The sequence below is a fragment of the Equus przewalskii genome, chromosome 29, assembly GCF_037783145.1.
Source record: "Equus przewalskii isolate Varuska chromosome 29, EquPr2, whole genome shotgun sequence".
In the NCBI taxonomy this organism is placed as follows: Eukaryota; Metazoa; Chordata; class Mammalia; order Perissodactyla; family Equidae; genus Equus; species Equus przewalskii.
The window spans coordinates 45849944-45990513 of record NC_091859.1 but is presented as its reverse complement, the minus strand read 5'-3'; the positions used below and the strand labels follow the sequence as shown (position 1 = coordinate 45990513).

General features: G+C 48.7%; 3 protein-coding genes and 1 long non-coding RNA gene across 16 annotated transcripts in view; 3 read left to right on the top strand and 1 right to left on the bottom strand.

Annotated features, from left to right (window-relative positions):
• ALG12 (ALG12 alpha-1,6-mannosyltransferase) overlaps window positions 1-6099 on the top strand; it is a 7437-nt gene extending 1338 nt beyond the window's left edge. The window contains exons 3-9 of one of the 2 annotated variants that reach the window (XM_008541696.2): window positions 190-363; window positions 1315-1509; window positions 2006-2109; window positions 2665-2888; window positions 4886-5055; window positions 5148-5223; window positions 5356-6099. In XM_008541696.2, coding sequence (XP_008539918.1) covers window positions 190-363; window positions 1315-1509; window positions 2006-2109; window positions 2665-2888; window positions 4886-5055; window positions 5148-5223; window positions 5356-5602 — 1190 coding nt within the window. In that variant the 3' untranslated portion in view covers window positions 5603-6099. The remainder of the gene's footprint in view (window positions 1-189; window positions 364-1314; window positions 1510-2005; window positions 2110-2664; window positions 2889-4885; window positions 5056-5147; window positions 5224-5355) is intronic. The other variant, XM_070599993.1, reaches the window with a different exon arrangement.
• Window positions 6100-26222: 20123 nt separating this feature from the next.
• ZBED4 (zinc finger BED-type containing 4) lies at window positions 26223-55647 on the bottom strand. Its single transcript, XM_070599992.1, has 3 exons — window positions 55465-55647; window positions 53437-53515; window positions 26223-31380 (listed from the first exon to the last, which is right to left on the bottom strand). The coding sequence occupies exon 3, from the start codon at window positions 31034-31036 to the stop codon at window positions 27512-27514; it is 3525 nt and encodes a 1174-aa protein (XP_070456093.1). The 5' UTR covers window positions 31037-31380; window positions 53437-53515; window positions 55465-55647; the 3' UTR covers window positions 26223-27511.
• Window positions 55648-55942: 295 nt separating this feature from the next.
• On the top strand, window positions 55943-74154 carry LOC139080289 (uncharacterized). Of its 3 annotated transcripts, none has more exons than XR_011534676.1 (3): window positions 55943-56170; window positions 59041-59621; window positions 73612-74154. It is a non-coding gene; the product is annotated as an uncharacterized lncRNA (long non-coding RNA). The 3 variants fall into 3 exon arrangements; XR_011534677.1 differs by having other exon boundaries at window positions 55987-56180; XR_011534675.1 differs by lacking the exon at window positions 55943-56170 and having other exon boundaries at window positions 58921-59621.
• A 3930-nt stretch (window positions 74155-78084) lies between these two features.
• Window positions 78085-134148, top strand: BRD1 (bromodomain containing 1). Of its 10 annotated transcripts, none has more exons than XM_070599984.1 (14): window positions 78085-78361; window positions 78810-79132; window positions 81265-82645; window positions 97648-97804; window positions 104956-105087; window positions 105625-105753; window positions 106221-106533; window positions 108569-108829; window positions 114869-115366; window positions 122627-122762; window positions 123214-123341; window positions 124549-124658; window positions 124981-125135; window positions 132937-134148. In XM_070599984.1, exons 2-14 carry the CDS (start codon window positions 79054-79056, stop codon window positions 133118-133120), a joined length of 3663 nt encoding a protein of 1220 aa, XP_070456085.1. In that variant the 5' UTR covers window positions 78085-78361; window positions 78810-79053; the 3' UTR covers window positions 133121-134148. The 10 variants fall into 10 exon arrangements, 8 of the variants coding, with proteins under 8 accessions (XP_070456085.1, XP_070456087.1, XP_070456086.1 ...); XM_070599986.1 differs by having other exon boundaries at window positions 78095-78361; window positions 115262-115366; XR_011534674.1 differs by lacking the exon at window positions 78810-79132 and having other exon boundaries at window positions 78223-78361; window positions 114869-115179; window positions 115262-115366.
• Window positions 134149-140570: the final 6422 nt, after the last annotated feature.

The following is a 140570-nucleotide window of genomic DNA, read 5'->3' as shown; positions in this document are numbered from 1 at the left end:
CCTGGGGTCCAGGCTGTCGGTTTGCCATGTCCAGTCCATTTTTAATGCCAAAGAGGACTCCCTGTCTCAGGGCTGTTTTTCTGTCACCTAGTCATTAACTGACCACTGCAAGCCACCATTTCAAAGACCCACTTTGCCCCAGCTTCTGTCCACACTGATGGTTGCATGTGTGTTGCCGTCTTTGTTTAGTCAGAGCCGTCCTCGGACTCGGTGTGATTTTTGCACTCTGGACTTTACAAAAAGAAGTGAGACGGCAGTTTGGGGCCACGGTAGCCGCCATGTTCTGCTGGGTGACGGCCACGCAGTTCCACCTGATGTTCTACTGCACGCGGACACTCCCCAACGTGCTGGCCCTGCCTGTGGGTACGTAGCCGCCGAGCCGTGTCTGTTGGACCCAGTGCTGGCCCCCCATGCCTCTCGCTGGGCTCAGGGCACACCGGCCTGGGGACAGGTGAGTGGGTATCCATCCAAGGTGTGCCTGCCTGGAGAAAGCTGCTTTCCACTGAGTGTCTCAAACACTCAGCGCCAGGGTAGCCTTGGCAGGAAGGGGGATCTCTTCTCAGTGCTGCGTTGAGGTGTCCTTTCCAGCAAATGCCAGGTGGGCACGAGTCTGTTTCACAGGTCCCCTGGGAGGGTTTCCCTCGTGCAGGACCTGCAGTGGCTGGGCCGAGTGGGAGTGGCCCTGGTCTGAGGACAGTGAGTGCTGGGAGGAAAAAGCCTCATGTGGGTCAGATGGGGGCAGCTCTGTCAGGTGTTGTCAGGCGCCCCAGGCAGAGAGCCGCCCTGCTCTGGGAGCCACAGGGAGGCCAAGTGTAGGTAGGAGGGGAGGCTGCAGATGGCGTGGGCCTGGGGGTCTGTGCCAACTGGGGCAGAGGTGTGGCCTGGCCCTCACCAAGCCCGGGGAAGCAACCTCTGTGGGACATGGCGGGGAACATGGCAAGCAGGGCGCCATTCCAGATGAACCCCAAGTGGAGCTCAGAGGCCGTGCCAAGTGCCTGGGAATGGCCAGGGAAGAGTGGAGGGTGGCCAGGGTTGGCACTGGGCGTGTGGAGCCTGAGGCTCCGGAGGAGATAGGAAGCAGGACTCAGGCGTCTGGGGTCTGGCACAGTTAGGCCCACTGGAAGTGGCCCCAAGCTGTGTGACAGTGTGGGCCGCAGGCCTGTGGCCGGCGGGGGTGGGCGGCGTCTACAATGGAGCCCAGGCCCCGTGTGGGGGATCTGGTTCTTGGTGGTGTTTGCTGTCTTCTGGAGGGTTCTGTGTTGCTTTTGTACTGAGAAGGTAATCAGCCTACTCTTGCCGCCCTGTGTCCTGCAGTCCTGCTGGCCCTCACGGCCTGGCTGCAGCAGAAGGGGGCCCGCTTCGTCCGGCTCTCGGCCTTTGCCATCCTCGTCTTCAGAGCTGAGCTGAGCCTGTTCCTGGGCCTCGTGCTGCTGCTGCTGCTGAGCACGGGGCGGCTCTCCGTGGGGAAGGCGCTGCGCTGCGCCGTGCCGGCCGGGGGTCTCTGCCTGGGTGAGTCGGAGTCGCCAGGGGCCATCCTGCCCGGAGGCTGTGCTTTGTCTCATTTTACAAAGATGAAGAGAAATTCGGGAGTTTTTTTGGTTTTTCTTTCTCATTAAATAAAATTACTTTAACTTTTAGCAGTATTGAAACCTCTTAACGTGGTTCTCCTTGCTGTTCTTCCTGAGCGCCCCCCGGCTGCCAGGGCCTCCGTGCGCCGGTCTCCTCCTGCAGCTCAGCCGGCCCCTGCGCCCGGCTCATGAGGGGACCGGTGCTCGTGAGGGGACCGGCGTGAAGGTGCTTATTTAGGGGGCGGGGACCCCGATGTCTCAGCTCCTTCATGTGAAGCTGCTGGTGGCTCCTGGCCTCTGTGCCGACAGGGCTGCTTTGTGGGGACGGTTACCTGGGACCTGGGACTTGGGGCTGCCCTTCACCCAGCAGCCTTGAAGTCTGAGCTTTTCAGGTGGCCGTGTTCCCTCCTGAGGAACTCTTTATTTTATCTTACTAGGACTGACGGTTGCTGTGGACTCCTATTTTTGGCGGTATCTTGTGTGGCCGGAAGGAAAAGTGCTTTGGTACAACACCGTCCTGAACAAAAGTTCCAACTGGGGCGTATCCTTCAGGTGTCTCTGTAAGGTGGTCGTGGGGCAGGACAGCCGGAGGCGCGAGGAGCTGCCTTCCTCCCAGGTGTCGCCCCTGACGGGAGGTGTGCGCTCGAGGGACAGGAGCACGGGGTGGAGCTGCTGCAGCGGCTGTGGCACCAGGACCAAGCCTGCCCGGGAGACGTGGCAGGCAGGTCCCCCCACCCAGCAGTCTGTCCCCTCTGGAAACACCACCTTGCTTTCGTAGCCCCAACTTCTCTTGCAGTCCTCATGGTAATAGGCTTTTTTAAACGTTTTATTGTAGAACATTTAAACATAGACACAAATAGGAAGAATAGCATCATGAGTCCCCAGTGCACCCCAGGGCGATGCTTTTTACAGTGAAAAAAGAAGGGACCGGGAGAGGAGCAGTGCAGCCTCGGTGCTGATGCGGAACCCTGGCCTCTGTCCGCGTGGGAAGGGCGTCACCGTGGGCCGAGGCCGCAGGCCGGGGCAGCTGTCAGGGCTTGTCTCGGTTGCCCGGGCTTGGCTGAGGGGTGGCCGTGTGGCTCCTTAACCCGCTCCGACCTCCCCACTGCTGTGGTACTTCTACTCGGCCCTGCCGCGTGGCCTGGGCTGCAGCCTGCTCTTCGTGCCCCTGGGCCTCCTGGACAGGAGGGCCGTGGCGCTGCTGCTGCCGGCGCTGGGCTTCGTGGCCCTGTACTCGCTCCTCCCGCACAAGGAGCTGCGCTTCGTCATCTATGTCTTCCCCGTGCTCAACATCGCGGCCGCCCGGGGCTGCGCCTGCCTGTGAGTGCTCCCTCCGCGATGCTCCTCGCTTTCAGGGGACACGGGTTTACTGATTCGTAAAGGGGGAGATTTTTAAGGCAGACGCACGTGTCTGTGGGCACTGTGTTGAAAGAGGGCAGCCTGGCCGTGGAGACGGTGAAGCCGCTGGGCCGAGGCCAGGATGGGACTGGCCACCTGCCAACCCATGGTTCTGCTTTTCTGTCTGGTCTTTGGTTTCTGGGACGTGTGTCTTGGGCCAGTCTGCACACAGCTGTGCTAATTGTCCAGGGCTCAGTCACTCAGGAGAAGGACACTTAGGAGGTAGCCGTGGTGCAGGGCAGGGAGGTTCTGAGGGTGACTAGCCGAGTGAGGAAGAGGAGCTGCAAGTGGAGGCCGAGGCTCGGGGACACAAAGGCAGTGGTGTGGGGCAGGGAAGCAGGGAGGCAGGGAGACTGCCCAGCAGTAGAATGAAGGGGGCGCGGGTAGCCCTGAGGAGGGTGCCCCTGGGCTGTGCGGGGTGGTGGGAGTGGGGCTGCAGCTCACCAGGGAGCAGGCCTGGGGCTGAGGCAGGATGGTCACTGCCTGTGGTGGGAACAGGAGGCCAAGGCCAGCCCCTTGGCTGGGCTGGGGGCGCAAGGGACGCAGGTGGGAGAGGCGCCCTGAGGCAGCCTGTGAGCCAGGAGGAGGGCAGGTCACCCCTTCATGGCCCTCACTTTCCCAAGGACACCTGTTAAGGGCGGGAGGCAGCTTGTCACTGTGCTGCCCTGGGACACGGGTGAAGGAACTCACAGCTTGTCCCCAGCTCCCTGCTGCTGTGTTTTTGCCTGGGGCTTCCTCCCGGCCCAGGGACGGCCGGGTGCTCTGAGCCATGTAGACAGACCCTGACCCAGAGCGGCAGGCAGACTGACCCTTTCCTCCAGGACCCGGGAAGAGCTGTCTCTGAAAGGCCAACGCTTGGGGGCTAACCCTGCTCTGTCCCTGAGGGAGCAAAGGGCCCTGCTCCCCTGCCTCCTGCCCTAAGAACCAGAGTTTGTCTGCGTCTCCCCGGGTGGGCAAGGAGCAGGCCCAGGGGGCCGTCAGGCCCTGCCCCTCCCCTCCCCCAGCAGCCTGGCCAGGAGTCCCCTGTCTTGTGCTTCAGGGAAGCCGAGCGCAGCTCACGCAGGACCCTCTTCTCTACTCAGTGGTTTGTTACCGAATAAAGCCTGTTCCCGCTGCTCTCACCAGGCTCCGCTCTGCTAGTCTCCCTGACTGAAAGGGATTTGGGTGGTAGATTTGCATCTTAAAGGGCAGAGAAAGGATTCTAATCATGAGCTTTCTAAAATCATTGCTCTGGAGGGGTCCAAGGCCACCTGCCCATCCCCAGGTTTTGGGGGGAACATGTGGTAAATTCTCCTGGCAGCCTGGAGCTTTCTCCGGCAGGCACTCAGGGGCTGGGGCCACCCTAGGGGTGCAGCTTTGAGTTTGCTCCAGTGTCTTAGTGTCGGGTGGGCGAGATCCTTTGTGCTGAGGGTCTGCAGTCCCCCGAGGCCGAGGCTGGGGCCTGGTGGAGAAGGGCTCAGTGGGGCCTGATGAGTTTGGTCAAGGGTCCATCCTGAGTTTTCAGGGGCCAGCAAACCTTCCTGTGAAGGGCCAGATAGTGAATATTCTTGTCTCTGCAGCTGCACGGTCTCTGTCGCAGCCTCCACCTCTGCCGTTGAGGCGCAAAGCCAACTGTGTCCCGTTGGTGTCACTTACAAAGAGGGCAGTGCATGGGGTTTGTCCCACAGGCCATTCTCTGATCCAAGGAGCAACTCGGGACGTTTGAAAGTCTCATATAAACTTTAAATTGGCATCTGGGTAGAATTTCACAGAGAAAAATTTCAAGGTAGCCCTTTACCCGCTGTCTCTGATGGTGATGTATTGGGTGATGTGCTCGTTACAGTGCGGGGAGGGGAGGAACAGGTATATGTGCCTGATGATGTATCCTCCACTTAATTGCCGCCATACCCTTTCTGTGAAATGGATTGTTTTTTTTCCAGACTGAATAATTATAAGAAGTCTTGGCTGTATAAAGTGGGGTCCCTCCTTGTGATTGGGCACCTTATGGTGAATGCCACGTACTCGGCCACGGCCCTGTACGTGTCCCACTTCAACTATCCCGGTGGCGTGGCGATGCAGAGGCTGCACGAGCTGGTGCCCCCCCAAACAGGTGGGTGCTCGGGGCTGTGCAGGGACCAGCTGCAGCTCTGGCCAGAGGCACCCGGCTCGCGGTTCTAACCAAGCAGACGTGGTTTTCCATAGGTGTCGTTCTGCACATCGACGTGGCTGCTGCACAGACAGGCGTGTCTCGGTTTTTGGAAGTCAACAGCGCCTGGAGGTATGCTCCGCTATGACGTGACTGCAGGTGGCGGTGCTTCTCCTAGAGGCCGAGCACAGGCTCCCTTTGGTACCCCGGAGCCAGGGGCTGGCGCAGGGGCCACAGGTGCATGACTGTGCTCTTGTCTTGCAGGTACGAGAAGAGGGAAGATGTGCAGCCTGGGTCGGGGCACATGCTGGCCTACACGCACCTCCTCATGGAGGCAGCCCCCGGGCACCTGGCCCTCTACAGGGACACGCACCGGGTCCTGGCCAGCGTCTCGGGCACCACCGGTGTGAGTCTGAATGTGACCAAACTGCCTCCCTTCGACGTCAAACTGCAGACAAAGCTGGTGCTTCTGGAGAGACTCCTCCCAGGGAGGGGACCAAAGCCCCTCTGAGAATGTTGGCGCTCCGCAGCGCCGTGACAGGTGACACGGTTCAGAGAGACAACCGAAGAGCCACGGACATGCCCTGGGGAGCAGGTGGGCCCCTCCGCAGACACCTGGGCGGCGGGCCCCACGTCCATGCTGCACTCCGCTGGTGAGAGCAAGGGGCCAGTGCCACTGCCAAGGGGGACGGTGGGCAACAAGATCCTTTTTGTGTGGACCATGCGCTGCTCGCGGCGGCAAGGACAGCAGGCCTTGTTCTGTGGAGCTGCTCTGGTGGCATGCCACCTTTGCTGCCCGTGGCCTCTGGGGGCACCTAAAGTGGCACCCGCTGGGGAAGTCCCATCTTTGTGAGCCTCAGCTGCTGCTGGGTGCATCCCCACACTCGTCCCAAGCTGCAGGATGTGCCCTCTTTCGTAGTCACAGGCACACCATTTCCATGGCAGATGACATTTTGGAAGATAAACGTGTTCAAAAAGGAATGAGAATAAAAATGTTTTAATGTTTTATTAGCGATCTTATGATCTGTGATATTTCCAGAGACTGCCTTCACCTAGGTTTTATTTTTAAGTGATAATTTTGGTACTTTTACGCTTCACTGAGCAAGCATTTATTAAGTACCAGCAGGCACTGAAGACAACGCAGAGAACTGGGTGAGGCTGCACACACACACATACCACATGTACCCACAACATGCACACGTGTACACATACTACACGCATGCACACATAACCTGCATGTGCATAAAGACAGGCTGTTTTCTGCTGAGCCATTCAAGAGTGAGTTGTTCACTGCGTGGCCTTGGCACTGAGCACCTCAGGGTGCCCCAGGAAGGAGGTGATGGCCTTTCCCACCTTGTAGTTTCCACTCTTTCACTGCAGCCGACAAGCAGTCTGCATAGACACCTTCAGACCAGGAGGACCTCCCCCAGCTCTCCGGCCTTGGCGCCCACCCATGACCCCTGCAAGGCCAGTCTCTGTGGCGCCGCCGCCCTGCCTGCCAGGCAGCACTAGTACTCCACGTGAGCAAGCTCCTGTCTCTCCCATTTGTCTATCATCCATATTTGTTATTTACCTATTGTTGGCGTTTATCACTCTGTTGTAATTTGTCAGTGCTCAGATATTTGTCACTGATCACCGTCACGCCTGCATGGATTGCTGCTAGACCTCAATGGTCTGTGAGTGGCCCTGTCTAATCACTGTGGTGTTCAGATTGTACAGGATTCCCTGGGGGGCTGTCAAGCTGCTCTGTCCTTGTGACACGCCCTGTTACTGTTAATTTGATTTTTTTTGCCACTTGAGCTAACATCTACTGCCAATCGTTTTTATTATTTTAATTTTTTTTCTTTTTCTTCTCCCCAGAGCCCCCCAGTGCATAGCTGTATATTCTAGTTGTAGGTCCTGGTTGTGCTGGGTGGGATGTTGCCTCAGCATGGCCTGATGAGTGGTGCCACGTCCTTGCCCAGGATCCAAATTGGCAAAGCCCTGGGCTGCCGAAGCAGAGCGCGCAAACTTAACCACTCGGCCATGGAGCCGGCCCTTCATTGTTAACCTTCCTGGCACAAGGTGTCCCGCCCAGGCTCCTCCTGGGCCTCTCTGTCCTGGCCCTGGAATCAGCCGTGTCTTTGAGGGGCCCTGGCCCCTTTTGGTGGAGAATGGTTTTGAAGCCCAAGATCTGAGTGCAAAGCATGCTCGTTGCTGTTGAGATGCCTGTGCTTTTAGGCCTATCTGTGGACAGCTAGTGAGGACAGAGGTGTGTGCACACACTTGCACATGTATGAGAAATCACGACACCATCGTGATACCCCAATCCCACCCCATCTCCCTGGGCTATGTGCCTCCCTCCTTCCATGTCTGAATGTCCCGTCTTCCACAGAGAGAAGAAGCCCGACCCCAGCAATATCAGTGTATTTGCTCAAGACGTTCAGTAGTTTCAGAATTGCTTTGCCATGACTGCAGGAAACAGACAGACCCACAAGACAGAGGCAGGGTTGGTTTGCCTTCTTCACCCTGCGTCTGCGGCTGGAGGCTCACCGTCGAGTGCTGTGTTGATCAGTCCCTTGGGTGAGCGCCCTCTTCAGGTGGTGGTTTTTTCATTTGGAATACAGTTGAGTTCACTTCTTTCCGTCTGCTTTCAGTCTTAGGACCCGACTTCCCATCCTTTTTAGTTGGTAGGACGTGACCATGCTGCTGGAAATCAGAAGTGTCCCTGAAGCTGTGCTCAGGGAGGTCGCTCCCTCCTGTACGTCTCCCCTGTTTTTAGTAACTCACGTCATTGTTTTCTGGTTTATCCTTCATGTCTTTCTTTTTGTAAAGGTAAGTAAATACTTGTTTACTTTACTTCCCTTTCTTTCTTAGACAAAAGGCAGCATTCTATATATTCTCTATTGTACTTCGTTTGTTTCACTTCTGGAACATCTCCTGGAAATCACTCCATCTGTTCACAGAGATGTCTCTCGTTTTTTTGAATCACATAGTACGTCATTATGTGGATGACCATAATTTGTTCAGTCAATCTCCTGTGTCTGGGCATTTAGGTCGTTGCCAATATTTTCCAACTTCAAATAATGCTACAAGAAATAACCTTATGCATTTATATTTTCGTATTGTTTGAGGTATCTTTAGGGTAGATTCCTACAAGTGGAAATGCTGGGTCAAGGGTAAATGCATATTAGTTTTGCTAAGTATTGCCAAATTCCCCTCCACAGGGGTCGTTCCATTTCACACTTCCATGGAACCAACAGCATGTTAACCTTTTTCAATTTATAATCTGATGGGTGAGCAGTGCTGTCTCAGTATTGTTTTAAGCTTCATTTCCCTATGAGTGAAGTTGGATGTTTTCATAGGTATAAAGGCCTTCTGTTTTTGTGAACTGTCTGTTTGTATCTTTTGTCCATTTTGATGTTTAGTCATTTTCCTCTCACTTTAAAAATTCTTCAATTATTAGGGATATTTGCCCTTTGTCTCCAATACATATTGCAAGTAACTTCTCCCTGTTTGTCACTGGCCTTTGATTCTTCTTATAAAGTGCTTTTTCCATGCAGAAGTTTTCTCCATTCCGTGTCTTCAGTTTATCAGTCTTTTCTTCACTGCATCATAGTTGGGAGGCTTTTCCCACACTCAGGAGGTCAGCCCTGTGTTTTCTCTCAGTACCTGTGTTTCACTTTACATGTAGATCCCTGATCCATTTGGAGTTTTACTTTTCTATAAAGGGTGGGCCTGATTTTGTCTTTTTCCAAATGGCTGTCTGCTCACTAAGGGTCCATCTTTGCCTCAGAGATTTGAAGTCACAAACTGAACTTCTGCATTTCAAGTTTTGGCAGTTATTAATACAGCTGCTATAAACATCTGTGGGCAGATTTTTGTGTGGACATAAGTTCCTAGCTCCTTTTGATAAATACCAAGGAGAGCAATTGCTAGATCATATGGTAAGAGTATGTTTAGGTTTGTAAGAAACTGCCAAGCTGTCTTCCAAAGTGGCTGTTTTTGCGTTCCCACCAGCAATGAGAGAGTTCTGTTGCTCCACATCCTCGCCAGCATTTGATGTGGTCAGTGTTCCAGATTTAGGCCATTATACTAGGTGTGTAGTGGTATCTTATTTTAATTTGCAATTCTGTGATGACATATGATATGGAGAATCTTGTCATGTTTGTCATCTGAATGTCTTCTTTGGTGAGGTATGTGTTCAGGTCTTTAAGCCCATTTTTCAATCAGGTGGTTTGTTTTTTTAGTGTTGAGTTTAAAGAGTTCTTTGTATATTTTAGATAACAGGCCTTTATCAGATATGTCTTTTGCAAATATTTTCTCTCAGTCTGTGGCTTGTCTTCTCATTCTCTTCACATTGTCTTTCACAGAGCAGAAGTTTTTAATTTTAACAAAGTCTAGCTTATCAATTTTCTCTTTCACGCATCATGCCTTGGGTGGTGTATCTAAAAAGTCATCACTATACCCAACTTATCCAGATTTTCTCTTATGTTATCTTCTAAGGGTTTTATAGTTTTGCATCTTACAGTTAGGTCTATGATCCGTTTTGAGTTCATTTTGGGGAAGGGTGTAAGGTCTATGTCTAGATTCATATTTTTGCATGTGGACATCCAGTTATTCCAGCTCCATTTGTTGAGGAGACTTTGTTCTATTGTATTGCCTTTGCTCCTCTGTCAAGGATCAGTTGACTTGTTCACGTGAGTCTGTTTCTGGCTCTCTCTCCTGTTCCATTGACCTGTTTGTCTGTTCTTTGCTAGAGCACACTGTCTTGATGACTATAGCTGTATAGTAAGTCTTGAAGTTGGGCAATGTCAGGCCTCTGAATTTCTTCTTCACCATTGTGTTGGCGTTCTGGGTCTCTCCCTCTCACAGAAGCTTTAGAACTGGTTTGCTGACATCCACAAATAACTTGCTGGGATTTGATTGAGATGCGTTGAGTTTATAGATCAAGTTGGTAAGAATGGACATCTTAACAGTATGTGGAATGTCTCCCCATTTGTTTAGTTCTTTGATTTCCCTCTTCAGAGTTTTGTTTGTTTCCTCTTATAAATCTTGTATATATTTTGTTAGATTTACACCTAAATATTTCACTTTTTTGGGTGCTACTGTAAATGTTATTATGTTTTTAATTTCAAATTCCACTTGTTCACTGCTGGTACATAGGCAAGCAATTTTTCCTGCATATTAACCTCATATCCTGCAGCCTTGCTCCAAGTGCTTATTAGTTCCAGGAGTTTATCAATTCTTTCAGAATTTCTACGTGGACGGTCATGTCATCTGCAAACAAGACAGTTTTATTTCTTCCTGCCCAATTTGTATACCTTTTTCCCCTTTTCTTGTCTTGTTGCATTAGCTAGAAAGAGAAGGGACATCCTTGCCTTATGCCTGATCTTAGTGGATCTTAGTGGAAAATTTCATGTTCTTCACCATTAAGTATAATGTTAGCTGTAGATTTTCTGTAGATATTCTTTATCAAGTTGAGGACATTCCCCTTTATTCCTAGTTTATTGAGTTTTTATCATGAATGCGTGTTGGATTTAGAAAAAGCATTAGATGCTTTTCTGCATCTTTTATTATGATCATGTGATTTTACTCTTTTAGCCTATTGATCTGACAGATTACGCTAAAGATTTTCTCATGTTGAACCAGCCTTACATACCTGGGGTAAATCTCAGTTGGTTATGGTGTATAATTCTTTTTATACATTGTTGGATTCAATTTACTAATATTTTGTTGAGGATATTTGCATCTATGTTCATGAAAGATATTGGTCTATAGTTTTCCTTTCTCGTATTGTCTTTGTCTGGATTTGGTATTAGGGTAGCGCTGGCCTCATAGAATGAGTTAGGAAGTATTCCCTCTGCTTCTATCCTCTGAAAGAGGTTGTAGGGAATTGGTATAATATCTCCTTGAATATTTGGTTTTTAATTCTTAATTCAATTTCCTTAATAGATTTAGGCCTATACAGATTGTCTGTTTCTTCTGGTGTTGACTTTTGGCAGATTGTGTATTTCAAGGAATTGGACCATTTCATTTATATTATCAAATTTATGTGCACAGAATTGTTCATAATATTCCTTTATGATCCTTTAATGCCCATGGGATCTGTAGTGATGTCTCCTCTTTCCTTTCTGTTGTTGGTAATTAATGTCTTTTCTCTCTCTCTCTTTTTTCCTTTGTTAGCCTGGTTAGAAGCTTATCAGTTTGATTAATCTTTTCAAAGAACCAGCTTTTGGTCTCATTGATTTTCTCTACTGATTTCCTGTTTTTGTTTTCATTGATTTCTGCTCTGATCCTTCTTTTCTTCTGTTTACTTTGGACCTAACGTGCTCTTCTTCTAGTTTCCTAAAGTGGAAACTTAGATTATTGACTTCAGACCTTTCCTCTTTTCTAATGTATGCATTCACTGCTGTAAAGTTCCCTTTAAGCATTGCTTTCACCTCATCCCACAAATATTGGTAGCTTGTGCTTTCATTTTCATTTTGTTCCAATTATTTTTAAATTTTTCTTGAGATTCTGCTTTGATCCATGTGTGATTTAGAAATGTGTTGTTTAATCACCATGTATTTGGGGACTTTCCAGTTTCTCTCTGTTATTGATTTCTAGTTTAACTTCATTGTGGTCTGAGAGCAGATGTTGTATGAATTATTCTTTTAAATGTGTTCAGGTGTGTTTTATGGCCTGGCTGTGGTCAGTCTTGGAGAGTGAGGGCTTCAAAAGGCTGTGTGTTCTGTTGCTGTGGCAGTCTAGAGATGTCAGTTATGTCCTGTTGATTGATGCTGCTGTTGAGTTCAGTGATGTCCTCACTGATTTGCTGCCTGCTGCATCTGTCCATTTCTGAGAGAGGGGTGTTGAGGTCTCCAGCTATAATGGTGGATTCATCTATTTCTCTTTATAATTCTATTAGGTTTTTTTTCTCATATAGTTTGGTGCCTTGTTTTTAGGTGCATACACATTAAGGATTGTTGTCTTCTTAGAGAATTGACCCCTTTATCATTATATGATAATACCCTTATTTATCTCTGATAACTTGCCTTACTGTGAAGTCCATCCTTTCTGGAATTCATATAGCTACTCCTGCTTCTTTTGATTAGTGTTAGCATGGTGTATTTTTCTCCATCCTTTTACTTTTAATCTATATGTGTCTTTACACTGAAAGTGAGTTTCTGTAGACGACATATAGTTGGGTCCTGTTTTTTGATCCATCTCTGGCTTTTTTTGTGTGTGTGTGAGGAAGATTAGTCCTGAGCTAGCATCTGCCACCAATACTCCACTTTTTGCTGCGGAAGATTGGTCCTGAGCTAACATCTACACCCATCTTCCTCTATTTTATATGTAGGATGCCTGCCACAGTATGGCTTAATAAGCAGTGTGTAGGTCCGCACCTGGGATCCAAACCTGCAAACCCCAGGCTGCTGAAGCAGAGTGCATGAACTTAACCACTGTGCCACCATGCCAGCCTCAGATCCATCTCTGGCTTTTAACTAAGAATTTTCTATGATTCCATTTTCTCTCTTTTTAGCATATCAGCTACACTTCTCTTTTGCTTTTTTCTGAAGTGGTTGTCCTAGAGTTTGCAATATTTATTTATAGCTAATCCAAGTCCATTTTCAAATAACACTATACCACTTCATGGGTAATGTGAGCACCTTATAATCCCAACAACAACAAAATAATCCTAATCCTGCCCTCCCATCCCTTGCATCATTGCTGGCATTCATTTCACGCACATATAAGCTTACAGAAGCATATATGTACATGTCATATATACATAAGCATACATAATTAGTGTACATTGTGTTATTTTGAACAAACTATTATCTGATCAACTAAGAATAAAAAAGTTAACTTCTTTCTTCTTCAGTGCTCTTCCTTGTTTTATGTAGATATGAGTTTCTGACCTATATTATTTTCCTTCTCTCTAAAGAACTTCCTTTAACAGTTTTTGCAAGGCAGTTTACTGGCCACAAATTCCCTCAATTTTTGTTTGTCTAAGAAAGTCTCTATTTCTCCTTCATTTTTAAGAATGATTCCACAAGGTGAAATTACAGAATTTATAGAATTCTAGGTTGGTGGGTTTTCTCTCTCAACACTTTAAATATCTCACTCTACTTTCTTCTTGCTTGCATGATTTCTGAGAAGTCGGATGTAATTCTTATCTTTGTTCTTTTACAGGTAAGGTGGGTTTTTTCCCTCTGGCTTCAGGATTTAAAATTTATCTTTGATTTTTCTGTAGTTTGAAAATGATATATAAAGGTGTTGGGGAGGGGGCTGGCCCTGTGGCTGAGTGGTTAAGTTCACGTGCTCCACTTTGGTGGCCCAGGGATTCGCTGGTTTGGATCCTGCGTGCGGACGTGGCACCACTCATCAAGCCATGCTGAGGTGGCGTCCCACATGCCACAACTAGAAGGGACCCACAACTAAATATATACAGTTATGTACTGGAGGCCTTTGGGGAGAAAAAGGAAAAATAAAATCTTTAAAAAAAAAAAGGTGTGCAGGGGCCGGCCCAGTGGCGCAGCAAAGTTCGCACGTTCCGCTTCTCGGCGGCCCAGGGTTCGCTGGTTCGGATCCCGGGTGCGGACATGGCACTGCTTGGCAGCCATGCTGTGGTAGGCGTCCCACGTATAAACTAGAGGAAGATGGGCACAGATGTTAGCTCAGAGCCAGGCTTCCTCAGCAAAAAGAGGAGTGGCAGCAGATCTTAGCTCAGGGCTAATCTTCCTCCAAAACAAACAAACAAACAAACAAAAAAGGTGTGCAGTATTTTTGGAATTTATCCTGCTTGATGTTCATGTTTCCTGGATCTGGGGATTGGTGCCTGGCATTAAGTTGGTGAAATTCTCAGTCATTATTTCAAATATTTCTTCTGTTTCTTCTTCTATTTCTTCTCCCTCAGGTATTCCATAATGTGTATGTTACACCTTTTGAAGTTGTCCCACAGTCCTTGGATATTCTGTTCTGTTTTTTTCCGTCTTTGTTCTCTTTGCTTTTCGACTTTCAGGGATTCTGTTGAGATATCCTCAAGCTCAGAGATTCTTTCCTTAGCCGTATCCAGTCTACTAATGAGCCCATCAAAGGCATTCCTCATTGCTGTTACGGTGTTTTCTATCTCTAGCGTTTCTTTTTGGTCCTTTCTTAGGATTTCCGTCTCTCTGCTTACATTGCCCATCTGTTCTTGCATGTTGCCTACTTTCTCCATTAGAGCCCTTGTTGTATTAACCATAGTTGTTTTAAATTCCTGGTGTGATTATTCCAACACCCCTGCCGTGTCTGGTTCTGATGCTTGCTCTGTCCCTTCAAACTGTGTTTTTGCCTTTTGATACACCTTGTAATTTTTTCTTGGACGTGATGTACCAGGTGAAAGGCACTGCTATAAATAGGTCTTGATAAAGCGTAGGGAGGGGAGATCTATAGTCCTGATTAGTCTCGGTTTTGCAGTGAGCCTGTATCGACTGTGAACGTCAACAGCGTTTCTCAGTTTTTTCCTTCCCCCTGAGCTGGGACAGAAGGCCCGACGGGACAGGAGTTGGGTCATTTCCCTTCCTCGAGGTCAGTTAGGCTCTGGTAACTGTTTCCCTGGAGGGCAGGCTTTGCTAGGAAGGACAGAGTGCTCCGGCTGTTTCCAAATGGTTCTTTTCCCCTCCCCCTGCTGGAAGCGTGAGGGAATTTTTCTGATATTTACTGTGGGCACCTGGTCGTGCTCCTGGAGGTAAGTCTCACAATATTGTGGGGGGCTCCTTTGGCTGGTTCACCCTGGAGTTTTTAACTCTCAGAGTTGTGCACTCTGAGCCTCCAGAAATTCGTCAACTACAGTTTAGGTTTTCCTGCCCCAGCACTGGTGCCTGTGGTGGTTCCTGCTCGTGAGTCTCTGCTCCAGTAATTCATGACTCTATTTGCCTGTCTGTCTCTCCAGCCCTGGGGACAAGTTTGCCCTGTGTCTTCCTCTCTCTTACAGATCCAAGAAGAGTTGCGGTTTTTCAGTTTTTTCTGCTTTTTACTTGTGGTTAGGATGGACTTGCAGCTTCCATGCTCCTTACATGCAGAACCCCAAACTGGAAGCCAATAATTGTTTTTTAAAAACATGTATGAGTCTCTCAAATCATGCAGAAAACAAAAAGTGGAGTTACAAACCCTGGTTACAATAATACTAGATTTGATAGCTGCCCTTGCATTTGCCTTTATTGGCACGTGTGTTTCCTCACATGGCTTCAGGTTACTGTCTTGTGTCCTTTGTCTCACCCTGCAGGACTGTGCCTTTCTTGCAGGGCTGGTCTAGTGGTCACATCTCTCTCAGATCTTGTCTATTTGGGAATGTCTTAATTTCTCCCTCACTTTCGAAGGACAGTTTTGCCAGATACAGGATTTTTGGTTGAAAGTTTTTTCTCTTAGCACTTTGAATATATCAGCCCTCTGCCTCCTGGCTCCTCAGGTTTATGAGAAATCTGCTGATAATCTTATTGATGATCCTTCGTATATGATGGGTCACTTCTCTCTTGATGCTTTCAAGATCCTCCCTTTGTCTTTTGACAGGTTGATTATATAATGTGTCTCCGTGTGAGTCTCTTTGAGTTCATCTTACTTGAAGTTCATTAAGCTTCTTAGATGTTTTTTTTTCCTGCTTTTTCTCCCCAAACTCCCCCAGTACATAGTTGTATATTTTAGTTGTGGGTCCTCCTAGTTGTGGCATGTGGGACACCACCTCAGTGTGACCTGATGAGCAGTGCCATGTCTGCGCCCAGGATCCAAACCGGTGATACCCTGGGCCACCGAAGTGGAGCACATGAACTTAACCACTTGGCCACGGGGCTGGCCCTAGCTTCTTAGACGTTTATATTCATGTCTTATATCAAATTTGGGAAGTTTATGGCCATTTTATCTTCACATATTCCCTCTGCCCCTTTCTCTCTTCTTCTGGGACACCACAATGCACATGTTGGTTGCTTGATGATGTCCCAGAGGTCCCTTAGGCTCTGGTTTGTTTTCCTTCAATCTTCTTTCTTTCTGATTTTCAGACTCAATAATTTCCATTGTCTTATCTTTAAGTTCTCTGATTCTTTCTTCTTTCTGTTCAGATCTGCCTTTGGATCCCACTAGTGAATTTTTCATTTCAGTGATTATACTTTTCAACTCCAAATTTCTTTCTAGGTTCTGTCTCCTTTTTGATATTTCCATTTTGATCATACATCATTTTCTTGACTTTGTCCATATCCTCCTTTAGTTCGTTGAGCATCTTTATGATGGTTGCTTTAAAGTCTTTGTCTAGATCTGCCATCAGGTCTTTTTCAGGGGCAGTTTATGTTGATGAATGAGCCATACTTTCCTGTTTCTTTGTGTGCCCTGTGAGTTTCTGTTGAAAACTGGATGTTGAATCTAGTAATGCAGTAACTCTGGAATCAGATTATCCTCCTTCTGCAGGGTTTGCTGTTTAATGTTTTTGGTTTTTTGACTCTTGTAGGCTGTCTCTGTGCCTGAGGTGTAGACTTAAGGTCTTCTCAGGTCTTTTCTGAGCCTTTCCCTGGGCATGCGTGTTACGTACTAAATTCCCCCTGTATATGCAGTTGCTTTTAAATGTCCTAGTCTTTAACGTCTGGCTCCTGAAAGGGGAAAAGCAAAAATTGAAGGGCAGGGGAGAAGGGCACTGGCCCTTTAAATCCCCGGGGGTGGGTGGGGGGAGGGTTACAACAGTGTGGGGGGTCCAACAATAGGGGCTGCCCCTCTGTCTGCACATCTAAGGTTGGAGGCAGTGACCGGCGGTCAGGACACAGTCCCTGGTATTTGGAGGACGGGGTCCTTTCTGTCTCCCCGGCACCCACACCCTGTGTGCAAGCTGCTCCAGGAACAGGTGCACAGCTGGCTGTCCCGGGCCTGGGGTGGGCGGAGGGGAGCTGCTGCTGTTACGTCGGAGATTCTGCCAGTGCGCTTGTTGTCTGAGCAGGGACCTGGGTTCCTAGTGCCTCCTACTCCACCGTCTTCCCAGATCCTCTCTCATTTCATATGAATTTTTTTTAGTTCATCCTTTTATTTATATATATCTATTTTTTTGAGGTAACATTGGTTTATAACATTATATAAATTTCAGGTGTACATCATATTTCAATTTCTGTGTAGATTACATCATATTCACCACCCAAAGACTACCATCCATCCCCACACACATGTGTCTAACTACCCCTTTCACCCTCCGCCCTCCCCTCTTCCCCTCTGGTAAACTCCAGTCTCTGTTTCTCTGTTTGTTATTTTTATCTTTCACTTTTGAGTGGGATCATACGGTATTTGACTTTCTCCCTCTGACTTACTTCACTTAGCCTAATACCCTCAAGGTCCATCCATGTTGTTGCAAATGGCCGGATTTCATAGCTTCTTTTGGCTGAGTAGCAGTCCACTGTGTATGTCCACATCTTTACCCATTCGTCCCTTAATAGGCACCTAGGTTGCTTCCAAGTCTTGGCTATTGTGAATAAAGCTGCAGTCAACATAGGGGTGCATATATTTTTATGCATTCATGTTTTCATGTTCTTTGGATAAATACCTAGCAGTGGAATAGCTGGATCATATGGTAGTTCTATTCTTAATTTTTTGAGGAATCTCCACACTGTTTTCCATAGCAGCTGCACCAGTTTGCATTCCCACTAGCAGAGTTATGAGGGTTCTCTTTTCTCCACACCCTCTCCAACACTTGTTATTTCTTGTCTTGTTAATTATAGCCATTCTGCTGGGTGTGGGATGATATCTCATTGTAGTTTTGATTTGTATTTCCCTAATGATTAGTGATGTTGAACATCTTTTCATGTGCCTGTTGGCCATCTGTATATCTTCTCTGGAAAATTGACATTAACTTTTAAAATGACTATCCCAAATGTCTTGCAGATTTTTCTATGCTACAGATTTGTCCTACTGTTATTTAACTCAGTCCTCTATTCCTGTATTTCTTGTAAACTGGAAATTAAGTCTAAAGGCTTAAATAAATTCAGGTTAAATTTTCCTGGCAAGACCTCATTTATGGACTGTACTTCCTGCTGCATCAAGCATGCATGAAAACACTTTCCTGTGGTGCCCAATGGTGAAGAATTTGATTCCATGATGAATGGTTATTGGCAAGTTCCCCCACGGGGAGAGTAGCTCGAAGATCTTCCCAAAAAATTCAGTTTAGAATGCATTAGGGAGGGCCCAGCAAGAGTCTGCCATGAAGGGGCAGGGAGGCCACTGTGGCCAGCAAGAGATGCCAGAGGCCACGTGGACCGAGCAGGGAGTTGCTCAGGAGGGCACCCTAGCACCCAGGTTTGGAGGTCATGCAGAGTAAGGAGGGTTTCCATGGGGTAAGGGGGGAGCAGGGTACAACGGCCTGGCATGGGAGGTCAGAGCCTGAGTGGGGTGAGAGGGCATCACGGGGGGCAGCATTGCATCCCCCCAGTAGACAAGGGGACCCATCAAATAAACGTATTAAAGAGAAGTAGAGATGGTCTGAGAAGGGAGCTGGAAACATGGAAAGGGAGAGAACTAGAATGAACCCTGTGGTGTTGGATCAGAGTTGGTGGTATGAAGTCGTGGTTTTGGTGGATCTAGATGTAGAAATATAAATGCACGTGTGCAGTGGGAGTCCACAGTCAGGAACACCCGAGCAGCAACAAGCACGCCCAGCGCCCAGACCTCGGTTTCCAGACACCACCTCCAAGAGAAGAACCAAAGTGCCTTGGAGAAATGCCTGATCCTGGGACAGGGCAGGGAAGACAGAAGATGAACCAGGAAGACACTTTCCCCCAGAAAGGAAAAAAGTCTCAGAATGATGGGGACTTGCCAAAGAGACACAAAGGCCAGACTGAGGGGCTCCCACTGGCCAAATCTGGGAAAATTTGAGCAAAATAATGATAGTAACAGACACTTCATAAATGAGACAAGAAACCCTGAGTTCACAGTGATATAAATGAATAAAGTGTTACAAGGAATGGGATGTTTACATTGTCTCAGAGCCTCCACACAAAGTACTTTTTAATTACAAAGGGGTAACAAGTAACTTGCAGTGAGAAGCCTGGTGGAGCCACCTTCCCCCAGCAATTGAAAAGAACGTCAGCAGTGGTAGCACAGGTTGACCCCATGTGCCACATGGCGGACACGGCGATGAGAATGAGCGTCACTTACGTGACGCATGACCTGAATCTCATCATGAGGAAGCACCACATAAGCCCCGCCTGACGGACACTCCACAGAATGAACAGCCTGTTTGCATGAGTGCCAAGGTCACGGAACACTGAGGAATGTTCCAGACTGAAGGGAACTGAAGGGGCATGTCAACTAAATGCGACATAAGCTGCAGGGCTGGATCCGTTGTTGCATTGCTGCCACATCTGGCACTCCTTGGACGAGTGCCTGGGCTGTCCTGTGTGAAGCAGAAGTGGCTGAGGGCCTCCAGCTGCAGCGGGCAGGGGCCTGGGGTCTACGTGGACTCTCTGACGGCACCCTCAGGTCTGCATTGTGGTCTGAGGCTCTCCCTGCCGTCTGCTTCCTCCCCACAAACCTTCCTGAGGGGCTGACCTGTCGAGATGAGTCCCCTGGTTGTGGTGGCTCTGCTGCGGTCACAGAAATGCTCTGGTGTACAGGCTTGCGGGGGTCATGGGGCCTTGAGCCGGCCACTCACAAGTGATTCAGGAAGAAGGTTCTTTGTATTATACTTGCAACAATCCTGCAAGATTGAGATTGTTTTATGACAAAATTATTTTTAAAAACTAGTTTGGATACTCCAGATATTATGAAAACCAGCTCATATACAGTTTTCATTAAACCTAGCTGTGCACAGGAACTTCCATTAGAACAGGCTGAACACGACGGCTTCTTCAAAACTCAGAGGATGGAGGGAAGGTGGCCCTGGCGGCAGCATTCCGTGCTGGTCAGGTGGCCCCGACTTCCTCGCTGTCTTGTCAGCCACTGACACTTCCGTGCCGTCTTCGCTGCAGGCTTGGTCCTAGTGATTCAGCTGTGGCACGAGGAGTAGGAGCCCAATGCCATTTTTGTAGAGGTCAGTATTAAACAAAACAATGCACTATTTAAGTACAAATGTACTTATAATAAAGCTATTTGCCAAATTGAGCTATAAATTCAATTCCATTTCAATCGAAATACTGTAAGAATTTTTCAGGGAACTTGGCAACTGATTTTGAAATTTTCAGGGGACAAAGTGCCAAGATAGATATTGAAAGGACAAGGGGAGGCATACCTGAACTGCAGTGCTTTCAAAGTCAGGGCACTGTGCGAGGCAGAGGGACAAACAGGACAGAGTGGACGGAGGGTCCAGAGGTGACCCAGACCTGCATCAGGGGCCGTGAGCCCAGCAGGACGGGGTCATGTGACCTCTCCTCAGGAATATGCTGGCGATGTCCTCTGGGACCCATTGCAGCCAGACAGGTGTGTGCTGGGCTGCTCTGGAAAAGCTTTTACTCCTGAGGAGGAGCTGTAGCCACAGATGTTCCTACTCATGGGTCTGTGGCAGCCATTTGGAAACTGAGAGGGAGAAGTCAAGAGGATCAGAGAAAATCAAGGCCCAGAGCCCTGTGGTCACGGAGCCACCATGCTCTCTGGTACACAAGACACACACATGCCTCTAATTCTTTTTTTTTTAACTTTACTATTATTATTATTATTTTCAAAGATTGGCACCTAGGCTAACAACTGTTGCCAATCTTCCTTTTTTTTTTTTTAAGGATTGGCACCTGGGCTAACAACTGTTGCCAATCTTTTTTTTCTTTTCCACTTTATTTCCCACATCCCGCCCGCCCCTCACCCCCCGGGTACATAGTTGTATATCTTAGTTGCAGGTCCTTCCAGTTGTGGGACGTGGGACACCGCCTCAATGTGGCCTGACGAGCGGTGCCATGTCTGCGCCCAGGATCCGAACCCTGGGCTGCCACAGCGGAATGCGCGAACCCAACCGCTCGGCCATGGAGCCAGCCTCTGCCTCTAATTCTTGAGTAGCGTCATCGGGTCTTGTCTGGTCTGTGCAGACAGCGTGTGAAAAGCAGAGCAACATTTGTGGAAGAGGCCCACACAGGAATCATGGCCAGCTCCCTGTGGAGGCGGTGGGCAGCCTCGGGAGGACTGAGCCCATCCCCAGGCACAGCGCTGAGCGCCAAGCAGGACAGGGCTGCTCCCAGGAGGCCTGGCACGGGTGCTCGCCTGAAAACTCATCTCACCAGGCTGCCAGTGGGACCAATGCTGAGTGAGTGCAATACCATTTACCTAAGGCCTCTTTTATAGTGATTAGTTTCATAATTAAAATTCATTAAATTTATAAATAGAAGAAATTCCTTTAAATGTTTAAAGAAAACAATTTTTGAATTAGTAACCTCAATAAACTGAATGTTAATTGTGTAGCCCCAAGTAACCACACATGCTTTTCCTCAAGGGCACAAGTGACAATGCCGTTTGAAATGTTAACAGAGCTACAGAAGGGCCCCCGGAGGCCAAGGAGCAGGTGGAAGCAGGCATGCACTTGGGAGATGGCGTTTGGGGCAGGAGTTAACTGGGGCTGGCCTGGTGGTCAGAACCAGGACACATTTGCCCACCAAGGCTCACTGGCCTTGCTGCTGAGGTGAGTGAGCAAATCTCTCACTACGGTTGTTTTTCTCCTTTCAGTTCTTTCGCATCAGCCTCATTTTGGTGCTGTGCTCTTCGGGGCGTCTAGGGAATTTAGGATTATTATATCTTCCCTTCAACTGATCACTTTATCACTGAGATGTCCCTCTCTCTAGGAATGGCTCCTGCCCAGACACTGCCTTGCCTGCTGTTAGCAGCCGTGCCAGCTCTGTCCCCTCACATCGCCTGTCCTCAGCGTGCAGGAGAGGATCTTGTAAAGGAACTGGGTTTTGTCATTTTATCCAACCTGACAATCTCTTCCAATTAGAGTATGCGTTCCACTTACATTTAATCGCTGATACACTTGGGTTTAAATCTACCGTTTTACTGTGTCTTCTTTTTGTCCCACCTATTTGGTTCCTTCTTACCTTCTCTTGGATTAATGAAAGTATTTGTTAGTCCATTTCCCTCCTTATTACTTTCTTAAACATTTTTATTGCTTTTACTGTTTATCTTAGAGATTACATGCATCTGACTTTTTAGAGTTTACTTTAAATTCAAATTTTTACCACTTATGGGACAGTGCAAGGGGCCTATAATCCTTTACTTCATGTACCGTCCCTCCCACCTTGTGTGCTAAAGTCTATGTATTTTAAGCCTACTTGTATGTTAAACCCTAAAAGATCTTGTTTAAACAGCCAGTATTCATTTTGATTTCCCCATTTTTTACCCTTCCTAGAAATGTTCCTCCTTCCTTCTTGCACCATCATACTTCCGTCTGGGACTGTTTTCCTTCTGTCTGGAGAACTCCCTCAGGGTGTATTTTTAGGGAAGGCGTGATGGTGACAAATTCCTTCAGTTTTGTTTTGTCTGAAAACGTCATTTCATGCTCATTTTTGAGGAATCTTTACTGAGCATACAAATTTGGATTGGCAATTATCTTCTTTTAGCACTTTATAGGCGCCATTCTACTGTTAGACCTTCCACTGCTTCTGTTACCGTCAGCTGCCAGCTGATTGTCCCTCTGAAGGTGAGAGTGTCTTTCTTCCTCTGCTTCTCAGGTCTCCTGTCTTCGGTTTTCAGCACTTCACTGTGATGTGCTGAGGTGGAGGTTTCAAGTTTGTTACTTCTAATTTATCCTGCTTGGGGTCCAGAGATTCTCACAGCGATGGGGGTTGTCCGCTGTCAGTGTAGGAAAGCCCTGCACGTCCTCTCTCTCCCCTCGCCTCTGCTCATTCTTGCTGTTCCTCCAGGACTCAGCGACCGGTGTCAGACCTCCCAATAGCTCACATCTCTCAGGTGCCCTTCCCCACGTTCCATCCATTCTTCTCTCTGTACTTGAGTCTAGATGTTTTCTGCTGATGTCTTCCTGTCTAGCAGTCATCTCGTCTAACGCGATAGTAGATCTATTAATTCTTAATTTGTCATTGTATTTTCCAGTTTTAGACGTTCTGTTTACAAATTCTTCCCATCATTTTTCTTGAATGTCCATCGTGGTTGAAGTCCATGTCTGAACACTGGCCTCTGCATCACCTCTGAGTGTTTCTGTTGTCTCCTCTCTTACCTTTCAGTCTTTGGTCCTATTTTTTTAGTGTGTCTGGTACTTCTTATTAAGAGTCAGTCTGTATGTCTGTGAAGTGACAGAGCTCTGGATCTTTCCACTGAAAGGGAACTTAATTCTGCTGTGGGCAGAAAGATGGAAAGGGCTGGCCCTCAATACCGTTGAGGGTTGAGATGACACAGCTGTTTCAGGCTCTGAGATGGCTGGTCCGTCTCACTTGCCCTTCAGAAGCACCCCTGGAAACCTGGGGTTATCTCATGGGCCGGCTGGCACTGAAGCTGTCTGTCCCCTGCACAGGGTGTCTGCTTAGCTATTCAGCCTCCCGCCCTGGGCACAAGCATCTCTCAGGATCTGGCAGCTGCCTCCAGCAAAAGCTGCATAAGATACGGGCCCCTCTTGAGGCCCCCTCTTCTCCAAGATCTTGGCTCCTGGAGTCCTAGCCGATGTCACTCTTGTCTCTCCCTAGCCCAATGCCACTGCTGCCAGCTCTGGCTGCCACCTTCTGCACACCAGCAAATGTTCCAACAGGAAAAAGTTGTGAAATAGAGGACCTGGCTTTATGCAAGTCTCTTCTCGCTGGGATTGTTTCTTCAAAGCCTTGGATGCTCTCTGATCTCTTCAGTAAGCTTGTTTTAAAAATGTATTTTCTCTGGCCTTGATGGTTCTTGGGGCAGGGTTGGTCTGATCCCAGCTGCTGCCTCATAGTCAGAAGTGGAAGGGAAGGGAATTTTAACTTTAAATGAAGTCCAATGTTTTATTAATATACAACATTTATTCACTGAAATGAGACAGTTCCTGAGGCTTATACAAATGGCATTTTATTATGAGAATGACCAGAGAAATTAAGCCGCCTGCCCAAAACATCACCCAGTGGCAGGGAACTAAACAGCTCATGATTCAGGTGTGACTGGAGAGTTACGTCGGAAATGGCTGAGAGAAGATGCGTGTTCTAGCTGCACCCACAGCCCCCTCAGTCAGGCAAATGTTTGCCTAAGTTCTGGCAATGAGAAGTATCACATACCGCTGTCAACGCTGCTCCTCGTTTCTTCCTGCAGGGCTGGCCGCAACCCCAGAATAGAGGTGGTTTGACTTTCTGCAGTGCCCAGTGGTGCCTGGTCTCCACAAACGCCTGCCAGCCACACGAGCAGGACGCATGAGGTGCCGACAGCCTCCTCGTGTTCGTGACTCTCGTGGGGCCATGTCTCCTGAGTCCCCTCTACACGATGACTGTTACAGAGCCCCTCAAATGGAAAACAACAGCCTGAGGCCAAAAGTTTTAGAAAATGGAACAGAAAGGGTGGCTAGCTCAGAGACCAGAAAACTTGTTCTTTAAAGGGCCAGAGAGTAAACATTTTCAGCTGTTTGGCCTATTGTCTCTGTCACAACTACTCAATTCCGCTACGGCAGCTTGGAAGCAACTGTGGACTATGTGTGAACAAATGGGCACCGCTGTGTTCAAGAAAACTTCACTTAGAAAACAAGCAGGAGGCTGGTTTGACCCTCAGGCTGTCGTCTGCCACCTTAGCCCAGACCATGGGCTCTGATGAGCAGGGACTGTGTCTGTTTCAATCACTGCTCTGGGCAGCAGCCAGCCCAGGCCCTGGGGAAAGGAGGGCCACCCAGTGAGTGAAGGACAGGATACATTCTGCCAGTTAGTTTGTGCTGACTTATTTTAGGGGGAAAATTCATGAAGCTCAGTAGCTCCCAGTCCTTAGGATGTTACCTTTCAAAATAGAATCCTAAGAAAAGGAGGACTGCAAGGTGGCCACGGGCCACATCAGGGCCAGTCCCAGCTTGTGCAGGGGACAGTAACAAGGAGTAGCAGGGCTGTGAGCAAGGTACCCCAGAGCTCTGGGAGGGAATGGGCTGGCCAAATTCCTGGGCCACACTGCTGTCCCCACAGATCACTGGCCTTAAACGTGATGAACCTCCCCTTACTATGGAAACCTGACTAAATCAAAGTCTTGAAGTGTGAACAGAGAGAGGTAGGAAAGTGTATCAAACTTGTCCCAGATTCCTAACGGTCCCTGGTGTGAACCAGGTGGCTACCACCACAACCCAGTGAGCATGCACAGAGCCTCATGTGGCCCTCAGAATCCCAAGGACTGCCCTGCTCGATCCTGACTCCAGTCCTCCCAGAGTCCTACTCTCTCGGGCCCTGGAACTCGCAGGCAGTCCCAGCTCGCCATCTGTAAACTAGAGGCAGGAGAACAGCTGTCGTTCTGAAATTAATGACTCTCAGTCTCAGCCCCGCCTCTAGGTGTACAGGCATACAAAACCTGCAAAGAAACATTCCACATGTCAGCCAAGCCGAGCGCTCAGAGGAGAGCACAGGGTCCCCAGGGCCTCGGTGCTGTGTGCTGGGCCCCACCAGGAAGCGGTCCAGGGCCTTGCCCCACCAGGTCTCGTGGAGGTAGAACTGTTGCTAGCCCCCAGATAAAACATTAGAAGGATTCTCCTTTCAGGAAAGCCATGTGCTTCAATACCTGAACTTTGTAACAGCTACTCTGCACTTTGGAGTCACTTCCTGGAGCTTGGTTAGATCCTGGATGGGGAAGACTGATGAAGGGCTGAATTCCAAATTGGTGAAGTTTCAAGTCTTTACACATAGTATCACTTTGAACACACATTTATAGAAATTCGCATGTTGAGAGTCATGGCGGAAACCATGTCAGCATAATTCACTAGTACATCCCTGATCAGTGCTCCTGGGGCATCCACAACAGAGGCTGGTCTCAGGAGAAGAGGCACACAGGCACCGAGGAGAGGCATAGGAAAGGGTGTGCACGTATGCAGAGGCCACACGGCCAACCACGTGGCTGCCTGCTGGGAAGTTCTCGTCACTGTCATTACCAGTATCAGAAATGCTGTTGTAAGAATTACATCTCCGCTTTTCCCATGTCCTGTCTGGGGCTAAGGTGAAAATTCAAAGGCTGCCTGAATGTGGTTTCTAAATATACTGGCCCCCAAAGAGTATGATGGCTTTATTATCCTAAGAATAAAAGCCAGTGTCCTCCAGCAGTAGAAAATTACAAATAAAAAGTTTAATTTCAGAAACTGAGTTCACCATTTATAAATACACTAAAACATAGTCAATGCAAATTCAGGTTAATAATAGGTACAGTATTTTAACAAAATGACAACTTTTCTAAAAGGTCATAGGCAAATGAGTGACTTGTTTCACCCAGAATATTTCATTGGTTTGAAATAAGAAAACAAACCCTTTCCTAGACACTGAAGCAAAAACTTTGAAGACATATTATTGTTAAAAAATCTGACAACTGATACTTCATTCTGATGTCCTTGGGAGTCTAAAATACCCCAGTGATGGCTGAATCTTCCCTATTATAAAAAAAAAATCTAAACACCTAAGGCTATTCTTATAGCTGTAATATAACAATCTTCTTCCCTGTTAATGAGCCATCTCTTCCAAAAAGAATTTTGTACATGATTTGATCAAATCGGGGGTCAGTGCACAAATTTCAAAAGAAACTTCATAGTGTAGACACACTAAGTCAGGGACTTGGAGATCTAATCGACAGGAGGGCTGTAAACGTGTCATGTTGTGCACCGGCCCGACAATAGGCAACGAGCTCATCATAAACACCTGGGGGCCCCCATGTAAAACCTGAATGCAAAACACGAAATGGAAAAGTTCTCTTTACGAAATCACTATATAACTGACATACATGATACAGCTAAGTGTAGTTTTGTCTTCAAATGCCACGTCTCTGTCGCAGTAAACAGTTATCTTCCAGAATATTCTCTGTACTCCTTGACATACTTTAGAGCCTGCAGTTAAAAACTGCTCAGTCAGGATGGCTTGAGCTCCACCTCCTATTTACAGATTTTATTTGACAGCCACAAAAGCTGTTTTGTTGCAAGTAAAGCAATTTTTAACTAAAATACAGTACCTGATTTGTGGTTTTTACATAATTGAATAAAAAGCCTACTGAATAAAACTGTTTACATCTTCTCTGCCATTCTAGCAAAACAAATTACTAACGCCTAACTTTTAAAAAAACTTTACAATTATGAATTAAAACCTAATCATCGTATTCATAATTGACGAGACAGGCTATTTCTAGTGGACTTCTTAAAAAACACACCGTGATACCTGGCCTGAAGGACTAGGAGTAAGGCACATGGAGACACTACGGCGAGAGCTGGAAATGAAACTCAACGTGGACCTGAGAGTGCCTGGTCTGCTGTCCTACAGGGCCCCGACCGGAGCAAGGCACCAGCCCCGGGACAAAGAGCTGGTGCCTGATAAGCAACAATATCTTTAGTCTCGTGGCTCCACTGTGAGTTTCAATACTGAAAGTATATTAAGGGAAGATTCACTTTCAAAAAGATAAGTTTTTCAAAATGTTCCATCATGAGCCTGGACTGGCCAAAGCTACCATTCTCGGTGGGTGTGTTGAACAGCTTTTCTGAAGGGACGATACTTGGGGGACAGCCCAAAAACCTGACAGCTAGAGTTGAGAGGGCCGGCCAGGACGACTTCTTTAGGTTCCAGTAGGTGAGTGGGTCACAGCTGTGTTCAAGCACCTCCTCCTCCAGATATGCAAGCACCATGTCCTCGGGTACCTTCGTCTTTTCTCTTGGGGCTTTCCTTTTCATCTTGGCCATGAGTGACCACAGGTTCTCCTCAACGGAGTCTTTTGACGGGGAGCCTGGATCACACCCATTAGAGACAGGCGTGTCCTCTGAGGTAGAAGTCAACATTTCTAGTTCCCTGATTAAATCTTGCTTGTACTGCTCCGCCTCCTCCTCGGAGAACAGGGAGGCTTTGTAACGAGGGTCCAACAGTGTAGCAAAGATGTACCTGGGGTCATGGAGCGTGGAGGACAGTCGGCTCACCATGGCTTCCTTCAAAGACTTCAGCATGGTGTCGATGCCCATCGTTTCCTCAAACAGCATTTCGATCTTCCTGTTGAGGATGTGGATCATGGGGATGACCTGGCTGAGTGTGGACATGTGGGTGCTCATCTCCCGACTCGCAGCATCAAAGGGTTTCAGCGCATGACACACAGACTGCATGACTTCCCACTGGTCACAACTAATCAGTTCTCTGAAGTTACACTCGATTGACATCTCATTAACTGCCCTTTTCTGTTCAATGAGTCGTTCAAGCATATGAAACGATGTGTTCCATTTGGATGGGACATCTTGGATAAGATGGTGTGGTGGCAGCTCGTACTCCTTCTGCAGCTCTGCTAGTTTCTCTTTTGCTTTGGGTGACCGATGCACCCGCTCACATATTTTCCGTGCGATGCTAAGTAAATTCTGGACCATTCTCTGGCTTTTAATGGCCTCACTGACAATGAGATTAACTGTGTGACTGAAGCACTGCACGCTCGAGTGCTCCCCTTCATTCAGTGTCTTTCCTATGCTTGCATTGTCGGTGACCGTGATGCCAATCTGAAGGCCAGTGGATGTCACCCAGGCCTCCCACCAACATTCCAGCTGCTTCTGAATGCTGTTGCCGCTGTAGTCGCAGTCAATCTGTGACACATCTAAAAGTGCTGAGCAGTGGTGGTCCTCACAGTGCGGCCGGACCGACGACTCAAAGGTGACCCAGTGAGCAGTGAGTGTCAGGTACTCACGGGTCTGGTTACTCATCCATATGCCAGATGTGAAGTGGATCACGCCACTCTCAGCTTCCTTAAGATGTGACAGAATTATCTGTTTCACATTATCATACATACCTGGGATAGCTGTCCTAGAGAAGTAAGAAGGTGAGGGTAAAGAGTACTGAGGTTTCAAGTATTCGAGCAGCCTGTTAAAGCCAACATTGTCTACAAAAGAATATGGCTGAAGGTCAAGTGCAATCATTTCGGCTATGAGACTTGTTATTTTTTTGGCAACTGGATGAGAATCATAAAACTTCTCACTGGTGTCATCAAAGGAGGAAGCTCCTGATAATTCTGTGCTCAGGGGCACCCGGATGCCTGGAGAGGCGGGCAGCGCCGTCTGGGGGACATCAGTCTTGAGCACGCCGCTGTGGAACCTCTGTAAATGCCTTAGGAGACAACTGGTGCCCAGGTTACTCGGCTTCTTGCCCCTGCTTATTGTCCGGCCACAGTGCAGGCACACGACTTTAGTGGGGTCTGTGGAGCAGATAGAAAAGTGATTCCACAACTTTGAGGTCTTTTTGCTATTAACAGGAAATATAACTTGATTGTTTTTTGTAACCATTGTTGGCAAGTCAGTTAATTTGGAGGAGGAACTTTCTGCAGAAGCCAAAGTGGCATAGGGAGAATTTGCCAAACTGGTCCCCAGAAAGCCCTTCTGGTTCCCAACAACTTCCGGGTGGCGTCTGTAGAGATGTCTCATCAAACAGCTGGTGCCCACGTCCCCCTGCTTCCCCCTACTGATGACACAACTGCAGTGTCTGCACACTGCCTTGAGACTATCCATGGGGGCTAATGAAAAGTGATGCCAAACTTCTGACTTCAGTCTCTTCATGACCTTTTTGTTCTGCTGGAATACAGCACCAGATTCAAATATGCTGGGGCTCAACCCCTCCCTCTGCTGCTTCTCAGGAGAGGACACCAACGAGGCCTCACCGACGTCATCAGAGGACGACAACACGGACGCATCTTCCATAAGCGCATCTCTGGGATTCAAGTGCGATTGCAGGTCCTCCGTCAGCCGATCGGGGGAGGAGGATGCTGAAGGGGACTCTTGGACCAGCTTCCCTGGAGACGATGACACGGAGTTCGGGTCTCCCTCAGGAGGAGGGAGGGCAGGCAGCAGGGTAGGGGGAGCAGAGTACAGGGGTGGTATGCCTGTGCCCCCGCCGTTCTCCTGCAGCACAATGGAGCGGTGTGCCCTCCACATGTGCCTGATCAGGCAGCTGGTGCCCAGATCCTTCCCGTTCTTCCCTCGGCTGAACTCGTTCATGCAGTGGATGCAGACAGCTTTGGAGCTGTCCAGGGGCGAAAGGTAGAAGTGCTTCCAGACAGCAGACCTTCTTCTGGACCCAGACGCACCCTTTGGGAGCGGGAGGCTTTTCTCTGCTCCATTCTCTGCAGTTTCCTCATAATGGAGAGTGGAGAGGTGGGGAGGTGGCCCCACCAGGGCTTCTTCCCTGCTATGCTTCTCAGAGATGGACAGGTCAGAGGAGACTTCTTCAGAAGAAACTACAGACACAGATTCCTCTGTTACTTGATCAGCAGACGGGATCTTAGATGCCATCTTTTGGACCAGTTTGATGGGTGAAAGCATGGTGCCCAGGTCTCCAACGTCTGCAGGCTGGGGCGGGGGCCGCGGTGAAGGGGAAGAGAGTGAGGACAGGGCTGACACACTTCCATTTTCTTGAATGAGCACAGTAGGGTGTGCTCTCCTCACGTGTCTCATGAGACAACTTGTGCTCAGGTCCTTTTCATTTTTTCCTCTACTGAACTCTTTCATACAGTACATACATATTGCTTTAGTGCTATCCCGAGGAGAGATAAAAAAATGTTTCCAAGCTGGAGACTTCTTCCTGGAGCTTATGTTCCGGCTGGAAAGGAGGCTCTGCGTCACAGCCTCCATTGCAACATCATACAGTGTACTACTGTACTGTGAGAACAGGGACCCATAGTCATCCTCACTGTCAGCTGAGAAGTACTTCCCAGGGGGCTTACAGCTATGGCTCGTTTCCCTGATTTCTGCCTGTTCATCACCACTGTCAGCTTGTTTCCCGTCCTCTTGCTCATTTTTAAAGTCCATTCTTTCCAAACTGTGATCAGGAATCTGCTCATCATCTTCCTCTTCTATTTTAAAATTTATTTTATCGGAAACAAAATCATCATCCCCTTTGGGACAAGCTTCCTGGTTATTCTCCATGACTGACCATAACTATTGTAGCTGCTTCATCACATTGATATCTTATGTCGGTAAGAAACTGATCCAAATGCTCATTTGTGCCCCTACATGAACCTTATCTTCAGTTTTTCCAAAACAATTCTATCTTTCAGGATGTTTATCAATATGGCTAATCATAAATCTTACTGAAAAGCAGAATATGGAACTCATGAGCACATCATCTAGGGCGTGGATCACTGCTTCCCAGGAGTTCTGCTATTAAATACTTCATGGTGTGGACAGAAATTTACACAGTGGAGACCTGCTTCTTGTCTTAGGAACAGGATTGCTGTCATCTTGATAGCATAATGATCCTTTTGCATTACCTATAAAAGATGAAATCAAGTTAAGCATTGAACTAAATCATACGTTTCAAATCTATACTGTCATGGATATACTGGCCTCAATATGCATAGAAAAAATTCCATAATGGTACAGTAAAATAGAAAAAGTTGTTCCTTGACGTTTTTACAATCCACTTACACAATGAAAATACCCTAAAACTGCAAAATAAAGACAGGAATTTAAATTCAAATGGCCTATTAATAAAGGATTGGGGGAACATAAAAAAAAACCCTACAATGGTATAAAAAGGTCAGTTTGGTCTAGAATTTACACCTCCAACCTTCAAGGGCTACTTGTAGCTGCTATAATCAGCAAAGAAGAATTCCCTGAAGTCCATTTTCATTCTACTTTGCTATAAGAACTGACACATAAAATAAGAAATTTAAAAAACCTACAGCTGACCTATGAATCAATTCACAGACTAAAAACTGAATATCATAAAGAAAATGATGATTCCCTGCATCTAAGGTGGAGGAAAGTCCTGCGAGAGGAGAGCAGCCTCCAGCCAGTTTCTCCGGGACACTCCCTGGGCGACTTGGTGCTGTGCAGGTGCTGGGGTGCAACAGCGAGGAAATGGCCGCAGGGACGTTAGGATTTTAACTGTGACAAATGCTGGCAGCCAGGATAAATGATGTTAGGAAGGCAGGTGAGAGCAGGACAGGACCCAGAACAGGAGCAGGAGGGGTCAGCATATAATGACTGAGCTGAAATGTGAAGGATGATGAAGATGGGTGGGGGAGTGGAGCAGTTAATTAAAAAGTATTTAAGAAAAACCAACAAAAAACCATTCTTGGCAATACGGAAGCATAAACACTAGGAAGAACATGCTTACTATAATAAAACCTTCAACAAACTTCCTTCTTTTTTTTTTCTTTTCCACCATCCCGAGGTTTAATATAAATACAACCAGCACAGAAAAACTCAAACTACACATAAACCAAATCAGAACGCCAAGTGGTGGGGACAAAAGAGAGGTTTCTGACCCTTTTGCTCAGCAAGCCCCCAAAGAAAAGCCACCAGAGGACAAATCAGGAAACAGAAGGTCCACGCAGGGTGCGGGAGGAGAGGCCACAGTCCTTCACCACAACTCAGCCAAAGCTGAGCTGCCCCAGGTGCCCTGGGCCTGCCCACCTGGGAGGCTGTGCCAGCTGAAGGCAGGGCTCACGCTCCTCCCCTGTGGGATCAGATGGTAGCTGCCCAGGCCTGCTGAGCTGGGGTAGGACACAGGCTCTGCCTATGCGTTCAGGCTGCCCATGGAGAGGACGGGGGTCACTACTTACCCCAGTGCCTGCATCGCCTCAGCAGACTACAGACGGCTGGCCCCAGACTGGCTCAGTGCCTCCAGCAGCTGTGCAGACACAGCATCCTTGGCCACCTCATGCCAGTCCTGCCTATCCGGGGCCAGCACAGCCCAGATAGGCATCTGAAGGGCACAAGATGCCCAAACACGTGGTGAGGAACACTGGCTGCCCAGCTTCATGTGTTGGCACAACAGCTGCAGGGTAGCCTGAGCCTTGGGACTCCAGCTCGTCCCTGGCCAGGGCCAATCTGCTGCCCTCACACAGTAGGCACAGTCGCGAGGGACCCACAAGCTGCTGGCAGAGTTGCTGTCTCAGGTCTGGCTTGAGCCACTCCATGCCAGCTGTCCTCCACAGAGGCATGACTGCCCTTTTTGGCCATGGGGGTGGCCTGGGCTGGGCAGCAATAGCCCCTCCTGCAGGCTGGGACTCAGCGGGCATGGAGTGGTGGGTAGGTGTGCCATGGACCATGGCAGCCCAAGCCCAGGACAGCAGCATCGGCAGGTGCTCAGACAAGAGCAGGACAGACACCACCCTGGTCAACACTTCTGCCCCAGGCAGCCATGTGTCCCCTGCCTGTCCCTCTGTCCTGCCCCCAGCGCCACCTTGTCTCCCGGATTTGCCCTCTCACAAGCAGCTCATACTCCCACCTGGCCTGCACGGCTCTCCACCTTTACTCTCTAACACATTACTGGGCACACAAAGAGCAGAGTGGGGCCCGAGATAGGAGGGGGCTGAGCTGTGCCCAGCTGTGCAAACCAAGGCTGTCCATGGGCAATGCCTGATCGCGGGCCACACCAGCCAGGTGAGCCACCATCGAGAGCAGGAGCCAAAGCAGGGAGGCCACCCAGAATTTAGGCCACACAGTGCATTTCTCCCTATGAGAGGAGGCACTGCCAATAAGAACGCTGGACAACAGGCTTCCTCGGAGCCTCCCTGGGGCCCAGCAGGATGTATGGTCGTCCTATCAAAGTCTTCCTGGCTTAACAAAAACGGCTAGCTGTCACCAGAAGCAAATGCAGGTTGTTCTGGAAAGAAAGCATTCCAAACAATGAATTCCACAAAGTTCAGCCAAATACTCAAAATTAAAAATTAGTATGTAAACAAAATATCACTGAACACACAGGAAACAGGACACGAGGCGTGAGAGTCGGCAAAAGCAGCAGATTTAGAGCACCAAGGACTTCATCCACTGGAATGACGACACACAGGACACAAAATAATTAGATACAGGGCCAGCCCCAGTGGCCTAGTGGTTAAGTTTGGCATGCTCTGCTCTGGCGGCCCGGGTTCGATTCCCAGGCACGGACATGCACCACAGATCAGTGGCCATGCTGTGGCGGCAGCTCACATACAAAAGAGAGGAAGACTGGCAACAGATGTTAGCTCAGGGCAAATCTTCCTCAGCAAAAACGAACAAACAAACAAAAATTTAGATATAATTGTGTTTCTAAAACATTATACATAATAACATATTTCATACATATAACCAGGCAGTTTATTTAAAAAATAAAATAGAAAATAAAGAAAAATGAGCAAAAAAGAAGAGACTATAAAAGTGAGAAGCTAGATTTGGAAAGGAATTTTTAAAAATTAGAATTAAAAATATACATAAATCCAAACCACGATGAGACACCCACTAGGATGACTATAATAAAAAAACAGACAGTAAGTGTTGACAAGGATTTGGAGAAATGGGAACCCTCATGCACTCCTAGTGGGAACGTAAGACGGTGCAACCACTTTGGAAGTCAGTCTGGCAGCTCCTCAAAACGTTACACGTAGAGTTACCACACAACCTGGGAATTCTACTTCTATGTATATACCCAAGAGAAATGAAAATGCGTGTTCACTCAACAACTTGTACACGAATAGCAACATTACTAACATCAGATAGAAAGTGGAAACAACCCAAATGTCCATCTACTGATGAACGGATAAAAAATATGATCCATTCCTACGACGGCAGGTCACATGCAGCCATTAAAAGGAATGAAGTACTAATTCAAGCCATCGCATGGATGAAGCTTTACAAACCTCAAAAACATCAAGCTAAATGAAAGAAGCCAGACACAAAAGATCACATACTGTATGACTGACTTCAAATGAAAGGTCCAAAATGGGCAGATCCATGGAGACAGAGCAGATCAGTGGCTGCTCCTGTGCTCGGCACCCTTCCAGACCTCGCCCTATGCACCTCTTCATTCGGCTGTTCATCTGTGTTCTTTTCCATATCCTTTATTCTATAATAAACCAGTAAATGTAAGTAAGTGTTCCCCTGAGTTCTGTGAGCCGCTCCAGCAAATTACTGAACCTGAGGAGGGGGTTGTGGGAACCCTGATTTACAGCTGGTCGGCTGGAAGTACAGGTGACAACTGAGGCTGGTGTCTGAGTGGGGGCAGTCTTGAGGGACTAAGCTCTTAACCTGTGGTATCTGACACTGTCTCCAAGTAGATGGTGTCAGAACTGAAGTGAATTGTGGGACACCCAGCTGGTGTTGGAGAACTGGTCAGTGTGGGGGAAAAACCCCACATGTTTGGTGGCCAAAAGTGAAGTATTCTGTGAGTAGAGTATAAGAACAAAGGAGAAACAGGAGAGATTTTTCCCAGACACCCAAATAAAGCTGTTTTTTTAAGGAAGGCAGAGATTGTCAGATTGGATGAGAAAGCAAGACTAACTACATGCTGCCTGCGAGAGACACACTTCAAACATAAAGACACCAGCAGGTTAATGCAAAAGGACGGAAAAGCTGCACCACGCTAACTCTAACCAATAGAGAGCTGGAGGGGCTATATCACCATCAGACGAAGACTTAAGAATTGCACACCAGGGACACAAGGGACATGACAGAGAGTGACAAAGAGGTCAATCCACCAAGTGTGCACACATCTGCCAACAGCCCTTCAAGTATATGAAGCAAAACTGAGGGAACGAAAGGGAGAGCAAAACAATTCACAATTACAGATGGGGGTCTCAACACACCTCTTCAATAGTTAATTCAAGAGGGAGACAGAAAACCAGTGAAGATAACAGAAGATTTAAAAACACTATTATTAAACTTGACCAAATTGACATTTACCGAACAGTCCAACCAACACCACCAGAATACATATTATTTACAGGTGCATACAAAACACTCACCAAGATAGATTATTCTCTGGACAATAAAACAAATCTCAATAAATTTAAAAGAACTGAAATAAAACACAGGATAGTCTCTGACAATAGGGAACTGAATGGGAAATCAACAACAGAATGAGACCTGGAAAAATCCAAAATATTTTCAAATAAATAACTCTTCTATATCAAGCCAAGGGTCAAAGAAAAAACTCACAAGGAAAAGTAAAGTAAATTTAATCCCAAAGTAAACAGGGGTGAAAAGATATGAAATCAGTGAAATGGGAAAAAAAAAGAGAGAGAGAAAACAAAATCAATGATACTAAACACTGGTTCTTTGGAAAGATCAATAAAACTGACAAACTTCTACAGATTGGTCAGAGAAACAAATGGAGAAGACAGAAACTACCACACTGGGAATGAAGGAGGCGGGGATCACTATAGATCTGACAGATGTAAGAGGATATAGTAAGGAAATAGTCTGAATAACTTTACCACCATAAATTCAGCAACTTAGATGAAATGGACAAATTCCTGGCAAGACACACATTACAGAAAAGAATACTGTAATACTAACTAAAGAAGAGAGAACATAAATTTAATTAAAAAATTAAACTTGTAGTTAAAAAACCCTCTCAAAGAAACTTTCAGGCCCAGATGGCTTCACTGGTGAATTCTACCAAACATTAAAGGAAGAAAAACTACCCATGAAACACAAACTCTTCCAGAAAAGAAAAGAAGAAACTTCCCAATTCTTTTCATGAGGCAGCAAAACCAGCAAAGACATTACAAGGAAAGAAACAGATCTATTTCCCTGGAACCACAGAAAAGTCTTAACAAAATTTAGCAAGTTCTTGACAAATATTCAGCAAATCAAATTCAGCACTATATATAAAAAAATACACCATGAGTAAGTTGGGTTTATCACAAGAATAAAAGTTTGGTTTCACATTTAAAAAATCAATCAATATAATTCACCATATTAAGAGAATGAAGAAGTAAAACCATATGGCCATGTCATTCAATATATGAAGACATTTAACAACACACTTCTATCCCTATTCATGACACACTGTCACAAAGCAGGAACAGAAGAAACTCTCCTCAACCTTACGAGGGGCATTCAGGAACACCTGCAGCTAACACCACACGGAACAGTGAGAATGAGTGCTCCCCGTAAGCTCTGCAACAAGGCAAGAAGACCCACGTGCCCTCCCACTTCCATCCAACACTGTCCTGGAGGGTCCCAGGGCAGCAGGCAGACTGGAAAGGAAAAAGCACAACTGCTTGTACTCACAGAAGATGGCCATTGATGTGATAAAGGTCTGAAGGCCTCTACAGAAAGGTACTAGACCTCAGTGAGTTTGGGAAGGTCAGAGGATTCAAGGTCATTGTCTCTGGATGTCCCAGCCCTCTTTGCTGCTCCTCCCCATTGGCAGCATGCCACCTCATTCCTCAGCCCTCATCTTCTCGTTTTTGAACAACCTTGCCCTGTGCCCCTCTCCATGCTACAAGGTGGGCCCTTCATCTCTCTGGGTCTGGAAGAACCCAGCTCTGCTCTCTTCAAGGCTAACGTCTCATTCTAGGTTGATTCTGACTTTCTCTGAAGACTCTCTTGGGGAAGAGCGTGGGGTGGTAAGGATGGTAAGAGCCAATATGTACTGAGTACGTACTGTGGGCCATCTTCTGAGTGTTTGACCTGTATTATCTCTAAACCATGTGACAATCTCTTGCAGAAGGTTTAGTATGACTTTTCTCCTTGTACACATGAGGAAACTGAGGCACAGAGAGGGTAAGAAACCTGTCCAGGGCACACGGGTATGAAGTGGTAGAAGTGAGCACTGGAAGCACTGGGGGAGGGAGAGGGGAAGAAAAGAGTAGTAAGGAAGGGGAGATGTAATGGCTGTGAAATTCCCAGTACTGAGGAAAGACTTCTGACCACAGATTCAAGAACCCCTACAGATCCAAGTAAGATTTTTTTTAAAAAAGAGCTGCAAACAAAAGATAAAGCAGGGGCCAGCCCAGTGATACAGCAGTTAAGTTCACACATTCCACTTCAGCAGCCCAGGATTTGCCGGTTCGGATCCAGGGTGCAAACCTACACACCACTTATCAAGCCATGGTGTGGCAGGTGTCCCACATATAAAGTGGAGGAAGACAGACATGGATGGTAGCTCAGGGCCAATCTTCCTCAGCAAAAAGAGGAGGATTGGCAGCAAATGTTAACTCAGGGCCAATCTTCCTCAAAAAAAACAAAAAAGAGAGAGAGAGAGATAAAGCAGACAGATAAAAATTACAAGGGACAGAGGAACATACTGAAACACCAGAGGAATGAAATCAGTAAAATCCAGATTATGAGATTTTCTGTGGGATGAACCCAGTTTCTTTAACGAAAAAATTCTGCTTACATCTTGATTTGAATTAGCAAACTGTTTAAGAACATTTTTTAGAAAATGTGGGAAATTTGGATACTGAGTTAATATTTGACATTAAGTAATTGCTGTTAGTTTTTTAAGGTGTGATAAAGGTATTGTGGATATAACTTTTGACAGAATCCCATCTTTCCAAGTTACTTACTGAAATATATCCAGACGAAATATGATTTCTGGTATTTCCTTCAAAAATAATTGAGTGAGGGGCCGGCCCTGTGGCTCAGTGGTTAAGTTCGCGTACTCCGCCTTTGGAGGCCCAGGGTTTCGCTGATTTGGATCCTGGGCGCGGACATGGCACCACTCATCAGGCCATGCTGAGGTGGCATCCCACATGCCACAACTAGAAGGACCCACAACTAAAAAAAACATACAACTATGAACTGGGGGGCTTAGGGGAGAAGAAGCAGGGGAGGAAAAAAAGAAAAAGACTGGAAACAGTTGTTAGCTCAGGTGCCAATCTTTAAAAAAGAAACTGAGCGAGGGCTACAGAAAAAACAGGAATGGCTGTGAGCTGGTAAGTGCTGAAGGTGGGTGTTGAGTGCATGGGGTCCACTATGCTAGTCTTCCTAAAGTACATTAGAATACTTCTGGAAGAATTATGTTAAGAAAAAACACTTAGACACACTGCTGACTTTTCAAGAGAAGCCCTGCCAATTGGGAGCCATAAACACACACACATACTGCCATGCATATGCATATGTGAATAAAAACCATGAGTTCACACTGATACCTCCAATCTCAAGCCAACATCACAGGATCATTCTAGCATCCCTTTTTCCACATTTGTAACTTCCTTCTCCAACAGCAAGAAATCTGGCTCCCACTGTCCTTATAAGACCCAATCGCTTGCTCAACCCTACAACACCCAGAAAGCGGCGTTAGAGCCCTCACCCAGAGCACCAAGGGAAGCAAGCTCTCTAACCAGAGACAGTAGTTTGTGAATTTTTGTCTTTGGGCTTGAGGGTGTGTAAGCGAGCACTGTGTCCAAGAGTTTCTTTGGTCAATTTTCTCTCTTAAGCGTAGTTATTTTATTCATTTGAAACAGTTATATTCCTTTGTTTTTCTTGGTAACACAGCACAGAACTAGAAGAGCAAAACCACAATCATATGGACGAGAGCAACAAGGCAAAATTAATGAGGTATTTCCTTAACTTCAAAATATAAGCAGAGAGGACAAACCAAGAATAAACACAAGGCCCGTGTGGACGCAGATCTGCACAGATGGAAAAAGAAGGCAGCCCTGGGCATGTAATATACTAATAATCCCAAAGTAGCCAACAGGTACTCACTGTAAGTCCCAAGGACCACGCTCTGAAATTGGGACTTTCCTGACTGCAATAAGGCAGACGCGTGTCAGGGGTCCAAGGTAAGATCCAAAGAGGCTGGAGCAAAACAACCCAGACAAAACTTCCTTCCAGGGCAAAGACCCACATTAAAGAGAAACTGGTGGGAAAAGACTCTAAACCGAGCAGCTCAGGGACAAAAGAAACAAAGAAAAGGAAGGGTGGAGAAGGGAGAAGGACACAAAACCCCAGGACCTCAGAAAGCAGCCCACTGTCCCAGAATGGCAGGGTGAGGACCCCCGAGAATGCACTGTGCCAGAGCAGCAAAGAAGGGGCTGGCAAGTTGTCAGTATCAAACTGTGCAGAATTCTGGGAATTAACCAAAGGCTTGCAACAGTCTGAGGAGCATTTATTTAAGAAAAACTATTGGACCTTTGTAACAACAGCAGGTTGTGGCAGTTGAACTCCCATCCTCCTTTCCCCACGAGAGCCATGAAACCAGCAGCCCCACACCACGGTAGGTGTGAAAATCAGCAACCTTGCAGCCACCAGAGGGGGCAGACCAGGTCTGCGGCCCCTCAAAAAGTCCCACTGTCTATGGCATTGTCACTATTTGACCTTTGTCACAGGTCCCTGGAAAAGCCCCATTCACAGGGCATGGCTGCTATTTGACCTGACTCAGATCTTGCTTTGTGGGAAAAGCCCTATACCCAGGATGTTTGCTGAAAACCAATATCTGCACTTTTTTTTACATCCCAGCTGCCTATAGCTGCAATACCAGCTGGGGCAAGCAAAAGCCTGGCCAAAGGTTTAAAAGGAAGATCTGGAGAATAAGATGTCTATGGGGAATGCTGAAAAGCTCTGACAAATTCCCAAGGATGTAGAAGGACACGCATGTCCAGAACTGCACAGCCCAGGAAAGACCTGAGGGGCTACCCCAATCTCTCATGTCTGGCTGGCCCTGGTGCCCTGTGTAAGAAGAAGGCAAAGGCAAAGTGCTGGAAGACGAAGGCCTGTCCCAGCATTGCGTGTGTGTGCACTCACACAGAGCCTCTTGGCAAAGATGGCAGACAGATTTGTTCCAGGTATGTAAGGAAACCTCTGACCAATCATTAACTGACCACCAAGCTAACCAAGCAGAGGCCTCAGCAGCCACACACTACAAGCAATACAGACTTTTCAGAATTAGTCCAGGCAAGCTGCAAAAGAGACAAACAGGCAAAAAACAAAACCCCAGCAACAACAAAAACTCAAGAGGGAGGGGAATCTGATGTCCAGTTTTCAACAGAAACAAAAACGTTACAAGACAGGTAAAAAGGCAGGAAAGTATGGCCCATACACAGCTAAAAAAATGTCAAAAGAAACTGTCCCTAAGGGAGCCCAGATGTTGGACTTCGTAGACAAAGTCTTTATATCAGCTATTACAAATATGTTGAAAGAACTAAAGGAAATCATGACAAGGTCTCACCAAATAAATATCAATATACAGAGAAAAATTATAACAGAGAACCAAGCAGGAATTATGGAGTTGAAATGCATAACTAAAATTCACTAGAAGGGCAATAACTGGCAGAAGAAAGAATCAACCAACTTGAAGATGGGTCAAGTAGAACAACCAGACAGAAAATCAGCAAGGATACAGAAGACTTGAACAACACTGTCAACCAACTCGAACAGACAGACAGCTATACAACACTACAACACTCCATCCAACAGCAGCACAACACACTCAGGCGCACAGTGAAACATCCCACAGTACAGACCAGACGGCAGGCCATAAAACAAGTGTTAACAAATTTAAAAAGACAAACTATGCCAGGATGCCCTTCAACCACAAAGGAGTTAGATTATAAAACAATAACAGAATGGAATTTGAGAAATCAATAAATATTTGGAAATAAAAAACATATTTCTAAATAATCCATGGGTCAAAAAGAAATTACAAGGAAAATTAGAAAGTATCTTCAGCGGTTGGCCTGGAGGCGCAACAGTTAAGTTCGCATGTTCCGCTTTGGTGGCCCAGGATTTGCCGGTTCCGATCCCAGGTGCAGACATGGCACCACTTGGCAAGCCATGCTGTGGCAGGCATCCCTATAAAGTAGAGGAAGATCGGCAAGGATGTTAGCTCAGGGCCAGTCTTCCTCAGCAAAAAGAGGAGGATTGGCAGCAGTTAGCTCAGGGCTAATCTTCCTCAAAAAAAAAAAAAAAAAAAGAATATTTTCATCTGAACGAAAATAAAAACACAACACACCAGAATTTCTGAGATGCAGCTAAAGTGGTGCTCTGAGAGAAATTTATAGCTTTAAATACCTACATTAGATAAGAAGAAAGATCTCAAATCAATAATGTAAGCATTCACCTTAAAAAAAAAAACCTAGAAAAACAAAACAAACCAAGGCAGAATAAAAGGAAAAAGTAAAAATTAGAGTGGGTATTAACGAAACAGAAACAAAAAAGTAATGCAGAACATCAATGAAACCAAAAGTTGGTTCTTTGAAAAGATCAACAAAAGTGAAAAATCCTTAGCCAGATTAACCAAGAAAAAAAGAAGACACAGACTGCAAAAATGTGGGAACATTACCACTGATTCCTCAGAAATGCAATGGAATATAAGAGAATACAATGAATAACTTTCTACCAACAAATTTAACATCTTACGTGAAATGGGAAAATTCCTAGAAAGTAATAAATTACCAAAAGTGACTCAAGAAGAAATAGAAAATCAGAACAGACCTATAATAACTAAAGAAACTGAATTAATAACCTAAAATCTTTCCACAAAGAAAAACGTAGGCCCAGATGGCTTCGCTGGTGAATTTTACCAAACATTTACAGAAAAAAATAATACCAATACTCCACAAACTTTTTGAAAACAGAGGAGGATGGAATACTTTCCAGCCTATTCTAAGAGGCCAGTATCATCTGGCTACTGAAGTCAGACAAAGAAATAGCAAGAAAAGAAGACTAAAGATTGATATTCCTAGATACATAAAGGAAGCCACCATATTTTTAATAGTACATCAAGACTGCAGAAGAGAAAGCACCATGAAGTTAGACAAAGTTCTCTTGGGTCATGAAGCCTTCTTAAATTTCAAAAAAACTAGTATCATATAAAAATAAATGTGGCAGATGGAATAATGGGCCCTTGAAGAAGTCCATGTCCTAATCCTCAGACCTGTGAATGTTAGGTTACATGGCAAAGGGGATTTATTAATAAGGTTGCAGAGGCAACTATGCAACAATTATGCAATAATAGGAAGATTATACTGGATTATCTTAAAAGTGGAAGAAAGAGGCCAGAAGAGAAACAGAGTGAACAGGACTTCAGAAGAATGACCAGAGAGATGCGGTGCTGCTGGCTTTGAAGATGGAGGAAGGGGGATCCCACAAGCGGGTGTAAGGCAAGTGTAAAAGGCAAGGAAACAGATACCGTGAGGACCTCCAGAAAGAAAAGCAGCCTGCCAATAACCTGATTTTAGCCCAATGAGACCCATTGTAGATTTCTGACCTCCAAATTTATGCTGTTTCAGTCACTAAGTTTGTAATAATTTGTTAAAGAAGCACTAGAAAACTCATCCAACAAGGAGGAGAAAAGGATGAAGGTCAACTCCCACAAAACGACAGGATAAAAAGTAATACAGGGCAGAAAAACATCTCTATAGATAATGAAAGCACACCAGAAAAACACAACCTCAACTTACACAGTGACTACAAGTTATTTCAAAAGCTAAAGATATTAAGAAAATAACACAAAAGAACAACATAAATCAAAATAGAACACACTGAAATGAGATTATGGATCCTAAGAAAATACCAGAAAAATAAAATATCATTTGAGGAATAGAGACTAAGCTAGAAGCAACATAAGAACAAACAGACTCTACAAATGATTGCTTGAGATAAACAGAAGAGGAAAATACTTTTTTTTTTTAATGAAAAAGAAATGAAGGGATAAAAAAGACTCAAGAGAAACTGACCAATTTAAGTGATAGGTAAAGAAGATCCAACATATGGCTAATCAGAGCGCCCCCAACAAAAGAGGAGACGAAGCGAGAGAAGAGAATCCTAAAACTTGAAAACCTTTCCAGGAATAAAAATTGTGAAACTACATATTGAAAGAGCATACTATATAGCTGAGAAGACCCATCCTTAACAATTAACACTGAGGTATATGCTAGTAAAACTGTTGGACTTAAAGAAAAAGAAATGCCATTCAAACAAAAAACAAAGTCACTTATAAGGGAAAGAAAATAAAACTGTCATGTGTCTGAAAGCAGTGTTTTATGCTAGAAGACAGCAGAATAACATATTCAAGGAAAGAAAGTGTGAGCCAAGGATTTTATATCCAGTCAAACTATCAAGTATAAAGGATGCAAAAAAACTATTATCAATATGCAAGAATTCAGGAAATGTTTTTCCATGAGTCCTTCCTGAGAAGTGTACTAGAGAACAAACTTAAACCAAAAAGTCTAGAGAAACACTGACGTAAGGTCCAGGTGTGCACATTTAATATCCATTTTCTTGTAGAACTAAGACCGAATGAGGGTTTACGGGAGAGAATATATAGGTAATGGCTCCGTGCTCTACAATGCAGAGCCTGTGTAACTATGAAGAAGAATGGGAGGATAACGGGAAATCCTATGCAAAAAATATTTTACCTGTTTTCAGTTATAATACAGGTGGTAGTAGAACTGCCATTGCTATTCCAAGCTTGGGATGTGTGTAGAGAGAGGTAAGGCAGATGAGTAATTAGTGACAGTCTAACACTCTCGTTTCCTCTGTCCTTGAGAACCAGGATTCTCAGTGTGGAAAGGAGACAGACTTGTGATTAAAAAGGTCAAATAGGGGCCGGCCCTGTGGCCAAGTGGTTAAGTTCGTGCACTCTGCTTTAGGCGCCAAGGGTTTCACTGGTTTGAATCCTGGACACAGACACGGCACTAGTCATCAGGCCACTTTGAGGCAGCATCCCACATGTCACAACTAGAAGGACCCACAACTAAAATATACAGGTATGTACTGGGGGGATTCGGGGAGAAAAAAGAAAAATACAATCGTTTTTTTCTTTTTTTTAAGACTGTGTTTTACTTTTTTAAAGATTTTATTTTTTCCTTTTTCTCCCCAAAGCCCCCCAGTACATAGTTGTATATTCTTCGTTGTGGGTCCTTCTAGTTGTGGCATGTGGGACGCTGCCTCAGCGTGGTTTGATGAACAGTGCCATGTCCGCACCCAGGATTCGAACCAACGAAACACTGGGCCGCCTGCAGTGGAGCACGCGAACTTAACCACTCGGCCACGGGGCCAGCCCCAAAAAAATAAAATCTTAAAAAAAAAAAAAAGGTCAAATAGACATCCTACAGTCAGTGAACAGAATATATACTCTAGCTCTGTTCACTGCAAAGACCTAGAAACACTGACCAACCCAACCGCAATGAGCATATCTAACATCCAGACTGTGATTTTGAAACGTCATTTCCCATTACAAAAAGACCAGGGCTTCTTGAAGGAACGGCTTATTCCACGTCTGGGGCAGGAGGAATGCACGCTGGGCCTAGAACAGCCTGGCATACCAGGTAGCAAGGAACCTTTGAGAGGGCCCTGGGACTGTGCCAAAGGCTCTAGGAGCCAACTTGTAAAGGCTCCCACTATCCAAAAATGAGATGATCCGAACACAAACAGGGATCATAACAACAATACATCAAAACTCAAACATGTTTAAATCTATGAGTTCATAATACCAAAATAAAATCCACAATTATTACTTTGAGAACTGATACAAGGAAAGAATCAAGCACTTAGCTTCAGTTTCCCACGTGAACTACCACACTAGATCACCAAACAGCAGATAGGGACAGGTCTCTCAGAGCAGCAGTCCAGCTCACAGACAAAGCGGCAGTACCTGAGCCAGAACGTCACCACTCCTAACTCTCTACGGATGAATGGACATAGGTGTGTGCATCGTCGGCTGCCAACATCAAAACAGAGAGACACAGCACATTAGGTGTCTCCTGATGGAACAACACAACACTCCCGTGAAAGCGTTACCACAACTCAAACCTGAATCTCATGAAGCCTCCAGAACCAGTACTGACTCCCAGCAACCAAGGACAGAGGAACACATTAAAGCACACCTGAGGCCCACGATCAGCCCCACCGAGACTGTGAGAACACCAGTCCGACCACCTGGCTTCCTCACAGATAACCTCCACAGGCAGGGGGTGACCCACAGACGAGAGACTAAAATGTCATCAAACACCAGGTAAACGAGCTACAACTTAGAGCTGCACAATTCAGGCAGAAACCCATGAAGAAAAGCAACAAGTACTAATTGCCGCAGAAGTGAGCTCAGCAGTTCCTTTTGTCGGGAGGGAGGTGTGACTGAGACAGGACACGCAGGACTCTGGGGAGCCGGAAAATTTTATTTCTTAACCCAAATGATGGTTACAAAAGTGTCCACCTTATAATAACTCATCAAGCTATACGCTCATTTTACGCAGTTTCTCTATCTGTGCTATACTCTAAAATAAAAAAGCCTTAAAAAAACAAACCTTAAGAAACAACAAAGAAAAAAAATAAATTAATTAAAAAAATAAAATAAAATAAAATAAATATTAAAAACAGGAAGAAAAAAGAAGAAGAAAAAAAAAAGAAACCACAACAAGAAGGGCATTATGGTATTGGTGCCAGGGGCTCACAGACCAAGGCTCCGACTGGAGAGTCCAGGAATAGACCTGCACACAGTGTCTGCACACACTTGCTTTTTTATGCCGGAGATGCTGCAGAACAGTGAAGAAGGAAGATCTTTTAAATAAATGGTGTCAGGACAATTAGATCTCTTTATGGAAAAAATGACACTTGACCCCTAGCTCCTGCCATCCTCCAAATCAACTCCAGGTGGATGGTAGCGCTAAAGGCAAAACAATAAAGAATATAAGAAAATATCCATATAACCTTGATTTAGAGCAAAACGGGACTAACCACCGAGGGAAGGTGGATAAAATCAGGCCACATTAAAATTAAGGAACTTGAAAAAAAGAAACTGTTCTTCAAGGAACACCATTAACTGAGTAAAAAAAGTAAGCCTCAGATAAGGAGAAGATTTAGGAAAAAAGGCAAAAGAGTTACGAGCAGGTACTTCACCGCTCGCTCTCTCGCTCGCTCTCTCGCTCTCTCGCTCGCTCTCTCCCCCCCCACACACCAATTGCTGGGGAAGATCTGCAGCAGAGGAGTGCAACCACACGGGAAAACATCTGCCACTGCCTAATAAGACTACACCCCACAACTAGTATCACCCCGTGATTCCACTCACAGGTACATGCCCAACAGAAATGCTCGTGTACATGCAGCAAAAGACAACTGTGACAACATTCATCACAGTATTCATAAAGGTAAGAAATCGGTATTGACCAGAGATACCTCTTGTGACGTGTTCATGCAATGGAACATCATACAGCAAAGAAAATGAAGAAACTATCATTATTCTCAAGAAATATGACAGTGACCAAGAGAAGCCAGACACAAAAGAACACACATCATGGGATCCCCCTTACATGAATTACGGTGGCAGAAATGCAGAGAACGGTTAAGAGAAGGGCGCAGGAATAGGAGAGCACAGGGGCAATCTCCCACCTCTTCACCTGGTGATGGGAACATCAGTCTGTCTCCAGATGACAATTTACTGAGATGTGCATTTCTTTGCATGTGTGTTATTTGCCACAGTAAAAGAGGTAAAAAGATGGAAATCATCTACATGTCCTCCAGTGGCTGCCATCTGAGTGCTCCTATGGTGCATCTGTTCTGAGGCTTTAGATGCAGTCCTGTAACCCAGGGACCACCCAGCAGGAGGGAGACACTGCCACTGCTGCCTTCAGTGCAGAAGAGAGGGTGGGCCGAACGGCTCTGGTGGAAAGGTGCACCCACACACATAACGTGTGTCTAGAAGGGCAATTACGAAAGTTTCACTTTCAACTTCATAGGTTTCTCTACTGCTTGACTATTTCTGCACATTTTATTTGATAACCATAAACAGCAAAGATGTTTCTATCTTAGGAAAAATCCTGTCACTTGCTCTAGGAGTTTATTACTAAAGAAAAGAATTTTTTCTTACTATTTCAGCATCAATTTAAAAAAAGCATGTCAGCTTTGGTTTTCAAACCACAAAAGGATTATGTTCTTGTGACATTTTTGCTAATTTTACAATATGTGTGAAGAACTTGTTTTTTGCCACCTACCGCCAAACTCTGGAGATGGTACTGTGGCCCTGAAAGATGAGGGTTACCTTTTACAGGGCATGTGGATGGCACGTGGAACCAGGTATTCCATGGTTCAGATGCTATTCTCCAGCAAACAAAAGTTAGTTAAAAAATAAAACCAAACAGCATGAATATAAAATAGGGTAATCAACGACAACAAGTACAACACAGAATCCTTCCAGAACAAATCTAGTCACTGCTTCCACTGTTGTCACTGCTGCTCAAAGGACAGAAGGGAAGCCCAGCTCACTTGGCCCCACCCATCTCTTCACAGCCAGAGGGCCACTCTGATGCCAGGCACTACAGCAATTAAGAAATTACCATTACACTCAAACACTGAGCAGCAATCTAAATTACGACTAGAAATTGAAGGGAGGGGAGGATGAGAGGTAGAAAGGAGGCATCCAAAACCAAAATTTTCTGGAATTTATTCTACACTTTTTAGTTTCAAAGACAAAAATAGATAAAAGTAAACGCAGCTAACTGGAGGAGCCCTTCCATAAACTAGAAAACAAAATGTATGGAGTATTCTCAACCTTAGACACGTGTTCTGACTTGCTAGAGAATGTACTGCTAATTTTTACTTAAAAAATTACAGAAATCACCTTCCAAATTACAGTCCTGCACTGCATAAAGACATTTTGGTCAACGACAGACCACATATATGATGGTGGTCCCATAAGATTAGTACCATGGGAGGCCAGCCCGGCGGCATTGTGGTTAAGTTCGTGAGCTCCACTTCGGTGGCCTGAGGTTTGTGGGTTCAGATTCTAGTTGTGGACCTACACATCATTCATCAAGCTACGCTGTGGCAGCATCCCATATACAAAATAGAGGAAGACTGGCACAGATGTTAGCTCAGGGCCAATCTTCCTCACCAAAAAAAAAAAAAAAAAAAAAGGAGAGAGAGAGAGAGAGAGAGAGATTAGTACCACACAGCCTAGATGTGTTGGAGGCAATACCATCTAGGTTTGAGTAAGTACCTCTATGATGCTCATGCAACAACAAAATCGCCTAATGATGCGTTTCTCATAAGGTATCCCCATTGTTAAGGGACATGTGACTGTGCTATGATGCAGAGTTAGGTGTCAGAGTGTGAATTCTCACAGCAGGGTTTTCCAGTTCTCATCCTACAGTGCTTGATCAGACTGAGTAACTTACTAACATAATAATCAACTTTCATTTAATGATCGCAAATGCTTTGACTACCAAATACATCCAATTTGGTATAGTATATTTTTCCATTTTTCACATTCAAATTGAAGCATATTAAATGAAAACTACTCTAAGATATAAGGTCCCCCTGGATCAGACTGGCAGAGGCCCAAACACTTGGTAGCACCTTCTGCCGGTGAGGCTGTGAAGGGTGCTGATGGCATGCAAACTGGGGACCACATCCACAGAGGGGAATTCGGAAACACTATCAAAACGACACTGACCTGTGGACCCAGTGATCCCACTTCTAGAAACAGGGCCTGAAGATGGCCCTCATCAGATACAAACAGCACCTGCCCACAGTCAGTCACTGCGGCCACATCCATCAACGAGGATGGGTGCTCAGATGTGTCGGGTAAAAAGGCAGCCAACACAGCGTGAATAGTGCTTGCTACCTTTTATGAGACAGAAGGGAAAACAAGGGGAGTTACAAATATGTCTCTATGTGTGTGCTTTTTTTTGCAGGATAAAGCAGAAATAAAAATGGTTGCCTCTAAAAAGTGGAGGAGATAGGGATGGAAGTGAGATTTCTAATCAAATCTTTTATGTAATTTTGACTTTTGAGCCATGTAATAATTTTGTACATAAAAAGAAAATAAAAAAAGAAAATTCCAAATCTGAAACAAATAAACCTAATTGTATACTGATTGGGCAATATAACTGCAGATAAAAGAATATTCCTCAAGGGGCTTTATAACACAGTACTTTAACTTCATCCTAAGCAGAATATACACTAAGGACAAAAAGAACTTAAAAACACCTTAAACTTTGCTAAGTAGTTTCATCAGTAGTAGTAGTAACATAATATAGTAATTTTACAGTCCATTTTATGTACATTTTAGCATAAAATAAATATGCCAATGACACTAAGAATCAAGATTTTCAGGATAAGAAAAAGATACAAATTTTAAAAAATCAAAGAAAGTAAGTAAAACCACATAATTTTAAATTTGTACTGAAAATAATCAGCGCGAACTGAAGATGTTTTAAGAATTTATTTCTTAGCTCTGCCCACCAGACAGGTGCTTACAGCAGCAATAACATATGAACACAATGAACACATCTAATTCCGAGACTTCAGTTTCTACCTTTCTGCACTAAAAGGAACCAAAGCACTGTGGAGGAATGGCTGAGGGCAGGCCTGGGAGAGAAAGGGGAAAGTGCCAGAAAGGAAGTGCTTCCAGGACGATGCTGCCTGAGAAGGACCAGGAGCCACCCTTGTGGGGAGCCCAAGTGGTCATAGTTATAACAATGTGAACATCAAAAAACAATAACAAAACACTTTAATAGATTACAATATAATGAATAAATGAAAATCCATTAGTCTGCACATTCAAAAAGGAAAAATAGAAACATTTGCCACAACTCAGGTGAATATTACAACCCACGGCTTCCCCTGAAAAGTGGTAATAAAGGGAGAGAATTCAGCATTTGTCCTGTCTTCTTAGGACATAATGGATGAGGGAAACATAGATAAAACAAAGAAAGAAAGAAAACAGCATTAGAAAGTCGGCTTCAGTCCCAGTAGGACAGCCTCTGAGGACCGTGCACTAAGCAGCACACGTCACCACCTGCATGAAAACATGCGCCTGAATCCATCAGCCTCTTCATGTGAGATCACAGGGCGTATATAGGGAGCAGAGGAACATGCTAAATGACACAGCACGAAAACAGCAAACAAGTCCAGAACATGGGATGTTTGCAAGACAACTGGCCTGGTGTCTTCAAAAAGTCAATGTCATGGGAAAAAACTGAGGCAGGCAAGTGGGGTACGGTGCAGAGTATTCCAGAATAACGGAGACTAAAGACATAACCACTAATGCAATGAGCTAGACTAGACTGGTTTGGGAAAAGCAGCTACTAAAGTCAACTGGGGGACAATTGGGGGATGTGACTGTGGATTTGGCCCCTCGATGACACAGATTATTGTTACGTTTCTTAGACGTTATCGATGACAGTATTGTTGGTTATAGAGAAGAATCCCCTTTTGCCTTTTCTTCAGAGAAAAGAGCACTTAGAGGTGATGTGCTGTGAAATCTGCAATTTCCTTTGAAAAAGTGTGGCAAGCCCCAGATAGGTGCAAGGTGGCAATCACAGCTGTGACAAGTGCTCCATCCTGGGGCAGGCACAGAGGGGCCATGACCGTGCTTTCAACTCTCTGGTCAGTTAGGAACTTCACAATACAACCTTGAAAACCCTGAAGCATATTTGTTTCCAACTCAAAGTACACATGCTCTCAGTTAGCTGTCAAGTGACCCAGGGGATCAGAGAGCGGCAGCTGACACTCTTGCCTGGTTCACACTTGGGGATGACGGTCTTCCCCAAGGCTATAAATTAAGAAGTGGTCTACAGCTGAGAGTAACTTGAACGTATTCTGAGGATACATAACCACAACACATTCTAGGGGTGGCAACAGCATCAACTCCTCAAAGCCAGAAATTCCAGCGACAGCTACTGTGCTTGTGCAAAGAAACACTATAATCAAGTCCTGGCTAAAGTGAGATGGAGAACCCAAAGCTAAAAGCTAGAGACGGCTGCTAAGGGTTAAACTTCCAAAGCCCAGAACCAGCGCTGTTTCCATGCAATGTGGTCAGACGCCGTGATAAGGCTACCTTGGAAACAAAGCACATTCCAAAGCGAGCAAACAGCACAGTAAGGTCAGCTGGTCCCTGTTCTGTCCCTGAAATGTTCTGGGTCACAGACCAGGGCTATTTGGGTTGTTCTGCTCACTTTTCTGTGGGTCCCCCTTACCCAACACCAGTACTCTCGCCGCCTACCTTTTCTCCTGGGGTACAGGGCAATCCCACCCGTGACAAGTCTGAAATGGCTGCTGTGGCTGGAAGCTGCTGGAAGAGTCTTTAAAGCATCCTTTTCCTTATAGGATGTGGAACATGGCCTCTGTGACAGAGCAACTGGAACTCTCCCTGAACAGCACACAGCTCCCAGTGCTGCTCCCTCCACAGCAAGCAGACCACAGGTGAGGCTCAGTCGGTGGTGCCCTCAGATGAAAACTCAGCTCCTCACCATTTATATCTGCGGGGGGGGGGGGGGGGGGGGGGCGGCGAAGTAGGAAAGAGCGAGTGCAGGGCCACAAGGCCAAGGGACTGGGACCTCCCCAGCCAGATCAAGGACACACAGAGAGTGTCCAGTGGGCCATCGGGGGACACCCGAACCCCACCCGACCCCCAGGCCAGTGTCAGCTCTTTCTACGGTCTGCAGACTTTGCTGGAAAACAGCTGGGACACAAATGCTGAAAGGCCTTCACCCGAATGAGAGGGAAACCAAGCAGAGAAGACACCTTATCAGGAGCATGAGGAGCTAAGGAGGGGCTCTACCGACAGGACACAGGCTCCAGCAGAGGGACCAGCCTCTCCACCACACTGGTGCTTCTCACTCGGGGCCTCCACCCTGTCACCCCCAGACCATCCAGGGCTGGACTCAACGTTCTCTCCCTCTAGAAGAAGAGGTATTCCCAGAGCACACTTCTCACACAGGAACTGCCCATCATGTCTGCCCGTGCCTGCCTGTATCTTTTCCTTGGAGCATTTATTGGGCCTTTTTCGCTGGCTGACATTCATTCCCACCACCACTACGTAGGTCCTCTGAGGAAATCCAGGGCAAGGCCTTCTTTTAAAAACCACCATTGCCCCCAGCAGGTAGAATAGTGCCTCGCGCAGAGAAGAGAGGTGAGAATACCTCATGGAGAGTCAAGCATCTGTCTCTCCTGCTCCCCTCTGCCTCAGAAAAAGGGGGCATGAGAAGAAAAGATTTTATTTCTAGCAATGCCTTGCAGAATTGGAACTACTGAAAGTACACAGCAAATAAATAGCAAGGAAGTGATCTGAGATATTCTAGAATGAAGGAAAATCCAGGTAACGAAAAGCGGGGTGAGGTAGAAGGGCAGGAAACACAGAGATGCATAAAGGGCCAAGGCCCTGGAAGTGTGCGGGACTGAAATCTGCTGCAATCCAGACACTTCAGAGGCCAGAACTGAGGCTGCGGGACGGTAAGGGCCAGAGGCACACTCTGACTTTTCACGCAGCTGAGTTCAGTAAAACACAAAATGTGAACATGAACAATAGATTCCTATAGCCTACGTCCTCTAGTCCTGAGATTTAAATAGAAATTTAAAAATCAAATTGTAATTAGAACAACGACAGTCTCTTGACCCTATGAAACTGCATGTTTTGTGCAGAGAAGCTCAGCAGGAAACAGAACGCCAGTGACGGAGAGTCGGATGGGCCTCAAACCCACTATCAGAGGCTCCTTGCCCCGCACCAGCTGCTATGCCCAACGGTCACTCACCTGCTTCCCTCCCCTGAGAGGCAATCATCAATCATCATACCAAACGAGGAGAAAAGAGACAAGAGTTCAGAGACTGAAGGAGCTGAAGCCAGCAAAGAAAAAACCCAAATACCAAGTGAAGAGAAGGACTGCACTGACCATGATCACCACTCTTCGTGCTGCAACAGCTCCGTCTCCCAGCTCCGGTCACTCTCCAAATTCTACGCCGGACAGGGATCTGAAATACAGACACACACGTCTCCTTCACTAAATAAATACTGCCTGTCAGCTCCTTTGCACAGACACAGAATTCAATCAACGATCCTACTAATTTACTTAAAACCTTTCTCCAAGGTGTTAGGAACATTCTTTGCACAGCTTGAGTTACTTACAAACCTCTTCATGTGGATGCGATGGCGTGAAAGAACAGAGTTTTCACATCCAAAGACTTCAGGAATTAACCAGAACAAACAGTGAGTGTGTGGGAGGGGAGCACTGTCAAGTAATCACATGTCAAGTGGACTACAAGTCTGAGTTTTCTTCCAATAAAAGGACTGTGTCCTTTGAAACTTTTGAAGATTCACAGAATATCTCTTAACGTGTGCTGGATCTTTTCCAGAGAAAATGTAACTTATGACAGCCAGATATAATCTGTTTAAGGATTACAGGAAGTACACATCCCTGCATGGACAGCCCACGGGAAACCCTCAGAGTATGGAGTCCAGCGCCTGTAAGCTGTTTCCTCTCACAAGATAACTCTGTTTAGTAATAGAAATTAATTCCTAATTGAAAGTTGGCTTATTCATAACACTTTTTAAAAAACTCCAACTAAACCCTTCCTAGTCCCCTAATTTTATCACCATGATATAGAGAAAACATGAAAAACTAGTATTCCAATATAAAAAGTCAGGAGGATGCCCTTGCTTTAGGAACCTGGCCTCATGAAAGTCTGAAGTGGATTTCTAAAACTATGCACTTGATCTCATCAGAGAGAACTTCAAAATAACTTCCCCTTTTTACACACACACACACACACACACACACACACACACACACACACACACACACACACGAGCATGCCGAGGGAGGCCTCTCCTGCCGGCTCACCTGGGCGGGCACCTGTGTCAAAGTCGCCCAAAACACCGAGAGAGGACCAGGAGAGCCGACAGGGCCCGCAACCCTCTTAAGCAACGGAGGTGGTGTGGGTCACGGAAACAGGACAAAAGACACACAAATGACTCCAAGTTTACTTGGGTCTAGGAAAATAGCAGCTGGAAAAATACTCGAAATTATGCTGTGTAGTGAGTCGTATCTTTATTAATTAAATTGGAATGGTCACACCCAAACACACACAGTAACTAAAAAGCTTGGAAAGCACGTAGTAACACTGAACCCGTCTCATCCGCTCCCTAAGACACATTTAAACAGGCCCTCGGCTGTCTCTTCCTGGATATGCCGCTGAAAACCAAGCACAGCTAGAGGAAACCCCAACGACACAGTTTGCAAGGCAGCTCGCTGTGCTGGCGGAGGGGCACCTGCCCCGGCTCCGGGCTGCCCGCGCCTGCCAGCGACCCCCGCGGACCCCTCCTCGGGGACGACCGCCGTGGCCTCGGCCCGGCCCGGACCCCGGGCCACGCTCGCGTGCGCGCACAGACGCACGCGCGGCCAGCGCGCACTCACACCGGCGGCCACACTCCCGCTCGCCAAGCCGCTCCGGCCGGCACCACGGCCCGCGGGGCCGCACCAACTTTTTACCACTTTAGGTGTTTCCTCCACAAAATCCTACCGCCCGGACAACGCGCCTCGGGGGCGACCGTCCGGCCGGGCCCCGGGCGCCAGCTGTCAGCGGGGTCGGGGGCCGGGGGCGCGGGGTCCGCCGTGGCCGCGCGGGGTCTAGGCCACGGAGGCCGCGCCCGGCCCCCGGCCCCCGACCCGGTAAGGGCAGTACCGCGGGCCCCGGCTCGGCCCCTCGGCCCCGACCCCGGCCTGACCCTCATTCCCCAACCCCTTCCCCGGCCCGGCGCTCCGACCCCGGCCCCTCGACGCCGACCCCGACCCCGACCGGAACCCCCAGCCCGGCCCCCGGCCCCGGCCCGGCCCGGGCCCGACGGCGCGCCAGGACGGCCGGGCCCGGGGCGCGAGCTCGCGGCTGAGGCAGAGCCGGCTCGGCCGCCGCCGCGTACTCACCGCGGGCGCCGGGCTCGGGGCGGCGCGGCTCCCGCCCGGCTGCGGACGACGGACGGCGCGGGCGGACGCGCTCCCATTCATTAGCCGCGGCTTTGTCTGCCCCCGCCGCCCCTCCCGCCGCCGCTGCCGCCGCCGCCGCCGCCGCCGCCGCCCGCAGCCCGCCTGCCCGCGACGCCGCCGGACGCTGCGCCCCTCCCAGGGCCCCGCGCGGCGCGGGGCGGGGCTGGGGGCGGGGCCGGCGTGCGCAAGCGCAGAGTCCGCACGCCCGCCCCGCCCCAGGGCCCGGCCTGGCGGGCAGCAGGAGGCGCCGCGGCGCTCCCGTCAGGGTGGGCCCGGGACGACCACGCAGGCGCAGTTCCCGCCCCCGCGCTGGGGGGAGGAGGGGCCGGACCAATCACGCAGGCGCAATCCCAGCCCCCGTGCTGGGCGGACCGACCACTCAGGTGCAGAGTCTGTGCGCCGGCCCCGCCCCCGTGCTGGGCAGAGCCGACCACGCAGGCGCAGTCCCCGCTCGCCAGCCCCGCCCGCGGGTCCGACCCAGGGGGCGGCAGGGTCCGGACGCGCTGGCTGGGCGGGGCCGGCCGTGGCGGTGTCTCTGGCGGCTGTGCAGTTGGCGGTGGCCGGCTGCGAGTTTCCGGGCGGCCGCGCACGTGCCTGGGCGCAGAGGGCGGCTGCGCCGCCGATGGGCCCTCGGCTCGGCCGGCAGGTGTGCGCAGGTGCCGGCAGGTGCGCCGAGCGGGGCCCGATTGCGCGTTCCCGGCCCCGGGCCCGACACCCAGCCCGCCGCGGGGGCCGCGAGCGCGGGGAGGGGAGCGGACGCGGGGCCGACTTGCCCCTCCGCCCACGGCCGCGTCACGCGGGCGCCCTGAGCCCGGCTGACCTGAGACGGCGCCGAGGTCCTCCTTCACGCAGAGCGCTCCAAGGCTGCGGCGGCAGCGTGCAGGGTGCGCTTAAGCCCTTAAGTCTAAGGCGATAAGTGCTTCCATGCGCGGCCTCGTTCACTGTAGAACAGGGATTAAGCTTAACTCCTGTGGGGGCGGAGGAAAAGAGCGACCCTCACCCCGCAGTGGCCAGCACCAGGGAGGCGTCTAGGTGGCGGGCTGTGGCCCAGCGGCAGCAGGCGCCTATGGCTGCTTTCACAATGCACTGGCCGAGCTCAGGAGCTGCAACAGGGACCGTATGACCCGCGAAGCTAGGAATGTTCACTGTCTAGTCCTTTACAGAAAAAGTTGTCAACTCCTGCTCTTGATGAACAAACCTCTTCAGATCTCTGCCCAAATGTCATCCTATTGAGGCTCTCCCTCACCATTCTCTATAAAGTTGCACCCCATTCCCTTTACCGGCTCTTCTGCTTTCATGCTTCTCTGCAATTTACTCATTCATTCGTGATCAGCCTCCCCAGCTAGAATTAACAATCCAGAAGAGCAGGGCCTTCTCTCTCGTGTGCACTGATGGATTATACACAGTGCCAAGAAGAGCAAACACTCTTTAAGTCTTGGTGGAATAGGTTGATTGAGTCTCCGCAATTGCCAGGCATGGAGGTAGGTGTGGACATAAAAGATTGCCCTAGCAGAATGGCGACAACTCTTCCCGGAGGGACTTACCAGGTCCACCTCCCTCCTTCCTCCTCCCTCCTGTACCTTCTGTATCCTGCAGGTCAGCCAGGTGTGGCCTGCTCTGAACCTTCCCAGGAAGGATTTTGTTCTGTACATAGGGTGGCCATATAACTTAATGCCCAAATGGGACATTAGGTCATGAAATGGGGATGCTACCAATCATGAAGCTGGCACCAGCATAAACTGGGACTGTCGTGGCAAGTCAGGGCGCTTGGTGGACCTATCTAACAGCTGTGATCCATTCATTTAACAAATGTTTGAAGAGCACTTCCTGAGTGCCCAAGGCACTGCACCTTTTTTTTTTTTTCACGTGAACCAACGTTTAGGCTCCTGGGTTTTATTTGAGTTCTGAGTACAAACCTGGAGTCCCAGAAAAGCGAAGGGGGGGGGGGGGCTGTCTTCAGAGTCAGCAGCACCAAGTACAAGGCACAGTGTGTAGTCCACTCAGTCAACACGGGGATTGAAGAGTGACCGAGCACTCTGCTCCAAGGTCACTGAGGCTATTGAGGCAGAGGACTGACCTATAGCACCCTCCACCGGCTGAGTGGTCCTCTGTGACTGCAGGCAGCACTGCGTCCCTTGGAGAGGTTTCACTCCATGTGCAGCTTCCCAGCCCTGTGACATTGGGCATTTCTTCGTTTCTCAGATGTGAATTAAGATTCCAAGCCCACCTAAGGGGACATGGGGTCGACAGTGTCACACGTAGAAGCAGCTGAGTCCCCTGGCCCTGGTGACCACTTGGTCACCGGGGCAGCGCAGCAGGGTCCTGAGGGCTGGGCCTGAAGCAAGAGTGACTGTATCTGTATGTGGTGTCCTCCCCATAGTGGTTTGGGGTGGACACCTGCCAGTCTCCTGCTGAAGATGCCATGGCTGAGTCCAGTGGTTACCTTCTTCTGGAACAAGAGAACAGCCAAAATAATTGAAGCAGACAAAGCACACGCAAGGACCAAGCATAGACAAACCCGGAGAATAAGCCAGGAGAGCTGCTTTTATAGAGAAAAAGGGGGAGGGCGGGGCTGTCCTTAAAGAAAGTCCATTGGGGAAGAGTAACAGTTCAGGGGGCAACAGCTTCTCATTGGCTGAGCTGTGGCGTTTCTCATTGGCTGAGCTGGGCATTTCTCATTGGCTGGGCTGTGACGTTTCTCGTTGGCTGGGCTGTGGCGTTTCTCATTGGCTGGGCTGTGGCGTTTCTCATTGGCTGAGCTGTGGCGTTTCTCATTGGCTGAGCTGTTACCGGGCTGGGAGAGAAATCTCCCTTTGGTACCAGAGTGGTGTTACTTGGGGTGGAAGATACAAGCGTTTGTCTTTTCGTGTTTGGAGTAACTGATGTGTGATGGGGCTGAGAGCTCCCCCTGCAGGCCTTCCCCATCCAGTTTAGTTAAGGTTTCTTTTGTTAATTTCCACCGGCATTTGCAGGACAGACGGAAAACAGGCGTGGGGCGGGGGGGGGGGGGGGGGGGGGGGAGTTTGGGGTGGGTGGGGGTCGGAGGGCGAGGGGGCGTTGTGCAAGCTGTGTTCAGGGGGAAAGGTTTCCTTGATGATCTGGGTGCAAGTTCCCCCTGATGGCACTTGGCCCAGAGACACTGCCAGGATGCACACAGGCCACACACTCCTGGGAGGCCTCTGTGGGGCAGGTGGGGCAGGGTGGGCAGCAAACACATACCAAGCCTGGTAGGGTTGGGCCCCGATACCAGGTGAACCCATACATTCCTCACTTGGGCTCCCCTACAACTGGGTGCCCCCGCACCAGGGTACCACTGCACCCGGGTACCTCCCACCTGGAGTCCTCCCATCCGGGTATCTCTGGTATCTCCATCATTGCGGTTCCCAGGACCTCCCAGGCCTCCTGGGGTAGGCGGGGCCTAGAGTGGAGGCTCTAGTTCTCCCAGGCCCAGCGAAGAGGAAGTGCCTCTGTGGCTTCCACTTCTGAAACGTTTTCGCTTTGTCACTGTGCTGTTAGAGGCAAGACTCCAGCTCCGGCTGAGGATGTGCGACGGTGTCCTGGCCGTGTTCCTCCGGAGGCTCGTGGCTGGAGTGGCCTTCCTCCTTTGTGGCAGACGAGCTACGAGGGCCTGCACTCAACCGCTTCCGGAACGCCTGCCACGGGGCCCTGGGACCTCAGAGCTGCAGCAGATGGTCATCTTCTCGGTGCAGGAGGTGACGTTGATGTCGTGGTGCCTGGAGAGTGACGCGGCCAGCGGCAGGCAGGTGCAGGGGCCCCCAGCACAGGGTAGCCGAGCCGTGAACACTGGCCCAGCTGCCTAACTGATGGCAGGGCAGACCCCACAGTGTGGCCAGGGCCACCGCCAAGCCCCAGGCCCAGCCCTGCTGCTGAGATCTCTGGAGGCCTCCTTGTCCCCACCTGAACGGTCGGAATGATGGTGGTACCGCCTCCTCCGGGCGAGGGAGGGTGTGCGCAGTGCAAGGCAGGCGGGAGGAGCTGCCTTGCCAGAGCCCTGGTGCGACCTGACCCTCTGTTGCGCGGGCCGGAGGATCCCGTCCGGGTGGAGGCCCGAGGTGGAAGCACCCAGCCTATGGAAGGTGAGGACTCTGAAGGAGTCGGGAACAAACCCTGGGGGCTTGGCTGGAGCTTGGCCCCTTCCTGGCGTGCAGAGGAGAGGTTGGAAGGTGAACTGGGGTGACTGTGTTAAGAAGACCACTCGGGGTGCTGGAGAGGCAGTGAGGTGACCATCTATGTCGGCTCGGGAGATGCTCCAGAGGGCCTTAGGAGAGAAAATGGCATGATTTGGTGAGGGATTAAGGTGGACAGAGATGCAGGCAGGGTCCCTAGCAAGCGGTGAGGACCTCAGGTGAGATGGGGTATGTGGGAAGAGAGCTGCACTTACCTTCTTCCTGGCAGGGAAAAGTGGCAGCAGTAGGTGCCACGAGGAAATCTCAAGCCTGGCAGGGGAGACAGGGGCTGTGGGGCAGCGATGGGGTGCTCGGGGTGCTCGGGAGGGAGTAGGCAGGAAGTCTTCAGATGCAAGGCCCTGGGGCAGGAGCAAATGGCTGCCCATGGGAATGGTGGAATGGTGGAATGGTGAGACCAGGAGGAGGGGCTGCTAAGGGTCATGGGCATGGGTCCAGGGAGGAAGAGAGGTGATGACAGAATGATCCCGAGGGAGAGAGAGAGCCAAGGAAATCCCAGGAGGCATCCTTGCTGGCAGTAGGTAGGACCCACCAGGACGTGGGGAGGAGCCCAGGTGGGAGCAGGCCCTGACTGAGGCAGAGGGCTCACGTGGGCTCACACGCAGGCCTGCCTGTGGCAGCTGGTTTTCTTTTATTTTTGGAGGTGGCAGTGGCATCAGAGTTTGTAATTGTAACTAGGACTGCCAGCTTTAGCAGATAGAGGTACAAGTATTCTATGGGGCAGCCTCATACTAAAACATTATTTGTTTATCTGGATTTAAAAGTTAACTGGGTGTACTGTATTTTACCTGGCAATCCTGATTGTAACAGGAATACTCTTCCCTATTAACAGTCCAGCCAACACCAAAATAAAGAAAAACTGAGAACTATCTATGATCACACTAAATGGATAACTTTGAAAACAATGAGATGTCTATCTCACTCAGGTTTTATATACAAGCCTGTAGATTAAAAAAAAAAAGGTTTTACTGTATGTATTCTTTTTTAATTAGCTGTTTTCGCTTAATAAAATACCTAGGTGTCCCCACCACCGATTATGGCTGCACAGTGCCGTTCTGAATGGCCGCTTGATATCACACAGCAGGGTGGACGCACAGCCCTGTGGAAGGGTCCCAGCTGTGTCCAGCGCCCTGTCATAAACAATTCTCAGAGAAGCATGACTGCTCTTATGCCTTTGCAGACCCGTCTGTTATTTCCTCACAAAAAATTCCTAGAGGTGGAATTTTCTTAATTGAAAATTTTATGGAAGTAATCATAGGTTCACAGGCAATTCTAAGAAATAATACAGAAGGATCCCTTGTACATGTTAGCTCATTTTTCCCAATGGCAACTAACATTTTATAAAATGACAGCAGAAGATTGCAACCAGGATATTGACGCCAATACAATCCACTGATCTGGTTCCAATTTCCCCGGGGTTTTACTTTTGTTCATGTTTTATCACCAATGCAGTTTATCACCCTTGTTGGTTTTTGCATCCAGTCAAGATACTGGAGAGTTCCAACAAGCATTGCTCCAGGGGGTCCTTTTGTAACCACATTTACTTCCCTCCTGCCCCTGCCCTGTCATGAATCCCTGGCAACCACTAATCTGTTCACCATTCCTCAAATTTTGTCATTTTAGTGTTCCACAAATGGAATCATGTAGTAAGTAACCTTTGGGATCGGCTATTTTTGCTCAGCGTAACTCCCTGGAGATCCAACCAAGTAGTTGCCTGTATCAGTAATTTGCTTCTTTGTATTGGTCAGTAGTGTTCCATGGTGTGGATGGACCACACTTTGTTTAACCACTCCCCTAATAAAGAACGTCTGGGTTGATTCCAGTTTTAGTGCATTACTAATAAAGATGCTATGAACACTTGTGTACGGCTTTTGGTGTAAAGAGAAGTCTTTATTTCTCTGGGATAAATGCCCAGGAGTGCAATGACTGGGTCATAAGGTAGTTGCATAAGGTAGTTGGAGAAATTGCCAAACTGTTTCCAGAGAGGTGGCACCATTTTACATCCCCACTAGCAGTGTATGAGGGATCCAGTTTCTCCACACCCTCACCAGCATTTGTTGGTCACACTTTTTATTTTCATTGTTGTAATAGGTGTGATACCTCATGGTGTTTTAGTTTGCCTTTCCCTAGTGGCTAATGATGTCGAACATCTTTGCATATGCTTATTTGACGTCTGCATGTGCTCTTTATTAAAATGTCTCTTCATATCTTTTGCCAATTTTTTAAGTGGATTACTGATTTTCTTACTGTTGAGTTTTGAGAGTGTTTGTACATTCTATACGCCAGCCCTCTGTCAGCTAGGTGGTTTGCAAATATTTCCTCCCAGTCTGCAGCTTGTCTTGTCATTCTCTTAACAGGGTGGTTTGCAAAGCAAAAGTTATTAATTTTGATGAGGCCTAGTTTATCAGTATTTTATGTCTCTTGCTTTTGGTGTCGAGTTAGGAACTTTTTGCCTAGCTCTAGATCCCGAAGATTTTCTCCTACGTTTTTTTCTAAAAGCTTTATAGTTTTAAGTTCGTGATCCATTTCAAGTTAGATTTTGTATAAGACGTGAAACCCTTAGGTTGAGGTTCTCCTCTTCCTCCTCCCTGTCTTCTCCTCCTCTTCCCCTCCCCGTTGTCTCCCTGTCCTCCTCCTCCTTCTTGCCTGTGGGTGTCTAATTGCTCCAGCACGATTTGTTGAAAAGGCTGCCTTTCCTCCATTGAAATGCTTTTGCACATTTATCAAAAATCAGTTGGACGTATTTGTGTGGGTCTAGTTTGAGTTTTGTATTTTGTTCCATTGACCTGTGTGTGTATCCCTCTGCCAACACCACAGTCTTCTTTTTTTTTTAAAGATTTTATTTTTCCTTTTTCTCCCCCAAGTCCCCGGGTACATAGTTGTGTATTTTTAGTTGTGGGTCATTCTAGTTGTGGCATGTGGGATGCCACCTCAGCATGGCCTGATGAGTGGTGCCATGTCCGCGCCCAGGATTTGAACCAGAGAAATCCTGGGCCACCGAAGCAGAGCACGTGCGAACTTAACTACTCGGCCGTGGGGCGGACCCCCAATACCACAGTCTTGATTACCATAGCTATAATAAGTCTTGAAATTGGGTAGACTGATTCCTCCCTCTTTATTCTCCTTTTCAAAATCATTTTAGCTATTGTAGGTCCTTTGCCATTCCATATACATTTGAGAATAATCTTGTGTGTATGTACAAAAGAACTTGCTAGGATTTTGATAGGAATTGTGTTAAACTTGTTTATCAAGTTGGAGAGAACTGGCATTTTTACTATTTTGAATTTTCTAACATGAAAATGGTACCTCTCTCCATTTGTTTAGATCTTTGATTTCTTTCATCAGCATTTTATTATTTTCAGCATAGTCTGTACATATTTTGTTAGATTTACACCTATTTCATTTTATTTTGAATTATTGTAAATGGTGTTGTATTTTTAATTTCAGTGTCCTGTGTTCATTGCTAGTATGTAGAAATACAACTGATTTTTAAAAAATGTTTGTGTCGTATCCTGAGACCTTGCTGAGCTCACTTATTAGTCTTAGGAATTTTGTTGGTAGATTCCTTGGGATATTCTGTGTAGATAATCATTTAATCTGCAAATAGAGATGGCTTTATTTCTTCCTTTTGGAAATAACTGCATTTTCCCTCTTTTCTTGTCTTACTACACTGGCTAATAGTTCCAGCACTATGGTGATTAAGAGTGATGAGAGTAACACACTTACCTTGTTCCTCATCTTTGGGGGAAAGCATTCAGTCTTTTACCATTAAGTATAATGTTATCTCTATGTTATTTGTGGATGATCTTCATCAAGTTGATGTCATTACCCTCTATTGCTACTTTACTGAGAGTTTTTATTATGAATTGCTGTTGAATTTTGTCAAATGCCTTTTCTGTAACAATTGATGTCATGAAGTTTTTTTTTTTTTTTGAAGATTTTATTTTTCCTTCTTCTCCCAAAGCCCCCTGGTACGTAGTTGTATTTTTTTAGTTGTGGGTCCTTTTAGTTGTGGCATGTGGGATGCCACCTCAGCGTGGCTTGATGAGCGGTGCCATGTCCACACCCAGGATTTGAACTGGCAAAACCCTAGGCCACCGAAGCAGAGCTTGCGAACTTAACCACTCAGCGACAGGGCTGGTCCCTGATGTCATGAAGGTTTTATACTTCAAACTGTTAATATGATGGATCACATTGATTACTTAATTTTTTTTTTTAGCCCTGAGCTAATATCTGCTGCCAATCCTCCTCTTTTTGCTGAGGAAGACTGGCCCTGAGCTAACATCCGTGCCCATCTTCCTCTGCTTTGCCAAGCGGTGCCGTGTCTGCATCCGGGATCCGAACTGGCAAACCCTGGGCTGCCTAAGTGGAATGTGCGAACTTAACCGCTGCGCCACCGGGCGGGCCCCACATTAATTTAATTTTGAATGTTGAACCAGCCTTGCGGTCTTGCAATAAACCCTACTTGGTCATTGTGTATAATTCTTTTTGCATATTTCTGAATTCTATTTATTAATCCTTTGTTACAGATTTTTGTGTCTATATTCATGAGAGATATTGGTCTGTAGTTTTCTATTTTGATTCTGTCTTTATTTGGTTTTGGTATCAGGATAACACTAGTTTCATAAAATGAGCTGGGCAGTGTTCTCTTCTGTTTTCTGAAAAAGATTGTGTAGAACTGGTGTTAATTCTTGTTTAAACATTTGGAAAAATCTCTGCTAAAACCATCTGGGCCTGGAGATTTCTTTTTTTTAAGTTTTAAAATTATGAATTCAACTTATTTAATAGCTATATGGCTCTTTAAATTGTCTATTTTATTTGGGGGTAGCTGTGGTAATTTGTGTTTTTCAAGAGATTGGTCCATTTCATCTAAATTGTCAAATTTGTGTGTCCAGAGTTGTTCATAATATTTGCTTATTATCCCTTTGATGTCTGTGGGGCCCATCGTGATATCCACTGTTACGTTCCTGATATTGGTAATTTGTCTTTTCTTTTCCTTCTTGTTTGTATAGGGTTCTCTAAAGAAACAGAACCAATAGGATGTGTATATATGTATATATGATGTGTGTGTATATATGTACATATGCGTGTACAGTAAGGATATTTATCATAAGCAATTGGCTCATGAGATTGTGGAGGCTTGCTGAGTCCAAAATCTGATGAGGGAGGCCAGCAGGCTGGAGGCTCAGGAAAGAATCAAAGTTCAAGTCCAGAGGTGGTCTGCTGTCGAACCAGGAAGAACTGATGTTGCAAATGAAGTCAGAAGGCAGTCTGCTGGAGAATTCTTTCCTGCTTGGGGAGGTCAGCCTTTTGTTCTATTCAGGCCTTCAGCTGATTGGATGAGGCTCATCTGCATTATGGACGGCAATCTGCTTTACTCAAAGCCCACCAATTTAAATGTAAATATCATCTAAAAACACCCTCACAGAAATATCCAGAGTAACGTTTGACCCAAATATCTGGGCACTGTGGCCCAGGCAAGTTGACACATAAATTTAGCCATCACAATTCTCTTATTACCCTTTTGATGTCTGTAGCTTCTGGAGTGATATCTCCTGCTTCATTCTTGTTATTGGTGATTTGTCTTTTCTCTTTTTTCTCCTTTGTAAGTATTCCCTCAGGTTTGTGAATTTTATTGATCTTTTGAAAGAACTAGCTCTTGTTTTATTGTTTTTCTGTTTTCAATTTCATTGATTTCTGCTCTTATTTGTGTTATTTTCTTCCTTCTGCTTGCCTTGGGCTTAATTTGCTTTCCTTTTTTTTTTCTTTTTGTAGGTTCTTAAAGTGGGAGCTTAGGTTATTGATTTGAGACTTTCCCTCTTTTCTCAGATATAGATTTCCCTCTCAGCACTGTTTTAGTTGTGTCCCAGAAATTTTGATATATTGTATTTCTATTTTATTCAACTCAATGCATTTTAAATCCCCTTGAGCCTTCCTCTTTGACCTCTGGATTCTTTAGAAGCTTATTGTTTAGTTTCCAAGCATTTGGAGATTTTCCTGTGGTCTTTCTGCTATTGCTTTCTAGTTTGGTTCTATTATGATCAGAGAACATAGTCTGTATGATTTCAATCCTTTTAACTTTGTTGACTTTTGCTCTGTGACGCAGGATATGGGCCATCTTTGTTGATGTTCCGTGGGTGCTTGTGCAGGATGTGTATGCTGCTGTTGTTTGTAGCGTGTTCTATGCGTGTTGTTTAGATCCTCTTGGTTGATGATGGTGTCAGGCTCTTCTAGATCTTTGCTGACTCGCTGTCTAGCAGTTCTGTCAGTTGCAGAGAGTAGGGTGTAGGAGTCCCTAACTATAATTGTAGATTTGTGTATTTTTCCTTTCAGCTCTATTATTTTTTGCTTTCTATATTTTTAAACTCTGTTGTTTGGGGCATACACGTTTAGTGTCATGATGTCTTCCAGAGGATTGATCATTTTATGGTTGTGCAATGTTCCTCTTTGTTCCCAGTAATTTTCTTTGCTCTATCTTTACTTCATCTGATTTTATTTATAATAAATAACATAATATATAATTACATCATATTGTAATATCTAATAAATGATATACTATGGCCACTTCTACACTTTTTTACTGATATTTGCATTATGTATGTTTTTTCATTCTTTTATTTTTAACCTACCTATGTCATTATGTTTGAAGTGAGTTTGCTATAGACAACCTATTGTTGGGTCGTTTTTTTTTTTTAATCCACTCTGACAATCTGTGTGTTTTAGTCAGTGTATTTAGAACATTTACATTTAAATTTTTGATATATTAGGACTTATTATTTATTTATTTATGACTTCCTCTTTTTCTGCTTGTTTCCTCTCTTTCTCATTCCTCTCTCTCTTTTCTTGCTTTCCTGTGGGATACTTGAACATTGTTTAGAATTCCATTTTGATTTTTTGTAGTGTTTTTGAGTCTGACATTTTGTATAATTGTCTCAGTGGTTCTCTGGGTGTTCTAGTAAACAAACATAAGTTATCACAGTCTGTGGATATTGTTTTAGCACTTGGAGTGAAGTATAAAAAACTTACTTCCATTTAACTCCCTTTACCATCCCCCTTTTTCTTTTTTTTTGCTTGAGGAAGACCAGCTCTGAGCTCACATCTGTGTCAGTCTTCCTCTATTTTGTATGTGGGCTGCCTCCACAACACAGCTGACGAGTGGAGTGGGTCCACACTCAGGATCTGAACCCATGAACCCACGCTGCTGAAGCAGAGTGTGCAGAACTTTAACCACTTGGCCCTGGGGCCAACCCTCTACTATCCTCTTTTAAAAAATTAAAAAATATAATTTTCCAAAGTATTTCCTATATATACATTTAATACCACATCAAATAATGTTATAAGTTTTGCTTCTACCACCCAATATGACTTAAGAAACTCAGGATGAGAAAGATAATCCTGTTGGTATTATCCCATGGTAAAGAAATCCCATGGTGTTTTACCCATTCCATTGTTCTTCTTTTCTTTTCTAAAGTTCTCGGCCTTCTCTTATCATTTCTTCTCTATTTGGAGAAATCCCTTTATCTGTTCTTTACGGGTAGTTCTGCTAGTGATACCTTCTTTAATTTTCCTTTGTCTGAGAATTTTTTTATTTCCCCTTCATTCCTGAAGCATATTTTTACTAGATATAGAATTCTTTCTTTGCAGCCCTTGAAAAATGTGCTGCTTCCTTCTGGCCTCCGTGGTTCTGATGAGAAATCCACTGTTGTTCCAGTCGGTCTTCCCTTAGATGCAATGTGTTGTTTCTCTCTGTCTGCTTTCAAGATTTTTTTCTTTGTCATTAGTTTTCAGAAATTATCATGTGTGGCATAGATTTCTTTGAGTTTATCATTCACTCTGCTTCTTGAATGTGTAGGTTTATGTCATTTGCCAAATTTGGAAAGTTTCTGCCATTAGTTCTTCAAATATTTTTTCAGCCTCATACTCTTTCTTCTCTCCTTCTGGGATACAATGACACAAATGTTTCATTTATATTTTTATAGCCCCACAGATCCCTGAGGCTTTGTTATTTTTTTCCCCCTTCAGACTATTTTCTCTCTGTTGTTCAGATTGGGTCATTTCTACTGTTCTGTCTTCTAGTTCATGGATTCTTTCTTCTGTCACATTTATTGTGTTATTGTGTCCATTCAGTGAGTTTTGTATTTTGGTGTATTGTATTTTTCAGTTCTATAATTTCCATTTGGTTTTTTTTAATAACTTGTTTCTTTGCTAAGATGTTCTATATTTTCACCCATTTCGAGATAATTTGTACTTGCTGTTGAAGCATTTTTGTGATGGCTGCTTTACAGTCCCTGTCAGGTAATTCCAACATCTGATTCATCTCAATGTTGGTATCTGTTGATTGTTTCTCATTCAAGTTATGAATTTCCTGGTTCATGGTGTGACAAGTGATTTTTTTAAAATTGTAATCTGAGCAGTTTGGGTGTTGTGTTAGGAGACTCTGAATCCTGTTTAAGCCTGTGTGGTAGCAGGCAGTCATCCTGTTCAGGCGCAGCATGTCCTGGCCTCCTTTTGTGAGTTGTACTTCCAATGATCATTGTTTTCAGAGCCCTTACATTTCTGTCCTGTCTGTTTTGTTTATCTGGCCTACTGGAGTTTCCACTTAATTTTGCTGGTGCTGAGCCAGCCCTGGTGGCCTACTGGTTAAAGTTTGGTGTGCTTGTCTGTCAGTAGCCATGCTGTGGCAGCAGCTCACATAGCAGAACTAGAACAACCTACAACTAGAATATATAACTATGTACTGGGGCTGTGGGGAGGAAAAAACAAAAAAAGAGAGAGGAAGATTGGCAACAGATGTTAGCTCAGAACGAATCTTTCTCAGCAAAAAAAAAAAAAATCTTATTGATGCTGCCTATGGGAACAGAGGTAATTCTCCAGGCTGCCCAGAGCCAGTAGGTGGGGAGTGAGTGAGGTTGGACCCATCGGAAGGAGAATGCTTCCAGAGATCTGGTGCCATCAGGGTTCCTGCTCAATCTCTGCCAATTCCCCCATGGGAGGATGGTTAGCCTTCCCACAGCTGCTCAGTGGGAGGGTGGGGATATACTGGGCCTGGGCTGCCTTCTACTGCTGGGTGGAGGATGAGAGATGCCAGGTTGCTGTGTTTTTCCTCAGTCCTAGGTCCCCAGCTAGCCTACTTTTCTTTTCCCACCAGAGTCCCATAATTGTCTGCGCTATTATTTCCCAGTTTTTAAAGTTATAGTTAGTTGGAGAAGCAGGGAGAGATGAGTCTAGCCCATTTATTCCTGAACTAGAAGTCTCTGGTGTTATTTTTTATTTTTATTGATGTAATTTTTTATTCAATGTATTTTTAAAACAGCTCCATTGAGATATAATTCATATACCATACAATTCACTCACTTAAAATGTATAATTCAGTGGTTTTTAGTATATGCATGGGATTGTACAATCCTTCTCACAGTCAATTTTAGAACATTTTCATCATCCCCAAAGAAACCCCATACCCATTTGCAGTCACTTTCCATTTCCTCCTCCCCAGCCTCTGGCAACCACTAACCTGCTCTGTTTCTCTATAGATTTGCCTATCATGGGTGTTTCATATGAATGGAATCATACAATATGTGGCGTTTGTCTTCTTTCACTTTGCATATTATTTTCAAGATTTATCCATGTTGTAGCACATTTTAATACTTCATTCCTTTATATCACCACATAATATTCCATTTGTGGATATACCACATTTTATTTATCCATTCATTAGTTGATGGACATTTGGTTTGTTTTAACGTTTTGGCTATTATGAATAATACTGCTATGAATCTTCATGTACAAGTTTCTGTGTGGACATGTATTTTCATTTCTCTTGGGTATATACCTAGGAGTAGAAATCTAGGGTCATATGGTAACCCTATGTTTAACATTTTGAACTGCCCAACTGTTTTCCAAAGCAGCTGCACCATTTTACATTCCCACCAGCAATGCAAGAGAGTTTCAATTTCTCCACATCTTCACCAACACTTGTTACTATCTGACTTTTTGATTCTAGCCATCCTAGTAGGTATTAAGTGGTATCTCATTGTGGTTTTGATTAGCATTTCCCTGATGGCTAATGATGTTGAGCATCTTTTCATGTGCTCACTGACTATTTGTACATCATCTTTGGAGAAGTGTCTATTCAAGTCCATTGCCCATTTTTTATTTGGTTATTTTTTGGTTGTTGAGTTGAGGCCTTTGGATTTTATTCTGAGAGATGGGAACCCACTGGGAGGTTCTAAGCACGAGTGTGGCAGTATCAGTTGGGCTGCTGGGTAGAGAACAAAATACAGAGGTACAAGGGTGAATCAGAGAGACCAGTTAGGATACTGAGATAATCCAGATGAGAGATGACAGTGACTGGCCCTGGGTAGTAACAGAGGTGGTGACACGGGCTGGGTCTGGACACATTTTGAAGGGGGACCAACAGGATTTGCTGATGGATCAGTTGGAGATGAAGGCCAGAAGCTGAGTATCAGTTGTGTTAAGTTTGAGGTGCCTATTAGACATTTCAGAGGAGATACTGAGGAGGTAGCTAGATATAGGAGCTGTCAAAGCATAATTTTCAAAAACTTAAAAATATGACTCTACATAAATACAGCTCTAAAATGAAGATGTGTCAAAGATTTATTTAAATCATTAATGAGGAAACTGGCATGATGGTGAGGGTGGTTCGAAAGATTGGAGAGAGAGGGAAGTATTTGAAGTGGCTGGAGAAAAGCTTGCTAATTTAGATTGAAAACTGGTTAATGTTCTACAGGGCCATAAAACTGCAACCTTTTCTAACTGTAATCTTTTCTACTAGACAGAAATAATTTTTATAACTTACTACTGGGCAAAATACATTTGCATTGCTGTCAGACAAGAATCATTTTACCTAGTCATCCATTTTCTACAAGTTAAAGTCTACTTTTACTGAGTTGTAAAAAAATCATTGTTGTTGTTACTGTTGTCAGGTGGATTCCGACTCCTAGTGACCCTGTGTACAGCAGAGCAGAAGCCTGCCTAGTCTTTTTGCACCATTCCTAGAGGTTTTTTTTTTTTTTTTTTTAGGACGATTAACCCTGAGCTAACATCTGCTGCCAATCCTCCTCTTTTTGCTGAGGAAGATTGGCCCTGAGCTAACATCCACGCCTCTCTTCCTCCACTTTATATGTGGGATGCCTACCACAGCATGGCTTGCCAAGGCGTGTCATGTCCACACCCGGGATCCGAACCAGCGAACCCCGGGCCACCGAAGTGGAACATGCGAACTTAACCGCTGTGCCACCGGGCTGGCCCCTCCTAGAGTTTTCATGGCAAATTTTTTGGGAAATAAGTGGCCAGGTCCTTATTCTTAGTCTGTCTTAGTCTGGAAGCTCCACTGAAACCTGTCTACCATGGATGACCCTGCTGGTATTTGAAATCCCGGTGGCATGGCTTTCAGCATCACAGCAACACAAAGCCACCACAGTATGACAACCAACAGATGGGTGGTATGGTTACCTGACCTGGAAATAAATCTGGGCCAGGGCAGTGAGAGTACCAAATCCCTCTTTTTTTTTTTTGCAGGGAAAGATTCACCCTGAGCTAACATCTGTTGCCAATCTTCCTTTTTTTTTTTCTCCCCAAAGCCCCAGTGCATGGTTATATATCCTGGTTGTAAGTCCTTCTATGTGAACCACCACCACAGCATGGCAACTGACAGACAGGTGGTGTGGCTCTGCAACTAGGAAACAAACTCGGGCCGTTGAAGCAGTGAGAGCGCCAATCTTTAACCACTAGACCATCAGGGCTGGCTTGAGGGCACCAAATCTAAACCACTGGACCACCGGGGCTGGCCAAAAAATCATAATCAATAGTAAATAGCAAGTTAAATAGTTTTACACCCAAGAAAATTCCAAATCTCTTGGCAGGTGTGCTAGACAACACTTGGCTTCCCATGGAAAGGACCCACCACCATCCTTTTGCCTATTCATAAGTTTTGGAAAATTTTTATTAGTCTCCTGCCGCCGCGCCCCCCCCCCCCCCCGCCCCCTTATGAGGAGAAATAGTCTCCAAAGGTTATTCTTGACCACAGAAAGCTGGTCTTATTGTGTTTGGACCTGATTCATCTACACAGGTGCTGTAAGAAGTGGTAATTAACATGTACAGGCCTCCTTGTTGGGCCAGCACGTCTAAGCCATATGGCATTACCCAACAACCAAGTCCGGAAAATCAACTTCTGTCTAGAGATGTCATCATAAGGAATGTAGGCATGAGCCTCTATTATGCCTGAGATTTAAATTTCTCTTATTTGCTCTTCTAGTCCTGGGTTAGGAAACCAAATCAAACTAATCTTCCTCTGGTTTGCCTGCAGTACCTGTGCATGTAGGGAAGTTTCTATCTTCTCAAGGTCTGTGGTGTCTGCCACAGTTCTTGTTTTCCTTACTACTTGTAAGACAGAGCCCTGGTATGCCATAGTACAGGTACCTGACCAGTATCGGTTTGAGGGCTGTGTGGGCATTGGTTCAACACAGCTGTCACAAGCCTTTTTCTAAGGTAGGTGGGTCATATTGAATCACATGAGATGTAATCTCAAATATGACACCCACATAAAGCCTTGGTTGCACAATCAATTTGTCTAATTATATCCTGGTAAAAAGGAAGACTGATTTCTATTGAAACTATGCAAATAACTAGATTTCTGTTAAAAGAGAAGAGTCAGTAAAACTACTTTTTCTGAATTATGAAGTGAGAAAATATCATTTGAAGAATGTTTTGTTTGTGAAAATTAAAGGTTGGAGATAGATCAAGAAGGAAAAAGGATTTTTTTTTTGGTGAGGAAGATTGGCCCTGAGCTAACATCTGTTCCCAATCTTCCTCTACTTTGTATATGGAATGCCGCGATGGCATGGCTTGATGAGCGGTGTGTAGGTCCACACCTGGGATCCAAAACAGCAAACCGCAGGCTGCCAGAGCAGAGCATGTGAACTTAACCATTAAGCCACTGGGCAGCCCCAGATGAAGGATTTTATCTTACTTCTGCCAGACTTCTTCTATCTTCTGCAATAGAACATTAAAAAAATAACACTAGTACCCTTATCCTTGCCCTTTGTTGGGTCGAGACTTCAGCCACAGATCTAATGGTGTGGAGGTGGAGGTGTGGAGTGGGAGGGGGCAGTGATGTTTCTAGAGCTGAGCTTTTGGCTGGTACATCTAATGGAAGGGGCAGTGGTTGATGTGTCTGGGGCCAAGTTTCTGGCTGGTATAGGCCTGACACACAGTGAGGACTGAGCTACGATGAGGTGAATGCATAGAGGTTTGCTCAAACTCATTGTTGAAAAAGAGTTATATCGAAAGTGGAAAGGATAGAATGAACTCTGTTGGATTGGAATTGGAGCTATCAGTATGAACTCAAGGTTTGCTAATAGATATTGAAAAAATATAGGGGTGTGTGTACATACTTAGACATATTTTTCCTAGCTCTCTCTGCTGAGTGTAAATGGAATCCACTTTATATTAACAACCTTCTGTGATTTGTTTCTCCCATTCAGCATTATGTGTCTGAGATTCAGCCATGTGGCTAAGTGGTGCAATTCATTTGTTTTAGTAGCTGTGTGCTATTCCATTGTGCAGACGTATCTCACTTTATTCATTTTATTGTCCATGGACAGGTAAGATTTTTCCCCAGTATTTTTTCTATTAAAAACAGTGCTGCTTTGAACATTCACGAACATGTTGCCTGAAGAACAAGTGTAGGTTTCTCTGGCATACAGCTAGGCATGGAATGTACCTAGGAATATATACTGGCTTGCCTAGAGCTGGTAGTGGGTATGCACATTATGGCAGCTTGCATTTTCCCAACGTGGCTACAACAACTTCTCCTGTACCACATGCTTCTCTTAAAATGTGACTTTGAAACTTCTCTCCACAGGAAGTAGGGGTCGATGTCCACCCATCTCTGGAATCTGGACAGGCTTGTGTAGATGCTGTGTGACTTCTGAGGCTACGATATGAAAAGCGATACAGGTCCCTCCTAGTTCTCTTGGGACTCTTGCTCTTGGAAGCTGGCCACCATCCCACAAAGAAGTCCCCAAAGCCCTCAGCCCACAGCCTGAACCAGCTTACCAGCCACATGACTGCACTGTCTTGGAACAGCCTTTCCAGCCTCCAGTGGAGATGCCCCAGCTGGTGCAGCATGGACTAGACCAACTATGTCTACCGAATCCACCCCAAACAGCAGATCTGCGAGCAGGAGGAATGATTGTTGTTTTGAGCTACGAAGTTTCGGGGGTGGTTTGTTGTGCAGCCATACACACACATGTCCAGCTTCATTGGGTGATGCCATCTTATTTACCAAGATAATGGTACCACTTGACATCCTGGGCAACAGTGTATGAGTGTTTCCGTTGACCCACCTTCTTGCCATCACTGTGTTTTGTCAGACTTCAACATTTGTGCTTATTTGGTGTGGTTTTAGTTTGCATTTCCAATTACTAGTGAGGTTATTGACCCTTTCCATGTTCTTCTTTGCAAGGAGCCTAATTATGGGTTTTGCCTGTCATTCTGTTGGCTTGTCTTTTTCTAATGGATTTGAAAGGGTTCTTTATATATTCTGGAGACTAATCATTTGCAAGGTATATGTGTTGCAAATATCTTCTGGTTTTCACTTTTTGTTCTTTATTCTCCTTATGGTCTTTTGAGGAACAAAAATTCTATGATACATATTTTCTATTCTTTTTATTTTCAATCTCTGACATTTTTAGGTGTATTTCTTGTAAGCAGTATTTGATATTTATATTCCAATCTCAGAGTCTCTGTTTTTTAATAGATGAATTTAATTCAATCATGTCTCTGATTACTCAAACATTTGAATTATTCCTGTTGCCTCTTACTATGTTCCTTATTTATCATGCATTTATCTTTTTCTCTTTCCTGCTTTTTGTTGGCACTGTCAGTTTTTCTTCCTTTCAGTTTTCCCCAGCTGTTTTCAAAGTTGTAAATTCCATTTCCATTTTTCTAGTGGAAACTTTGATATTTTAACATTTTAAATTTTTTTCTATTGATTCTAAATCCTCTAGCAATACAACTTTTGCGTGCTTTTACTTCCTGCTTCCCCCTCCCCTTGCCATGTGCCATGTTGAGTTTACCTGGGATTTTCTCTCAGGTTATTATTTGATTTTAACAGTCCAAACTGGTTTCTTTGCTGGCACTCATGTCTCACTCTTGAATTCACTTTTCATTTTGCTAGGGTATATCTCTTAGTAACTTTGTTGTTGTTGTTGAGGGAGATTCACCCAGAGCTAACATCTCTTGCCAATCTTCCTCTTTTTTTGCTGAGGAAGATTAGCCCTGAGCTAACATCTGTGCCAGTCTTCCTCTATTTTGTATGTGGGTTGCTGCCACAGCATGGCTGTGTGGTGTAGGTCCGCACCCGGGATCCAAACCTGTGAACCCCAGGCCGCTGAAGTGGAGCGTGCCGAATTTACTTACTATACCACAGGTCCCCTTTTGTTAACTTTTTAGAGACTGTGTCTGTGGTAAACTTGGATGTTTCTAGGCTGTGAAGATACTTTATTTTGCTGCCTCACTCCAATGCTAGTTTCACTGTGTATGGAATTCTAGGTTCAGCCCTTTTAGAGTTTTGACAACCACTCCTTTGCCAAGTGACACTCAGGTTCAGTCTGGTTAAAGATCCTTCCCCTCTGCAGGCTTTGAGCTAGTCTCTTTATCCTCGGAATTCCAGTGTCTCTCTGACTGCGTGTGTGGGTCTTTTCCCCTCACCCCTCCTGGGCATCACTTCCATCCTTTGAGAAGCCACTCTCCTTTTCTGCGAAGGGTTTCATGTCTTCCACCTTCTCTTCCACGAGGCTGTCTCTCACCTTTGCTCTGCGTTGTAGGAGATCCTCCAGCTCACTGGTTTGCATCTGGTTTGCCCAGGGTGCTGGCGAGAAAGGTGCGGGCCCGCTCTCTTGCCCTCTACTGCCGGCCGCTCAGCACATGTGGACTCGGTTAAGCAGACAGGAGTGGAGGAGACACTTGCAGCCCCTGGGACTGGTGCAGATGTGGTCGGGGCGCCCCTCCTTGGCCCAAGAATGTGTCTGGAGGGGGCAGTAGCTTCGAGGTGGGACCTTGCTCAGGACGGAACACTGGGTGACCTTGGCTGCAGTCCTAACCTGCTCTCCAAGCCTTCACTTCCCAACCCGTATACTGGGTGCAGAGGGGGACAAGTACTGGTCAGCAAAAGGCCTGGGGCTCCAGCCCCTACCTAGGACACTTGGGTGGACAGGGCCAGCCCACTCCCAGTGAGGCGGTTGGTGGAGGGTCCTAGGCAGTGGACCCTGCCCCGCCTGCCCCTGTGGGGGAAGGTCTCCTGGCTCAGAAAGACTCAGCCTCTGCCCTGGGGGTGCCCCTCCTCTTCCTGAGGGGCTTCCCCTGCTGCCACAGCGGGGGGCCACCTGCCACCTCCTTTCCCTTGGGGCTGGGCTCCCCACACAGTTGGGGCTCCTTCATGGCCACCGCACTAAGCACAAATCCTCGAAAGAAACCAAGGAACCATCTAGGCTTCTCCCTTAAAACATTTTGGGATTTAATGTATGAATGAGAGTGTCATGAAATGACTGAATTTGAGTTTAAACAAAGGCCAAAGTGAAAGCAGCTAGTGGGAGAGTGGGACTCAGGTCCCTGAACCAGGCCCAGGGGCCCCTTCTTCTCCCCTCCGTGCCCCCTCCCAGCCCCACACACGCTGGGCGCCTCCTCCAGGCTACACGCTCCCCAGTGCCCTCTGCCACGGCCGCATCCCCTGCCAGTGCCCCCTTCCTCTCCACCACCAGCCCTGTCCAGTGACCCCCCTCCTGACCTCCCCTCAGGTCCCCTCTCAGTCCCCACCCGTCAGGCTCCCCCCAACCTCCTGACTGGCCCAGCCTGTCCCCCTCTGGTTCTCCTCACTCCATCTCTGGGGGTTCCCTTTCCCCCTAGCCCAGCGCTCCCCGAATGCCGCCTGGCCCGCCCCTGTCCAGTGTTCCCCTACTTCTCTCCAGCCCCCCGTGCATTATGTGCCCTCCCTGCCGGCCTCCCAACCGGCACACCTTCTGCCCTGCACCCCCTCAGGTCTGATGTCCACTCAGCCTGCCCACCCCTGTCTGGCCCCCCCTGTCAGGGATCCCATCAGCACCCCCCATAAATCCAGTGCCCCCTCAGGTCGCTCCCACTTAGTCGGGTCACCTCCCATCCCCTGAATCCAAGCCTCCCTTCAGGACCCCAGCCGCAGGGTCTGGTCCACCCCTCAGGTTCTCCTGTTCCCCTGCCCGACGCTCCCTCAGGCCCCCTGGGTCCCTGAGTCGGTCTTTTCCTCAGGCCCCTTCGGCCCCCCGGCCCGCTCGCCCCTCAGGCCCCCTCGGCCCCCGGCCCGCTCGCCCCTCAGGCCCCCTCGGCCCCCCGGCCCACTCGCCCCTCAGGCGCCCTCGGCCCCCCGGCCCGCTCGCCCCTCAGGCCCCCTCGGCCCCGGGGTCCGGTCTGCCCCTCAGGCCCCCTCGGCCCCTCAAGCCCGCTCGCCCCTCAGGTGCCCTCGGCCCCCGGCCCGCTCGCCCCTCAGGCGCCCTCGGCCCCAGGGTCCGGTCTGCCCCTCAGGCCCCGTCGTCCCCTCAAGCCCGCTCGCCCCTCAGGCCCCCTCGGCCCCGGGGTCCGGTCTGCCCCTCAGGCCCCCTCGGCCCCTCAAGCCCGCTCGCCCCTCAGGCGCCCTCGGCCCCGGCCCGCTCGCCCCTCAGGCGCCCTCGGCCCCTCAAGCCCGCTCGCCCCTCAGGCCCCCTCGGCCCCAGGGTCCGGTCTGCCCCTCAGGCCCCGTCGTCCCCTCAAGCCCGCTCGCCCCTCAGGCGCCCTCGGCCCCCGGCCCGCTCGCCCCTCAGGCCCCCTCGGCCCCGGGGTCCGGTCTGCCCCTCAGGCCCCCTCGGCCCCTCAAGCCCGCTCGCCCCTCAGGGCCCCTCGGCCCCTCAAGCCCGCTCGCCCCTCAGGGCCCCTCGGCCCCGGGGTCCGGTCTGCCCCTCAGGCCCCCTCAGGCCCCCTCGTCCCCTCAAGCCCGCTCGCCCCTCAGGTGCCCTCGGCCCCCGGCCCGCTCGCCCCTCAGGCGCCCTCGGCCCCCGGCCCGCTCGCCCCTCAGGCCCGCTCGGCCCCTCGGCCCCGGGGTCCGGTCTGCCCCTCAGACCCCCTCGGCCCCCGGCCCGCTCGCCCCTCAGGCCCCCTCCCCCCGGCCGGCGGCGGCCCGCGCGTCATGGCGGCGGCGGGCGGGGCGCGTCTCGCACGCAGCGCGCCGGGCGGAGCGCTCGCCGCATTGTTTGCTTCGCTGGGGAGCGAGCGAGCGAGCCGGCCCGGGCGTCCGCGCCAGCCCCGCGCCCCGCGCTCCGCGCCCCGCGCTCGCTCCGCCGCCCGCCGGCCGGGCTCCGCGCCGGGCCTCCCCGCTGGGCCCCCGCCGCCCGCCGCCCGCTCGCCCGCCGCCCGCTGCGCGAGTCGCCGCCCGAGAGCCCGCGGCCGCCGAGCCGGGCCGGGCCGCCGCCGACAGGAGCCCGCGCCCGAGCGGCGGGCCGGGCCTGCGCGGCCGTTGGCGGAGGAGCCTGGGCGCCATTAGCGCCGCCTCGGCCGCGCCGGCCCCCGCGCCCGCCCGCCGGGCTCCCGCGGCCGCGGCCCCGAAGGTGAGTGGGCGGGGGCCGGGCCGGGGTCGCCGCCGCCGCCGCCGCCTCGCGGGCCGCCCGCCGCCGCCCGCCGGCCTCTCGGGTGGTGGTGCCGACGCCATGTTTGGCGGCCGCGGCGGCGGGCGCATTGTCCGCGGGCGGCGAGCGGCGCAGGGAGGCCGGGTGTCGGCGGGCGGGCGGGGGAGTCCGGGCGGGCGTGGGGCCGCGAGGGCGGCCGGGCTGTCGGGGAGGCGGGACGGGGAAGCCGGGAGGCCGGGGTTCGGGGCGGCCGGGCGGGGAGGCCGGGAGGCGGGACCGGGGAGCGGAGGAGGCCGGGCTGTCGGGCGGCCGGGCTCGTCTGGCGCCGTCCCCGCCCGGCCTGCGCGTGGGGTCGCGGCGGCCCCGGACGCGCTGCCTGTGGCGGCGCGGCGCGTTATGTAACAGACACGCTCGGGGTTTGGCCCGACAGGAAACTCCCGCGAGTGGGGCCGCGCCGGGAGCGCTCCCGACCGAGCCCGGGCGGCCCCGCGCGCCCTCGGCGGTTGGGGACAGGGACGGCGGGATCGCGCTGCCGGCTTCCGGGCGGGTTTGCAGTGAGCCCCCGAAGTGGACTTGCGCCCGGCTGCCCCGGGCCCGGCTGCGAGAAGCAACTTTGCCGAGGTGTAACTTGCGGACAGTACCGCTCCCGCGAGCGCGCAGTCGGGTCCTGGCCAATGTATACGCGCCCAGGAGGCCGCCCCCGTCGGAAGCATCCCCGCCGCCCCACAGAGTTCGCCCCGGCCCGGTCTCCAGGTAAAGCATGGTCTCCGGGAGGGGGGCTCGGTGCCGCGCGCGCGCAGGGGCGCAGGTGGGGCGGCGGCGGCCCGCCGCGCGAGTGGAGACCGGGAGCCGGCCGCCCGCTGCAGTCTCCCCTCGCGCCACCCAGCTTTCCGGGGTGCGTCCAGCAGGCTTGTTGTCCTTGTGATGCCCGCCCTGTGGACGCGCTTGTCCTGCACGGCGGCGCGAGCGGGGATGGAGCCGGGGGGCCGCGTGCGGAGCCCGTGGGGCGGCGGGTGGTCGCTCTGCTCGGCAGTGCTGCCGGAGGCCGCCGCGCCCGCACGGCCGCGTTCGGGTGGCGGAGCCACCGCGCCGTCGTGTCAGGCGGCGGCGTCCTCGGGAGGCTGGTGGTGAGGAGCCCCAGCGCCCGGGGCGCGGCCTCCGAGGGGCTGCTTGGCGCCTGGCTGGAGGGGGGAAAATTACACGTTTGGTGTCCGTCGGTGAGGAGCCCGCTGTTGCTGCCCCGCCTCCGTCGTGACGCGTGAAGCTGGCCGCGGGTCCCCTCCCCGGGCGCCGGTGCCGACACCCTGGGGCCGCCCAGGTCCCCTCAGAGGGCTGGTAGGCCGGGGCCCCCGCTGGGCCGGGAGTTGGGGTTCGGCTGCCGTGTTCCTGTGCTGCTCTGGGTAGGGAATTCCTGTCAAATTTCAACATGAAACGTGGGTTTCTACTTAACAGAAGGAAAGAAAACCGCATCCTGAGGGCCTTGTCTTAGAGAGTCCGTGAAGGTTTGCGGGGATTGCCTTTAGGGACTTGGAGAGCAAAGCCTGCTCTTTGAGGGCTTTTCCTGAAGACGGACTAGGCCTCGGTGCAGCTGCTGCGGGCTCCCGTGGGCGCCCTGACCGGCGGGCCACGTGCTGCACGGGCCCTGGGCTCCAGCTTGGGACGTTTGTTTGTGAGCCCATCTCTTGGAAATGGCTCTGCTTCCTGTCAGTAAGGTGGTGGTTGGAGGGAGGTGTCTGAGAGGTATTGGGAAGTCTCCGCCGTCAGTTCCTAAGGTGACACCTGCTTGGCAGGCGGTGGTCCAGAGTCGGGAGTCTTCAGGAGAGGCGAATTGTGGAAGTAGACTCCGTGGAGTGTCGGGGACATGCGCGCAGAGAGTGGAGGTTAGAGGGGAGCGAATTCTCCTAGATCTCTCTGGCCAAGGTTTCCGGCATCTGAGCTAGTGCTGGTGATCCCATAGTCGGGGGCTCTGCAGGCAGTGTGGGGTTCTCAAGCGTGGCCCTTGCTGTGGGACAAGAGCCAAGGTGCCGTCTGTGGGCGTCTCTGGGGTGTACTTGAGAACGAGGAGGGCATGGCCCATCTCTGTGGTCAAGCCAAGAGGAGAGAAGTGCCCCTGAGGGGAAGGGGCAGGCTGACTGGCCCATAAGGGGTTTCTGTGGTGGTCACTGCTGAGGCTCTGCGGAAGCTGGGTTGCGTGCTCCCCTCTTGGGTCCTTGTGTGGCTAGTGGGCCTCCGCCTTAACACAGGTGTGAAGGGTGTGTTCATGGAGAGCACCCACTGGCCGTGATTGGACTGCTGAGGCTTTTGGCCCTCAGCAGGGTTGCTGCCAGGACCAGTGCACTGGGCTCCGGGGGGATCTTTCCAGGGCAGCAGCAGGGGAGGGGAAGAACGGGTCAGGGGCAGCGTTGGTCAGGAGCAGGGAGCCACTGAGCATGCCTGCTTTGCCGTCACAGCCTCTGTGCCTGCTGGAGTCCAGCTCTGTGCATGGGCTTCCCTGGGCTTCCCTACTCCTGAGGGATGCTGCAGTCGTCTTGGTGACCTGTTGGCTTTGTGTAAGAACGTGACTGGTGAGCAGTGGTAATCACTGAGAGACCTAGAGGAACTTGTTTGCTGTGCATGCCTCTCAAGGGCCACTCCTCACCGCCTGCCCTCTCTGGTCCTAGGAGTCCCTGGGGAGGGGTGGCCTGGTGGGGATGGGCTGTTGAAGGTTGCTGAAATATGATCATGAGTCCTGGGATGAGTGATTTTGGAAACCTCAGATACGTTAGCTTGGAGTTTCGTTTTGATTTAGCGTGAGTTGCTTAGTTAGCTCTGCCCAAGTATACTTGATGGTTTTCTCATCTTGTGTTCTCTGTATGGAGTTAACTTTATCTCTGCCTCTGTTTTAGGGAGTCAGTACCAAATGAGGAGGAAAGGACGATGTCATCGAGGCGCTGCAGCAAGGCACCCTTCCTCCCCGTGCAGTACTAAACACTCCCCCACGCGGGAGACCCTGACCTACGCACAAGCCCAGAGGATGGTTGAGATAGAGATTGAGGGTCGCTTGCATAGGATCAGTATTTTTGATCCGTTGGAGATCATATTAGAAGATGACCTCACTGCTCAAGAAATGAGTGAATGCAACAGCAATAAAGAAAATAGTGAGAGGCCCCCTGTGTGCCTAAGAACTAAGCGTCACAAAAACAACAGAGTGAAAAAGAAAAATGAAGCCCTTCCCAGTGCCCACGGTATGCCAGCCTCAGCCAGTGCGCTTCCTGAGCCCAAGGTGCGGATCGTGGAGTACAGCCCTCCCTCTGCCCCCAGGAGACCCCCTGTCTACTACAAGTTTATTGAGAAGTCGGCTGAGGAGTTGGACAACGAAGTGGAGTATGACATGGATGAGGAGGACTATGCTTGGCTGGAGATCGTCAATGAGAAGCGGAAGGGCGACTGTGTTTCAGCCGTGTCACAGAGTGTGTTTGAGTTCCTGATGGACCGCTTCGAGAAGGAGTCGTACTGTGAGAACCAGAAGCAGGGGGAGCAGCAGTCCCTAATCGACGAGGATGCTGTGTGCTGCATCTGCATGGACGGCGAGTGCCAGAACAGCAATGTGATTCTGTTTTGCGACATGTGCAACCTGGCCGTGCACCAGGAGTGTTATGGGGTGCCCTACATCCCCGAGGGCCAGTGGCTCTGCCGACACTGCCTGCAGTCCCGGGCCCGGCCTGCCGACTGTGTGCTGTGCCCAAATAAGGGAGGTGCCTTCAAAAAGACAGACGACGACCGCTGGGGCCACGTGGTGTGTGCCCTGTGGATCCCGGAGGTCGGCTTTGCCAACACGGTATTCATAGAGCCTATCGATGGCGTGAGGAACATCCCTCCAGCCCGGTGGAAACTGACGTGCTACCTCTGTAAGCAGAAGGGTGTGGGTGCCTGCATCCAGTGCCACAAGGCAAACTGCTACACAGCATTCCATGTGACATGTGCCCAGAAGGCTGGCCTCTACATGAAAATGGAGCCCGTGAAAGAACTGACTGGCGGTGCGACGACCTTCTCTGTTAGAAAGACCGCTTACTGTGATGTCCACACACCCCCGGGCTGCACCCGGAGGCCTCTGAACATTTATGGGGATGTCGAAATGAAAAATGGTGTTTGTCGAAAAGAGAGCTCAGTCAAAACGGTCAGGTCCGCTTCCAAGGTCAGGAAGAAAGCAAAGAAAGTGAAGAAGACAATGAGCGAGCCCTGTGCGGTGCTGCCGCCTGTGTGCGCTCCGTATATTCCCCCTCAGAGGTAAGTGTAAGCATGGTCGAGGGTGAGCTTAGAATGAGGGACACCAGGGAAGGGCACAGCAGGGCTGTGTTAGAGGATCATCGCGCTGTTTACCTAGCTCCCTAAAGGTCCTCTAAAACTTGGTCACGTTCATTCGCTATGTTGTGGGAGCATGCATGTTGCAAAAGACTTGAATCTGTGAGACCTGGAAAAATGTATAGATTCCTTAATGCACACAGGCCTACGGGGTAAGCCAGACACTGTCAGGCTGACTGCAGCTACACTGACTGCAGGGACCGGAGTCTGGGACCCCGTGGTACTCCACGTGTTGTCACCGTCTTTGACACAATAAAATACTATTCCTCGCCTTGCTCCCCCACTAAAATTTGGGAACCTTGTAGGATTTTTAAGAGAATTTGTTGGAAAGTGAAGCAGCATGGCTAAGACAGACACTGGAGTGGAGATGAGAGTGGAGCCGACGAGAGCCTCGTGGAGGGAGGTGCTGGCCTCCTTCCTGTCATGTGATAGCCTTTCTGGTTTTCCTGACTGTTTCCTTCATGGTGTGAACATTGCCTGGTCTGTGTAGGGCTCTCTAACCTAGAGCAGTCCACAGTGGTGAGGGTTGGGGCTCTGCTGGTGCCTGTTGCGGGCAAGCCCTGTCTTGCTCTTGCAAGGTGTCCTGGGGCCGATCCCCATCCACCTGTGTGCACTCCTGTCCCTGAACTTGTTTCCTCCTCTTTGCCTGCTCATCTTGTTACTGACTTGGTCTTTTTATTCTGTTATCTTTAAAAATGCTCTTTTTCAGAATACGAGGTAAGTGACTTGGTGAGTTTCACACCAGAGCCTGTGAGTGCCGTGTGAGTTTGGGAGAGCAGAAACCCCACTCGAACACTTCCTTGAGCTTTGAGGAAGTAACACGGTTTATAATAGGGCATGGGGCTTTAAAACAGTTTGGTTAAGGAAGTAAAGCATCCAGATGATGAAGTAAGGATGCCAATGAACGTCTGCTCCAGAGAACAGTTTATGTGATATCTCTTGTTACCTGGACTGTCTTTTTATTTGGAAGTGAGTCACATATACATAAAATTATATTCATCTTCAAATTAAATGAATGACAAACTTTTAGGATATTTTTGTTATTAAAGAGTAAAAGTTATCTTCAACATACTGCATATTAGCTCCTTGTATTATTTTTCTGTATATCTGTGATATAAAATAATTCATGCCTACCAACACATTGTAATTAAATGATATAGTTTGATTTTCACGTGTCATGAATTTCATTAAGCTCACTAGTTACCTTCCAAGATGTAATGGGATCTGCCGCTTAGAATATTGGTTTTATCCTAAGAGGAGCAAACACCTTGTATTAAGAATTAGGAGTATGGCGTTTTTCCTTGAAATGAAATCTTTTTTCTTTTTACAGAGCAGTACATACTCATTATGGAATCAGTGAATAAGTGCTCGTATTCTCTCTCAACCACAGAAAACCACTGTCAAAACCAAGGTGTCTCTTTGTAAATCAGTCAACCTTTTAAAAGACAGTTTGACTTGGATTTCTACCTGTAAGTCAAAAAGTGTAGGATTTGTATCAAGAGTCCTAAAAATTTCAGCTTTACTGAAAATGAAGTAAAAAAACCAAAAAATATGATCTAACAAAGTGAAAAACGAGTAAAGTGCTTCCTTCTCTGCGTCCAGCACCATGTGATTACCTGCTCCAGGTGAGGGGTGCTGAACACCGGGCCTGTCCTGTGGGGCTGCAGGGGAAAGCACTCCTTTGAAAAATTTGAAAATTCAGGCACTTGAGGGTCTAAGATGACCAGTTCTGATCGAGAACAAAACTTGTGCTTTGGACCTAAATATTTCGAAGCAGGTGATGTAGCTAAACCATGTCCTATGTAGTCTGGCCCATGTTTATTTTTTTCTTCTCTTAATTTAGGAATAAACTGTTAGTTCAGTTTGGAGTAGAGACAAAGATGTGTCTGTATTAGTGTTCCAGGCCTCAGGCCTTGCCCTCTGCGTTGCTTAGAGTCTGTGAGAGACCCTGGTGTTTTGGGCTACCTTACCACCTGAGGAAGATCTCCCAGTTGCCCTTGGTCCATTGGTAACCTTATGTGGGACTACCCCATGGGTCATCAGGGTAGGTGCTGGAGGTGAAGGGAGGCCCAGGCTGGCCAGCAGCTGCTCTTATCCTGAAGCTGTGGCCTGAGGTGCGGCTGATCTGGCGGCCACATTCTTAGGACCGTGGTGTTAACCTTTGGTGTGTGCAGGAGGCCCCTGCAGAATGTAGATTGGGGTGAAGCCAGGCATGCCTTGTGCAGGGGGAAGCTGGGCAGTCTCTGCGGCCTTTGGTGCAGGACCTGTTGAGAGCTTCTGCTACAACAGTGTTCTGAGGCAAGCTTGGGAGCAGACCTGTGGTGCTGGAAGAGGGATATGGGATCCATCCACCCAGTTTCTTTGGAGATCTCAGCAGAAGAGGATCTGCCTTATTACCTGCAGAGAGAAGAGTCAGCTGCTATAAGGCTGGAGGGGGAGAAACAGGGACTGTAAGTGCTTTTGTAATTTGGTTTAAAAATTAAGTTTTCAGATAAAAAAGATAACTGAGACCAACTAATTCTAAGTTACAGTCTGTTCTAAATGAGAGGAGGAGGATATGTTTGATTTTTTAAATATTTAGTATTTTTAAGCCACCAAGATTGCTTTTTACTTCTCTAAGTAAATAAGTTGTTACTTGATGATGATGCTCTGAAATAAAGACGGGGGTATTCTGAGACTTTGCTTACCCATTTAAGAACTAAGACAGTGGAATCAGGCTGCGGGGTCTAGGGTTGACCAGCCTGCCTGGCACGTTGGTGGAATGCCGTGCTCTGCCCTGGTGGGGCAGATCGGGTCTGGTTTGGTCATTGGCAGCCTTGGTCCTTCTGCCTGTGAGGGTCCCAGCCTTTAGTGTGGCCTGAAGCTGCAGAGATACTTTAAGTGACTCTTGAGGAGTTGTCCTAATGTCTTGGGGTTATGTGGGGTTGGTGTCTGTGTCTTCTCTCCCTCACCTACCTTCATTAAAGTAAAAATGGTTTTCCAGCAGAGAAACAACATGTTTAAGACTGGGGAAAATACAAAAAGTCAAGTCTAAAGAGAGGAAATTCCTCTTTCTCCCCCTTTTTTGCCTTCTCCTCCAAGAAAAATCAGCATTTTAGCAGGTGCTGTTACAGCTCTTTTTGTGTCCCGAGCAGTATCTTTTCCTGGTGTAGTCACTCTTCTAATTGGATTCTTCTCTGGTTCTTTATTCATCTCCTGCTGCTTTGCGGGAGGGAAGGGGTCAGTCGAGGAGGGCACTGGGGAAGGGGACAGGTCAGACAGAGGGACTGGAGTTGGAGCCTCCTGGTTCCCTTGGAGTAATTAACTGAGCTCCCTCAGAGCACCAGATGTAGTGACTCTCCTCTCTTTGGCTGCGCTTGGATGTCACTCCTCATCTGTGGGGAGGATGACCTGTAATGAACCAATAGGCTGAAGTGCTGTGTTGGTCTGGTCTCTGGCCTGGTCCTTTTGGCCACTCGGACCATTTACATGTATGTTATCCAGTGCAGATGTCTATGAGGTAAGTTGTTACTTGATGATGAGGATGAGGATCGGGTGCACAGCTCTCTTTTCTTGAGGGTGCTGCTGGTGGGTGCCCTCTTGCTGTCCAGATGCCAGATGAGGACAGAAATGGGAGGGTGGAGCCAGCCCTGTGGCCGGGTGGTTAAGTTCGCACGCTCCGCTTCAGCGGCCTGGAGTTTCGCCGGTTCAGATCCTGGGCGCGGACATGGCACCGCTCGTCAGGCCATGCTGAGGTGGCGTCCCACATGCCACAACTAGAAGGACCCACAACTAAAAATATACAACTATGTACCGGGGGGCTTTGGGGAGAAAAAGGAAAAATAAAGTCTTAAAAAAAAAAAGAAATGGGAGGATGAGCACTTAGTAGCCATTGGACAGAGGAATTTTATGCTTATTGGGTGTAATAGTAAAAAGTTAGGACTTGAGTTTTGTATGTCTTTTTTTTTTTTCATGTTTCTGGCAGTTAATTTTATTATATTTTATCAAAGTTCCAGTGTGCTGTGGATTGGAGAAATGAGAGAAGTGCTGGCTCGGCCCTTCCAGGTGGAAGCCCTACTCTGATCCCCACAGTGGCCAGCATGGGCCTGCGTGTTGAATCCTGAGGATGTGCTGCTGGAGGCAGGTCACAGAGCCCACGCTGGGCAAGCGTGGCAGCTCTCCCCGGGGTCCTCAGTGGAATGGCCTGTGTAGTGTCTAAAGCAGCAGCTACTCTGGAAAGGACTAAAAACCAAACCAAAAAGTGGAAACTGCAGGTTGTGAAATGCATGTTATGTGGAGAAGCAGGGCTGTGTTTACCTTGCTGCCAGATCTCTCCTTGTGGTCACTTAGCAGTGTGCCACGACTGAGTCGCCTCTACAGCTCTTGCCGTCTGAGGGGAGAATCCCTTGTGGTAGAGTATTTCCCTAGAGCTATTTTAAATATTCTAATTGTCGCCCTACTTAGACTTCATTGCTTTCCTTGGTTTTTTAATTCAGATGAGGGGTGGCTGGGTGTCTCATTGTGCAAGTCTGTCCTGGTCCAGGCTGTCAGCTTTTCCCTCTGTCTCCAGGCTCCCCAGCCTGCAAGGGTGTTCCTCCGGTGAGGCGGGATATGGTACATCTGGTGAGCAGATTTGTTTTGATCAAAAGAGCTGAAGTGAGTAAAAATAGTGCTGGGACAAAAATCTGCATGCTTAAAGGATGTGTCTTTCACCACTGTCAGGATGCTCTTCGGATGCATTGGACTCTTTCAGGAGATGCCTGTATTTATTGAACTAAAATTACTATCTCTGAGTGCAGTGCTGTGGGCCACACACCATGGTCACTGGAGCATTTAGACACCTCGGCTCACGCCCTGCCTCTCCCAAGCCACCATTGGGCCCCTCCTGGGGGCTCTGCTTGGTGGCCTCCTCTGCTGGGACTGCTCTGGTGTTGCCCACTCTCTGCCGGTTTGCTCTGCTCACTGCTCCAGCATCCTCACCATCCCACTGGGCCTGGGTCTCTTCCCCAGGCATCTGAGGTGTGCAGAGCAGGCTCTCAGTTCACGGGAAGAACCTGCCAGAGTACCGAAATTTTGCCATTTCTGTTCACGTTCACTGTATTTGCTTACTTTTGGGAGACAGAGAGTTGAAGATTTGACGTTTTCTTTAATACTGGTATTGGATAATTGCCACACACAATCTCACCATCATTCCAGCCTCAGGGTTACTTGGGCTGACACGTGGGAAATGTCATTTTTGATTGACAATTTGAGTCAGTACCCTTAGTCAGCAGTGGGATAGACAGACTAATAGTGTTTTGAATGTTACTGGAGACTTCCTCCATAGGCACACGCAGAGACTGGTATTGGGTCTTGGATAGTATCTTTATTTCAGTTTTTTATTTGGAAAAAACTCCAAATTTACAAAATATTGCAAAAATAAGGAGAACAAGGAACACTCAAATCCCCTTTCCCTGGAGTCTTCTCTTGTTAATGTTTTATCCCATTTGCCCTACACATGGAGCAGGCACACGTGTCCTTGCACCCTTCCGAAGGTGATTCCATGCGCCCCTCTGCTACAGTGCACATCACCTAAGACCAGGGCTGACCGTTGGGTGGGCACAGTGCGGGGTTCCTGTCATCTGACTGCAGTGAGGCGGGAAGGATCGAGCTGCCCTTGTAGCCGCCTCCACCTCCAGTCAGGACCAGTCCTGGTCAGGCTCCTTTGTTCTGGACATTTCCAAAGCATCTCAGGGTCTGCTGAGATGTACTGTTTGTGAAGACGACGCCTCTTCCCCCTTTAATAGAGTATTCTGGGTTCATACTCGACCCAAATGTTGTGCCTGTTGGTCATCTTCCCTGTGAGGGCTGGAAATGAGTGTCTACCTCAGTCCTCCCTCCAGTTTTCCCTTCTCATGTCACTGTGGTGCTGGTTTTCAGAGAGGTCCACCCCCGCAGGACCCGGCACTGATGTGGGCTCATGGGTGTGGCTGGCAAGATCAGGGCAGCTTTTGGGGGGCAAGCATCTGGTGGGATTTCTAATAAAATTGGGCTCTGCCCATCTGGCTGTCACTGTCGACCTGACCCCATGAATCTTGGCTCCTGGTGAGTTAGCCCAGAGGAGACCTCTGCTGCAGGCAGCCTCCTTGCAATGACCGTGGGTGGTGGCAAGGCCTGGCTGGAATGTGTGAGCGTGTGCACCCCGATGATCTCAGGGCTCTGTGACTGTCATCCATGCGTCTCGAGCCCCAGGGAGGGTGTAGATGGTCCTGACCGTTGCTACGCTGGGCAGGGGGTTCTCCCAGGAGCCATTGTGCACAGAACCACTTCCTTCCTGAGGCAAATTCTGGGTTTTTAAGGTCTAGAGGGTCAGATTTTACCTCTGTCTGACTTCTGAGCTGTTCTAAAAGTGAGTTGTGCCCATTATAAAGATGCAGAGAATTCAGAAAATATTAAAAAGGGAGGGCAGATCCCACTCTCCAGAGATGACTCCTGAGAACATCACAAGGGCCTTCTTCCAGTGTCTATGCACATTTGCAGGTAGGAATAATTTTTTAATGGCGTTTTTCCCTGTTCATGATTTTTGTATACAAAGTTTAAAAACAAAGAATAAACTAGAGACTAACATACTCATTTATCAAATGTAACAGGTTTTTTAAAGAATTTTTTTATTGAGTTAATGATAGGCTACAATTTTGTGAAATTTCAGTTGTACATTATTGTCTGTCAGTCGTGTTGTAGGTGCAACCCTTCACCCTTTTTGCCCACCCACCCCCCCCCCCTTTCCCCTGGTAGCCACTAATCTGATCTCTGTCCACATGTGTAAATTCCTCATACGAGTGGAGTCATACAGAGATTGTCCTTCTCTGTCTGGCTTATTTCACTTAACATAATTCCCTCAAGGTCCATCCATGTTGTTGCAAATGGGATGATTTTGTTCTTTTTTACGGCTGAGTGGTATTCCATTGTATATATATACCACATTTTTTTATCCAGATATCTGTTGATGGGCACTTTGGTTGCCTCCACGTCTTGGCTATTGTAAATAATGCTGCAATGAACTTTGGGGTGCATAGGACTTTTGGAATTGCTGACTTCAAGGTCTTTGGATAGATACCCCGTAGTGGGATAGCTGGATTGTATGGTAGTCCTATTTTTAATTTTTTGAGGAATCTCCATACTGTTTTCCATAGTGGCTGCACCAGTTTGCATTCCCACCAGCAGTGTATGAGGGCTCCTTTTTCTCCACAACCTCTCCAACATTTGTTACTATTTGTTTTAGTTAATTTTTGTCATTCTAATGGGTGTAAGGTGATATCTTAGTGTAGTTTTGATTTGCATTTCCCTGACGATCAGCAATGATGAACATCTTTTCATGTGCCTATTGGCCATCCGTGTGTCTTCTTTGGAGAAATGTCTGTTCATGTCTCCTGCCCATTTTTTGATCGGGTTGTTTGATTTTTTGTTGTTGAGTTGTGTGTTTGTAGCAGTTTTTTTAAAGAAACAACATTAAATGAACACTCCAAGTCCCTTTGGGATCTCTCCAGTCCTGTTAGCCTGCCCCTCCTCACAGCAGCCACTCACTGTAAATTGGTGGTGGGTTCCTCTAATCCATATTTTTCTGGCTTTTCTACACTTGTGTGCATGCAGTCTGGTGTAGGTTTACACATTGACATTGAACAGTGTTGTCACGTGTACATGTCATTTGGCGTTGCAGTGGGTCTGGTTCATTCTGACTCAAGTTTGTTAGTTCCCAATGCCCACTCCTTGCTAGTGGGCGGTGGTGTCACAGCCATCCATGCTGCTGATGCCAGAGCTTTCCCGCTTCACAGCGCAGTGTTTTTTGGTATTGGCATGATGCCCCCAGCATGACCTGGTGTGTGTCTTCCTTTTCATTGGACTGCGGGTTTTGTGTGTGTCCCTGGGGCCAGGTAGGCCTCTGCCTCAAGCCTGTGTGGTTAGTTGGTTAGGTTGTATTCTTTACGGATGTCTTCCCCTTGGCTTATCTCCTCATTTTTAATGATGTCTTTAAAAAAATCTTTCGAAATTTGAAAATCTAAGTGGGGAGAGCCTGCCTGTCTTGTGACCCAGCTTCAACAGTTGATGCACCTGCCCAGTCTCCCTTACCTGCTCCTTCCTTTCCATCATTTTGAGGCAGATCCCAGTCACATCATTTCATCCATAAATATGTCAGTGTAGATAGCGTTAGGATTCTTAAAAACATAACCATAATCTTACACTGTCTTGATGAACTGAAGTTTGTTAATTTCAGTGCCTTTTCCAGTGTATTGTTTGTGTCCTAAGAACTCTGTCCCTGCTGTGTTTCCTCCAGGAGTCTCTAGTCTTCCTGCAACCAATTGTCAGATGCAACAGGAGGGGTCTACTGTATGTCTTCCTGCACACACAGCCAGTCCTTCCTGGCTGGACCTGCTGGCTTCCAGCACTCATGGCCCTGTCCTTGCACCTCTGGCCCCCCTGTCTCAGAACCATACAGTGGCCTCGCCGAGCCCTGATCTGCGTAGGGCCAGCCCCCTCGTTCTTCCTCATCCTCTCAGCTTCTGGTTAGAGTCCCTGTGATGTTCGTGTTCCTTCAGGAAGCCCTAGCTCTGCGCCACTGGTTTTACTTGAATACGAAAGCGTGGCCTAGCCTCGATGCTCACTAGAACTTCTTTAATGTCTTCAAGAGAGTTCATAGTTTTCTCCATAAGAAATTTAATATTATAGTGTTTTTTAAAATTAGCATTTTTTGCTGATTGTATAGATTCAGGTTTTTTTAGATTGATGTAGTACATTGTAGTTTCTCTTAGATTATCTTTGGGGACAATATCTATGAAAATGACAGTTTGGGCTGGCTTTTCCCTCCTTCACTTTTTTGTCTTTATCCAAACTCAGCCCCGACCAGGACTGCCAGCCCAGAGCTGATTTGTCAGAGTGAGAGCAGACATCCTTGCCTTGGTTCTGGTGCTTTCCAAGGGATTGCCTTTTATTATTTTTTATATATTTTGACGTATTTTATTTTATGGCTAATGCTTATCATATCTTGTTTAAATAACCCTTCATTTCTCTGAGGGCCTCAAGATTTTCTTCTGAAAGCTTTCAAATGGCCTTTCCTGTCCCTTGTTGCCCTCCTCTGACTTTAGCGTGACCAGTTTTGCTCAAATGCCTTGATTTGTTGGGTGTGTCTTTGCTGCAGTGGTCAGCCTCCCTGTAGCATGACAGCCCCCAGAATGGGTCTTTGCTTTGCTCCCTGAAGTGTCCCGGGGCATCTATCCCTTGGAAGTGCTGGGTCACTTGTGGAATCAGCGCTTTCTTATGAGGTGAAAGTATGGTTTTATTTTTCAGTGTGGATGACCATTTGTTCTCTCATCACTTCCTGAGTCATTTCTCCTTTCCCTAGAGATCCGTCTGCACTTCCAGCTACTGGCCAGTGTCCCTGGGTGGGCGGGTCTGCTTCCATGGCTGCCTGCAGCTCTGGGAGGCGTCTCTGTCTCTGCTGGGGCAAGTTCATCAGACATGTGTGGTTCTTGTTCACCCGTGGGTCTTTCATGTAAGTTTTGGAGTCATCTTGTCAGCTTTCTTGACAGTTTAAACCCTCTTGGGAACTTGGAAATTCCATGGCATCTACAGACCAATTTGGAGAGGATTTGTTTATTTATGATATTTTTCTCTCTCGCTAGCGTCGTTTGTCATTGAGTGTCTCTACTTGTTTAGAGCATTTTTATTGTCATTCAGTTATGTTTTATATTTCTCCCTTTATAAAGATTGTGCACATCGGGTCCTTAAACCATTAAGTTTCCTCTCCTTCATGTTGGTGAGAATATCCCCTTTGGTTCTCGTAGGAGCAGGAGGGATGGTAGGCATCTTGGTCTTGGCCCCAATTTCGAGGAGCAGCTCCCAGTCTTCCCTGAGATGAGGCTCGCTCAGGTCTCAGGATGAACGTCTCCCAGCCATGCTCACAGGACCCTTGCTGCTTGGCACGTGTTGGGTGTTGCAGGTCAAGGTTGATTCATTGCTTTTCCAGATCTTTTAAGATGATCACGGTCTGCTCCCTTATCTGATGATATGCAAGTTGTTTGTAGGACTGCTAATTTCAAGACCACCCTTACCTTCCTGGGACAAACCCTCTTGTCCTTGCTTATGGTGTGAAGTGTTTTTTATACTCAAGTGGATTTGGTTTGGGTATTCTGTTTCAGTTTTTTTTTTTTGAGGAAGATTAGCCCTGAGCTAACATCTGCTGCCATTCCTCCTCTTTTTGCTGAGGAACACTGGCCCTGAGCTAACATCTTTGCCCATCCTCCTCTACTTTATCTGTGGCACGCCTACCACAGCATGGCTTTCCAAGTGGTGCCATGTCCGCACCCGGGATCCAAACTGGTGAACCCTGGGCCGCTGAAGCAGAAAGTGCGAACTTAACCTCTGCGTCACCAGGCCGGCCGCTGTTTCAGTTTTGCATGCATGTTTGCAAGTGAGTTTGGCCTCTGACCTCTTTCCCCCAAGGCCCTTGTTTTGTACACTTACCTGGTCTGAGTTGGATGCCTCTCTTCTCTTTCTGGTTGGTGGGACAAGATTGGGCTGATCTGATCTTCTAATGATAAACCTCTTCTGGAAAATCATCTTTTCCTTTTCCTTTTCTTTTGGGAGTAGGAGGAACATTTAAAACTATTGATTCAGTTTCTAAAATAATTGTTATATGAATGTATTTAGGTTTTCTTTTTTTCACAAGTCCGTTTTGGGAGGTTACCTTTTCTTACAGGTTTGTTTTACATCTCGGTTTTCATGATACTCATTTTCAGTTGGATGTGTTTCCTTTGTCCTTATCCACTGCTAACATTGTTTTTGTTCTCTGTCTTTCGGTGGTTCAGTGGTTACGAAAGTTTGTTTAGTCTTTTCAAAGAACAGAGTTTTGGTTTTCATGAGACTTTCTCATGTGTTCTTGTTTCCTGTTCATTAATTTTTGCTCATTTGTCTTTTTTCCCCTGGTTTATAGAGAGATAATTGACATATGATATTGTCAGTTTAGGGTGTACAGTGTGATGATTTGATACACACGTGTATCCTGAATGTTTAGCCTGAGAAAGTTCGTTAACACAGCCTTCACCTCACGTAGTTGCTGTCATGGTGAGAACAGTAAAACTGCTCGTGTCAGCTTTTGAGGGCCATGTACCGTGTCATTAACAGTCACCAGCACGGTGCTGCGCCTCAGGTTCTGGGATGCATTCTTCTCTTTATTGTCTTTTACTTTGTTTTTTTCCTTCACCTCTTCAGTCAGACTCCTCACACGTGACAAATCAGCCTTTCTCCCTTCTAAGAGGCATTTTCGATATAACCCATCAAAGTAATTTTGAAAAGCAGTGTAGTACCTTGCACATTTTTTCAGCTGAAGTCCAGCATTTTTACCCCAAGGTCAAATAGTGGAAAGGTATGTTGAAAGTATGCATGTGTTAAAAGGCTCATCACTGTGAGAGTGAATTCAGTGGGATCTGGGTGGGCTGGCAGTTTGCCCCCGCGTCCCCCACCCAGTGCCGGCTGCTATCCAGCCGCCGTCCCTGTGTTGATCTGTATGTCACTCTCACTGGACTTCCAGGGTTGGGGTTTCTTCCAGATCAAGTTGTTGTTAGGATTGTCAGTACACACCTGAGCAAAACAAATGTACAACTTGAAGGTTCTTAACTGTAAGTGTCACGTAATGGGTGCATCTCTTAACAAGACGAGGCTTTAAAAGGATGAGTGAGCATTTCCATGGACGGATGTGCTGCTGTGCTGGGGCAGCTTCTCCCTTAATTCTAGTCTTGGATTTTGTTATTAGAGACGCAAGTGCTGGAAACCTTGATCACATAGGTAAGTAGATAGTATGAAAGCAGTTTTGTTGAGCAGTGTACTCAATTTTTAAAATTTCCTTCCATGTTATATGCCAGACTCACAAACTGATGTTTATCAACAGACCTTCAGTTGGGTCCTCCTTCAGTTTCTCCAGAAGCTGAGAGTGGGCAGCCCCTGGCCTGCAGAGGTTAGAGTAACCTGCTGCCGAGAGTTGTTCACTGTCTCCTTCTGACGTGTCCTCGAGACTGTCAGCAGAACTCACCATGTATCTGTCAGCTGTGCCTGTTTATCTTTCATTTGGAGGTAGCTTGTTGATGAGATATTCAGAAAGGCTTGAGAAAATAAACTTGGTCCTTTGAATATACTCTTGCCAAATATTGTATTTTTTAAAAAAATATTTGTAATACAGAATCAGAAAGTTACATAAAACAAATGCATAGTTTAATGAATTACTGTGGGGTAAACACTCTCATAACTACCATCCACTTGAGAACACGGGACCTGGCCAGCCTCCCAGCCCCCTTGGCGACCCCTTCCCATCCCCAAGACCACCTCTGTCCTCAACTGTGTGGGCCTTCCCTCCTAGCCCTCTTCCTCAGCAGGGTTTACTGTGCCTTTAAGGCTCTCCTCTTTTAAAGGTCCCTGTTGGTCTCTTTCTCTCTGGAGGTTAATTGTTGAGGGAGCCGGCTCCCTGTCCTGTCTTGGGTTTCCAGGTCCCTGTCCCTTGGCTGGGCGTGTGTCGACTGTGTTTCGGTGGTGTGGGTTAGCACATTCCTCTGCCTTCCACTTGCTGTGAATTGGTGGTTGGGGTAGGGGCTCGATGGGTGCAGGGTTGATGTGATGGATGTGTTCAGTGTTGGCACCTCTGCTTCCCGGGCGGCGCTGTGTGTCCTTCCAGGAGGCACGTGGTCAGTGTCTGTGCCGTTGCAGCCTCTGTGCTCAGCCCCAGCCCTGTTCCTTCTTCATGACTCTCTGGAGCTTGTGAGGTAGAATCAGTGCTCAGAATGCAGTTTTTCAGTAAACAGTTTAGTATAGCTTTAAATATATTTTCATCAAAGGCTTTGTTGCTCACACCTGTGGACTGCTTATGGGTCAGAAATCCTGACTCTAGGGGAGATGGTGGCTTGTTTCATTAGGTTCAGAATCTTTATTTATAACATGTTGCCAAACAGCATTTCTTTGGACCTTGAAATTGTTAAAAAGTACTTTTATCTAGATTGCCTTGTTTGACCATTGAAATAACTGAGTATGTATATGTGTTAAAATCTCTCTCTGCATGTGTAGAGATCCATGGAACTGTATGCCTTAGAATTTATGCACTTCACTGCACTTGAGTTATGCCTCATTAAAAATGGTAAAAACAAGACCCTACCAAAAACGGCCCTTGTGTGGTGCCCAGCACCAGCCCAGCCCCATCCACAGACAAGGAGCTTTGTCCGTGGGGGCTGTGAGCAGTGCCTGCCTTCCTTGGTGTGCCTTCTGCGGGAGCCCTCAGGGGACATTGGAGCTGTGCTGGTTACTGCTGGTGGGCATCCTGTCTCTGCTTCCTGCTGAGGCTATATGACCAAGTGTCCTTGAGGGTGCAGACCAGCGTGCCCTGCGGTCCCGGTCAGGCAGTGGCCACACTTGAACTTGGGCTCTGCATTTGCCTGTGGAAGATCTGGGCGCCTTCTTGGGGCTGGATTTGGCCCGAAGGCCACTCACAGGGCCACTCTTGCAAAGCCCCCAGCCTGTGTCTGGCATGGAGCTGCCCCCAAATTCAGTTCCTTGGTTGGTCCCTCTGCAGGACTGATGCTCAAGCTGTGTCCTGCCAGAAGAGGTGGCATTGGCTCACTGCGTGGTGTGTGGGTCTTGGTGGCCCCAGGAGGAGGGCAGCCACACATGGTGTGCATCCTTCAAATTCAGCACAGAGGCTGACCAGCAGCATGATTTGGAGCAATCTTGGAAATGAGCCGGAGCCGTTGTTTTTAAGAGAAGGAACATTGCGAGTCTGGACGTGACATGACTGGGAGTGTTGTGACAGTTTTGTTCATTGATTATTTTGTAGAACTTCTGCTTTGCATTCTTTAGAAAATTTGGTCTTAAAATTCCTTGATTTATGTCCTGAAATTTTGATGTTTGGTGCACAATGAGGAATGTCTTCTTGTTGCATTTTGTATTTTTGTTCTGTTAAGTTTTTAGTTCATGATTGAATTTATGTTATCTTTCATGTCCTCGTGAGGTAAATTGATGAATCAGTCTTTGTTTCAGCAGGACAGCTAACAACAGGGACATGGAAGCTTTCTGTCTGGCCTTTAAGGGTTTTATTTTATTTTATTTTATTTTTTTTTTAAAGATTTTATTTTTTTCCTTTTTCTCCCCAAAGCCCCCTAGTACATAGTTGTATATTCTTCGTTGTGGGTCCTTCTAGTTGTGGCATGTGGGACGCTGCCTCAGCGTGGTTTGACGAGCAGTGCCATGTCCGCGCCCAGGATTCGAACCAACGAAACACTGGGCCGCCTGCAGCGGAGTGCGCGAACTCAACCACTCAGCCACGGGGCCAGCCCCTGGCCTTTAAGGGTTTTTAAATGATCATCATTTCCCCTCATGCAAGTGTCTTTTACAAACCCTTTGCATTTTATAGTCCCTAGAAGGATGAGGTCTCACAAGAACCTTCAAGATGCCTTTTGTCATTTTAGTGACTAATAGCTACTCTCTGTCTTCAGCCCTGACCCGTCAGCTGCTTCTACCTCAAGTTGTCTCACCTCTTTTCCTCTTTGAGATGACCAAGTGGGACCAGTGCCCCACACTTGCCCACCCTTCATGAGAGCACACAGTTCTTGAGGAATCTCTTCACACGTACACTGCAGCTGGCGAAGCTTCCACTGGACGCTGGTTAAGGTCAGCGTGCATGTGCACAGCATAACGTGAAGAATTAGAAACATTCAAAGCTTTGCTCAGCGTGTTTTCTTTTTAGATGTTTGATCTGAGAGACACTTGAGTGAATTAGATGTGAGTGAAACCTGCAGATGGTTGGAGGTCGTGGACTTTGTTTCAGCAGAACCAGAGACACAGGAGGCAGCAATTACATGTGCCATGGCTGAGAGGAAAATTGAAAATGTATTACTGTACTGCTTTAAAGCTAAACTCTGAGTTTTTCCATGTTTTAGGTTAAATAGGATTGCGAATCAGGTGGCCATTCAGCGGAAGAAGCAGTTTGTTGAGAGAGCCCACAGCTACTGGCTACTCAAAAGGCTGTCCAGAAATGGCGCCCCCCTGCTGCGGCGACTCCAGTCCAGCTTGCAGTCCCACAGAAACACGCAGCAGGTACGTGGCCCTCGCACACTTCTCAGTGTCTCTCTCTTGCCCCCTCACACAGTGAGCAGACACAGCAACTCTGAGGAGGGAGTGCCTGCTTCTGGCTGGATATGTTGCCAGCCTCGGGCCCCAGACTCCTTGTCTAAAAACCCCGGTCTTGTCTAGTCCTACAAGCGAACAAGGACCCATGTGTGCCCTGAGCTCTTGAGCTGTGAGTTGTGCAGGTTGCTCTCATCCAGCCACGTCGCCTGGTGTCCTGCAGTTTTGAGTTCTGCTTCCTTCTCCAATCCGCACACTCTGGGCATGCCTGGGAAGCCATTACCAGGCTGACAGCCTGGGTGGGGGCCCCGGGCAGGGAGCAGCAGGAGGTGAGGCACAAGTCTGTGTGGGGCAGGAGTTTGGGTTCCGGGAACGTTGTCCATGGGGTGATCTCTTTTTAGGGTTTTGCTCTGAAGGCTGGTTTAGCATTGACTGCAGTGGGAAGGGAAGGGGATGGGAGCTGAGATAAGGGAGAAGGGGCAGGGATTGTGCTGTTTAAAAGAATAAAACCATGTAGGCTCTAACATTTTAGTAGTTAATTTGGGTTTATAGAACCACTGATAATTGTAAAGCAGTTCTGGAAGAACGGATTTTGAAAGTAAGAAATTGGGTCTCTAAGATGTCTTAAAAATAAACTGAAAGCAAAAATGGTTCTTTTGCACGTTGCCCAAAATTTTTGACTGGCGTTGTCTCCTCACTTTATGCTGTGAGGAGTGGCCAGCTTTGTAGGAAGAGCTGTCTGTGCTTGGCCTCTGGGCTCAGCCACCTCCTTGGGCTGAGAGACGGGAGGACTCAGCGAAGAGTGGAGCCTGATCAGGGTCCCCTCACTGCCGTCCTGGTTGCGTACCAGAGCTGTTCTTCTGACAACTTTGTATCAGATCCCTGTGCGGCTGCCAGCACCACCATCTTACCAGCTCTGCTGCTCTCTCCCTTTCCATCCTGAGTCACCAGGCAGCTGAGCGAGGCCGAAGGGATGCTGTCAGACATGGCAGGACGTTGTGCCCCCTGGGTGGCTGGGGATAGGGCTCTCTGGATCCAGCAGGTTCCTGGTTTGTGGGGTTCTCTGCGGTGGAGTGTTCCTGGCCTACCACTCAACGTTGCTCCCTTCACTGTGTTCTGGGGTTGGGGCATGACTCCTTGGGAGGCTGCTTGGTTGTAAAGTTGGTCCTTTACTGAGTGAGAATCCCTGTCCCTCATGTTGCCACACTCCACAGTCCCTGGCACAGAACAGAGGCCTAGGTGAAAGTTTGTGATCGTTGAGTGAATCAACGTATTTTTCATTCCGTTATGTCTTTTTTTTTTAAGCTTGGCACCTGAGCTAACAACTGTTGCCAGTCTTCTTTTTTTTTTTTCCAGCTTTTTCTCCCCAAGTACCCCCGGTACTTAGTTGTATATTTTTTTAGTTGTGGGTCCTTCTAGTTGTGGCATGTGGGACACCGCCTCAGTGTGGCCTGATGAGCTCTGCCATGTCCGCGCCCAGGATCTGAACCAGCGAAACTCTGGGCCGCCGAAGCAGAGTGCATGAACTCAACCACTTGGCCATGGGGCTGGCCCCCCATTATGTCTTGAGATGCCACTTTTTGTCTCTCTGCCATCCCTTCTTCTCAGTCCCAGCGTGACTCCCAGGCCGAATGTGTCCCTCCCCACCTCGTGCCCCCACTAGGACATTGATGTCATTCCTAGGGACCCCTCCTCTTAACTTTTGCTATTTCTACTATGGTGACAAACAGGTAATTTAAAGTATTTATATATTTAAATGCTTTTTTTTTAAATTTGGATTTTAATATCTTTTTTATACTTTTCGGAGACCACAGAGAAACTGTTAAGACTCGAGGTCTCATGGGGTGGGCCATACCCCTTGACCCTTTTCATCTCCAGGTAAATAGGTGCCTCAAGGGCTGCAGGTGCTTCTGGGACCCACTGCCCCTCTGAGGGGTGATGGTTGGGCCACTCCTTCACCTGGTGGCCCAGGGCTGGGTGTGGGTGTCTTGGTGCCCATAGTGCCCTGAGTCACATCCCATGAAACATGCAAGGACACTGTCTTAGATAGTGGTGTGGGACAGACCTCGAGATGGGCTCAGGCCTTTGTGCAGACCTGGTGTTGCCTCCCGTGCCTTAGGATGGTGAGGCTTGCTGGAGTCGGGGGCGGCGGATTGAATATTCCAGCTCACCGAAGGGGGCTCCTTCAATTTGAGTTCTTGGCTTCACTGGATGCCTGTGTGGATGAGGCTGGGCTGTGTGTGTGTCTCCAAGTGCTGCCGGCCCGCCAAATAGCCGCCCAGCGCCTGCCTGCCCGCTCCATGAGGTATTGGGACTGCTGACTGCCTTGGACATATCCCTCGTGTCTCATCATGTGTGCTGCTGACCCTGGGGGCCATGTGCGTCCTGCCCTCACTAAGTCAGAGTCCATCCGAAACCTATGTGTTCGACCTGTGGAGTCCATCCCAAAGCTATGTGTTGCTCCTGGGATCTTTGTGAGTGACGTCTCATTAGCTGATGTGCTGCAGACTTGTTGCTGCTCCTCTTTGGGAATGGAGTTTGGGTTCCCCCTCAGGGCTGTGCCAGGACTGGTGGGCAGGCAGGAGTGATTGGCCCGGAGCTGGTACGTTGTTGGGGCGTGCTGACCGCAGGGTGTGGGGGGTATCGAGGATGCTGCGCAGCAGGAAGAGTAGGGTGCGCGGCTTGCCTGGGGCCAGTCTTGGGAGCTCTTTGAAAGTTGGGCTGCGAAGTTGGGGCCAGAGTCTGCAAGGCATCCAGTGTGAGAGGCGGGGCGCTGAAGGGAGATTGTGACAGAGGTAGGACAGAGGCCTTAGTCTTCACTCCAGCAATGGCAGAGAAATGGAGGGAAGCAGAGAATGCAGACCCAGGATTCTCATCTTAGGGCTGGAGGGGATTCTCCTTTCATACAGCCCCTGGCGAGCCATGCTCTAAATGGCGGCTTGTTGCCTCTTGTGCACACAGGCCCGTTAGAAACTGGCGGAGGACATGCGGGGGCTCAGCTCAGGCTCAACTCGGCCTGTGTGGTCTGTGAGTGGGACTGGGGGCAGCAGGGGAATGGGGTTGGGGAAGCCAGGAGGGAGGAGCGCATTGGGAGGGAGGGAGATGGGTGTACTGCGCACTAAGAGGCGTGCTACCGAGGCTCTATCAGAAGAGGTGCTGACACATGGGTTTGAGATCAGTTGTTTTAGATTTCACATTCTGCCAGATAGAAAATGAATTCATCACAGGAAGATGGGGAATGGAAGTGTCAGCTCTCTTGGCAGAAGGAACTGGGAGGAACTGTGTAGAGTCTACACCACTCGAACTGGTTGGTGCTGAGAGCCTTTTAGTGCAGCTTGGTTCGACCAGGGTTCTGGCAGGAGAGCGTTATTGACACGGTTGTAGACAACTCGCTTGTGCGGCTTGCGGAGGCACCAGCCACAGACGTGGGTCGGCCCCGCCACCCCCGTGCTCCGGCGTGAGGTCCTGCTTCATGGGAAGGACAGGAGGTGGACAGGTGTTAGGGCTGCACCCAAACCATGCTTCCCCCCCCGCATCCTGTGAGGGTTGACATTTTTAGGGGGGGCATCCAAAATAGTAATGTTCCACATGGAACGTTTTAAGGCTTGGTGCAATTTTAAAGTTTTTTGAAACTTTAAAAATACCTGATGTTAGAGTTTAATTTGACTCATTTGTCTATGTTTTTGGGTGCCTGCCCTGATGCAGGTCCTGGAAGAGGTCAGGTACAGCCCTTCCCTCCCCTGGCTGATCTCTGGTGGAGGACGGAGACAGACAGATGGGACAAGCTGGTCTGCAGGCGAGGCGCCTCAGGCTGGGCCCTGCCGGGACCTTGCTGCTGTGCGTTGCAGTGCTTCAGGACCCCACTTCTTCTGCAGTGGTCTGTTGGGAGCCCACAGAAGCCTGGTCTGGCTGTGAGCACAGGGTCCCTGCGGCCTTGACTGGGTGGGAAGTGCAGGTACCTTCCCAGGGGGCCTTCATAGTGACCGTGTCTGGAGCCAGTCCGCCACCATCCTTCAGAGCCTCTTGGGAGTGGAGGTTTGCAGGCCTGCTGCGGGGTGAGGGTGGAAGCTCCTGTTCATCCTGTCCTGCTCTTGAGTGAGCACATCTGCCAGCTCACCATGATGCTCCCCTCTGACAGGAGGGCCTCTCCGTGTCCTCTGTGTCTCATGGCTTTAGGACAGCATGGTCATCGTGCTGTGCTGGGTGCAGGGGCATCACCATCCACCTTACTGCTGCTGGCATCAGGTTTAGCAGCAGAAGCTGGGCCCCTTCATGTGTGTCTCACTTTAGGGGCTAGGACTGCTGCCCCTTTAGGTCCTACACACTGGTAGTGTCCTGGGACTTGGGTGGATGTGCTGGGGCCCTCTCTCCGTGGACCTGGCCTGCCCCTCACTACTGGACAGTTGTGTCCCCCCAGCACAGGAAGTTTTGATCCGACCAAGCTGGTCCTCACTGGGGGATTCTTGCCATCTCCCCGACCCCAGTACTTGGGTCTCCTCCTTCCACTCAGTGGGTGTCCTCCTCTCATTCTTCTGGTGGAAGCTGGCTAGATTTCAAACATGGTCTTCTAAAATTCTCTTTCCCGATAGCCTTTTGGTAGTAGAAATAGCTTCACTTCTATCCCACTTTACAGAGACTGTCAGGGTTGGTTTTCACATAGGAAATAAAGACCACTCAAGAGCAGAGTCAGAAAACTCAGTCCCTTTTGAGCAGAGGAGGCCGTGCATGTCTCAGTCGGGTCTGGTCAGCAGGCCCCTTCCTTGTGGGGCTGTTGTGTGCAGGGAGAGTGGCCCTCAGGGCCTCAGGCAGGTCATCTTCCAGCCCAGGCAGTGAGCACACCGGTCAGTAGGGCAGATAACTGTAAGGGTTACAGTCAAGATTTCTGGTCCTGACCTGGCTAAACACCCTTTGGTTGATGTTGTCAGAGTGTCTATTTCAAACTAATGGACAAGATGAATTCTAGATGCCCTTGGGGAATTTGGTTTGTGAATCCACCTTTTTATGCATTTATTGGCCTTATTTATACAGCTGATATTGCTGTTAACTCCTATTTAATGCCTGAGAACTTTAAATAACGTGAAAATAAGCCCAGTGATTCACATCTAGTGGACACTGAGTCCACCTCCCAGTGGAGCCAGAGAAAGCCTGGTTGAACTTGGAGGCTCAGGTTCAGCCCTCTCCGTCCCCTGTGCCCCTGGCCAGTCTCATTGGCTGGAGTGCCTCTTCTGGTCTCATCCTCTCCTGTGTCCCTTCTTTGTCTGCCTTTGGCTGGCTGTAGTGTGAAGGTCCCTCGCAGTTCTCTGTGGTGACTGTTTGCCTTCAGATCCTAATATCCTTTAGAAAGCAGTGTGGGCTGTGGATAGCCCTGTGCATGTAGCCTTAGGGTTGAGTGCCAACAGTTTCCACTCTGCCCCTGGTGGTCAGACTGGGAGTAAGGTTGCAGCAAGGTGGGGGATACTGGGGGGTGGGGACACTCCCTCCCCACTGTGGGTATGGTTTCACTTTGCACAGGATGGGGTGAAAACATGAGGGACAGAGCCGTCCAGAGAGAGAAAAGGACCTGATAAGTGTGGAGTATGTTCTGGAAACTGATGAGCGACCTGCCCCCGGCTTAGGGTTGTGTGTGTCCTCAGGGGTGGTAAAGGAAAGCCGCCTGAGGTAGGGACCCTCCTTCAGTCCAGGGAGACGTGCGCATAAAGTTGGAACAGGATTGGGGTGTCATGGGCTGCTGGAATCAGAAGGGTCCCGGATGCCAATTGGAAGCCGTGATGGGGACAGGTTTGAGTATCTCAGTGGAGTGTGGTTTCGGGATGAGGTGAGGGAGTGCCCCGTCTGTGCTGGGTCCGCCTTGGGTCCACCTGGAGTAGAGCTGTGGTCAAGCAGAGGGTGGGCCTTCAGTGATATGGGGACACTAGCGGGCAGGGTTACCTCCGGGTGCGTGGACTCTGGTGCTGTGTCTCGGCAGCACACGGGTAGAAGGTGACCCGGAGCTGAGGACGGGCAGCAGCTATAAGAGTGGATGGTGCCCGTGTTAGATGTATGTGAAGGCCTGGGCCAACCTTGGGGGACAGGAAAGGAAGTATGAGGAAGTGCAGGGGGGCAGTGGGCTGCTGTGAGGGAAGGGAGCCCCAAAAGGAGAGCGAGGGTGGACGAGATGCAGGGTGTCACAGCCGATGGGTCCGCAGGGCAGAGCAAGCCAGCGTGAGACGTGTCGTCAGGAACATGGGAGTGTCTTGGTTATAACTTCCTGGGGTTTGAACGCAGGCCCCGCCCCGGGAAGGTCTCTCTGATTGCCTTGTCGGGGACTTGTGCGACGGCTGCCATACAAGTGTGTGTCTGCCAAGTTGCTTGTCTCCTGTTGTGGCCAGGGTAGCTCTTCCATGCTCCTTGGTCCAAGTGCTTTGAGGGGTCCTCCCTTGTCAGCCCTGATCTCTCCCACCACCTTGCGTTTCTTTGCTTTTTCAGTACAACATTTTTAGTTTTGAAAACACTAGAGTGGAAACAGGCTGGTTGTGGGCCGCGTTGAGGTCAGTGGCACGGGTGTCCCATCAAGGCAAGAAGAGGCACTGCAGTGGTGACCACGGAGCGCCGATTTCGGAGGCGCTGGATGCAGGCGCGTGGGGACGTGGACCCACTCGTGCTGGGCCTCCACAGTGACCCCAGTGGTGGGCAGTGGATGGAACTGAGAGAAATGGCATGTCCAGCGCACAGACCGTCCCGTAGTGGGCTCGGCCCTGGGGTTTTCTGTGTTTTGGTGTCTTCTCGGGTTGCTCCCTCCATTCCCAGTTTCCAGAAGGTGGGAGGCCCCAGTCCATGATGGCCTCGCCTGGTCACCGAGGCTCCTCCTGACTTGGGGTCAAGGCACGTGCCCACATCGCGGGTCCTTCAGTTCTTTGAGTCCTGTGAAGGCTCTTTGCCCCTCCTGCTCTTGGGGACCCTGTGGCTCCCTGCAGGGCAGAGGCTGTGCACTTCTGCCCTGACCGTCCTTGGCTCTGCTGGTCAGTGCCTGGGCTGGCTTTCAGCTTCACGTGCTGTCACTGGGCTTGTGCTCAGAGCTGGGTTCCCGCCACTGGCTCTCACCGTGAGGGTGTCTGAGGCCAACTTTGGATTGATTTTCTCAGAGAGAAGATGACGAGGAGATTCAAGCCGCCAAAGAGAAGCTGAAGTACTGGCAGCGGCTGCGGCATGACCTGGAGCGTGCGCGCCTGCTGATCGAGCTCCTGCGCAAGCGTGAGAAGCTCAAGCGGGAGCAGGTGAGGCTCCATGCGGGGCTCTCCCCCTTTGAGCATCCCCAGGGCGGTTCACAGACCCCAAGTGGGCTTCACAGGCCATGGACTGAAGACGCCCCAGAGCCAGTCCCAGGGGTTGGCCATGCAGCCTGCAGCGTTCTGGACCTGCAGCCCTTGCCGCCTGCCCTCCTAAACTGTCCTTCCTCAGGGTGCAGGCCAGGTGACTGCCAGCCCTGGATTGCAGGTGGCTTTATGGAGGGGGTAGCACGGGGGCAGTGTGGTGTCCACTTCGGTGTGCTGTGACGGCATTGTGCCAGGGAAAGTGGGAGCCTGCTGGCACACGGTGGTGAGGAGGGGAGAGCTATGTGTGATGTACCTCGACATAGGCCGTGGGCAGTTTGCTGGGCAACGGCCAAGAAGAAATGTGTGACAGCGTTTCAAGTAGGAGCCTTTATTGGCTGTGGGACATGTGATGATGCCGAGCACTCGCGAGGCAGGAGGTGCAACTTCTCAGAGAGGGTTCCATGGCGAGTGTTGACACTAAGTCCTGTTGTCCTGCAGGTGAAAGTGGAGCAGATGGCCCTGGAGCTGCGGCTAACCCCGCTCACGGTGCTGCTGCGCTCCGTGCTGGACCAGCTGCAAGAGAAGGACCCGGCTCGCATATTTGCCCAGCCGGTGAGCCTGAAGGAGGTGGGTGTTCACGCGCTCCTGACCGGGTTTGCTCTGCTACTTAATTAATAAACGTTACCTAGAGTATACGTTTACTTGTATTCGTAATTTCTCAATTTTATTTAAGATTTTTTTTAAATCATAAAAGTGATACATTTCATTGTAAAATACTGGAAGTGAGAGAGGTGAGAGTTGTTCTGCAGAAAGAGACTCTTGGCAGTTGGCGGGTGTCTGCCCAGACCAGTGCACCGGTTATTGGATTTTTAATAAAGGAATTTGAGTCAGGCGGGTCCCTGGAAGGGTGTGAGTTTTAAGTTTGGTGTGTCTCAGTGCTGCTGCTTGTTACTGTGTGAGCATCATTTGTGCTGTGTGTGTACGTGTGTGTGCGTGCACATGTGGCTCTCATGTATAACGGGTGTATTGGTTATATAGAATGAATAAAAGTCCTTCTTTGTTTGTAAATGATGATTTTTCCTCCCTGAAATTAGGTACCAGATTATTTGGATCACATTAAACATCCCATGGACTTTGCCACAATGAGGAAACGGTTAGAAGCTCAAGGGTATAAAAACCTCACTGAGTTTGAGGAGGATTTTAATCTCATTGTAGATAACTGCATGAAGTACAATGCCAAGGACACGGTGTTTTATAGAGCCGCAGTGAGACTGCGTGATCAGGGCGGTGTTGTTCTGAGGCAGGCCAGGCGCCAGGTGGACAGCATCGGCTTCGAGGAGGCCTCGGGGATGCACCTGCCTGAGCGGCCTGCTGCAGCCCCTCGGCGGCCTTTCTCCTGGGACGACGGTAAGCACTGGGCCCTGCGTCCAGGAACAGATGGGAGAGTTCCTTTCCCGCAGACTCTGCACTGGCATGGCACAGTAGAAATACAGTGCAAACCACATAAGTAACTTCAAATTTTCTAGTAGCCTTGTGAAAAAAGGGGAAAAAAGAGGTGAAAATTTATTTTATTAATGTATCTTTAACCCAGTATATCTGAAATATCGTGATTTCAACGTGTAATAACGTACAAACTACTGAGGATATTTCTCATGTTTTTTAGTTTTCTCTTTGCCACCTGGTATGTATTTTATACTCATGGCATGTCTCTTTTCAGACCAGCCATGTTTCAAGTGTCCACTCGAGAGACATGTGGCCAGCGGCCCTGTCTCGGACAGCCCAGGTCTACCTGATACAGACCAGGCAGCAGTTTAGTTGGGGACTTGTCCCTCGGGGGGTCCTTTGATCGACTTCCTAGGGTGTCTTGTGGCTAGAGGGAGGTTGTTGGCTGAGTTTCACAGTGAATAAGACAAGCACAAGAACTCTGGCTGGCTTTCCCCCAGACCCTTTACTCCTGGTGTGCACACGTGGCAGAAAGGCCTCCAGACTTGGGGCTGTGCCTCCCCCTGAGCATGGGCATGTGCTCCTCAGAAACCCGGGGGCTGTCTGCCCACTTGTCTGCTCACTTGTTCTGATCCTTGGAAACTGAGGGCTCCCCTCACTGTGTCATGCTCTGGCCACCACTGAGCTCCCTGGAACGAGAAGGGGCTTGGGACTGCTCCGTGTCAGGCCTTTCAGAAAATGGCCTACAAGTTGCCTTGGCGTTGCCTGAGTAAACTTGAACATCCAGGTTTTCTCTAAGGCGAAAATTAAGGCTGAGAAGTCCTGATGTTTCCTTCCTCAGTATCTGGGAAGGGACATAGGTGAGCTAGTGGCCACATGTCCCATGCACTGGGTGCTCCTCTCCTTGCCCGTTAAGTACATGTGGGCACCAAGTGCCTCACGCTGAGCCGAGGCCCATGGTGCACACATGGCTGGTCCTCCTCTGCTTAAGGATCAACAAGATAGTCCAAGGTGTTTTCCTTTGGGGCTTCAAAGGACATGAGTTTTATTTATGTGAAGGTTTTTGAGGTGGTTCATCTATGAAGGTTTGTTGGAACAATGATTTATGACTACAAGCTGAGCTGTTGTGTTTTAGGCATTCTTATTGATTTCCGTGTTCTGACGTCTTGTTTACTTTGTAAAAAAGACAGTTGCTTTAACGACAGGCTGTTCCTGGAGGCTGGGGCTGCATGGGCTTCTGCCCAGTGAGGCTTTAGCTTCCTCTCTCTCTCTTGTTTGCTCTCACTTTTATTTCAGGTAGTTCTGAAGAGTAGTTTCTTTTGTTAGCCACTTCTCACTAATTTAAGGTAATTTGTGCTTTATAAACTATAGTGTTTTGCAGAAATTGAAATTGCTGGGGATTATTGTGGTAAATGTACCTAAAATTCAGAATTATCTGTGAGTTTAGCAGCCCAGTTTTAATGAAGCCACACGACCTAAAGTCTGCAGACTTGAGCTCAGACATCAGTTGTGATGTACACGTGGCTCCAAGTTGGTGCACTTGCACGAGCCAGCACAGGTGCTCTTGTGCGTGTGGGCTCTTTTGGGTCTTTCTGTTGTGCCTTGCCTGGCACAGGCAGCTTGTCTTCATGAGAAGGTGTAGAGTGATGGTGAGCCAGGAGAGGCTGTGGGCATCACTTGGGCTGTGTCTCTGCTTCGGTGCCCTGTGCCCACCTGTCCCTCACCAGCCGTAGACATAGAGACTCCTCCAGGATTGTCCTGATAGCCACAGAGTGAAATGCGTGTCTCCCTGTTGCAGCGGCCTTTTGTGGGTTCAGGGCATGGGTGGAGGGGCCTTTGGGGCTCCCAGTGGGTGGGGCCTGTGCCTCTGCATCACAGGGCAGTGCTGGGGCCTCAGCTAAGGGTGATTTAAGGGGCAGTAGGGACGAGTAAGCTTTTCTTGTCTTAGAAGGCACTACCAGCATTTGATGGCTAATGGAAGTGTGTCCTTTGACTTCAGTGGACAGGTTGCTGAACCCGGCCAACAGGGCCCACATGGTCTTGGAGGAGCAGCTGAGAGAGCTGCTGGACAAATTGGACCTCACGTGCTCCATGAAGTCCAGCGGGTCAAGGAGCAAGCGGGCCAAGTTACTAAAAAAAGAAATCGCTCTTCTTCGAAACAAGCTGAGCCAGCAGCACAGCCAGCCCCCGCCTGCAGAATCAGGTATTGGAAGCTTTGAAGAGGAAGGTGCTCGGCTGGGGCAGGAGACTGGGGAGGAAGGTAAGCACACAGCTCAGTGTCAGTCTTAACTGAGTCTCAGGAGTCACCACTGACTTTGTGTCTTGAAATTCACAAAGCCCCCACCCACTGGTATTTTGTTTTCTTATGGTTCCTGCCATCTGTGCTTTATTTTGGCACTTGAATATTACAAAGCTTAAGGAATAGAATAAGAATTTTTTTCAGATTGGTTCTGAAAAACCATTTAAAAAGAGTGGTTTAGGTCTTACACAACCATCCAGAGTAAAAGTGGCTTGTGCGATTGGAGTAAGGATTATTTTTGTTGTGCTGTGTAAATAGAGGGAGAGCCATTTAATTATGCGCTAGGTTATCAAATGCAGCATTTTGAAAGGGCTGTTTTAAACTGTCCTCACTTATATGATCCTTCTGGTGTTTTGAAGGGTGGGAACGTAACACACCGGTCACTGGGGAGCAGGAAGCTGAACCAGAGCTGCCTGCTCTCAGGGCCGGCCGACCACATGGGCTGCCTGCAGGTCCCCCAGACATGGCCCCCTTCTCAGCAGCATTCTTGCACTTCGCTTGAATAGCCTTGAAAGATGAGAACTTACCTTAGTCATAGTTGGAGTGTATCTGGGAAAAGAGCTAGACATCAGGATGTTTTTATGGATAGAAAACACATAGAGAAGAAACCCATCTGCCCAGTAGGAAAACTAGAAACCCCCAGTGCACACGCGACCTTTGGTGGAGGTGGCTGCTTTGGCAGCCCTGTGTCCGATGAAGGGGACTTGAGGTGACAGCTTTCGACTGTGTTGTGTGAGCATATGGGACATGGTGGAATACTCTTCCCACTCTTTTTTGCTTTTCTTTTGTATTTTAGAGTCAACACATTTTAGTTACACAAAACAGAGGAATAAGACTCCTCCCACCACAACTGTTAGAAGTTTGGTTTATAATCTTTCTGAGTCTTTTTCGGCATGTCCAAATAAGAGTAGCAAAAACATTGAAACCAGACACATACAAAATTATTCTACAATTTGCTTTTGAAAAAAAACTTTGGTCTGCTGTGGACATCTGTATCAGCGGGTGCCACCCTGCCATATTCCTGTAATGACCACGCAGTGTCTCCTGTCTGGGGCACCACGATCCAGCCAGGCCTGGCCAGTAAGCCTGCCAGCTTCTGGCTGGTCCCTCTGAGGTGAGGCAGTGCCTGTGTGTCCGCCTTTAGCCTGTTGCTTGAGGCAGCGGGTGGAGGCAGAGCCAGAAGCCTTGAGTCTCCTTCCTCTGAGAAGACGGCTTCCTGTGCGCACAGCTGAGACCTGTTCACGCAGCCTCGCCTCGCTTCACACTGGGTTTGTTTCAGCGTTATGGCTCCTCTCGTTAGGTTACTGTATTGTCAGATGCAGACTCTGCAACTTCTCTTTAGGGTGATGTAAATGGTAGTTGGTCTGTAGAACAGAACAGCGTGGCCCTTCAATGTGGAAGCCTCTGCTGTGAGCACACGATGTCCCCCTGCCTTTGAGGCCCTGATGGGTTTTGTTCTGAGAGGCACTTGCTCACAGGGACCTTTGACAGCCAGACCTATCTAGGATCCTGGGCTGCCTCCCTTTTGTGCCCTGGCAGGTCCTTGGGAGTAGGATGGGGTCCGGTGTGGGGCATACGCCTTTCTCCTGGCCAGCCCGCCTCCCGCTGCCCAGCTCTCTGACCAAGGTGATGTGTTTCGCTTACTTAAGGAAACCCATCTTTGTGTATTATTTGCACTGAAAAGAGTGAGTTGAGGAAAAAGCTTGTCAACAAGTCAGTTCCCCATTGTCAGGATGGCTCCACTGAGTGCCTTCTCCTCCCCAGCAGCCTGGCCTTCTCACTACAGAGCACTGTGTGACCTCTCTCCTCCTCGCCACGGGCTTCCTCCTGGCATCGCGAGCCTCACCTGCCAGGCGAGAGTCCCCCAGTTAGGCCCCCTCACACCGGGCAGGAGCGAGCCTGTTCCCCTGGAAGGCCACCTTTACTGCTCTGTGGCCCTGGGTCCTTTTAAAGGAAGTGCACACAGAGTGAGCTCTGACAGTCACCTGCGGAGTGTTAGGCTTCTTGTTAAAAATGACTAAATACATGGAATGGGCATTTTCCTTTCAGGTGATGGGAAAGGTGGCTGAAGGGGTGGGGAAGGGAGGGAGGGAGTGCCCACTGTAAGTATTTATTTATGTTTAATTATATTTAATTGCATACATGTTGAAGACAGCCAAAAACATATTTGTGAGTTAGGACAGAAATGTGAACTCACGATACTTATCATGTGCCAAAACCGAAGAATCTTCTGAAAGACGAGGACTCATAACTATAATATTGTTTCATACCCAAAAAAGTAGTAATTCTTTAATATCAAACATAGTGTGTCACTTAATTGTAATTTAACATTTACGTGGTTTCCGTTTGAAGAAACTTGAACAGGGAAGTAATCGTTGGGTGTCAGGCCCGCTGAGACGCCCTTGTCTGAAGGAGGTCCCTCTGATTGGCCCCTGGAGTTGAGACCTGCAGGTGGCCGTGGCTGTGGGGTCAGCAGCAGGCCCAGTCCCCTTCCAGCACTCCTTGCAGTTGGGGGCAGTGCTCCAGCAGCTCTGCTGTTGCTGTTAACTCCTTGGCCATTGGGGTTTCAGTTTGGGGCTGTTCCCTATGTTGACTGTGGAGCTGTGAGGCTCAGTTCCAGCTGGAGGTGGAAGGGCGGGGCACAGGCCACTGTCCCCAGGTCGCTGAATGGAGCGTTCACTTCCAGTTGTTGGGGTTTTAGGTCGTGAGTTGCGTTCTGTCTTCGCTGTGTCAAGACTGTGCCTTTCTCCTTTCTGAAGGCTCCAGAGAGTCTGCGTCAGTTCAAGGAGCTGAGCTTCTGTCCAGCCCGTGGGCTTGCAGTTTGGTGGGTCCTGCTTTATGCACACATCACGCTGTACCACACAAGGACCCTGCCGTGTTTGTAAAAGGACGTTTCACGTGGTGTGACACGTACATATGTGTCGTGTTCTCCTTTTAGGATTGTGAGGGGAGGGAGCACGAGGCAGGGATGGCGCTATGATGGTGTACAGTTGTGGGTCAGAAATGGCTAATTCATTCATTGTGATTGTCCCAAACTTTCTGTGGCTTTGATACGGGAGCACTGGGTTGTTGTAGTTGGTGCCAGGTGTGTAAAGTATTGTAGAACTGTTCTTGCAGAGTTAGTTGCATCTTCTAGTTTGCTGGAGTAGCTCTTATGTCGGTCGTCCTGAGTGGAAACCACTTTATGGGCACCCATTTGCTGTTTAGTATTGTAGTGAGTCCCGTTGAGTGGGATTTCAGTGCTCATTTCTGTGTTTGCAGACTCTGAGACCCTATGTTCAAGTCACAGAGTTTATTCTAGAAGTTAATTGAAGAAAAATTGAGTGTTTCTCACACACAGTTAAGTAACATATAGTTTGTTAGCAGCGAGTGACTTTCTAATAGAGTTTTCATACTTTTGTATTAACTTCCAGTAGAATTTCCACTCAGGGTCCTGATTGGGCACACCTGCTCTGTCGGCGGGCTGATGGGTGCGGTGGTACAGCCATGGGGTTCACCAGGCACAGGTTCTGTCTTCTCTCATCTTATGGATGAGGAAGCTGAGGCTCAGAGGGGTTCAGCGGCCTCTGTGGGTCCCACAACTGGTGGTGGAGGTGGTTTTTACCTGGTCACCTGAGCAGCCTCTGCTTTTGAGCACTGCCTGTCATCTGTCCACCCCGTTAATGCCACAGAAATGCTTCCTGTGAGCTGCCCAGGCAGACCCACAGAGCAAGGACAGTGGGCGCTCAGAGTGACCACGGGCAGGGTTGGTGGGTGAGCAGATGCTGCTGTGGCTCTGCCACCAGGGCCACCTTTGGGTACGAGGAGGCGTTGAGAGGCCCATCTGATGAGGGTGCAGGCTTCGCCTCTGGTGTAGGGCTCACGTGAGGGCAGGAGAAGCCCTGTGTGAGTGGCACATTGCGGGAGAAGGTATGGCCCGCAGTGGCTCAGGGCCTTGTGTGTGCAGCCAGGATGTCGGCACCTTGGCTGGCTCCTGCCCAGGCAGGAGTGGGCAGGCTCTAGGGGTTGAGCTGGAACAGGGGTCTGAGGTGCTTCTTAGCCAGCGTCCCAAGTGGGGCGTGGCCCCGGCCGTGGGATGGGACAGCCAGGGAGGCAGGAGGAGGCCGCAGAGAGGCCCACTGGGCCCAGACTGAGGCGGATGGCTGGCTGTGGCCCCACAGGGCTTTCGGCAGGTACTTTTGGTGTAATGGTCAGGACAACAGCCTGACGTGGAGGCCTGAGGGAGAGGCCAGAGGGAGGAAAAGGAGGCAGGAAGCAAATGGAGGCATCTGCTTGAGAAGGGAGAGGGGAAGTGGCCTTGCAGCCCGTGCTCCTGAGATGCCGGCCAGCAGGGAAGACTGCAGGACGGATGCTTAAGCTTCTTCGCCTGCACGCACCGCATCGGGCGGGATGGCCGTTTACAGTTATTAACACAAGGCTTTTCAACAGTGATTCTTCATGTTCTCTAATTCCCATCTGGTCAGTATTCCTGTGTGTTTTGTCAATATTATTTTCTTAAACCTGTTGGTGACTAAACAGTGGGTGGGAAGAATTTCATCACCAGCCAACATGTCAGTGTGACTGATGGTTCAGTGTTTCCACTCTGTAGATGTCACAGTATCCCATGCCGGGTCATTTGTGTGCCCTTGGCGTCAGTTTCATGCACTGGATAAGTTTGTCTCTTCTGTCTAAAACTGACTTTTATCAGAGCCTTTGTTGAGGAAACACTCTCCCCTGGGTGTTTGAGTCGCCTGTGATGTGCTCTGACAGGCTTTGAGTGGCATCTGAAGGCGGAGGCACCTTTCAGGCAAGCTGCCGCCACAGCCCACCAAGGCCTGACCAAGGCTGTTTCTGAGAGAAGAGCGGAGCCCCTTGAAGGTCAGGTGCCACCCGCTCCCGGCGGTCTGAGCTTTGCTTGATTCTTCTCATGTTAGTTGGGGAGAATTCTCGAAATATTTTCTCTGAGTATCAGTGAGCCTTAGAAGTTGTGTAGCTTTTCATTTTCAAGATGACTTTGGAGTTAATATTTTTAACCTTACATATTTCAAATGGTTTTTGGGAAGTTTGCAGGTTTAATAGAATAAAAACTATACCTAGTGATGATATATACTTCTTAGGATCATTTAAATTGTTATTCTTGGTTTTATATCACTCGTCCTGTAGCCAGAATCAGTCTTCCTTGGAAGGAAACCACAGTGGCTTATCCCAGCTGGGTGTGACCTTGCTCACCAGCCCGCTTCCTCCCTGGAGGGCCTCCCCTCCAGGTGCTGGTGTCAGACAGACCAGCCTCCCAGGGCTGAGGGCTAAACGTCTGCTCCCTGTGGTTTTCAGACTTCTCATTATATTAGAAAATTTTGAAAGTCTTTTTTAAAGAGGTTAAGTAGTCTTCTTCCAAAGGCTGTTTTTTAAAGTCAGGTTTAAAAAGAAAGAACCTACATTATGGCCTTTCGGAATGTGGCATAGAAGTTAGTGTGTGCTGAGAACTGAGTGGGAAATCTTTCCTACTTTCCCTGGAGAAGTGTTCACAGCCACTCCCTACTCCCTGTTTTTGGCATCAACTTAGCAAACCCTGGTCAGAAATCAGATTTAAGTGTTTCCTTTTGTCTGCTAACCTTGTGGCCTGCGTCAGGACTGTGGGAATGCCCAGTTAGACCCCCTTAGTTACATGAAATGTCTTTTCTTCCTCAAGGTAAGTGAATTTTGATTGCAGAAATTGTCATGAACTCGAATGATGTATTTAATATTGGCGTATGCGAAGTGATCTTCTATGGTTGTTTATACACCTGGGCACTTGGACCTGGGTGCCACGCTCCCCAGTGTTTGGGGTTAGGGAAACGCACACAGTGTAGCCATGCCCCGGGGCCGGGCCACAGCGGCCCTCACTGCTTGCAGACAGTGTGTGTGATGCTTTGTTTCCTTAATTGAATTAGTATTTGGTGGACTTCACATTTATAGTAAGTTTTATAATAGATTTTTTTAATTATCAGTTTTCAAAAATCACTTTATTTATAATTTTTTCAGGAGATAAATCTCCCCCTAAACTTGAACCATCAGATGCATTACCTCTTCCTTCAAACTCGGAGACTAATTCAGAACCACCAACCCTCAAACCAGTAGAACTCAACCCAGAGCAGAGTAAACTATTCAAAAGAGTCACATTTGATAATGAATCACATAGCACTTGCACTCAGAGCGCACTGGTAATCGGACACCCTCCAGAGCCCACCCTCGCCAGTAGTGGCGATGCGCCGGCGGCGGCGGCCTCCGCAGTGGCGGAGCCATCAAGCGATGTAAACAGACGCACTTCTGTTCTCTTCTGCAAATCGAAAAGTGTAAGCCCCCCAAAGTCTGCCAAGAACACTGAAACCCAGCCAACTTCTCCTCAGCTAGGGACCAAAACCTTTTTGTCTGTAGTCCTTCCGAGGTTGGAGACTCTTCTGCAGCCAAGAAAAAGGTCGCGGAGCACCTGCGGCGACTCCGAGGTGGAGGAGGGGTCCCCGGGAAAGCGCCTGGACACAGGTAAATGCCACAGAGGCCTTGCCGCGCGTCCTCTTCTCCTGCAGGGGCTCCGGGCAGCGTTGTCGGGAGGTGCCACAGCTGCTTGTGCAGTTTACTGTCCAGAGTTCTCTTAATTTCAGGAAAGAAGACAGACAGTGCAGCTTTTCTTTGAAAAGTCCTAAAGCATAGGTCTGAGGTGGCGCCACTGGGGGTGGCTGTGGGCCAGGGTTGGCCTGGCATGGGTGCCTGAGCTCGACCCTTCCCTCTGGTCTTTTGGATACCAGGAGAGGCCTCAGAGCATAATTAGTACTTGGTCGTTTGTCACAGTGTGCATCCAGGTAAACTGGTGGTGTGTGAGAGGCTGCACCTGGTTTGTGGAACCCCCTGGTGGGGACATGCGCAGGAGTGACAGCATGGGGTTTGGGGGTGCCTCGGGGGGGGGGGGGGTCGGCTCTACTCTCCGCTGTGTCATGGGCCTCCCTTTCTGAAGATGGTGCCTGGGACCCTCTACAGGATTCTATCCTGGGGCCTTCTGAAGAGAGCACTTGGCCCAGTCGGTTAAAGATCCTTTTGACATTTTCTCACTGTTCCATGCAGCTTTGTTAGTACATATGTGACAAATTTTTATGGCCTGCTAAAACAACAGTGAAGGTGTCTCTCATTTACTACTAAGCTTTTATAACTTAAATTTAATTAATTTGCCAAGAAGTTCCCCATGCATGTGTTATATCAGTAGCATTTTCACGGAATTTCCTCTGTGCTAAGTTTGAAGGAAGCCGTGTGCTCTTTCACGGCCTCTGTTTATAACCTTTCAGATTAAAGCCGAGGAGGCTCTGAGCTGGTTGAATTAGCAGGACTGTTTGTCATCTGCGCCTGTTTGGTGATGGCCGTGCCTCTGAGAGGTGGTGGGGTTGCGTCTCTGACACGTCCTCTTGGGGGTGTATGTGAGTGGGTTTGTCCTGTTGTGGCTCCGGGCCTGGCCGTCTGCTGGAGCTGGACAGAGAGCCGTACGTTTCTTCTTCCGGCCCTGCGAGCGTTAGGGCAGCTTCTCGTGCCTTTCAGGCGGGAGCACGTGGGTCTGGGGGGCCCTGGCCTTATCTTCTGGGGTGGCAGCGAGTGAATCCCTGTCCTGGAGCCCTGCCAGGACAGGGTCAGGTGGGTGGCTGGTGGTGGGGGTAGCCCCGCCCAGGGCCATCTGTTTCTCCCCTCCGCCCATTGAGTCTGAAGTGTCTCTGGAGGAGTTGGAGCTCCTGGAGGTCTTTACGCCCAGCTGTGTTTCTGCATGTCAGCAAACAGTTCATTCTTTTTGTTGCCAAAGTCGTTTCCCATAAATTTCATTTTAACGTGTAGGAAACTTTTGTACATAGAATTAATTTTATAGAAATTCTCTACTTACGTATGTCTATTTTGATGGATTGATACCAGGTTGGAGTTTTTTAAATAATTTGTTGAAGCCTTTTTTGTTTCGTTTTCTAAAATAATACGAAGCGACTTCAGTGTTCCATAGGATATAGATAGAAATATAGATGGAGCTTATTTCAGTTCTTGAGAATTCCCCTTAATGACACCGTGGCCTTTCTTAGCCAAATTTAGTGGAAGACTCTTTCCACTTGTTTTTTAAGCGTACTGACAAGTCCCAGCAATTAGGAGTGGGCGGAAAGTCAGTGTGTGTTGTGCTCTGGGCCCCAGGGCCTATCTGGTTAGTGATAGCTCTGAGCGCCAGGCCCTGGCCAGTGCTCTCCCCTGTCTGGGGTGCCCACCCCACACCAGAGCTCTGACCACCCTGTCGGCAGCATGAGTGCGGGGCATGGTTGGTCCAGGGCCCCCCCCCGTGAAGTGGATGTCTGAGAATAGTCTGCCAGGCCCCATGGTGGCCTTCACCTGACCAGTTGGTCCTGCTGGGACTGTGGCCACCTGTGGGCCTCCAGCTGTTGGTGAGGTTCCACTAGCCTGGCGGTCATGACTTTCAGGGGCCTCTTGGTCTTACTTACCAAACATAAAAATAAAGTGCCCCCTCCTTCCACTTTTCCCCTTCTGAGTGGAGGATTCTGCAGGCTTTTGGTGGCGGCGGTGAGTCTTACGTGGAGGTTTTACCGCAGGCCTCCAGTGAGTGGGTGTCTGGAGGAGCGCCTGCACCTTTGATCTTTTTGAAGTGGAGGCTTCTGCTTTCTTGTTCCAGAATGGCCCTAGACTCAGTGGATGCCTACTGAGTCCTAGCGTTCTCCTGTATGCCCGGAGCCTTAGTAGCATTAGGATCCACTTGGCGCTCAGGCACAGGGCTGGTGCCACCTGGCGTGTCCCTCCTGGCACCCCTTACTGGCCTTGATTTTGCCCGGGCCTCCCGGTGCTCTCTGCATGTTCCGGGTTTCTTGCTCTGAGCTGCAGTCTTCGCAGTCTGAGGATTTGAAGTATTCTGAACTTTGCTGTTTTCCCAGAGATTCATCTGTGTGCTCTGCCTTGTGGGGCATTCTCTGGTGTTCCACAGTGTGCTGTAGGGTTTCCAAGTTAGAGTGAAAACAGATTTGTTCATTCTGAGACGCCAGCCCCGCTGTGGGTCCTTCCTGCTCTCGCGGTATTGGAAGCACCCATGGGTGAAGTGTGCAGTGCTTCTTGCCCTCATGGAGGGTTAGCGCAACTACCCTGCTCGTCCTGTGGTCACATCTTGTAGAGCCTGCACTGTCTCCTGGCTTCCTTCTTCCATGACCACTGACTGACTTCCAATGATGAGTAAATCAGGCCAGAACTTCTGTGCTACTGGTCTCTTCTCTTGAGACTCCTCCGTGATTCCTGTTGTCACTGGCGGGGCCTGTGTGGGAGAGAGGGAGAGTCTTTTGTGTCCTTAGGCTGTTCAGGGAGGAGGCTGGTCTGTTGGTGCCTTTCAGTCAGACTAAATGGCTTTTTCGCTGTTTTCCAGGTTCTCATTTTAACTACTAACATGCTGGGTAGTTCACTCTTTGGATCCTAATTATTTTCTCTTACTCAACTTGGACTGGAGCTCTGCTAAGCGGTCATTTTGGAGCGCAGAGAGATCGCTGCATCCTTGCATTTCACGTAATTCTTGTGGATAACGTTGGAAGCATCAGTTCAGCCATCCTCCAAACAAACACAAACACCAACACTTGGAGGAGACCTGCCCCACCCCACCCACCCCTTCTGTAAGTCAGAGCCAGACGCCCACAGGAGGACCGCGCAGGTGCATGAGGACCGCCGGCACCCTCCTCGAGCTGGCAGGATGCTTCCTCGGCCCCTCCTGTGGATAGGTGTGACCGATGCAGAGGGAAGCCTTAGAGTCAAGTGCTCGGAGAGCCTGCTGCATCCACAGATGACTTACGTGGACAGAGATTCTGATCCTGCCCTTGGCCGGCACAGAACCGGGCCTGAGATGACCAGGGGATCTGGGTTGGGGCACCCGGGCTCGGGAAGGAACTCTGCACACTCCACACGGCCCGGCTGGAAGATCTCTCCCTCGGTTGTTAGCATCTTTGTTTCCCAGTTTCTCCCTGATCTCCCTTCTCTTTCCTTTATTGCCTCCTGGTCGTCCCCCGTGGATAATTGAGCAGCGGCAGCTCTGTCTCTCTGGTCACCATGCCCAGCGCCTGCCTCAGCGAGCAGAAGTCTTGTCCGTGGGACTGGAGGCGTCCCCTGCCAGGTGTCCTGTGTGAGCCTTCCCTGCCACTGCTGCATCTTCTTGGAGCTGGTCTAGGCAAAATCAGGGTGGTTGGGTTCTTCATATTTGCTGTGTTTTTGTGTTTTTATCGAAAGGTTGAAAAATGCACAAGAAATGCATTTATATTGCCAATAGTAAAAATAAAAACGTGTAACAAACTAATGGGCATGCCCCACCGCTCCGAGAGGCCGAGTGCAGTCATGGTGCCCGTGGCCTCTGACGCTGACCCCACATCTGTCCTGTGTCATCAGGGTCAGCAGGAGCCAAGTGGCAGCCTGGGTGGTGCTGGGAGCGCTTACGTCCACACCACGTGGCCCCGGGTGCACGGCGGCGGCGAGTGCGGCCGTCTCCTTACCTTACCTTACCTTGCCTTGCCTCTTGCCGAGCTGCCGTCCAGAAGGTTCTTCAAGGCCCAGCAAGGGCGTGGTGGGTGTGGACCCTGGCCATCTGTCACACCTGTGGAAGCACTTGGGACTTCTTGCTGCCTGGTGGGTGTGAGCTATGCAGGGTGGAGGTCCCAGCCTTGGGAAGCCATTACTGATGGGTGTCTCGGGAAGGCCTGGAACGGCCTTGATGGTTGGGGAGTCAGGCCAGGATGCTCTTGGCTCTGTGGGTCGTGCCTTTAGGGGCAGAGAAGGAGCATTAGTGTTTGCTGCTGTCTCCTTACTAAGAAGTCCTCATGGTGCTACCTGTCACGGGGCTGGGCTGAGTCTTGAATGCCCTGTGTGGAGAGGCAGCTCTCGCGTTGGAGGGCATTGGCTTTTTCCTGATAGCCACCTTGTCTTGTAATTTGTTTTTCATTGTGTGCTAACTTTACTCTCAGTGTTTAAAAGACTACCTTGTGCTAAGATGGTTGCTGAGAGTACGCTCTGCTCTGTGCAGGGTTGTGGTGAGGGGTTCGGGCGCTGCATGGAAGCTTGCTGTTCGTGAATGGCCTGTGGGCTCCCCTCTGTGCAGACCTCCAGAACCTGCCTGCCTGCGTGTCATATCATGTCCTTGCAGGGTCTCCAGTGTGTGGCCTGGTGGGCTCCCTGAGCCACAGCTGGCAGGCAATGTTTGCATAGGGAGCCCATTGGGAGGGGCCAGTGAGGGAGCAGGGGGAGGTCACAGCAGGAGGGTCATGGCTGAGGGCTGGGCGGCCCCTCAGAGCCCGTTGCTGTTGTGGGGTCCTGCTCTGGCCATAGCGGCCTCATGCTGCTGGGCTTGTCTGTGGGCCTGCCACTTAGTAGGTGCTCAGTGACATTTCACAGGTAGCACGTGAGAAACCGTGTATGTGAATAACTCGTCACACTGGGTGTGTGTGTCCTCTACCTAAGTCCTTAGGACGGTGAGAGGGGGACGTGACCATTCTCTTTAATTTCTCAGATGGAAGATTTGCCCTGCATTTTAATCGTTTCCCCTTAGTGTCACTTGTGGAGCCTGGCTTCAGGTGGTGGTTGTCACCAAGCACATTGTGCAGATCACACCTCTTCCATTCTCCTAGTGGACATCTCGAGTGTGGCTGCGCTCCATGCTTTACTGCCAGGTCTCCTTTCTCCCCAGGTGCCAGGTGTGTCTGTAACGGGCACTGCCTGCTCTTCTCTTGCTTTTCCCAGCGGCCACCATCTGCTGCGGGATGGGGAGGAGCCAGTTGTGGATGCTGGACCCTGTTCATCCCTCAGTCAGGCTCTTCCCTGTCACAGGTGGTGAGACTCATCCATCACTTTTCTTGAAAGGCCTCCTTGTTTGGGAAGTCACAGGGGTGTTAGATGTGGGTGGCTTCGTGGTTCTGCCTCCTTTTCGCCTGGACTGTTGCCACAGCGTGTGTCTGGACCCGGCCCGGCGTTGGTGATGTCCTGGGGCTGCCCCCGAGGGTGCAGGTGTGGCCTTATAGCCTCGCTGGTCCTGGGCACCTGATGTGCACCTGCCTGACTGCACCCTTCTCTCACGCCCAGGTCCTGTGTCCTGGTTCTGTCCGTCTGGGTTGGGTGCGCTGTCTCTGACTTGCCTGACTCAGATTTGGGGGTCTCTCTGCTCTTGGGAGATCCCAGTGGGCCTGGATGGCACCTTCTGTGCCCTCCTGAGAATGGTCAGCCTCCGAGGACCCTGGGGGTTGAGATGCAGGGCCTTGTCCCTCACTCCCCGTTTTCCCCACCTGCTGTAAAGGGACTGCAGGTGGTTCATCTGTGTTCAAGGGTGATAGGAGCTTGCCAGGTCTCAGCCCTATGTTGTCAGCTCGACTGCTGGATTTTATGGGCCTGCTTTTTTCAAGACTGTTTGGTAAACTCTTATAACACCCCTGACTATCTGCAATTAGTTCTTGTAAGTATGAATTAGGTTTAAAATAAAAACACTAAGTTTTTCTTAAGGCCAGTGGTGTTACGTCCAACAGAAATGGAGCGGGCTGTCCAATGAATTTACTTAAAAATGCATAGCTTCGGTCTGTTCAGGGAGCAGCAAAACCCGTCCAGTTTCCACATTTTTATTTCTTAAGACGCTGCCATCAAAGTTTATTCACCTCCCTTATTTAAAAGTGAGTCATATTCATTGAGAAAATATGGAAAAGCATATAAAGCAGATCAAAAACCCCTGTAATCTGGCCACCCAGATTCAAGACAAATTCGAAGAAAGAAATTTAAAAATTTTTTAAGCAGAGGGAATGGGATTCATTTTTGGGGAAAAAAAATTATTCACAGCCCTCCAGCTGTGGCCCCTGGAGGGAGCAGGCTGGGCCCAGCGGCGTGGCACTCGCCTACAGCTCGCTGTGTCTCTGTGGGAGAGGTTTCTGCTTCGGGCGTCATCCTTGCCTACTGAGATGTCGGAGGGAGGGAGACCTGTGGCTTTTCAGGGGAAGATGCGTGGTTTGGCTTTGAGATCTGCTTTGATTAAGATGCTCCCACACTGAGATGGTGAGATTGTGTCTTATTCAGCTACTTAGAATGTTTGAAAACCAGTGATGTCTACCTTCCCGGTGCAGCGGTGCCGGCCCACCCCATGGGTGTGGTGCCTGTAGTTTTGGACCTTCCAGACATGGTGGCCTAGGTTAATGAGATGCTCATTTTTTGTTTTAAACTGTTTTTGAGGTTCATGTTAATACTTTTCTTTTGAAAGAAGATTTTTTCTTATACCGGCTGTTCCCACTGAAGCTCCTCTGCATGAATCCTCTCTTGGTGATGGTCTGACTCCTTAATGAGGTGGCCCCCATGTGGCCTAGACTTGGAGGGGCCTCATCCAGATGTGGCTCATTCCCCAGTGTGGACTAGATCAACAAGTGTGCAGAATCCATTGATTTAGGAAGGAATACCTGGATGCCCCTTTCTTTGTCTTGGGGGAACCTATTTAAAAATTTTTGCTTTTTTAAGGAGAACACCTTTAGACAAGTGTTCTCTGAACTAGTTGGATTTGAATTTATTATAATTTGCTATCTTTATTTCATTCCACAAGTGCTTCTCCATCTCTTGTGTTTTAAGCTCTCTGCTGGGTGCTGGGGGCTGTGGGGTGAAAAAAAAGATGCTGTCTGACCTGGTGTATGAATCGTCCTTGTACAGCCTGTCCCAAGGTCAGAGAGGATGGTCGCGCTTGGAGCAGTGGCTCTGACAGAGCTGAGCTCAGGTGCCTGCGTGCCTGTGTTGCAGGTCTCACCAATGGCTTTGGGGGTGCGAGGAGCGAGCAGGAGCTGGGCGGCGCCCCGGGGAGGAAAGCAGCACCCCGACGACGCTGTGCCTCCGAGTCCAGCATCTCCTCCAGCAGCAGCCCACTCTGTGACTCGAGGTGGGTACACAGTCCTCATGCCTCCCCCACGTGGCTCCCCTGCCCCACCACAGGCCCTGGCCTGGGGAGGGGTGTGTGTATTCTGACCTTTAGGGGCAGTTTCCTGTGTGTTATATATTAATCTTCTTTGTAGAATTTAACCAGGAATAGAAAACATTCTACATAAAAAATTAACAATTTTTGAATCTATAGTTACATTTATACTTTGTCTTTTCCTCCCAAAGCCTTGCCTTTATCAAAACGGCGGCAAGCACAGCCCTGCTCGTCTGCCCTGTGGAGGCCACTTTGTAGCTGGGGGTCCTGCGGCCCCAGGCTTGCTGGGCACAACCTGCTTCATGTGGGTTGCTGTGGGGCTCTTGGCTCAGCCCCCGCAGGGTCCGGCCCTGGGGCTGCAGATTGGGCAGTGAGGAAGGAGCCACTTTCTGACGCAGCTGTGCTTTTCCTCCTGAAGTCTTAGTGCGCCCAGGTGTGGCCGTGGCAAGCCTGCCCTGGTGCGTAGACACACGCTGGAGGACCGCAGCCAGCTCATCTCCTGCATCGAGAATGGGAACTACGCCAGGGCGGCCAGGATCGCAGCCGGTGAGTTCACACTCACGCCACTCTTCCAGAAGGCAGCACATCAGGCCATCGGCGCCCATGTGGCCTCTGTGGTTATGTCCGCCTCAAAGCTGAGCTCTGCCCCTCCCCCTGGGGTTTCTCTGGTGTCAGTGGAGCTCCCTCTCGGAAGGGCACGGCTGCAGTCTGTGCACTGAGCTGGATGGGGCCTGCGGGCCGGAGTCCTTGTAGCCACTGCTGGGGGCTGTGAGAGGACAGTGACGATTTTGTCCTGCAGTTTATCGTTTTCTGTGCAGAAAACTCAGCTCTAAATGGTTGCTGGGCATCAGACACTGTCAAGGCCACCCAATGTTTGTTTAGGCTCATCTGTCATTTGCAACCAAGTGTGGGCCTCAGGGTGGTGGTTCCTCAAGTTTCAGCATTAGAGGCAGGTGAGGGAGGGCCCCACTAAGCTGGGCCGCTGGGGCTTGGGGTTGGTGGGAGCAGCTCTTGCTGCAGGCAGCACCTGTGCTGTGCGGGGGTGTTGGGGCAGAAGCACGAAGCAAGAAGGGCAGGGCCACGGCGAGGAGTGACACAGGAGAGTTCTGAGCAGAGAGAGGCCCATCAACATGGCCTTGAACTTTGTCCTTGCCTGAGTGGAGACTGGGCTGGGGGCCAGGCAGGACCTCCATCACTAGGACATCGATGTGGTAGGCTTCTGAGCGAGGTCTCCAAGTCAGGCGAGGCTCCGTGCTGGGTCAGGTGGGCAAGGCGGGTGGGGAGGGCACAGTAGGCGGTGGTTCTGTGGAGGGAGCCAGGGCTGTAGTTTTAAATTTGGGGTGTCGGTTGCAGAGATGTAGTGGGGAGCCCTTTCCTTGGAGATTGGCAGGGGGGACTAAGGAAGGGGAAGACACTGGGAATCTGGAGGTTGGAGGCCCTGGGGAGGGGTGTGAGGAAGCTCTCGAACTAGGCTATGGGTTATGCAGTGTTGCAGCAGCAGAGGGGTGTGGAGGCTCCAGACACCCACAGAAGGGCAGAGGGGCCGTCTCTCTGCCTCCCCCAGTCCTGTGTACCCTCAGGCTGGGGGCAGGTGCATCCGTGACCATCCTGCTACTTGGGAGGTGGCTGCAGGGGGACAACTTGCGTCTGGCTTGGGGTGGCCCCACATGTTCATGGCCATGTCGAGTTCTGGGGGTGGGGGAGCTCTGCCTGCCTTCTGATTACTCACTTTCTCTGCTCCTTCTTTCCCCAGAGGTTGGTCAGAACAGCATGTGGATTTCAACCGATGCTGCGGCCTCCGTTCTCGAGCCCCTGAAAGTTGTGTGGGCCAAGTGCAGCGGCTACCCCTCGTACCCAGCCCTGGTGAGCCATGGGACAAGCAGATCATGGGGCCGGGATCCCAGTTGGCACACCTCATGGAGGCTGTATCTCTGGGTCGGGCATGGGGTTGGTGCTGCTGCTCTGTGGGGAGCAGAGGCGCTGAGCAGCATGGCCCTGTGCTCCAAGCTCCAGAGACATCCTGCCATTGTTGTGGGGATGCGTGTCCTGAGAGACCTGCGTGTTGGAATGTCAGGGTGTCCGTAGGGTTCCTTCAAAACCCACCTCAGCTTGGGGCTGGAGACTTCCTTCAGGGGCATGGTGTACGAGTGCTCAGACATGACCCACGTGTGCTCTCCCTTGGCAGATTATTGACCCCAAGATGCCACGCGTGCCTGGCCACCACAATGGAGTCACCATCCCGGCCCCGCCGTTGGACGTGCTGAAGATCGGTGAGCACATGCAGACCAAGGCAGATGAGAAGCTCTTCCTCGTTCTCTTCTTCGATAATAAGAGGAGCTGGTGAGTGCAGGTGTCCAGGCTTGCAGGAATGGGCCCTGGGCTCCATGGCACGTGGGGCCTGGGCGTCTGTGCAGATGCTGCAGGATCAGTGTGTACTTGTGTTCTGACGTCTGCTGCCATGTCATCATAAACCTAAGCATGGAGAGGGGTGTGAGCAGCCGGGCCCTGCAGGTGCTTGCCGACATTTAAGGTGGGGGCTCTACTGCCAGCCCAGCCCCCTTGGGGACAGGGGGTGAGTGCTGAGCACCCAGCCAGATCTCTGTTCCTACAGCTCTTCTTCCTGCCTGGATCCCACTGGCCATGCCTCGTCTCTTCATTTCTTACCTGTGTGGGTCCATGTAGTACTTATAGGCTTCAGTGGGCTTCCTACCTAGTGCTCTGCTAGGGTTCCCTGCTTTGGGCCTCCCTTGCCCATAGTGCCTTGGGCCCCCGACATGCTGTGGTTCAGACCCTGACCCCCTTGAGTGTAGGCTGCATTTGGCTGTCTGTGCATGCAGAAGGAGCCGTCACCACAGCACCTCCAGCTCTGAAAACTCATGATGCTGGTGGCGGGGGCCCCAGGCGATTTTGACTTAGGTTCTCTGCCCCTCAGAACTGGGCGTTCTCTTCGCCTGAGGCTGTTTGGCAAGGAGTGGCTGCGTGGCCTGTCGGAGGGCAAAGGTGCTTCATTACACCTTGTGGAGCCAGCTGTGCGTGGCCTGTCTGAGGAGATGCATGCCCTGCCACCCTCTAGGGTGGGGCTGCCCCCTGGAACCCACCAGCATTGGCATGTGTGGTGGTATTAATAGCCGCGTCCCCATCTTTCTCCTCACTCTGACCTTCTAGTCAGACCCAGACAGAGGTTCACGCTGGGCTTTGTCCAGTCTGATGGCCAGCAGCCCCACTGCTGGGTCCCCTGCTGCTCTCTTGGGGTCTCACTGTGTGAGTCTTGGTGTGCACATATATACTTGTGTGCACATATCTCTGCACACGTCTTGTGTGAGTGCGTGCCCATACGCACGTATACATGTGTGCATGTGTTGGTGTGTGCATATGTCTGTGAACATGTGTGAGTGTGTCTGCGTGCACATATATATGTCTGTGCATGTGTTGTATGTGTTGGTTTTCGCAGACATATACATGGGGGTGTCTACTGGCATGTTCCTTTGCTTGTCTTATGTGGCCCTTAGTGGTCACTCAGGAAAGGTGGATGACTGACAGGGTGTGCCTGCCTCCCACCGGCCTCCAGGACACAGTGGCCCCTTGGGAAGTCTTGGGGAGGAGAGGAGGTAACAACCTGGTTCTTGTACCTTCCCTGAACCCCTGTGCCCCAGAGGTGTGGCAGAAAAGTTGGGCAGGGGTTTTCCCAGAGCTTCTCTTCCCGCCCTTCGCCCCACAGTGCCTGATGTCATCTGGAGGGCCCTGTGTTGTTACATTACCCCATGAAGTGTGTGGAAGTTACCGAGCGGGCAGTTCTTATTGTTCCCATCTTTTTCCTTTTTTTTCCCTCACCCAGGATCTGAACCTGCAAACCCTGGGCCACCGAAGCGGGGCATGCAAGGGTTACTTTTATTTTTTATATCCTTAGCCCTAGTGCAGTGTTTGGCACAATATAGGCACTGGTTAAATAGTTATTGATTGAACTAGTGTTAGCGTTGTACCTTATATATAGTATAGGTGTATACTGAAGAGACTGATTTTAAAATCGGAGTTGTAAAGCCTTCAGAATTCCTTCTGAATTCTGTTTAAATATGTTACAAGTTTGAATTAGAAAATATTTTGAAAGTAAGTTTATCATCACTCAAATTGGTCTTTCAAAGTAAATATTCTGTGCCATAATAAATAACTCATTTGTAGTTTATTCGTTTGTATTACAATGATTAAAGCTTTAAGTGGCCTTAACCTTTTTTTTAACTTTTTATTGAGATTATGATAGTTTACAACCTTGTGAAATTTCAGTTGTACGTTATTGTCTGTCAGTCGTGTTGTAGGTGCACCCCTTCACCCTTTGTGCCCACCCACACCCCCCCTTTCCCCTGGTAGCCACTAATCTGTTCTCTTTGTCCACATGTTTAACTTCCTCATATGAGTGGAGTCATACAGAGATTGTCTTTCTCTATCTGGCTTATTTCACTTAACATAATTCCCTCAAGGTCCATCCATGTTGTTGTGAATGGGATGATTTTATTCTTTTCTATGGCTGAGTAGTATTCCATTGTATAAATATACCATATCTTCTTTTTCCAGTCATCAGTTGATGGGCACTTAGGTTGCTTCCACATCTTGGGTATTGTAAATAATGTTGCAGTGAACGTTGGGGTGCATGGGACTTTTGGAATTGCTGACTTCAAGTTCTTTGGATAGATACGCAGTAGTGGGATGGCTGGGTCATATGGTATTTCTACTTTTAATTTTTTGAGAAATCTCCATACTGTTTTCCATAGTGGCTGCACCAGTTTGCATTCCCACCAGCAGTGTATGAGGGTTCCTTTTTCTCCACAACCTCTCCAACATTGGTTACTTTTTGTTTTGGTTATTTTTGCCATTCTAATGGGTGTAAGGTGATATCTTAGTGTAGTTTTGATTTGCATTCCCCTGATGATCAGTGATGATGAACATCTTTTCATGTGCCTATTGGCCATCTGGATATCTTCTTTGGAGAAATATCTTTTCATGTCCCCTGCCCATTTTTTGATTGGGTTGTTTGATTTTTTGTTGTTGAGTTGTGTGAGTTCTTTATATATTATGGAGATTAACCCTTTGTCAGATACATGACTTGCAAATATTTTTTCCCAATTGGTGGGTGGTTTTTTTGTTTCAATCTTGTTTTCCCTTGCCTTGAAGAAGCTTTTTAGTCTGGTGAAGTACCATTTGTTTATTCTTTCTATTGTTTCCCTTGTCTGAGAAGACATGGTGTCCGAAAAGATCCTTTTAATACTGATGTCAAAGAGTGTACTGCCCAAATTTTCTTCTAGAAGCCTTACAGTTTCAGGTCTTACCTTTAGGTCTTTGATCCATTTTGAGTTTATTTTGGTGAATGGTGAAAAAGAATGGTCAATTTTCATTCTTTACATGTGGCTTTCCAGTTTTCCCAGCACCATTTGTTGAAGAGACTTTCTTTTCTCCATTGTAGGCCCTCAGCTCCTTTGTGGAAGATTAGCTGTCCGTAGATGTGCGGTTTTATTTCTGGGCTTTCAATTCTGTTCCATTGATCTGTGTGCCTGTTTTTGTACTAGTACCATGCTGGTTTGATCACTATGGCTTTGTAGTATGTTTTGAAGTCAGGGGTTGTGATGCCTCCAGCTTTGTTCTTTTTTCTCAGGATTGCTTTAGCAATTCGGGGTCTTTTGTTGCCCCATATGAATTTTAGGATTCTTTGTTCTATTTCTGTAAAGAATGTCATTGGGATTCTGATTGGGATTGCGTTGAATCTGTCAATTGCTTTAGGTAGTATGAACATTTTAACTATGTTTATTCTTCCAATCCATGTGCATGGAACGTCTTTCCATCTCTTTATGTCATCATCAATTTCTTTCAGGAAAGTCTTGTAGTTTTCGTTGTATAGGTCTTTCACTTCCTTAGTTAAATTCACCCCAATGTATTTTATTCTTTTTGTTGCGATTGTGAATGGTATTGTGTTCTTGAGTTCTTTTTCTGTTAGTTCGTTATTAGAGTTTAGAAATGCTACTGATTTACGTAAGTTGATTTTATACCCTGCAACTTTGCTGTAGTTGTTGATTATTTCTGATAGTTTTCCAATGGATTCTTTGGGGTTTTCTATATATAAGATCACGTCGTCTACAAAGAGTGAGAGTTTCACTTCTTCCCTCCCTATTTGGATTCCTTTTATTCCTTTCTCTTGCCTAATTGCTCTTGCCAAAACGTCCAGTACTATGTTGAATAAGAGTGGTGATAGTGGGCATCCTTGTCTCGTTCCTGTTTTCAGGGGGATGGCCCTCAGTTTTTGCTCATTGAGTATGATATTGGCTGTGGCTTTTTCATATATGGCCTTTATTATGTTGAGGTAATTTCCTTCTATCTCCATTTTGGCAAGAGTTTTTATCATAAATGGCTGTTGGATCTTGTCAAATGCTTTCTCTGCATCTATTGAGATGATCATGTGGTTTTTATTCCTCAGTTTGTTGATGTGGTGTATCCGTTGATTGATTTGCGGATGTTGAACCATCTCTGTGTCCCTGGTATGAATCCCACTTAGTTATGATGTATGATCCTTTTGATGTATTGCTGAATTCAAGTTGCCAAAATTTTGTTGGAAATTTTTGCGTCTATATTCATCAGCGATATTGGCCTGTAGTTCTCCTTTTTTGTATCATCCTTGTCAGGCTTTGGTATCAGCGTGATGTTGACCTCGTAGAATGTGTTAGGAAGTGTCCATCCTCCCTAATTTTTTGGAATAGCTTGAAAAGTATAGGTATTAAATCCTCTCTGAAAGTTTAATAGAATTCCCCAGGAAAGCCATCTGGTCCTGGGCTTTTATTCTTTGGGATGCTTTTGATTGCTGTTTCAATCTCTTTCCTTGTGATTGGTCTGTTCAAATTGTCTGCTTCTTCTTGACTAAGCTTTGGGAGATTGTAGGAGTCCAAGAATTTATCCATTACCTCTAGGTTATCCATTTTGTGGCATATAGTTTTTCGTAGTATTCTCTTAGAATCTGTTGTGTTTCTGCGGTATCCTTTGTTTCTCCTCTTTCATTTCTAATTTTGTTTGTCTGAGCTGTGTCTTTTTTTCTTTGTAAGTCTGGCTAGGGGTTAGTCAATTTTATTTATCTTCTCAAAGAACCAGCTGTTTGTTTCGTTGATCCCTTCTACTGCCTTTTTCGTTTCAATAGCATTTATTTCTGCTCTAATTTTTATTATTTCTCTCCTTCTGCTGACTTTGGCCTTTGTTTGTTCCTCTTTCTCTAATTCAGTTAGGTTCAATTTGAGGTTGCTTATTTGGGATTTTTCTTGTTTGTTAAGGTGTGCCTGTATTGCGATCAATTTCCCTCTTAATATAGCTTTTGCTGTATCCCGTATGAGTTGGTATGGCATGTTATCATTTACATTTGTCTCCAGATGTTTTTTGATTGCTTCTTTAATTTCTTCAATGATCCATTGCTTGTTCAATAGCATGTTGTTTAGTCTCCCTATCTTTGTCCCTTTCTCAGCTTTTTTCTTTTAATTAATTTCTAGCTTTATGGCATCATGATCGGAGAAGATGCTTGTTACTATTTCAATTTTTTTAAATTTATAGAGGCTTGCCTTGTTTCCCAACATATGGTCTATCCTTGAGAATGTTCCGTGCGCAGTTGAGAAGAATGTGTATTCTGCTGTTTTTGGATGGAGTGTTCTATATATGTCTATTAAGTCCAACTGTTTTAGCTTTTTGTTTAATTCCACTGTTTCCTTGTTGATTTTCTGTCTATCTTCTTTTAGGTTTGTTAATAGTTGCTTTATGAACTTTGGTGCTCCTGTGTTGGGTGCATAGATATTTATAAGCGTTGTTTCTTCTTGATGGATTGTCCCTTTGATCACTATATATTGCTCATCTGTGTCTCTCTTTACCTGCCTTATCTTGAAATCTACTTTGTCTGATATAAGTATTGCGACACCTGTTTTCTTTTGTTTGCCGTTAGCTTGTAGTATCGTCTTCCATCCCTTCACTCTGAGCCTGTATTTGTCATTGGAGCTGAGATGTGTTTCCTGGAGGCAACAAATTGTTGGATCTTGTTCTTTAATCCATCTTGCCACTCTGTGTCTTTTTATTGGAGAGTTCAATCCGTTTACATTGAGGGTGATTATTGATGCATGAGGGCTTAATGCTGCCATTCTGTCGCTCGTTTTCTGGTTTTCCTGCATTTCCTTTGTTTCTCGTCCTGTGTGATTTGGTCTACCCATTGACTTCTGTAGTTTCTTATGCTGTGTTTCTTAGTTTTTTCCTTATTTATTTTTTGTGTCTCTGTTCTGCTGTTTAGTTTAGTCGCTACCCTGAAGTTTGTATTCAGAATCTCGTGCATAACATAGTCCATTTTCTCATGGCTTCTTATTTCCGTAGTCTAAACTGACTCAGTCCCTTTCCTCCTCCCCTCCTAAGTTACTATTTTCATATCTTCTTCCAACGTGTGTGGTGAGTTTGTGGTTAAAGTGACAAGATTGTCTTTCTTTTTGGTGTTTTCCTTCCCTTTAGCCTAATGCTGTAGTTGAAGATTTGCTATCCTATTCTGATTCTGTTTGTCTCCTTACCTTGTGTTTTGTGACCCCTTTCTCCCTTTTTTTCTTTTTTCAGGTATGAAGGCCTTCTTGAGGATTTTGCGGGGGGGGGGGGGGGGGGGGTGGGTGGTCTTGTGGCTGCGAAGTCCCTTAGCCTCTGTTTGTCTGGGAAAGATTTAATTTCTCCCTCACATCTGAAGGATGTTTTTGCTGGGTAGAGTATTCTTGGCTGAAGATTTTTATCTTTTAAAATTTTGAATATGTCATTCCATTCCTTCCCAGCTTGTAAGGTTTCTGCAGAGAAATCTTCTGAAAGTCTGATAGGGGTTCCTTCGTAGGTTATTTTCTTCTGCCTTGCTGCCCTGAGAATTCTTTCTTTGTCATTCATTTTTGCCAGTTTTACTACTAGATGCCTTGCAGTAGGTCTTTTTACATTGACAAATCTAGGAGATCTGAAAGCGTCCTCCACACGCATTTCCCTTTCATTCCCTAGATTTGGGAAGTTCTCTGCTGTTATTTCTGTGAGCACGCTTTCTGCTCCATTCTCCTTCTCTTCACCTTCTTGGATATGTATAATTGTTTTGTTGCATTTCCTCATTGAGTCAGATAGTTCTCGGAGATTTTCTTCATTTCTTTTTAGTCTCAGTTCTCTCTCCTCCTCTGTCTGGAGCAATTCAACTTGTCTATCTTCTTTTATGCTGATTTGCTCCTCTATGGGGTCCACACGAGCATTCAGGGAATCCATGTTTTGTTTTATCTCTTCCATTATGTCTTTCATCCCTAGTATTTCTCATTGATTCTCCTTTGCAGTTTCAATCTCTTTTGTGAAGTAGCTCCTGAACTCGTTGAATTGTTTCTCTATATTCTCTTTTACCTCATTGAGTTTTTTGACGATAGCTATTCTGAATTCATTGTCATTTAGTTTACTTATTTCTGAGCCTCAGGACAGAATTCTGGGTATTTATTGTTTTCTCTCTGGTCTGGAGTTTTGATGAACTCCCTGATGCTGGAAGAATGGGGTTTTACCATTGTGATATTATTCGGTTGCAGTTACAGCCTGTCGCCACTGGATGGGGGTCAGGAGCTGCGTATTCTGAGCCCTCCACCCTCAGCCGAGATGGCGCAGCACAACGTGGGTGGGGGGTGGGGAGCTTTCTCTTGTGCACAGACCCAGGTTTCCCAATCAGCTCTCACTGTCTCATCTCCTAGGGTCCTAGTTTGATAAGGTCACCCCACTCGGAAGCTTTCACCTCCATTAGAGGGCTTCCCTCTAGGCTGCAAGGGCGCTAGGGAGTCCTGGGCGATCCCGTGGATGTGTGACCCCTCCCTCGCTCATTCCCTCCTGGCACCTCCTGCAGCAGTGATCCCAGTCTCTAGGGGAGAGAGTGGAGATCTCTCTTACTCTGTTCCAGCTCCTCCGAGGGGGGCTCCAGCCTCTCTGCCCTCTGTCATGTGGCTGCTGTGACTCTCCAAGGATTCCTGTGCTATTAGGATATTTTCTGGTGGAATATGGTTTCTCCTTTTTGTTGTATGTTGAAGGGGAGAGAGTCACAGGTAAGCTCACTCTGCTATGATGCTGACGTCACTCCTCCATCTTTTTTTCTTTTAAAAAGGCAATGGCTCCCCAAGTCCAAAATGGTTCCCCTTGGTATTGACGAGACAATAGACAAGTTAAAAATGATGGAAGGGAGGAACTCCAGCATCCGAAAGGCCGTCAGGATCGCCTTCGACCGTGCCATGAACCACCTGAGCCGTGTGCATGGGGAGCCAGCCAGCGACCTCAGTGACATTGACTGACGTCACCTCTGCGGCCTTGTCCATAGTGTTGATAAGTGTACATATTTGTATATTGTTCAAAACTTAACTTATTCTGATTTTTAGGCGTAGTTCTTTAATTCTTTTGCCCTGGGGAGGTGGGGGAGGTTTTATTTCCAAGTTTTCTATGAAACCATCCCCGTCTGGGCACTCTGTGAATGGCGTGGGCGCGTCTTCCAAGCGCGACTCTGTGCCCATCACAGGTCACACCGGAGGGTGCTGCTTATGTCACTTTCTTTGATCTGTAGCTTTTTTTTGAAAGACTTTTGAATGTTTAATAATTTTGTAAATCATACTCTTTACACAGAGTACCACTTATTTAATAAGACGGGATGTAAATTTACAATGACAAATGTGTATTTTAAGAAAGAAAATGACGTTATTTTGAAGGTACTTTGTGGAAAGAGGTGAAGAATAAATTTATGCCGTGTACATCATTTGCAAATCACCAAAAACACTCCGCCGCCCCCGTGAGGGCCGGGCGGGCGCTTCCTCTGGGTGTTGCCATCCTCCTTCCCTCCCTCTTCCGCTGCCTCCTCCTCTTCCTCCTTGTCCACCCGCCAGCCTCTGCCCGTCCACCCCAGCCTCCCATGGGTGTGCCTCCCAGCGGATTATTTATTGTAGAAAGTGTATTCATTTGCTTTATAATGAAAGATAAATTTGCAAAAATATATTGATATGCATTTTTATACAGGCACATAAAAATTCAGCTTGCTTTGGGAGCAGGATGTGTTGGTTGTTGTATAAATGACTGGCTGTGTGTTCTTTGATTTTGTAACTTGTAATCTTTTGTTTACAATGAGGGGCTTTCTGTAACTTGTTTTAATTTAGAACTCTTTGGTAGCAATAGAAACTTTGGATACATTTTTGTATGGTACATGTGATGTATATAGAATTAGTACTTTATTTTTATTTTTAAGAGGTAAAGCATTATGTTAGGGGAAAAGGTAGGGTGGGTTTCCAAAATTTCATTTTTTATATTAAAAAATAAAGTGAAGATTTGGACAGTGTGGCCATTTTATTCCTGTATGAGCGGAACGCTTGGCGGGGGTGTGCCTGGAGGCTGGGAGAGGGCGAGGATCCCCGTGGCCTGTCCCCAGCCAGCTCATCGAGGCGTGTGACATGCCTTCATCTTAAGATTTTCATGGGATGGCATTATTTATTATTTTACCTAATCATATTTTTATTTCAAAGTAATAGTTTAAAGTCTTTAAATGTTTCCTTTTCAGTCTCCGTTGTTTGTAATATCTCCATAGAAACTTGGAAATAAAACATCTGCCTTTGCTAGTTTGGTCCTGTGTCTGAAAGACGCTTTCTCTCTGCTGTGGTTCTCTGGGACCACTGACCCTCGAGGGCAAGTCTGGAGGAAGCATTGCTGTGGATGTGGCCCTGGCTGTGGTCAGACCAGGGTTGAGGGCCTCACTCCAGGTTCATGCCCGGAACTCCTGCTGGAGCTGTCACAGCCCATCCTGACCCTGGAGCTGTGAGGGCTGAGCTCCTTCCTCTGGCTCTGCGGACCTCACTGCTCAGCACTGACCGCCGGCCCACCCTGGGCATAGCTGCACAGGGGCTCCGTGAGGGGGCAGTGGCCCTGCTGTCCAGGGCGGAGGGCACCCTCTGCCCTTAGCAGGACCTCCTGGGCCCCACTGCTGGCTTCCATCAAGCACCAGGGGGCCCTGGGGCTCATGCCTATGGTTTCTTTTTTCTTTCTTGAGCTGTTTTACAATGTAGGAGAAATACGTCAAAAAAGTCAAGTTTTCTAGGATCTGAGACTCCAGTCTCTCCCTCTCCTTCCTACTCATTCTTCTTGAGTTTGTAAGAATGGGGACCATGGTGCCCACACTATGCTCAGCTGCTTATTAAATTACCTGTTTCAGGCAAATGCAAAACTGCACTGATGGGAACATGCAGCAATGTGCCGAGCGTGCTGTTAGTGTGCTGCCAGCCGCAGGCTGTCCCTCTGGGTGCTTCCAGGGCCTTGCCCTATGCACAAGGGGAGGTTGCCTTATCCTCTCAGACCCACTTTTCAGGTTGATTCCAGGCATTTCAAGACTATTCTGGATTTCTGTCCCCTTGCAGGGTGGTTTCAGGTGGGGACACTTGTGGTTGGCCTCTCCTTTGGCTCTGGGTCATGTGGGGTGTCCAGGTCCTGCGGTCTCTGGGTGGGTCTGGGCAGGGGGTGCGCTGTGGGCTGCCTCTCACTGCTGTTTCAGGGTGGGCGGGGTCCTGGAGGACCTCTGGGTGGGTGGGCTGAAGGAGCCACTTGGAGGCAGCGGTCCCCTGGGGCAGCTGCGTGGGTGAGGGCCCCCAGAGGCGTTGGGCCTCCTCAAAGCTGGTGCCTGGCAGCCTGGGGTGGGAGTGGCACCCACCTTCCGACTGACTGCCAGGGCCCTGACCCTGCAGACTCGAGGCTGCCGGCAGACGCTGGGGCCTGAGCCCAGAGGCCCCACTCCACCGATCTGCATGGCCTTGGCGGGGCACTGCTCCAAGCTTGAAGGCGTTTTGCGTCCTGGCCAGTGTAGACAGTGTGCATCATGTGGCTCACGGCTCTTGGGTCCTCGCCTCTGTCCCCCCAGGCCTGAGTCTGCCACGTGGTGCCACCCCTTCCCCAGCCCTGTGGGCTGGTCTCAGGGTCTCCCCGCAGCAGCCAGGGGTCCCCTTGGGTGTGTGTCCAAGCTTCCTGGGTCAGGAAAGAGCAGGGCCCCGCTTCACCTTTTCCCTGGAAGCCAGCACCTGCAGCACGTCGCTGAGGCCGCACTAGCGCACCCTACGGACCCCAGGCTGGGGAGATTGTCCACGTGGCACACCCCACACACTTGCGGGAACAGGTCTCGCTGGCCACATCTGCAGTCGCAGGACCCCTGGAGGAGCTCCCAGGGGGTGGGCAGCTCAGGCCCCAAGCGTGACCCTTGGGCCTCCCGTGTCCAGAACCCAGATTCCTGGTGGGTGGGAGCGGCTGCCCCACCACAGGACTCCAGGGCAGTGGGCGTGGCCGAGGCTCCGATTGACACCCTACCCCCCATTCTGTTTTCTTGGTGATGAAGCCTTTTGGAATAGTAACTACAACTCCCAGGCTCCCTTGCAGCCAGGTGAGGCCAGGAGACCAGACCAGTGGGAAGTAATTGGGAGGGTCACTTCCAGGAAATGTTCTCTGAGCCGGGAGGAGTGCTTTTCCTTACTCTTTCTTCCTTTCTGCTGGCTGGAATGTAGACGGGGATGGAGCTGGAGCAGTCATTTTAGACTATGTGGAGAATGGTAGGAGCAAGATAGACAAAGCCTGGGTCTCCGATGCCTACACAGAGCTTTCTTACCAGTCCTGAACAATTATTTATGTGATAGAAACACACATTTATACTCTTTTAAAGCCATAATTATTTTTCTTTACAGCAGGTAAATTTCAAATGGGTCAAAAATGAAATAATTAAAATTCCAGAACAAAATCATGAAGTGGTTATTTATAACCATGGAGTGGGGATGATCTTTTAAAATATGACTCAACCTCCAGAAACCATAAAAGAAAATATTAATATATTTAACAGTGTAAAATTTAAAAATCTGTGCATGCATGGCCAAAAAACATCTCTCACAATGTCAAAAGACCAATTAAGAAGAATATTTGCAACTCACACCCCAGAAAAAGGGCTCATTTCCTTACAATATAAAAGTTCTACAAGTCTTTTTTTTTTTTTTTTGGTGAGGAAGATTGTCACTGAGCTAACATCTGTGCCAATCTTCCTCTATTTCATGTGGGACGCCACAGCATGGCTAGATGAGTGGTGTGTAGGTCCGCGCCTGGGATCCAAACCCACGATGCTAGGCCGTTGAAGCAGAGCATGGCAACTTAACTACTGTGCCACCAGGCTGGCCCCCCATGAGTCTTTTTCTTTTAGGCAGATTAGCCCTGAGCTAACATCTGCCACCAATCCTCTTTTTGCTGAGGAAGACTGGCCCTAAGCTAACATCTGTGCCCATCTTCCTCTATTTTTTATGTGGGACACCTGCCACAGCATGGCTTGACGAGTGGTGTGTAGGTCCATGCCTGGATTCGAACTGGTGAACCCCGGGCCACAGAAGTGGAGGGTGAGAACTTAATTAACCGCTGTGCGACTGGGCCAGCCCCCAACGAGTCAGTTTTGAAAAGACCACCGATAGGACAGAAAAAAGGGAGAACTGTGGACTCATACAGAAAAGTAAATACAAAGGGCTGTAAACATTAAAAAATGCTCAGCCTCGCTTGTAGTAATGGAAATGCAAGTTAAAACCGCACCGAGAGGCCGTGTTTAAACTGTAGGGCAAGCAAAGAAACGAAAGCATGGGAGGCATTCAAGCGAGGGCAGGGGAGCCTCTGGACATGATGGCGGGCGTGTGCTGAAAGGCTCCCTCTGCGAGGACCAGCACCTGCATCTGTCAAGCACCATTTGATCCAGTAATTCGACTCCTGGGCATTTATCCTACAGATTGATTGTCATCAATGCGAAATGATTCTGTGTAAGGCTGCAGCATTTGGTAAAAGTGACGGAAACAATCTAAATGTTCATCCAAAGGGGACTGCTAACTAATCAAGGCACACCCACACGATGGGTCCCTAGGCAGCTGTTGAAAACAGTGAGGAAGCACTTTATACACTGAGGTGGAAAGGTCTTCAAAATCAAGTGTAAAAAAGCATAGAAGAGTGGGTGCTGTGTGCTGCCATTTGTGTGAAAAAGGGGACTTGATTGTGTTTGCAACCAGTATTTCAGGAAGGGTGCGCAGAAAATGTGTAACTACGGTTGTCCGTGAGGAGGGGAGCAGGATGCTGGGGTGCTGCACGCCCTTTTATACGTTTCGCATTTTCAGTCGTGTGAATGTCACACCTTCCCCAGTTCTGCCAGGAATGCCTTACGGCTCCTTCACCAGCCACCGTGGTGGCATCGTGCACAGTCTCGCACGCTCACCGTTTCTGACTGCTGCAGTTGTGTCTGTGCGATGAGGCCCAACCAGAGGGAGTGCCAGGTATCATTTGTCACCTGTTGGCTCCAAATCCACCCTCCTTTGGCCTGCTTTGTGGTGGGGGGCTGGACCTTGTGCACAGAGGGCGCTGGAGGGACGCCGCAAGGCCAAGTGGAGGAAGGGCTTGCCGCCTTCTTCAGTGTTCTGTTTGGCACATGGGGATCACCTGGTGGCGATCAGCTCAATGGCCTTATGGTTCAGCCTCAGCTGTGGCCTCTGCAAGTTTCCCTGCCCCCGTGAGCTTGTGCACCCGGCAGACAGCGCAGGGCATCGAGTGGGAGGAGCCCCTCTGAGCTTCCTCATTCCCTCAGCTTGGGGGGGTGCCTGTTTCCAAGGTTACCACTTATTTACCTGAGGGTCCGCAGTGCCCCTTTTGGTGATCATTCACTGTTTACTAGTTAACTGTTACATTTTCCTGTCCAAATTTCTGGTGTGGTTCCCATCTGCTGGCTGAGCTCCGGCAGACAGGGAACTGGTCCCAGGAAACAGCCCCTTCCACATGGGTTTTGGGGATTGGCTTGGTCATGACCTCAGGGGTGAGCAGTGTTGAGCTCCTGGTCAGTGGGGAACGGGGTATGGGAATCCGTGGCCTGTGGCTGCATCACAGTTCTCACCTGCAGTTGGTCATCAGCACAAGCCATGGGAGGTGCAGGCCGTGGGAGCCCTGGGGCTGCTGCACTTGGCCGTGAGGGGGGTCCTGATGCAGACAGGGCTGTAGTGGGATGGGTTTCCCTGAATGGCTGACAGACAGAGAATGTCAAGACCGGTTCTTTTAACCCTCAGCATGTCTCGATCTGAAACCAGGGAGCCCCCAGGACGGCACTGAGACCATCTGTTTCCTGCAGCTATGGGGCTGATGTGGCTACGACTCAAACACAGTCACACCATTCAGGTTGCAGAATTACAACTGCAACCACGGCCTGGCAGGTTTCTGTTGTGAAAGGAAGACTCAGGACCTTGACTTCTTTTTTTTTTTTTTAAAGATTTTATTTTTTCCTTTTTCTCCCCAAAGCCTCCCCGTACATAGTTGTATATTCTTCGTTGTGGGTCCTTCTAGTTGTGGCATGTGGGACGCTGCCTCAGTGTGGTTTGATGAGTAGTGCCATGTCCGCGCCCAGGATTCGAACCAATGAAACACTGGGCCGCCTGCAGTGGAGCACGCGAACTTAACCACTCGGCCACGGGGCCAGCCCCATGGACCTTGACTTCTTGAGTCATTCTGAGCCTCCCTGACTTGCCCTCCGGCATGTGAGGAGACCCATCTTCCTCTGCGGGGAAGCCTCTGATCTGTAGGCTGTGGAAGGTGTTCTGCTGGCCATGGTAGCACTGGTCAGCGTGCTGCTGGGGAGGTGTCCTGCCTGCTCCCAAGCCCGGCTCCCTACTGTGGCTGGACCGGCTGCCTGGCTCCTAACGTGCAGTGGAGGCTGGAGGGGTCCTGGCACTATGGGGAGGCCTGCTGGGGCCAGGCATGAGGAGGAGTTCTTGAGGGAGAGCAGCAAAGACAGGAGGAGGGGCGTGCAGTGCTCGGGCCGTTCTTGGAGGGGTCCTCTGAGCTCCCTGCTGTGCGGGGAAAAGGCTGGAGGCTCCAGGGGGTGGCAAACGATGGGGGCAATGGATGCAGTAGAAGGGTTGGGTTTGAAGATCTTCGGAAGCAGAGCCCTGGGGCCCTGCAGACAGCTTGGCTGAGGGGGCGGAGGGGCGCTGTGGCGCAGGTGTGTGTGGGTCTGTTCCCGGAGGGGATTCAAGGAGACCCAGGGTCCCACTGGGGCTGTGAGAGTGAGATCCTGCTTAGCTCCCAGGTGATGCTGAGCGGGCAGCTGCAGGAGGGTGGGTTTCAGCTGAACTCACCTCCAAGGCCCCACCTTTCCTGCTGTCCCTCCATTTCTTCCCTTCTCAGACCATCCCCTGTGTGAAACAGGTCCAGCATCCTGGAGCCCTCCGGGTGTCAGCTTGGCTGATTCCAGGCCTCGGCCCCACTGCTCCTCCCTCCTGCCCAAACCTGGGCACCTCCTCCAGGAAGCCTCCAGCTCTCGATGACCATGCTCTTCCAGATGGAGTGCCAGGGCAGGACCGTGAGTGTGTGCTGTGCTGGCTTCTGTCCCAGCTACGCTCTGGGGCCACACGTTGCCTGCTGTGGTTCCCTGGCCTGGCTGACCCCAAACCAGACACCAGCAGGAAGCCAGTGCTCAAAGCAGGAGTTTGCTGTGGATGCAGAAATCCAGGGACAGCAGCTCCTTGGGAAAGCTGAGAGCCCGAGGGAGGCCCTCGACGGACGATAGCAGATGACAGGTGACTGACAGCTGATGAAACCGCAGAAACGCTGCCCTGGGGCAGCAGGTACTGGGGACCTGGCAGGCCTATGAGGCGGTGGAGACCTAGATGCTTCCGTCGTCCACAGGGAGTGTGTCCAGAGGGCCTGGAGGGGACCAGGAGAGGATCCTTC

Coding starts and splice junctions, on each gene's coding strand:
- BRD1 (XM_070599984.1), top strand. CDS start 79,054: ATGTATACGCGCCCAGGAGGCCGCCCCCGTCGGAAGCATCCCCGCCGC. Junction 79,133..81,264: donor CGCCCCGGCCCGGTCTCCAG/GTAAAGCATGGT, acceptor CCTCTGTTTTAG/GGAGTCAGTACCAAATGAGG. Junction 105,088..105,624: donor AGAAGCTCAAGCGGGAGCAG/GTGAGGCTCCAT, acceptor GTTGTCCTGCAG/GTGAAAGTGGAGCAGATGGC.
- ZBED4 (XM_070599992.1), bottom strand. CDS start 31,036: ATGGAGAATAACCAGGAAGCTTGTCCCAAAGGGGATGATGATTTTGTT.